At 43.7% G+C, this 127,166-nt stretch overlaps 17 protein-coding genes and 1 non-coding gene across 22 annotated transcripts; 4 read left to right on the top strand and 14 right to left on the bottom strand.

The window, feature by feature from the left end:
- Positions 1-1,794: 1,794 nt before the first annotated feature.
- Positions 1,795-20,370, bottom strand: LOC128724443 (transmembrane protease serine 9-like). Its single transcript, XM_053818171.1, has 14 exons — positions 20,067-20,370; positions 19,599-19,993; positions 19,188-19,533; positions 14,064-14,248; positions 13,817-13,994; positions 13,372-13,740; positions 9,284-9,469; positions 8,679-8,841; positions 8,242-8,611; positions 7,964-8,172; positions 4,540-4,814; positions 2,571-2,733; positions 2,292-2,497; positions 1,795-2,183 (listed from the first exon to the last, which is right to left on the bottom strand). The coding sequence occupies exons 1-14, from the start codon at positions 20,368-20,370 to the stop codon at positions 1,795-1,797; spliced, it is 3,738 nt and encodes a 1,245-aa protein (XP_053674146.1).
- Positions 20,371-21,825: 1,455 nt separating this feature from the next.
- Positions 21,826-23,092, bottom strand: LOC128731053 (trypsin-1-like). Its single transcript, XM_053824148.1, has 4 exons — positions 23,045-23,092; positions 22,749-22,959; positions 22,106-22,662; positions 21,826-22,041 (listed from the first exon to the last, which is right to left on the bottom strand). Exons 1-4 carry the CDS (start codon positions 23,090-23,092, stop codon positions 21,856-21,858), a joined length of 1,002 nt encoding a protein of 333 aa, XP_053680123.1. The 3' UTR covers positions 21,826-21,855.
- A 2,289-nt stretch (positions 23,093-25,381) lies between these two features.
- Positions 25,382-27,394, top strand: LOC128731054 (trypsin-1-like). Its single transcript, XM_053824149.1, has 4 exons — positions 25,382-25,480; positions 26,265-26,415; positions 26,484-26,878; positions 26,963-27,394. Exons 1-4 carry the CDS (start codon positions 25,382-25,384, stop codon positions 27,332-27,334), a joined length of 1,017 nt encoding a protein of 338 aa, XP_053680124.1. The 3' UTR covers positions 27,335-27,394.
- A 325-nt stretch (positions 27,395-27,719) lies between these two features.
- Positions 27,720-29,385, top strand: LOC128724431 (coagulation factor XI-like). The gene is made up of 4 exons (XM_053818160.1): positions 27,720-27,791; positions 27,876-28,461; positions 28,533-29,131; positions 29,197-29,385. Exons 1-4 carry the CDS (start codon positions 27,720-27,722, stop codon positions 29,383-29,385), a joined length of 1,446 nt encoding a protein of 481 aa, XP_053674135.1.
- Positions 29,386-38,138: 8,753 nt separating this feature from the next.
- On the bottom strand, positions 38,139-42,748 carry LOC128731743 (soluble guanylate cyclase 89Db-like). Its single transcript, XM_053824877.1, has 7 exons — positions 42,707-42,748; positions 40,301-40,378; positions 39,750-40,232; positions 39,419-39,676; positions 39,099-39,358; positions 38,270-39,041; positions 38,139-38,195 (listed from the first exon to the last, which is right to left on the bottom strand). The coding sequence occupies exons 1-7, from the start codon at positions 42,746-42,748 to the stop codon at positions 38,139-38,141; spliced, it is 1,950 nt and encodes a 649-aa protein (XP_053680852.1).
- A 7,293-nt stretch (positions 42,749-50,041) lies between these two features.
- LOC128724420 (angiotensin-converting enzyme-like) lies at positions 50,042-55,215 on the bottom strand. The gene is made up of 4 exons (XM_053818149.1): positions 55,210-55,215; positions 54,113-54,328; positions 52,121-54,037; positions 50,042-52,021 (listed from the first exon to the last, which is right to left on the bottom strand). Exons 1-4 carry the CDS (start codon positions 55,213-55,215, stop codon positions 50,477-50,479), a joined length of 3,684 nt encoding a protein of 1,227 aa, XP_053674124.1. The 3' UTR covers positions 50,042-50,476.
- Positions 55,216-56,167: 952 nt separating this feature from the next.
- Positions 56,168-58,799, bottom strand: LOC128731464 (solute carrier family 46 member 3-like). Its single transcript, XM_053824588.1, has 6 exons — positions 58,519-58,799; positions 58,032-58,433; positions 57,694-57,962; positions 57,233-57,472; positions 56,556-56,796; positions 56,168-56,483 (listed from the first exon to the last, which is right to left on the bottom strand). The coding sequence occupies exons 1-6, from the start codon at positions 58,797-58,799 to the stop codon at positions 56,228-56,230; spliced, it is 1,689 nt and encodes a 562-aa protein (XP_053680563.1). The 3' UTR covers positions 56,168-56,227.
- Positions 58,800-60,278: 1,479 nt separating this feature from the next.
- Positions 60,279-60,349, bottom strand: Trnag-gcc (transfer RNA glycine (anticodon GCC)). Its single transcript has one exon. It is a non-coding gene; the product is annotated as a tRNA-Gly (tRNA).
- A 4,364-nt stretch (positions 60,350-64,713) lies between these two features.
- On the bottom strand, positions 64,714-69,218 carry LOC128730753 (double-strand-break repair protein rad21 homolog). The gene is made up of 6 exons (XM_053823833.1): positions 68,961-69,218; positions 68,606-68,893; positions 67,021-67,174; positions 65,513-66,951; positions 65,266-65,430; positions 64,714-65,196 (listed from the first exon to the last, which is right to left on the bottom strand). The coding sequence occupies exons 1-6, from the start codon at positions 69,216-69,218 to the stop codon at positions 65,071-65,073; spliced, it is 2,430 nt and encodes an 809-aa protein (XP_053679808.1). The 3' UTR covers positions 64,714-65,070.
- A 1,761-nt stretch (positions 69,219-70,979) lies between these two features.
- On the bottom strand, positions 70,980-76,442 carry LOC128721104 (ras-related protein Rab-11A). Of its 5 annotated transcripts, XR_008410771.1 has the most exons (6): positions 76,313-76,405; positions 74,795-74,971; positions 73,178-73,299; positions 72,761-73,109; positions 71,865-72,685; positions 70,980-71,789 (listed from the first exon to the last, which is right to left on the bottom strand). XR_008410771.1 is itself a non-coding variant. In XM_053814823.1 (5 exons), the coding sequence occupies exons 2-5, from the start codon at positions 74,832-74,834 to the stop codon at positions 72,549-72,551; spliced, it is 648 nt and encodes a 215-aa protein (XP_053670798.1). In that variant the 5' UTR covers positions 74,835-74,971; positions 76,386-76,442; the 3' UTR covers positions 70,980-72,548. The 5 variants fall into 5 exon arrangements, 4 of the variants coding, with proteins under 4 accessions (XP_053670798.1, XP_053670796.1, XP_053670799.1 ...); XM_053814823.1 differs by having other exon boundaries at positions 70,980-72,685; positions 76,386-76,442; XM_053814821.1 differs by having other exon boundaries at positions 70,980-72,685.
- A 1,118-nt stretch (positions 76,443-77,560) lies between these two features.
- On the bottom strand, positions 77,561-79,309 carry LOC128730393 (nucleoporin Ndc1). Its single transcript, XM_053823439.1, has one exon. It carries the CDS (start codon positions 79,307-79,309, stop codon positions 77,561-77,563), a length of 1,749 nt encoding a protein of 582 aa, XP_053679414.1.
- A 793-nt stretch (positions 79,310-80,102) lies between these two features.
- Positions 80,103-82,967, top strand: LOC128730392 (WD repeat-containing protein 36). Its single transcript, XM_053823438.1, has 2 exons — positions 80,103-81,207; positions 81,310-82,967. Exons 1-2 carry the CDS (start codon positions 80,103-80,105, stop codon positions 82,965-82,967), a joined length of 2,763 nt encoding a protein of 920 aa, XP_053679413.1.
- Positions 82,968-83,032: 65 nt separating this feature from the next.
- LOC128730394 (protein Peter pan) lies at positions 83,033-84,590 on the bottom strand. Its single transcript, XM_053823440.1, has 2 exons — positions 83,884-84,590; positions 83,033-83,825 (listed from the first exon to the last, which is right to left on the bottom strand). Exons 1-2 carry the CDS (start codon positions 84,588-84,590, stop codon positions 83,033-83,035), a joined length of 1,500 nt encoding a protein of 499 aa, XP_053679415.1.
- Positions 84,591-87,545: 2,955 nt separating this feature from the next.
- LOC128724409 (uncharacterized) lies at positions 87,546-91,045 on the bottom strand. The gene is made up of 6 exons (XM_053818138.1): positions 90,729-91,045; positions 89,547-89,682; positions 89,233-89,441; positions 89,117-89,140; positions 87,868-89,033; positions 87,546-87,766 (listed from the first exon to the last, which is right to left on the bottom strand). The coding sequence occupies exons 1-6, from the start codon at positions 91,043-91,045 to the stop codon at positions 87,546-87,548; spliced, it is 2,073 nt and encodes a 690-aa protein (XP_053674113.1).
- Positions 91,046-92,758: 1,713 nt separating this feature from the next.
- On the bottom strand, positions 92,759-96,315 carry LOC128730464 (uncharacterized). Its single transcript, XM_053823510.1, has 7 exons — positions 95,306-96,315; positions 94,663-95,005; positions 94,416-94,542; positions 94,196-94,274; positions 93,660-93,799; positions 93,501-93,592; positions 92,759-93,398 (listed from the first exon to the last, which is right to left on the bottom strand). Exons 1-7 carry the CDS (start codon positions 96,313-96,315, stop codon positions 93,279-93,281), a joined length of 1,911 nt encoding a protein of 636 aa, XP_053679485.1. The 3' UTR covers positions 92,759-93,278.
- Positions 96,316-103,675: 7,360 nt separating this feature from the next.
- LOC128732268 (uncharacterized) lies at positions 103,676-106,537 on the bottom strand. Its single transcript, XM_053825449.1, has 3 exons — positions 106,465-106,537; positions 104,411-104,700; positions 103,676-104,347 (listed from the first exon to the last, which is right to left on the bottom strand). Exons 1-3 carry the CDS (start codon positions 106,535-106,537, stop codon positions 104,240-104,242), a joined length of 471 nt encoding a protein of 156 aa, XP_053681424.1. The 3' UTR covers positions 103,676-104,239.
- A 7,211-nt stretch (positions 106,538-113,748) lies between these two features.
- LOC128724398 (trypsin-like) lies at positions 113,749-114,973 on the top strand. Its single transcript, XM_053818127.1, has 3 exons — positions 113,749-114,046; positions 114,138-114,709; positions 114,794-114,973. Exons 1-3 carry the CDS (start codon positions 113,749-113,751, stop codon positions 114,971-114,973), a joined length of 1,050 nt encoding a protein of 349 aa, XP_053674102.1.
- A 2,634-nt stretch (positions 114,974-117,607) lies between these two features.
- On the bottom strand, positions 117,608-123,324 carry LOC128730928 (protein yellow-like). Its single transcript, XM_053824020.1, has 5 exons — positions 123,273-123,324; positions 119,066-119,297; positions 118,779-118,966; positions 118,534-118,701; positions 117,608-118,458 (listed from the first exon to the last, which is right to left on the bottom strand). Exons 2-5 carry the CDS (start codon positions 119,283-119,285, stop codon positions 117,709-117,711), a joined length of 1,326 nt encoding a protein of 441 aa, XP_053679995.1. The 5' UTR covers positions 119,286-119,297; positions 123,273-123,324; the 3' UTR covers positions 117,608-117,708.
- Between the last annotated feature and the right edge of the window lie 3,842 nt (positions 123,325-127,166).

Raw genomic sequence — 127,166 nt, 5'->3', positions numbered from 1 at the left:
AGTAGGGTAGCATGACCAGCAGTTGGAACACGCGTTAGCCGCTGGGTTCGCTGAAGTGTGTCGATGGCGTTGACCCAGTTGCTGTTTGTCATCATGGCCCATCATGGATTGGGAATTAGATTCTGCCCAGTCTTTTCGCTTCTCCGCCCACTGGCGAGATACGATGTCCGGAAGGTTTCCTTCGAGCCTGTTCCATTCACCGGAGCCGGTCGCATCTCTGATCCGTCCTCAAAACACGTTACGTTCTTTGCCGGGGGCTATAACCGGATCGTTCCTTCATTGCTAGTGCCTCTTCTTCTACGTTGCATAGGAAACGCCTCACTAAAGGAAGTGGAGCATACGCGAGAGTCAAATTAGAGCTGTCTCATGCACAGAAACTCGCGCTTTTCCCACTGCATGTAAAGCTTTTTCCCGCGCAACTGTGGAAGGAGTTCTTCGTGTTCTAGGGCCACTCGTTGGCGTCACAATCTGCACTGGCATCCGTCTTCTTGCCTCCCGGAACGGGTCAATTAGAGCTCCACAAGCTGTTCCTGTAGCACCCTCTGATGGCTACATGCCTCTAAGCCAAACGAGGCACCAGATTCCCGCATGTGACTCGTTTTATGGTGATGATTTTACGGTTCACCAAAGCGCCGGTTTACGGTTGGGAATAGGAGCTCTCAGCACGACTCTGCCGGGTGCGAATCATACCATGCAGCCTGGGACGGTTCGCACCATTTTACGGTGATCCATTTTACGACGCTTTCTGCCGCGCTCCCGGCACAAAACCAACACTGGAAGCGACGGCTGAGTGGTTTATAACCCCTTCGCGATGGATCTAACACCCGGCAGCATTGTGGAAACGTCCAGCGTTGGGTGAGAATAAGCACTCCCGGGAGTTGTTGGAACCCATCGCATCCAAACAAGATCGATCGATCAAGTGATTCTCTTTCTACACCTCAAGTTGACATCAAACAACCCCGCTGAAGCTAAACCACAGTCTTTGATACCTTACACGTTTATTGCTAAAATGTATTGCTTACACGGGAACCAACACCGTTGGAGCATCGACCCCACTGGAGCATGGTTGGTTTGCTTAAGTAGTACGCCTAATCTACCGTAAAACTACGTGTACACCCTCGTTATAAAGCCATGCCTTCACTTCATTATTTTGGGGGGGCCCGAGTTTGGTGGCGCCCATCCACCATTCAGTTCATTCTTTGTAAGTGCGAGCCACCAAACGGGACCCACCCTACCTACACCGATTGGTGACGCGCCAGAGCTATTTTCTTTTTCCCATTCATGAAAACCAAATCCCCACGCGGCCACGATGCCAAAGAACGAACGAAACGGGACGAACGAGTGGACCAAAAAATCGCATCAACGGCGAAAAGAAAGCAGAACGTTGAGCTGAGCTTTTTTTCCTCTTCTTCTTCTTATGTTGCTGCTTCTGCTTCTTCTTCTTCTTCTTCTTCTTCTCGAGCTGCGCTTCCAGGCGCGAGTCCCCGTTTTTCGCCCGCTTATCGTCGCTTTGTTTATTAATGTCTACCGTTTTAAAATTCCAGCCACGATCAGTTTAACGGTACCCGCGGTGACGTTCGAAGCGACGATCGCGTTCGACAAACTAAACCGGCCACCGAGTACGCGCGGTTTTCGAGCAGCCCTTCTTCACGGTGCCACAGGTGCCGAGGGCTCGCTGTCCTACATGCTAGATGCGATTAATTATCGTGTAATACTTCCTAGAGGCCTGACCGTGGCCGGAGGGTTTCGTCATCACAAAACAGAGGGCTGGTCCGGGACCGGTTCATTCGCTGATCATTCGCTGCAGAAACACCCGTCCTTGGAGTTCTCGCGGATCCAGTCGAGGTAGCGCGTCACGCGCGTATACACACCAGGGTAGTAGGGTCGAGCACACCCGTTGCCCCAGGACACCACGCCGATCAGTTCGTAGCGTTTATCCTCACGTTCTGCGATCAACGGACCACCGGAGTCACCCTGGCAGGAGTCCTTCTCACCCACACCGAGGTAGCCCGCGCACAGCATGTTATCCGTGATCATGGAGGCGGTGTAGTTCGTTTGCGTGCTACACACCTCGTTTGACAGGACTGGCACCTCGACCTCCTGCAGGACGCAGGAAGGCTTGCCATCTTCCTTGAGCGTGCCCCAACCAGTAGCTGTGCCGTTTGTGCCGACGTACGCGTTATCTGAGAACAGAGAAGCGATGAGTGCGTGTGCGAACACGCGAAAGGAGGTCACTCATTTGGGTGTGCCACATTCGCGCTGGGATCTTGGGTGTTTGGGTGTGTACTTACCGGGATCAGACGGCAAGCAGATCGGTCGAATAAAGTCCGTTATGGGTACACGATCGTTCAGTCGCAACAGCGCGATGTCGTTGTCGAAGTTCAGGAAGCTGAATTTCTGCGCAATCGCTCGCAGCACGAAGCGAGTTTCCGGCCGTACAGAGTCATCGCACCGGTTGTGTTCACCGAATGTCACCTTGATCATGAACCACATGAAGCTGCAATAAGAGCAAAAGCATCGCGATCGTTCTCCGATTGGTAAGACCTTTTGTCAGCGTGTCTTTTGCTCACCCTTTGACGCAATGGGCCGCCGTCAGGACGTATCGATCGTTGATGAGCATTCCACCGCAGTAGAACCGATTGAAGTAGCTCAGTCGAGCCATCCACGGGAACTCGTTCACACCCGTCGCCTGTCCACCGACGATCCGCGAAGCGTCGTTTCGTTCACCACATCCTGCAAGATTGAACACCTTCAATTGCGAACGCCCTAATTGCGATCCCAACTGCGGCGTGCGTGTCACACGACCATTCGCCATTAGCACCGCCGCATGATGCTCGGCCGCATCCGCCCTATCCAAGATCTTCTACGCCCTTTTCCGCGGAACCAGGAATTACCGTAACAGTTACCGTAAACACGGGCGAAGAGTGATTTTATCGACTAGCCACCCAGCAACACTTGTCGATCGAGGCCGCGATAGGACCGTCCGTGAGGTTGCTCGAGGATGGCGCACTTGATCTTGATCTGTGCGTTCGCGCGTCCGTTCGCTCGTTAGGGCTTTTTTGCCGATCATTGCAGCAGCTCTTGCGAGCGGGAATGCACGCGTCTAGCGGTTGACCCTTCTGGCTGGCTGGGTCAGCTTCAACTCATCGACCCGTTACACACGCGCCATGCTCCACGATCAATCGATCGCTTTCTTTCGAAATTTTCAACCACCAGAGTTCGTGCACGATCGCTGTCGTCACCTTCGTGGGTATGGGTATGGGTCTGGGAGGATGCAACACAAAAAAATGAAGCAAATTGGGAACACCCAGCCAGCCCATGGCCAAATTCGAAAATTGAACTTTACCTTTTCAGCCCAACGAGCAGGTTAGAGCACTGGCATTACTCCGGTAATAGTAATTTGCACAAGGCACAAGAAAAACGATCGTAATTAACAACGAGAAGGGTTTTTTTTCTTTCGAACGAGGCATTGTTTGCTGTCAGAAGCAACAAAGTAGGCTGGTGTTTTTTTTATGTACCAACCATCCTGCAAAACCGGCGAAATCGGCAACCGGGTTGCCAATCGCCAGAAGCAACCACTCTAAAGCAACTCCCGATCGACGAGGTGTTGACTGGTCGTAAAAATACCAACCGTTCATCGACCCTCACCCTGATCCCCGGGCTTAAGGTGGCCGTAAAGATAAGCTACGCCTCATCAACATTCGATCTGTGCAGCATCAGGATGCGGATTGCGTGTTGGACGATCGTTCCCATCGTCCCCATCAGTGTCGCCGGAACACTTTCGCCCTCGCGCCTGCTTCTTCCCAGAGTCGTGACCGGAAATTTGAATCCGCGTAGGATTAATCTTTCTTTTTCGGCGCAGTTTTGTTTGCCATTCGCCATCAGACCCCGTTTCCGAGTCACCATTCCACCTCAGCATTGACACCACGCAAAAAGGTGTAAATATCAACGGCCACATTTGGAGCTTTTCATTGTTTCTCTCTCTCTCTCTCTTTCTCTCTCACACTGTTTCTCTTCCCCTCATATATGTGCCTTCAGTCGGACGGACTGGTTCGGCAGAGAAATCAAAATATTGAGATCACCCTCGGGTGGCCCACCAGCGCATTCGTTTATGCAGTCGAACAGGTCTAGACGTTGTATGCACATTTCATTAACGCAGCGGAAATGCAGAAAAGCTTCGGCGGGTTTTCGAAGTATCGTTCAAGTGCCCTTTTGAATCCAAATTGATCTGAGATCACTCAAGTTCTTGGGGGAGCCAGTTTGTCTTCGCATCGCAACGATCGATCGTTCGTTTGATTCCACCTCGAAACGAGCACAAAACGGTTTGCACGGTCGAACGATGATCTGATTTAAATTTGGTAAATTGATTTTCGCCCAACCAGATCTTGTTCACAGCTAATCGGCAGCGCATAGTATGCTTGCCCAAGTCATGCTCAACCTTTTCCAAACCCCGTAAAACGATTCGCTTCAGCATATTGCTACGCATTCTTCCACCGAGCCACACACACGTTCACGTACAAGAAATCTCGCGCTACTTACGGCAGCTGCAGGCACTAGCGGGTGTATCATGGATAGGAGCACGGTTGCTTCCACCTCCAAACAGCATCTTCATGTTGTCGACTATGCTGCGCTCGTCGGTGTTTTTGTTGGGTGTCGCCAGCATCTCGTACTTGCCCTGAGCCAACAGCTTCCCGGTGGCCTCATCGGGCAGCAGTCCCACCAGCAACAGCGCGATAAACACCGACCCAAACATCGAGACGTTGATGCGCAGATTCATTATGCTTCGTGCTAAATTGCTCACTTCCATTCCGGTTCTGGGGTTCGTTCTCACGTTAATTCTTTATGCTTAATATTTTTTTTTTCTTTTGTTTGTTCACTTCCGATCGGCACTCACTTAAAATCGGGCTTTTTCTTTTGATGCTCCTTCCACACAAGCGGCACTACATTAGATCTGCACGCGAACCGAATTTACCACCGACACGCTAAAGTTGCACATTTTCGCCCACGCTAATGCACTCCGTGCCTCGCTGCGTTAATTGTTTTCCGCGGCGTAATTTCCCAATTATCCACCCAAATAAGCGTTTCGTGTGTGCTCAAACCGGTAGTGTGAGCTTTGCTCCGCTGATGTACCGCGAATGTGCGCCGACCCCGTCTTAACGGCTATCTCACTGGAGCATGTTCTCGCGATGGCTCCACTATTGACGAGGCTCGATCCCAAGTGTTGCCAATGGTTGCGATTTGCTGTACCGTGAACCCACCCCCAGATCGATGGTGCCCAAGATCGTGGCCGTGATCGTGCACAGCCCCAGGAAACGTCCGCTTCGCTGGCGGTCACTGACTGAAATGGTTGCGCCTTCGACTTCGAGCCGTGCTTTTGGAACATCGTTCCTCGCATCAGGTCGGCTTTCTCCCCAGCACTTGCGTGCTTCTTTTGTGCCATCTTCTTCGCCCTCGCGGAAGCGACTCGGAGCTTGATGGCTCTCGGCGCAGACTCCACACTCCATCCGGCCATCCAGCTCTAGAGTGTGGGGGTCGGAACAGCTCTCCGGCAACCCGTTCCGACCTCTACACTCGAACCCTCGATGAAGCTTCTCAGCGAAAAGGCACTGGTGCATGATACGACGGAAGAAAACCTGTCGTTACCGTTCTCTCGCGCCCTACGCCAACGAAAGGAAGGTAAACAAATGCGCCGCACGCGAGGAAATGGTCGTTCTTGAACGGAGCCATTCGGGGCCATTTCCGTGGCTCGCCGGAGGCTCCCTAGCAGCCACTTTGGTATCCATTTCCGAGACCACCTCTATACCTTAAGCCGAGTGAAAGCTCATCGTCTGCTTGTTCTCTCACCGTTGCGTTCTTAACCCTCATGCATCGAGCAAGTTGATGTGTGTGATGTAAAAAATTAAATGGTACAATGTTCAGTTGCTTAACTTATTTCAGTTATTTGTGCTGTAGTCAGCATGTATCTGGGTATGTGTTTGTATTTACTCCTACACTTTTTTTTCATAATGAATTACATATGGCTTAAAAACATTTTCCTTATTATTGTTTTAAAGACTGCATTTGTATGTCATGCTATGAACAAATTTTAAAATTTCTTTGAAAAATTAGATGGATTTTTTGGTCTTGGTTGTGGATTCAAATTTTCATAAAGTTGAAATTGACATTCAAGTCAAACTTTATTGAAAAAAATGGAATTAAACGTTTAATTATATATTAGTTAAAAAAGTCAAATGTTTTTAGTTTTTAGTAAGTAAGATGGAAGATGCGAATTTATTAATTTAGTAAGTCAGATTGAAGATGCGAATTTAGTGGTGGAACAAATTTAGTGTTTTCATCATTTTCAATGATGGGATTATCATAATCGAGTGCCATTTATAAGAATTTATTCATTCTTATTATCAAGTATGCATTCTTCAAGTATCAAAAAGTACATACAATTTCGCGTACAATATATACACGAATGAGTAAGTTCCACGACACCTCATTTCATTTTTACAAGCAATCATGCCTTTCTATTGTTGGTATATATACTGGTATATATACTCTCACATCTCGAAATCTCTCAAAATAATAATTGATCCAAATAAAACGTGGCAAAAATACATTTTTCACTATTACGAAATGTAGGACAATGTCAGCCCCTTTCTCATTAGAAAATGGCCAAAGAGGATCTCGAAACAACCGCCATCAACGATATCGAAAGTATACGATTAAAAATTGCATTGTTGCTCACAAAATTGACAGTTAATCTACTTTTTGAAGTGCCTTCTTTGTGAAAGTGCGTGAAGGTCGATAAAATTACATTCGTTAGTAACTTTCTTTAAAAAAAAAACAAAAACATTGCTTTACGAAATAATAGCCAAAAATCACTAGTGGTGTCTCAGTAGTATCAGGAAATGAATATTCATTTCTTAAAATAGCATTGCTAAACGAAATGGCTTCACTTTTGAATAATAGTGGCAATGATTTCAACTAGTCACAATAACGATCTCTTTTAAGTACAAGTGTACAAGTTAAAAGTGCATAGGGGTGAAAATAGCTAAAACTGGAAAGCTATGTGGTAAAACCTGAATATATAGTTTTATAGCGATACTTATTTTAAGGCGGCCTAATCGTACCATGTTAAACTGATCAACATACTTCCGCATGAATCTTGTAGTAATCTAAATGATATTGAGTAGGATTTAACTAAACAGAGCTACTGACATGAAAAAGATATTTAAAGCATACGTATCATACCTATGCTGCAAATTGTTAGCGAATTTATACCTTGACAAAGTTTCTCAACCAGTGAAAATAAACAACAGACATACACACTTATTAAACAGTTTAAATTAACCATAACAAAACAAAACAAAGCAGTTCAAATAATACCCTCCATTCATTATGGGCAGAAATTTCTCCACCAACAATCGCACTCGTCCAATCGGCCCCATTCATGCTGCGCGATGATGATTCAATTATGATAGTTTATGTGCGATAATGTGCCTCCACATGTTTTGTGTCTAGTGCCGGCGGAACCACCTCGCATGCCTTGGCGTGTGATACGTGAGAAAATTTCTTTCGATCCTCCCCAACGGCTGCCGGGGTTTCAGTTCTCATCGTTACATCGTTTATGCTCCCATTCCTGCTAATAGTTGCTTTGTTTTACCCTCATCCAATACCACGGTATCGATGCCATGTGTCTTTTTCTGCGTTTTTTTTTGCTTTTTTTCACCTCACACCATTCGTCGAGATGAAGGCTGGGCCACACGTTTGTCCCAATTATCGCAACATTCTGTGTCGCATCGATCGAATTAACGCCCTGCGTAAGAGCGGCATAAAATGGTGCAAACCTCCCATTTCACTAGAATTAACCCAAATTCACGTGAAGTTAAGTTGAAAGCCCCGTTCCGGTGGTATCGTCAGTGGTGGTTGTATTTGAGCTTTATTTACAACATCTTCCTTTCGTTCTTAATATCACTTTGAGCAGAGGCAGGTGTCGTCCAGGTTGGCCCGTAGCCAGGGAAGGTAGCGTGCCACTCGTGTGTACACCCCAGGATAACCTGCCCGTCCACATCCCACGCCCCACGATACGATACCGACGATCTCGTGTTTATCCCCGTTTCGCACCAAAAGTGGCCCGCCGGAATCTCCCTGGCACGAGTCCTGCTTTCCTTTACCGGCACAGAGCTGAATGAATGGAAGATCGCATTTAGAGATACGATGATAATATGGAGATCCTGCTCACAAGAGTCTTACCATGTTGGAGGTTATACGCGATGCGCGATACTTCATACTGCGGCATTGATCAAGCGTCAGGATTGGCACGTCCACGTGCTGCACCAACGCCGGCAGTGTGCCACCCTCGGAGGTCCTGCCCCAACCGACTACTGTACCCAGTTGACCAGCTGGTTCGCTGCGCTCCTTGGGTAGACACACCGGACGGATGGTTTTGGTGAATTCGACGGGCTTGCGAAGCTTCAGCAAAGCAATGTCGTGGTTGTACGAGTTCTGGTCGAAGCTGCGATGCCGTATGATCGCTGTGACCGCACGCATGATCGCCGGGGTCTCAGAAGCAATGAATTGATCGTAATCGCCCAGTATCACTCGAATCTTGTTGCGCTTTAAACTATAGAACAGAACGTTATAATCTGCTTGATCGAGCTTAGACTATTGCGCTTGGCTTTATTACTTACCGTCGAACGCAATGCGCCGCTGTCAGGACGTAATCTCTTGTTAGTAGCGATGCTCCACAGTGAAACTGGCCATCGTAAACCAAGCGTGCCAGCCAGGGATATTGATTTACTCCTGTTGGTCGTCCACCTACTATCCGTATTTCTTGATTAGCGGCACCACATTCTGGAAGAACATTGAAACATGCAAATGAAGTTAGCGAATGGGGTTCATCCATTTCCAACCGTGCGGACGCGTGCATGGAAACCGTTTCCGCCTAGAAGGTATGCAACGTGCATGACATGTCATTCGCTGCACAGCGCTTTCGATTATTCGGTTACTATCGGTATTCGAATAACCCATGTAACTATACCAGACGATCACCAATATTTAATGGAATACTTTTTTTTTAACGGTGCGAATAGAGTGATGCTGTAAAATTGTATGTTCATCACAAAACATATATGTTTGTTGTCATATTTATGTCTTTGACTCTAAGCCTAATAATATATGCATGCCTCGGCGATCACACCGAGTAATTTTATTCGTGCTATTTTCACTGTAGATCGCGCCCTTCAACAGCTGAGCTGCTCACGTTTACTACACGCGCACTGAGTATGACACTTACCACAGTCACAGCTCTTCACCTGATTGTTGGTCAGGTCATCGTCGTCGTCGAGGGAAAAAGCAGCCGTGTTAAGCCCAAACAGCGTGTCGAAAAGAAACCGCCCATGACGACCGATCAGTTCGGTATCGTTCCAAGGCTGCTGCCCATCCACTTTGGCCACACTTCCGAGAAGCAGAACAAGCGCTACTAACATCGAGCCGAGGGTAAGACTGTCACTCACAGATGCGGCCATTTTGGGATGTATCACTCAAAACCAAACACGCACTGTTCTACTAAGCCTTGGCGGGCTTAAAAAAGTGTTTTTTGCGTATTTTTTTCTCCAACGAATCACGCGTGTCTGTATGAGAGCGTGGTTGTTGTTGTTGTTGTTATTGTGGTTTCCTTTCCCAACAACACCTCCGACCTGCGCGGTGGTGGTCGTTTTCTGCACCTTCGCGAACTGCGGTTTACGCTGCGCTTTTCTTCTTTTATCTTTCACTCCACGTTTCACTTGCGTTGCGTTGATCCCGTGGCGATGTTTACACGACTCATAATCTCATTTCACTTTCTTCTGCTCTCGGCAAAGCACGACCACGGCTCGGGGAACATTATTTAACATCAGGTTGGTTCGCGTCCGTCTTCACCACACGCCTCACACAAGTCGGCCCGGAGCCAACCCTAGCCAGTGGATGATCGACGGATAAAGGCAACGTTTTCTTCTTTTTCACTTTCATTCGACCATTCACTGTTTTGTACCCGGTTGCCTGCGCCGCTAGCCGCACATTCGCACTTCTCACGCACGGACGCTTGCTGGAATGTTTTCCCCACTGATCGTACCCGGGCCACCTAACAGTGGCAACATGCAGGCGTCTCTACTGGGCTGGAGGTTGAAAGACAGAAAAAAAAGAAGTTTGAACTAGCCTCCGTTAATCCCTGCGCGTGATATAATGAAAAGGAATCCCCTTTGCTGCCATCTCTGGTGGAACAGCGGAGTGGCACCAAATGACACACCGGATCTAACACTCCCATTGGTCCGGGAAGGCTAGCAGATTGCTAGAGGCAAGGTTTGTGCCGGTTCGTGACTCGGGCGGAGATAACCGTCGTGCGATAACTAGCCACGTTCAAGATTTCGCTGCATCTCTTCGATGGTCAACCGGCTCCTGGCTACAACCATTGCGAGTGGAGATTAGCGAACGCTACTTACAGCCCCGGCATGTCTCGGGAGGTCATGCAGGCATTTATGGAGGTTTGTTTTCTTCAGAAATTGGCCATATCCGCTTGAAAAATGCACTGCAGTGAAAGGCTTGACCGTTTTGTCTCGCGTAAGCAGCTGTGCTGAGCGAGGAGAAAAGTTCATCGCTCTCATTAGGTGAAATTGGGCAGCAAGCTTCATAAAGTGCAACGGGCTTAACTACACCTTTTGGGTGAAAATTCACCGATTTATTACATAAAAATCCAACAACCGTCTACTGTCGAGTGAAACTCCATCTTCAAAAATAAATCTTCACGTTTCACCATAATCTGCTCTGTTTTATGATTCCCATACCAATATCACTGGGGTTGGATGGGATTCCCAGCTGATTGACACACAGTTTTGGGCATATTTTTCCAATGCTGCTTCGGTGCTTTATCCAGCACAAACCAGCTCTTTCTTAAGCCCCTCTTTTAACCGAACCCATTCCTACACGCTAGGAAATGCCATCGAAAATGTTACACACTCACACGAAGCGATTCGCCTATTCGCACCACTTGCAAATTTAGATAATTTCCAATCGTGACACACTTTTCGGCTCGTCTTATGTGTCACGATTCGGCCCAACACATGGGCGATCTTTTCTTTTCGATCGGATCCCGTCCAACTCCACCGCATAAGGTGATGTTTATGAAAATTATAAAGAAAGTTTATGTGACCGCCTTTCGAGCGGCAGTGCTTTTGCGCGACGAATTCAGACCCACACTATCACCGTGATGTCGCACCAAAGTTGGCAGGCGAAAACGCACCGCTTCGATTCGATTCCACCCATCGGCACAAATCGCATCGTACCACTTTGTGCTTGCTGTTTTTTTTTTGTTTTGTCATCTGCTGGGTTTATTGGCTACACTTTACCCTGCTAGAGCACACGATCGCCACAAACGACCAGGCAAAGCTTGAGCCTCCGATGTAAACGCGCACTATCACGTGGACGGTTGAAAGTGAAATGAATCGAACCCGGACATGCGCCGCTGGAGAAAGAAGAAAAAAAACCCTCCCCGACGCTCGTGGGAGGCTTTTGCGACGGACGAGAATCACGCTGCAACTGTTGCCGTCTGAGAATTAGTGAGCAATTTTTTCTCTCCACCAATCCGATCGCAAACGAGCCAATCGATGGAATTGCAATTTCGCAAACGGCCCCCATCGGACCCGATCGGGTTGAGCTGGGAAATCGAGCTTCGAAATTCGTCACCACCCATTCGACCACCCCAAAAGCGTTATGTAAATATTTCCGCACTGCAAGCTGATTGGCCAAGAGGCAACAAACCATTGATATTGCGGGCAATTCACCACACTCACCGCATCGAAGCTATGCGGAACGTGTCGAATGTTTAATTCGGCTGCACTCTCAGGCGCTCCCAGGTAGCTGCACCGTCTGTGCTGCTGGTTATTCAAATCGGTTTTCCACCGTTATCCAACCAGCGTGACAAATGCAAGCCACATTTTCCAGCCGAGTTAGCCGTTGAGCCCCGTTGAGCAATGTATTGCCCGTGCCGAGCAACTAACCGTTTTTGGGCAACGCACTTCACAAACTCTGCTCCTTACACCGTTCGGTCCTGCCAGCTTCTGCTCTTGCGTGTGGCCTTGACAGTGTGGCTATCGTCGCTGCACTGGCGCAGGATCGCGGCCATAAGAAACCACTTTCATTTTTCACCTCCGGCCATCGGCCATCGCGAGCGAGCTCACGCAACTCGGGAGCGTTGTCGGAGAGTGAAACATCGCTGTGCAGGGTTGGTGAGCCGTGTTGGTTGAAGCTTTTTCGAGCTTTCTTTCGGTGTGTTGTTTTGGGCAACCTCAACCTATCTCAACGACATCGATTTGACAAAGCGTTATCTCAACAGCAACAGTAGACAGACGATTTTCGACAGAGATGCATTACAGTTACATTACATTGTTTTAACACATTATTGATCACTGACGGCTTGAATTAGTTCATTTATGCTTGTAAGCACTCTGTACCAACACAGCATGACGTTTCAGTTTGGGAAACCACCTTTTTATACGATCGTCTTTTAGTCGTTGTTGTCAGTTAGTTTTTTCTACCATGGATCTTACTAATCTTACCTTCTGATCATACTGTTGAAGCAGCAGCACATTCTTGATTGCGACAAGCGTTAGTTAGACCTTAAAATCGACGACCAAAAAAGTATTATTTCCAACCGCTTTGGTACTTGGTGACGAGCCCTGTAACACAGGTTAAAAACCCTGTATCACTGAGGGCGAGTCGTAAAGAGAGACCTGCCCGGTAAGATGAAGATAACAGTTTTATCTGAAGCGCGTGCATGTGCGAAAGAAAGAGAAAAAGCAACATGCGTTGGTGAAGAAGCGTATGCCGCAGCAGCAGGCTTTTAATAAGCCTGTAGTCCAAGAGAACTGGACTAGCCGACAGGAGATTCACTTTCATTTCCTCTCCTAATGAACACCCAGCTGGTCAGGTGAGAAATGCTCAATCACACACTCACTTTCTACTTCGATGCATACGCTTGATCACCCCGGCTCGGAAGTGGCAAACTATCGGTAGCTGCGGAAATGGGTTTACTCCAGGGAGAGCAAAAACAAATGTTACCATTGTTTGTTGTCACAAATTGATTATCACTCAATTGACGCCGGAGTTGGGTAGTTTTGCAATACTTGTGTCTTTATTTTACTACAATTTGAGCCTTCATGAGAGGTAACAAAGCAGCACAAATGCAGCTGTAGATCGAGCTTACGGGCTAGTAGTCGTGGCTGCATCAGCAGCTCCTACATGCTATGGTTTCTTGTGACTAGAAAACGAATAAATTATCAACAGCGAGCGTGTGTTTCTGACGCCTCGAGGTTCACATCCTTCGCGCAAGGTCCTTCGGGGAACAGAGACACTCCTGGGCAAGCTTCTCGTGGATCCATGGCAAGTAGTTGACGAGTCGCGTGTAAATTCCGGGCAGATTCGGACGAGCGCATCCTCGGCCCCAGGATACGACACCGATCACCTCCATGCTACCGAACAGTCCCATCTTGTGCATCGGACCACCGCTATCACCCTGGCAGGCGTCCTTCTGGCCATCGTGGTACCCGGCACACATCATGTTGGGGGAGATTTTCTTGCTTCCGTAGCCTGCTTCGAGACACTGCTCATGCGACCAGATGGGAACTTCCACCGATCGAAGCGTCTTGGAAGGAGGCCGCTTTTCCTCGATGCGTCCCCATCCGGCCACGACACCTAGCGTGCCGGTGAAATCCATAACACCTGCAAAACAAACAAAAAAGGCGTCGATCAGTCTCGAATCACTGATCACTCGCAGACACGGCAGGCTGTCATTTACTTCCATCCGGGAGACAAGCCGGTTGAATGGTGGGCCCGTAACGCAGCGGTTTGTCGAGTTCGAGCAGCGCGATGTCGTTGTTAAACGTGAAGATGTCAAAGTCCTCGTGATCGATGATGCGTTTCACGCGCCGCAGCTCCGTGTAGTCCTTGGCGATGTTGTGACCACCGAGGTAAACCTGTCGCGAGAAGACCGAATCAGCCGACAGTCCCCGATGGCGCCAGTCTCACGCGTACAAAACACTCACCCTGATTTCGCTAGGTTCGAACGAGTTCACGCAATGAGCCGCCGTGACGAGGAAGTTGCGCGAAACCACGGACGCACCACAGTACAGCTTGCCCTGCCGAAAAAGCCCCGCCAGCCACGGGAACTGATGAGCCGTAGTTTCAGTTCCACCAACGATGCGATTAGTACGTCCACCGACACCGCATACTGCAACGGGAAGCAGACGAAAAACATAAGCGGCTAAAGTTGTGACGGAAGCGGATCTGAAGCGCGCATAAAACGGCCCTTATTGCGTGAATTTGTTTGCACCAATCATTCACGACTAAAAGCTCACAAGGACGACTGTGAGTTGTCCCAGTGTGTTGGGAAGCATATGCCGCAACATACGGCTCACCCGATTCATGCGGTTCGCGAGAGCAGGAAAGCACACCACCACGTGCAGCTGTCTCCATTTTTTGCGCTGACATTGGCGCGCTACGAAAGCAGGACAGGGCGTGAAGCCAATTCCGTTGGACAGTTGGCACAGTGGCTTCCCCTCCCACGCGCAAACATACATATGCACACAGATGCAACCGGACGGCGGATACGAGTGCATTTTTAAAATGCGATCAATATCGCATCACACCGATGCGCGTATGCGTACGATTAACCCAATTGTGGTGGCGCCCTCATTTCTGGGGGTGCCGCTTTGACCAACGAAATCGTGCAAGGGATTTTTCTTCTCTTCCAGTCAGCGCGCCACGGGATTGCGGAACCGGTGGAAAAGCGCCAGTTTTCGCTTGATCAAACACATCCCGTGGTTGAAACGAAAGTGATCGGTGACCGCGGGATCGGTGGGTTTGCCTTTGTTGTTGCCCGCTGTTGACAATTGGACGCACTTCTTCTCGGTTGCGGCACAACCGCACACACTGATTGCATTGATTTGTTATGCAACTTGTCTGTGGAGTGCATCGATGCCCTGATGCATTCCCGCTCGGTTTGCCTTCGATGCACTTTGCTCGGCTGAACCTTTCACTTTGTTTTCTGCACCGTTACGGATCAACGTTAAAAACGCGCACACACACACACACACACCCCGGCGGTCCACAATCGCAACTCACCACAATCGCAAGGTTCACTTGCATTGCCGGCAGGAGCGGCCCACGAAGGTGCAGCCAGCATCAACGCCATCAGCAGCCAGACCACGGACACGAGTTGATTCATCGTTGCGACACCAGATCAGACAGGATCAACACACCAAGGAACAGCAGGCGAAGTAACGCGAGCGAAAAATACACGGGAGACTTGCGCGAGACAGCAAGCGACGAACGCGGATAGAACGCACGACGCAACGACGAGCCAGCACCGGAACTCGCAATGTTCTGTGACTGCCGGTGACAGACGGCAAAGCTTTTATATACACGTTTCGTGCCGAATCGGATTCAGAAGCCTCGGAACGCGCTTCGATGACAATGAACGATGGCGCGGGATGTCGTCGTCGTCGACTACCTTGGCGCGCTCCGGCTCGAGTGATCGAACTCGAGAAGGCGGCTGCGCGTGTGGGCCCCTTTGTTTTGCCCGCGATGCGCTCCTGCTGTTCCCTTCCGTGTGTGTATCCCTGGCCACAGCTGAAACAGCACGCGATACGGGTGCGGATGCGCCTCTGCGCTGCTGCGGGCACTCGAACCGTGCGCCATCGACGTGCATCGATCGTGTACGATCACACACACACGCACGCATGGGTGGGTACCATTTTTCGCCCGTGCACCTGTTTTGTTGTATGGTGCCGCGACATAACCACCACATGTCTCCAAGACGCCAGCGGGATGTTATTACGGTGGACAATTACCTCATAGCGAGCGAGCGGAAAGTGAGAGTGCCTTGGACGATGGCGTCGGCCCAGGGGTTGCCCTTGGTTCTACTAACACACATCGTGTGCCGGTGGCTTCCTTACCGTAGTGCTGCTGCTGGTGGTGGTGGTGGTGGTGGTGGTTGCGTGCGCTTGCATCGCCGATAAGACCGCATCACTTGAGGCCCCGTAAGGCCAGGTGGGGTCTGCTAGTGGAAGGGCATTGGCAGTCGGCGGGAGGAAGCGTAAGCGAGAGGTCTGCTTTGGCCATCTTCCGCTGCCAGTGTGGTGGTAACGACAATAGTTCGGCAACTCGACTGCAAACCATCATCAACGCCACCATCATTGCCCCGTCGGCATGTTTGTTTATTTTTGATCTCTCTTTCTCTCTCTCTCTCTCTTTCTCTCTAGCTCTCGCTCTGGTTTTGGGATCGAGGTGGAGCCAGATCGTGATCGTGAGGGATTTCACTTATTGTTATTTTTGTGAGGTGAGAAAGAGACACACGCTAGGAAAGGACCGCCATCATTTGGGGCGGGGTGGTTTGGGAATGCAAATCACGCGACACATGCGCACCCGGTGCATTGGTGCATCGGTGCATTCTTTCTCGCGGGGTCATTTCTTTCATTTCGCTCCCGCTCTATTTGCGGTCTACCGCCATCGTCGAGCACGTTGCGCGTTTATCATATCGAGTGATCTTCTAAGGACACGCAACATCCTTGACGATGCTGCGAGGGACACGCCAGGTTGTTGGCTTGTGTTCGTTTGGCGCCACTCTCTCACACCAGCATGAGCGAAGTAGAGCCAAAAGCATACGTTGCTCTTGATTTCCTGTAAATCATGCTAGAGACCTTAATGAGTGGGGGATCGGGAAATTCCCGATCAGATCGCTGGCATCTCAGCATCCTTCAACAGGGGCACAGCTGGTTTGGCTCAGTGCCATCGGTACCGGTATTGTGGGAATTTCGTAACCATTCTCTGCCCTAGCCGGTTGCGCAACTTCCCGCCCGGTACGGTTTCGTGCTGGCTCAATGGAAAACCTTGTCTACTTGCGCGACCCTGACCTATCTCTGAGCAGTGCGTTTGCTTGCGTTACCGGCGGCCAGTGGAGCCTTTGGTGATAGCGGCCACAAAACTTGACATTGTCGAAACTCGATCAATCGTTCTGCTCGTACACACACCGGTCGTTTATCGCCTGCAGGGAGAAATGCTTACACAAGCTCAGCGATCGAAGATCGTTTGCTCTTGCCGGGTGCGTTTGCTGCCACCGTGGAACATATGCAACCCGGCAACGTAACGCATGGCTACGTAACATTGACACTGGTGTCGCAATGTGTCGCCAGCCCTGGAATCTGTCCAACATAATGTTATCCAATTGTTATGCGCAAGTATGCCATTTTTATCACACGCTATATAAATTCATCAATACATCAATACACTTTACAACTAATGGTTACTAATGGTAATTTAATTAACAAACCTACGAATCGTATGGATCCTAAGCGTTTCTTATTCACCGAACTTAGAAATGTTGTCCTGCTCGGACTTAATAATTTAAACGTGTATCTTTTAAAATTTGCATACTAATCTGTGCTCATCTAAGTAAGCTGTGACCTGAACCAGATTCGAGTAGTTATCTAATCATAAGGTTAATACAACCAAGACGGCCTTGCAATAAAAAAGCATCATCTCAATCTTATTTTCTTGTTAAACCTCTCATTCCTCATTCATCACTGGCATGAAACACTTGTATCAACTGTATTCAGTGCCCTTGCAATGCCTGAAAATCCGTCCGCCCACATGCAGGCACGCAGAGCCACATTCGCCACATTCGGCTGCCATTTCCGCGCACCGGGCTCAAACAACGATTGCGTTCACCTTTCCAGTGATCGTGCGCATTTCACGCAGTAGGAAATGCAGATGACGCTGACATTCAACTGGTTTAGGGGGATGTAAACCTTGAAATCGCATCCATTCCACGTATCTGACTGCCACCGTGAACCATCAGCGGATCGTGCACCAGCCTCCGAGGACGCCATCGTGGGTGCGTTTGAACGCGAAGTTCAAGGATGCTGCTACTGCCAGGGACTTTTGGGGTGTGTGAGTGAATGTTAATGGTCGCCTGCGAGGTGACTCATGTTTTCTCCCCCACATAGGCACACACAGGCACCCTGATGACGAATGGTCCTTGGTGCAGAGCGGAAGAGTAACGGTGCCAACCGGTGGGGTGGTACCCGATCCTCCCAACACTAATGATGAAGCCCACAGATTCGTGACCAATCGCACTTCTGTGGCGTGGGTGTCGTTAGATGGGCACTAGGCCAATAGAACTGGATCAGTGGGGCAAGATGAGTGAAACAAGTAATTAGCACGATTTGGAGACCATTTCGAAGGAGAAAACCCTAATAATTACCTCTTTTGTTCAAGTACAGCAATTAGTGTGTAATATGGCACGCAAAAACGTTTACATGATCAAGGATTTTTTTTAGATATCGCAAAAGATTGGTAAACCGACGAGTTAGCACATGGTGATCATTCGAGTGTCTTTCTGGAAGGATGTGTCTCAAACGGTTTTGGTGAGTTTGGTTTTTTTCATGGTGGCTCTTGATCTTTAACCTTGCCAATCATTTTTCAAACTGATGTGTCGTTTCGTCAATGGTTCAAGATCGCCTGATCGTTGAACTCTCCCGTATCTTACCAAGACGCTATATTGGTTTGCCTCACCCCCTTCACAAGATGAGTCACATGAGTTTGGATTCTCACATTTCTTTCGTTCCTCCCAAAAAAAACACGGAAAGAAAGATAAAGCCGATTCACATCCGCACACACGAATCACCATTCATTCACAGTGACTCCACGGTAAATGCGGGTGCGCTGAACGTATTGGTATGCGGCTTTTTAACACCTCGTTCAATGTTCAGCGAGTTCCACACCTTGCCACAGCGGACGGGGCCGAACATGCCACGAGTAAAGTACATCGACAGATAACTCAGTTTTTTCTGCGATCGATATACGCCACCCTGGCCAAGAAGGTTCATGAGAGGGCGAACAAAATATGACACCAAAAGTCCTCGAGAGGGAGCTTTCACCCTTCTGGCGAGGATCAACCATCGGAAGCGTCCACGATCAAGTGCGAGCGAGAGGCTATGTTTGCGCAAACTCTCCACCGTGCTATTCCCAAGCCGGAACCTACATCAAGTCAAGAGACAGGAAGACTTCCCCAGCACCGCAAACCGGTGAGGGACCGGAATTTGTTTCGTTCATCAGGTACGATGTTTATTTGGACAGCGAAAGCAGAACGCGGCATTATTTGCACGTACAGGCATCGCGAGTGTTGAAGTTGATCCACGAAATGAACCGGTTCACGCGGGCGTAGATCCCCGGAAACCTTGGCTGAGCGCATCCGAAGCCCCACGATACGACACCCGCGATCACGAACCGGTTCGCATCAGCATCGAACACGTGCATCGGTCCTCCACTGTCGCCTTGGCAGGAGTCTTTGCCTCCTTCGGGAATCCCGGCACACATCATGCGATCGTTGATCTGGAAGCGGTAGTACTGCGTCTGATTGTGACACTGCTCGTTGTCTAGGATCGGTACACGCACTTCCTGCAGTCGCATTGGGAAAGATCCATCACCTCGCTTACCCCACCCAGTCACGACACCCTGCAACGAAACGAGTCAACGTCAGTCAACATCCGCGAGGAAGTAAGTGTTTCCGAACATCAGACCTCCTTGCCGGCGTATGTGTTTCCCTCCGGGGGCAAACACACCGGTATGATCGTTTCACCCAGCGGAACCGGTTCACTTAGCTTCAAAAGCGCGACATCGTTCGTGATGAAGAAGAGCACGTTCAGGAACCAGTTGGTCATAATGTAGGACACCTTGCGCTCGAACGAGTCCTCTTTCGGTACCGTCCGATCGTGCATCAGGAACTTCACTCGGAACCGTGATCGATCGCTGCCAAACACGCAGTGTGCCGCTGTCAGGACGTATCGATCATTGATAAGCGATCCTCCGCAAATGAACCGGTTGTTGTAGTACAACGCTACCATCCACGGATAACGCCCAATTTCGGCTTCGTGACCTCCGACGATCTTCGAGTTGTTGCTATTAGTACCGCACGCTGTGAATTGCAGAACATTCCGTCATGATCATTACCCGTTCTAGAGGCTCAAAACCTTTGCCGTTCTACTTACAACAAGGCACACAGTTGCGAGGAGCAGCTCGGTACGCGAAAACGCTGAATACCGGCATGCCGAAGATGGTTGTGATCCACGTCCATACGCCACTGTTCAGCAACGGTGCTTTTCCGGTGAATCCGTTCGGATCGATCATCAGGCTGTCGTTCCAGGCGAACCTTCCGGGCACAGTCAGATTCTCGCTGGTTAGCTCGATCGGTGCAGAGGTTGTGCAGTTGTTCTCACCAGCCCATACCACCGGGACCAAGCCTCCGACCACTAAGCACACAATTGCTAGAGACAGCTTCGTACGAGACGCCATATGCGCGGTGAATTTGAACTTCAACTAAAAGTCCTCACGCACTGGCGCGACTGGACCGGACGTGCTTCGGTACCGTTGGTCGGACTGGTGCTCGTCTTCAGCACTTTCTCTCTCATGTTTCAACGCAGACTGTCGCACCTGTCCGTTGACGTCTTTCGTCGGCTGTTTACTAAGCCCGCGGTGCATTTCTACGACTGACGACTTCGATGATCACAAACACTCGAAACTGGACGGAGGATTTGGTGGATTCTCTCACCAATCCTCTCTCGCCGGTGATCATGCTATGATAGTGCAAACGCTCGATCACCACACTTTCTAGTGCAATTGCCATCTGATAGTTGTTCCCGAGTACGAGTACGAGTCCCGGCGAGAAGCTATCGGTGCCACTTATCGGTGCCATTAGCATAGAGCGAACCTTGTGAGGAACTAACGGTGTCACTTGTCGATGTCGCTACAGTGAAACCGTTCAGGAAACCGCTGATCAACTGATCAGTCTGTAGTAATGGCGTATGCGAGCGAAATCTTACCTTATCGGTGGGTTTCTTTTCCAGCTCAAAGAAAGCCAGGTCGCGGGTATTACACAAAGGACCTGCAACAGGACGCCTCTATTTATGCACTGCTATTTATTTCTTCTTACTTGTGACCACGCAAGCAAACATACTTTTTCTCAGTTTGCGACAATATAGTGATATTCAAAGTTTTGCTTACCTTGCAATCCGACATCTTTTCCATGAAAATGTTTCAACCATGAAATTAAACAGAAATGTATCCATAAAGAGCTCTAAAATATATCAACAGGCTTTTTTATTGTTTTGAGAAATGGATTGATTTTACAGAAAAAAATGTTGTTGTTTTCAGGTATTCCGATAAGGCGTTTTGTGGCTAACTTTCGTGTTAGAATACAAATTACAACACTGCGCTACGCTTGAAACTGCAATCATACCGTGAAGAAAGCTAATCACCAAATACACAGCTTCGTAGAAGTGCATCGTAGTCATTAGAACAGTGCACATAATGGATGAAGCTTTTTCACGTAAAAACTTGCCTGACGCATACCTGCCTGAGCACATACTGAAAGTGAAACTTTGTTGCACATTCCACGTGATTCGAAAGTAGCAACAGCCCCCAACTCAACTAAAATACTGCACCGCGACTCTGCGAACACTGCTGCCTTAACGAACCTCCATTAAAATGCAAAAGTGCATCTCATTTGCTACTCGCGCGCTGTCGTCCCATTGTGCTTGGGAGTTTTATTCCCCTCGAGTTACACTCTATTTGATTTATTGGCTGCTCTAAAATGTGGAAAATGTCATCATTTGCGTTCTTTTCAGTCGACATAATTTTCCGAGCATGTTTCCCGGTTTGTGGCCACTACCTCTCCGTCGATTGTGTCCTCTTTGTTGTCGTTTGTTGTCGGTGTTCGTCGTGATGATGCACTGAGAAAAGCGTCGGCATGGAGTTGGTCGCATATGGGTTCGACAGCAATCACGCTACGGCTCGATCACAGTCACACGCATCTCGGGTGTTCGTTCGGATCCAGCTCAAATAGCGTGACACTCGTGTATAGACACCAGGGTAGTTGGGCCGGGCACAACCCTCGCCCCACGACACAATGCCAACCAGCTCGCGAAAATTGCTGTCCCCCACGTGGAGCGGTCCTCCGCTGTCACCCTGAAATGATGAAAATAAAAACCACATTGAAAACTGACATTGTATGCCAGCCAAATTCACCAACCTGACAAGCGTCTCGACCACCTTCGGCGTATCCTGCGCACAACATGTTGTCTGTAATCCGTGAAGCTCGGTAGTTCGATCTTCGGCACTGCATATTTGACATGATCGGTACCACCGCCTTCTGCAGACCCTGAGATAAACTGCCATTCCCTAGTTTCCCCCAGCCAACCACGGTACCGGCATGACCAGCGAAAGTTCTTCCCGCGGATGGCAAGCAGATCGGGATAAAGCTCGCTCCGGCATCCACCGGTTGGTGCAACTTCACCAGCGCAATGTCATTGTTGAACGTGTCCAAACTAAACCGCTCGTGACCAGTGAGCTTGGCAATGGACCGAGTCACCATCTCTGACCGTTCCACATCGTACAGCTTCGCCTGGAGCTGGGCTGGCGTGAAGCTTAGCACGCAATGAGCCGCCGTCAGGATGTAGCGATCGTTGATCAGTGACCCACCGCAGTAGAACGATCCACGATACAGCAGCATGGCGATCCAAGGATACTCTTTCACGTCGGCCGCATCTCCACCGACAATCCGTGAACTTGTCTTGCCTCGGCCACAAACTGAAGAGAAAAAGGTCGCAAAGGAAAGTTGAGTCGAACGAGATGACTCGCGTGATCGCGCCGGTGTAGTGGCGCCATATACGTACAACACTGCTGGCAGTCACGTGGTGGAGGCTGCTGCGTCGTAGTGACCGGCATGTCCGCTGGATGGAGACTAGGAGGCTTGTAGTTCAGCACGGTCGAAAGCCAGGCTAGCAGGGGATTTTTGGCACGGAACCGGTTGTCAGTGGACGTGTTGGCCATGATCGGTGTCACGTAGATGTCATAACTGATGCGATTGTGGTCCTCTTCCTCGTGCTGGCGAGAGGATCGGAAACGGGAAAACAAACGAAATCGGAATCAACCTTCTGAGCCGCTTCGAAGCAAGGCACATTAAACTCACGGCAAACACCAGACACAGCACGCATAGCACAACCGTTGCCAACTTCATCTCGTGCACCAGAGCTTGAACTGAGAACGGAAAAACCCGACACCACCGAAACTAGCCCACGGCGATGAAACTGTGCGATCGTCCGAAAATGAGCTCACCGGCAGGTCGCCACTTCCGCATCCTCGCGCAACGCGACACTATCGCTCACTGGCGGTGGGTTTGACTGCGATCGCGCACATACATCGCAGTGTATGTGCCGCACAAAAAGAGTCATCGTGTTCGCGGGGGAGACAACGTCTGCGATCGCGCACAGTGGGCGGTAGGCTGCGATGAAACCCCAAAGTCCTCGGACGGCCGGGTCGCGGGCACAAATGACCCACCACCAATAAATAAACGGGAACGAGCGCGGTAAAAGCCAGCTGACAAAAATAATTAAAGAAAGAGCACCAACATCTACAGGCCGGGATCGACCCAGCGGTCACGCTCACGTCCTTCAGGTGACAGCTCGCGTACCGTTAAACCCCAACCCAGGTGACGCGCCTTTGCACAAACGGCGCGAACAATAGCGCTGGCGAGCTACGCCGAGTGAAAGCGTATCAAGAACCGTGGAGTGGCCCCAACGACGAGCGAGATGGATCGCGGGAGAGAGCGAGCCAACAAGTTCACCCGAAAATCGTCAACCGAACATGCGTGCGTGTCCGTTGCGTTCATCGTTCATCGGGCTTGTCGATCGAGGCACGTGAACACGAATCGAGCAAATCGTGCAGCAACGAATCCACATTTGGGTAAAGATTCTACTTTCAATTTTCGACGTACCGTTGCGATCGTGATGATCGGCCATTCACTATACCAGCATATCTGCTAGCTTGTTAGCAATATGGAAAGAAGCATTAAATGGCGTTAAGTCGTTGCGGTGAAGATGTATTCACTCTTCACTATGGCTGTGGCATCGCCTACACTCTCGAGTTAGCAACAGTTGCCAACATCGGAACTCCAGAAGGCACCACAATTGGAAAGCATTAGCGTCAGGTCATGTAGACTTACTCTAGTTCGTGATTGCAGCCGTATTTGCAACCGCATTGTTCCGCTAATGCGAATGGCAGCTACCATTAGCTGGAAGAAATGGGGTTGACTATTGTCACTACATCTCGTTACATCTCGTTTGGTCCTCTCTCTCTCTCTCTCTCTCTCTCTCTCTCTCTCTCTCTCTCTTTCTCTACGGAGTGTTTAGTGATTAGTACAATTCTCCCACAAAAACACCCGAACAATGATTGCGAAACATTGGACAAGGTTTAAAGCTTAATCCGCGAAATGTCGTGAACGGAAGAGACGATAATTTATGCACCGGTTAGCGGTACAATTTCCCACCTACAGAACCGGTCGCCGTCCAGTGGGTCGGTTCGCCGATCCCAAACCCCCTAGAGTGGTACTTCAACCCTGACCGTGACGAACGCCAGCTACTCGTCTGCGAGCCAACGCGATCATGTAACTGATCTTACCCTCGGCAATGGTAACAGAGTCGCACGTTCATCGAAGAAAGTAAAGGACTCGATAAATGAGGCGCGAAAGAGGACGGAACGATCATTGAGAAAAAATAAATAAATAAATAAACATACCTCCTAGAAAATCTGAGGATCGCTTCGCATTGCCGTGGAACGCTACTGTGGGTGTGACAAGTTCAAGACCACGTCGCCAGCGTGCTTGACGGTCTTTCTGTGTCATCACATCACAAGGGGTCCCAAAGAAAAGGCGCTCCACTTGGCATCTAGCAGAAACCAGGTGCTACCCTCTCATCGACATCACCTCCTCAGACCACCGGTAGTACTTTCGAAACGGTCACCCAACCCAAACTGCTCTGACCGATCGGGGGCCTATCGACGCGTGCTATCGACCGTTTGGAGCAAGCGGTGCTGTTGAAGCCTCGAACGTGTGTCGTGTGAGCCAGAAGGGCTCTCCAAGCACCCCACGGTGACGCTGAGATGTGGACAGGTCGCGTGTGGAGCGAACCACTCGACGGTAGTTAGTTGTGCACGATCTTGCGTCGCGACTAGAGCGATCCCCAACGGTAGCCGGTTGGACTGAACCGGGCGCGTTGAAACGATAACCTGCGAGTGACGAGTCTGCACCTTGCGCGAAGTGCAGAATCTAGTGAGTTTCACATCCGCCAGCTCTCAAGCCAGTGAGAGGACCCATTTTGTGTGCGAAATTCACCCTGACGAAGCGTTTCTTCATTCTGAAGTGAGTGAGAGTCGACCACAGCGAGTCAACAGGATTGTTGGCGAACGACGAAAAGAAAGTTTCACCTTCGAAAGGCGTCCGTTTTGCGCACGATTTGGCGTCCTGGGCCCGATGCAACGCTTCCATGCGTTTCGTTGCAGTGGCATGCGGCTGTCAATCCTGCTGGTGATCGGGCTATGCTCTCTCGGTGACGCTGCGACCAGTGGACATGTAAGTTTCTCGAAGTCCCAAGAGTTCCCGAAGCCGGGACCTACCGTTAACTCGTTTCTACAGTCATCATTTGCATCCGTCCGACGACGGAAGAGAGTGTATGTGACGCGGTTTGTGTGTGTGCGAGAAAGACCAGCGGTTTGCTAAAGAATGTATATAGTTCAACAAACTCTCGACAGCACAAACCGACCGGAATGGAAGGATTAAAATCCCCCCTCCCCTGTGGAACTGTGAATGTGCTGCCAAACCAGGCAACTGGTTTTCGAGAAGAATGTGAAGCGTAATCCGAAACATAACAAATTCTGCACATATGTATACATTTTGCGCTGCATCAAGCTATGTTTTTTTTTTGCATGATTCTTGTTTTGTATACAGTGCCTAAATTTAAGTTAAGGAAATCACATCTTATCAAGTCTATCACTGTTGAAATTGAATGACAACATTTCAAATGCTAAATATGTCACATTGAAATCAACCAATTTTTATTTTTAGTATTTTTTTTTCTACGAATTTAAATACAGCTATCTGAAAATATCTTGCTTGACATATTCGAAAATGTTGTGTGAGCCCTAGAAATCTTTTTCCACACGAAATACTAGCTCAAATTCAATTTTCTATGTTGGAATACAATCAAGACACTTTCTTCAATACTATGTCGGATGTATACTAAACATGCTCGCTTGTACACGTTTTCTTCGTGCTGAATGTGTGAACAAGCCATCACCAATAAAAACATACTCTTCCTATAATAACCTATTAATCCATCTATATTCTGCTGCTCTAGATCGCAAGAGAAAGCCAAACCCCAGAGCTGTCGGCGCAGGTTCAGGCAGAAAAGAACAACCCTTTCATCGAATGGCTAGCCGGACTGATTGGTACTACGACAACTCCACCTCCCGAAAACCTCACACCACCGGAAAATTGTCCAACATGCCGTAAGTGCTGCATGCACACTCACGTTCCTGTAAAAAAAATCATGATCATATCCTTCTTCGATTTTTAGAATGCGGTAGGACTAACCGACTCACCAGAATCGTCGGAGGGCAGGAAACGCAGGTCAACCAGTACCCGTGGATGGCAATGCTGCAGTATTCGGGCACATTCTACTGCGGAGGATCACTCATCAGCGATCGACACGTGCTGACGGCGGCTCACTGCGTGCACGGTTTCAACCGGAACAAAATAAGCGTCGTTTTGATGGAACACGATCGCGTATCGACAACCGAATCGATGACGATGGTCTCCAAGGTGCAGCGTGTCATCGAACACAACGGGTACAATTCGAACAACTACAACAGTGACATTGCGATCCTGCGGCTTGCCACCCCATTCAACATCGACGATAAACTCCGCCCGGTGTGTCTGCCCACGCCGAAGAAACCTTTCACCGGATACGACGTAAGTGGCCCTCGATCTTTCATTGCCTGTCGTTCGTACAGTGTGTGTGAGTGTGTTTTTTTTTTTGGTTTATCATCCTCCTAGGGCATCGTGACGGGCTGGGGTGCAACGTCGGAGAATGGAGCCATCTCGACGAATCTGCAGGAGGTCACGGTGCCGATCATGTCGAATGCGGATTGCCGAAAAACGGGCTACGGTTCTTCGCGCATCACCGACAACATGCTGTGCGCAGGGTACAGTGAGGGCAAGAAGGACTCCTGTCAGGGCGACAGTGGAGGACCGCTGCACGTGATTAAGCAAAACACCACCGACAATGTGCATCAGATCGCGGGCATCGTGTCGTGGGGTGAGGGCTGCGCGAAGCCAAACTACCCCGGCGTGTACACACGCGTAAACCGGTTCGGAACGTGGATTCGCTCAAACACCGCCGACGGTTGCTACTGCAGCGAGGACTAAGCAATCGCCCTCGGTTGTGCGATTTTGTTATCATCTTTGCAGATACGCGAAATAAACATAGGTAGCGCATAAACCCTCGCGTCTTGCAGTTTCTTATTCTAGCCCCTGCCGATGACCAGCAGTTCCTCGCGTTCGAACCAATGCACTGGAGAAAAGAACCAGTTTTTCTGATGGATCTCTCTTCTCAACATTTCACCGTAAATTGACGGATCGAGGCCATCATTGATGCACTGCCCTCGTGAAAGCCATTTTCTTTTCTTCTCCTTGCACAAAGTTTCAAGCCCTTTCGGGGGTGAGTACGTGCCATTATATGGGATAAAAAGCGCCGAAACGCGCACTCGAATTGCCATTTGCGAGTCATTTCTTGACTACTGCGGTTGCCGATATGTCTGCGGTGGTGGTGAGTTTCCTGGCATTGCTGCTTATCGGTGCATCTATCAAGGTCAACGGAAGCGAGGTAAACGCGTTAGATAATTAGTTTCGGCAGCTAAAAATTTTACACACGACAAGCGACAAATCTTCAATGCTTATCGCATTTTAGCACTCTGGCGCGCGTGTCGACGATGCCGCAAACATTAAAACTGATCTCGCGGAAGCAATTGCCCAGAACAATAGCCGTGCTACATTTCAAGATCCCACAGTGAACTCCACAGGCTTTTCCGCCTTCATTCAGCAGCTGTACAACACGAACCGGCCATCCAACGGATCTTCCGTGTCATCCTGGAAGCCATTTGGCTTACCTCCACTCATCAACACGTCCTTGATCGTGGTGAAACCCGATGAAACAGCGGCCCACGATGAATCACAATCGTCGTCGCCAGGGCCCATTACCCAGGGTCTCAGCAATTTTCTTCTAGTGCTCTCCAACCTATCCAACCGTCCGCTCAGCGATCAGTCGGTGGCAAGCAATGCAGGGGGAGCCATTAGTGGTGGCATTGCTGCTGTACAGGAGACGGTATCTCAGCTTGGAAGTTCGATCCAGAATGGCTTAAACTCGGCATTCAGTAATAATCAGGCTAATGGAGTTTCTGCCTCGACCAGCTGGAATCCAGTGCGTCCGATTTCTAGTGCTGTTGGGTCGGTATCAGTTAATAAGCCATCCTATTGTCCATCGTCTTGCACCATGCGTGAGTCTTTACATCGTATCGATATTTCGCACAATTTACTTTACTCGAATAACATCCTTATCTTTCCGCAGTATGTGGCATACCGCAACGGTCTGCCTCACTTCGAATCGTGGGAGGAACGGAGGTAACGCCTGCAAACAAGTACCCTTGGATTGCCTTGCTGCAGTATTACGACCAGAATGTTGGAACTGGCACGCTGATCAACGATCGAGTCGTGCTGACCTCCGGTACCGTCGTTTCAAACATGGTGATTTTCAAGCAAATCAAAGTCATTTTCGGAGTCTTCGATCCCAAATCCACCAGCGAAGGATCAAGCAGAAAGGTGTACACGGTCACCAAAGCTAAGCTGCACCCGCAGTACAGCGATGCGAATGTGCTCGACTACAACATTGGCCTGCTGCAGCTAGCAACTCCAGTAGTGATCACCGAAAGCTTCATGCCCATCTGTTTACCCAACGCCGTGGAAACCTTTGCGGATACGGAAGGACTATTGGCCGGTTGGGGCGCACGTGAGCTCGACGGGGAACCTTGGAAATCGCTTCAGGAAGTTACGATCCCTCTTTACTCGATGGATGAGTGTCGCGTTGCCTATCCAAACTCGACTGAGGACAACATCTGCGGAGGCGTGTTTGACCCGGCTCCGAAGGATCAGCACAAAGTTGCCTGTGATGTAAGTGAAACAAATTATCCCAATGACTTCAGGAAGAGGCTAATTTTCAATCATCCTCCTTGCAGGGCGACGGAGGGACTGGTCTAATGTATCGCTGGATGAACGACTCGCCGCTGCTTACTCTCGCTGGAATTACCATAAACATTCCTGGCGTCGGTTGTGGGAGAGCGAAACAGCCAGTGATATTCACCAAGCTGTATAGATACATTCCATGGGTGCAAAGTCAAGCGACAGGGTGCTATTGCAAATCATAGGCTGAGCAAAGGCAGAAGCAAGGATATGTATGCAAATGTACGTATGTGCTGCGATCAAATGAAATAATGAAATTGAGCTGGGCGATCTACAAAAAACAGAATCATATTTATATCACAACCAATTGAGTAATAATAAAAGGCCAATTGTAGTTAAACGAGAAAAAGTAAAATTATATTGCGAATATTGAGCACGATAGAATAAAAATCTGAGCTACCAATTTATACAAAAAACGTTTTCTGACATGAAAGCCGTTGGTTGTTATGCAGCCGATGGTAAACGAAATGTGAATTCGAAAGATCAATGACCGATTCCTGCGTTCTCAAAAATGCGCAAACCTTTCACACAACCATCTTTTGCAACGCATAACTGTATCGAAGCATCCTGAGTGCAGCGATGGTTTTTAATGAGTTTTTGTTTTCTTCGCTTGATACCCCAGAATAAAGTGTAAATCCAAAGCCAATTAAAAAAAACAAATCTTTTCCGTTGTCGGAACACTTTCTTTCTCCGCTATTCCGAAAACTGGATTTGCGATCAGCATCGAATCAGAACCAGAACAAAACGATCAATTTGGACAAGGAACAACTCAGTTCAACAGAATCTTCTGAACGAAGCAGAGCACTTCTGCTGCCATCGCAATAATGATGAAACCGTTGTATGTGCAGCTTTTAATTATATGTGGCGTAGTGTTATCGAACGTCGAAAAATGGCAAGTAAGTTAATATCGATCCCTGAAAATGTCTGATTCTTACTTCAAACAGGTCCTATATAATCTACTCCACTTTGATTACATAATCATGTCAAGGGCCAGGTTGAAGCAACTAAACCAGAAAACACAATGGAATCCGGCACTGATTCACTGATCGGCGTGGTTGGTCTATTGCTTGCAAACGATCGCTTACAATCAAAATTAAACATTGCGTCATTAGCCTCTACGTACCAAAATACATCAACGGATAGATATTCACCAGAATCCAATTGGGCTGTTCCGGCAAACGTGCAGGAATTTAGCTCCTTTCTGAACAAAACATCCAGTAACATTTCCAAACCCAGCAGTGGAGGCTTTCTGACGGCATCTTCAGGCAGGGATCCCACAGTCCATCAAGGTCCATTGGTGCTGAAGCCTGAACAGCTGAGCGTAATAAATCATTTGTTTGGAAATGTACAAGGTTTCAATAGCAGCATTGGAACATTTAATGTTTCACTATCCCCGACTACTGAAGCTACGACCGGCACTATGAACGATCCTCTACCAATTCCGGTACAAGGTTTGATCGATTCTTCCCAATCCACCCTGTCCAACGCGAGCTCGATGGCTCAGGGAATCGCCAGTCAGCTGGGATCGAATGTTCAAAACGGATTGGGCACCTTTTTCGGAGTACCAAACAATCGTCCTTCAAACGATCCCGAGCTAGCTGATCCAATTCAAAGTGTCATCGATACCTCACAAGCGTCCTGGAACAACGCGACTGGAATTGCGCAAGGAATAGCCGGACAGGTTGGCTCGAATGTTCAGAATGGAGTTTCCAACATTTTTGGCATTAATCTGAACCGACCCATTAACGATGAATCCACGAATCAGTCTACCGAGACGACAACTGCAACGGCCGTAACACTCTCCACTAAAGGTTCCATTCAACCGTTTCTGGGATTCATCCAGAACACAAAACCTCCGATGGCCCTGAAGCCTGGAAAGCCTACCTTAATACAACAACTGTTTGGAAACGCTCCCGGAGCCGGTAGTAATGGTGGGTCGTTGTTCGCCTTTCCAACCAAACCTTCCGAGAGTCCGTCAACTCAATCGGGCAGCTCCACCACAAACAACACAATGAACGATCCTCTACCAATACCGGTACAAGGTTTGATCGATTCTTCCCAATCCACCCTGTCCAACGCGAGCTCGATGGCTCAGGGAATCGCCAGTCAGCTGGGATCGAATGTTCAAAACGGATTGGGCACCTTTTTCGGAGTACCAAACAATCGTCCTTCAAACGATCCCGAGCTAGCGGACCCAATTCAAAGTGCCATCGATACCTCACAAGCGTCCTGGAACAACGCGACTGGAATTGCGCAAGGAATAGCCGGACAGGTTGGCTCGAATGTTCAGAATGGAGTTTCCAACATTTTTGGCATTAATCTGAACCGACCCATTAACGATGAATCCACGAATCAGTCTACCGAGACGACAACTGCAACGGCCGTAACACTCTCCACTAAAGGTTCCATTCAACCGTTTCTGGGTTTCATCCAGAACACAAAACCTCCGATGGCCTTGAAGCCTGGAAAGCCTACCTTAATACAACAACTGTTTGGAAACGCTCCCGGAGCCGGTAGTAATGGTGGGTCGTTGTTCGCCTTTCCAACCAAACCTTCCGAGAGTCCGTCAACTCAATCGGGCAGCTCCACCACAAACAACACAATGAACGATCCTCTACCAATACCGGTACAAGGTTTGATCGATTCTTCCCAATCCACCCTGTCCAACGCGAGCTCGATGGCTCAGGGAATCGCCAGTCAGCTGGGATCGAATGTTCAAAACGGATTGGGCACCTTTTTCGGAGTACCAAACAATCGTCCTTCAAACGATCCCGAGCTAGCGGACCCAATTCAAAGTGCCATCGATACCTCACAAGCGTCCTGGAACAACGCGACTGGAATTGCGCAAGGAATAGCCGGACAGGTTGGCTCGAATGTTCAGAATGGAGTTTCCAACATTTTTGGCATTAATCTGAACCGACCCATTAACGATGAATCCACGAATCAGTCTACCGAGACGACAACTGCAACGGCCGTAACACTCTCCACTAAAGGTTCCATTCAACCGTTTCTGGGTTTCATCCAGAACACAAAACCTCCGATGGCCTTGAAGCCTGGAAAGCCTACCTTAATACAACAACTGTTTGGGAACGCTCCCGGAGCCGGTAGTAGTGGTGGATCATTGTTCGCCTTTCCAACCAAACCTTCCGAGAGTCCGTCAACTCAATCGGGCAGCTCCACCACAAACAACACAATGAACGATCCTCTACCAATACCGGTGCAAGGTTTGATCGATTCTTCCCAATCCACCCTGTCCAACGCGAGCTCAATGGCTCAAGGAATCGCCAGTCAGCTGGGATCGAATGTTCAAAACGGATTGGGCACCTTTTTCGGAGTACCAAACAATCGTCCTTCAAACGATCCCGAGCTAGCGGACCCAATTCAAAGTGCCATCGATACCTCACAAGCGTCCTGGAACAACGCGACTGGAATTGCGCAAGGAATAGCCGGACAGGTTGGCTCGAATGTTCAGAATGGAGTTTCCAACATTTTTGGCATTAATCTGAACCGACCCATTAACGATGAATCCACGAATCAGTCTACCGAGACGACAACTGCAACGGCCGTAACACTCTCCACTAAAGGTTCCATTCAACCGTTTCTGGGTTTCATCCAGAACACAAAACCTCCGATGGCCTTGAAGCCTGGAAAGCCTACCTTAATACAACAACTGTTTGGAAACGCTCCCGGAGCCGGTAGTAATGGTGGGTCGTTGTTCGCCTTTCCAACCAAACCTTCCGAGAGTCCGTCAACTCAATCGGGCAGCTCCACCACAAACAACACAATGAACGATCCTCTACCAATACCGGTACAAGGTTTGATCGATTCTTCCCAATCCACCCTGTCCAACGCGAGCTCGATGGCTCAGGGAATCGCCAGTCAGCTGGGATCGAATGTTCAAAACGGATTGGGCACCTTTTTCGGAGTACCAAACAATCGTCCTTCAAACGATCCCGAGCTAGCGGACCCAATTCAAAGTGCCATCGATACCTCACAAGCGTCCTGGAACAACGCGACTGGAATTGCGCAAGGAATAGCCGGACAGGTTGGCTCGAATGTTCAGAATGGAGTTTCCAACATTTTTGGCATTAATCTGAACCGACCCATTAACGATGAATCCACGAATCAGTCTACCGAAACGACAACAGCAACGGCAGTAACACTCTCCACTAAAGGTTCCATTCAACCGTTTCTGGGATTCATCCAGAACACAAAACCTCCGATGGCCCTGAAGCCTGGAAAGCCTACCTTAATACAACAACTGTTTGGAAACGCTCCCGGAACCAGTAGTAATGGTGGGTCGTTGTTCGCCTTTCCAACCAAACCTTCCGAGAGTCCGTCAACTCAATCGGGCAGCTCCACAACAAACAGCACAATGAACGATCCTCTATCGACTCCGGTTCAAGGAGCTCGTTCGTCACAAACTACCTCAGACGCATTAAACGTGGCAGATGCTCCATTAGAGGAAGTTTTTCCACCGACCCCACCGGCTTGCTTAGCATGCAACAGTGAGTGTTTAATATTCAACCGTAGTGTGTTTTTCTTTTACGCCTTATTTATAGTAACTTTCGCAATACTTCGTCTTTCCGCTAAGGTAAGTGTTCTTACAGACCATTGGAAGGAGAACGCATTGTGGAAATGGACGTACCAAGCGTGGACCCCTATCCCTGGATCGCCTTGATAACCTATCTCGAGAGTCCATCCGGCCAAGGAGCGCTGATCAATGACCGTACGATTGTAACGACTGCTACCGTAATCTTCAATATGCCCATCATCACGCACGTGAAAGCCTTTGTAGGGGCTCACAATTTGTCGAATCTTCTAGAAACAGCTGCTCCAAATGAAATTATCACAACGTATATTCATCCGGGCTATGATCATTCCAACCAATTCGTTGACAACATCGGGCTGTTGATTTTGAAGACTCCGTTAAGCTCCTTCGAACCAATCTGTCTCCCTGATAGAATGCAAGAGTCTGGTCGCCTTGCAACAGCGACCGTCATCGGATGGGGTGCTGACTACACCGGTGATCACTGGACCGGAAACTTGCAACAAACAGAGCTCCAATTGTACACCCATACAGCGTGCCAGGAAGCTTCATCCAATGCAACACCACAAAACTTATGCGGCGAGCAAATTGGTTCTTCAAGTAACGGTGAAATTTCATGCACGGTATGTATCCACAATTTCTCGACTGTGCATTCGATCAAATTTTGTGTTATTTTTTTTTCTCAGGGAGATGGTGGAGATTCGTTGGTGGTAAAGATGCACAATTCATACGAGCTGGTCGGAATCGCGCTTGATATTCCAAACTACGGATGTAGCGAAGATCATCAGCCCGCAATGTTCACCAGTGTTGCGCCGTATGTGGATTGGATCGCAAAGTACGGTCCTGGCTGTGAATGCTTCAATTCCAGCTAAAGGAACAAATTTGAATTCATGAATGGATAATTTTTTATTAAAAACTCATGACGGTAATATGATGTTATTGTAACGATCATTAAATTTAAGGAACTATTAAGCTTTGTCAAAAACGTAAAAAAACTCCTCTGTGGATTTTTAAATAAAATTATTATAAGGCAAATCCCATGCATAACTTTTCATTTGTATTACATTTGCTTCCCCTGATCACGGTTATTTATTTTATAATTTGTTATTGATAATAATTAACGTATGGTTTAAATGCTATTATACCATTTAAAATTGAGGTAGCAAGTTTCAAATTCAATATGTACTTATGTTGCAGTTTTCTAAAAATGCACAAAAAATATTTTGCAGTGCTCACACCATTTTATAGTGTACAAAATACACAAAAATAGCACTTTTAAAAAGCTATAGAAATAATCGAGAGTATAACAATCCGTTCAAAGCTTTATGAGAAAAAATAATTAGTTTTATGGTTATTAATTTTAAAATAAATAACTATAAAACATTTTTAAAATTAATTAGTTTAAATACTAGTATCTATAAGTATTTAGTTTAAGATTATTGCGAACGCATACGGCATTATTGAGAACTCATATGATAAGACCATGTTTAAAATCACACTATTTATCATAAACATTTGAAATATTTAGTTTTTGAATGTTTCAAAATCAAAAGGTAATTCTGGTAACACTCATATTATGTTTTAACTCAACTTATATTATACCGAACTAAAAAAATAAATTGTTCTGAGCAACATTTATTCACATTAAGAGGTACATTTTGTCTGCAGTGGATCTACAACATCAATAACCCTTACAAACACAATATCGTAAACCTGTTTTTCAAGAATTTTTTAAATGTGTAACTGTACTGAAAATTCCAGTATGCAATGCTGCGGATTGTGGATTGCGATGTATTGTATGCTTGCTTAAAAATTAAAATTTATGTCCCACATTTTAAACGGTATCTTGAAGACTCGAAAAACTGGATTTGAGCTCAGGCTCGGATCTGAGTCAGAACAAAATGATCAAAATTTGGCAAAGCCCAATTCAGTTCAGCAATACCGCTCGAGCGTAACGGAAGCAGGAAATTTTTGCAGCAATAATGCATCTGTTCACGGTGAAACTTTTCATTGTATGTGGTGTAGTGTTATCTAACGTGGAAGATGGAGAGGTAAGATAAGAATTTAGTGATGTTCAAAAATGTTTCCATTAAACTGCCCTCTCTCCGTCAAACTGGTTAAACATTCGATTCCCACAGAACATGAAAATTACATCATCTCGCAAGCATCACGAGAAACCGATAAATACGTCCAACACATCTCACAACTCATCAGACGACTCCGTGGTGCAGCATTTTGCACATAATTCCTCCAATTCTCAAGAAACTACTGAAATGGATTTAAATCCTGCTCCAGCTTCGGAGTCGTCTTTACCTGAGCAGAAAAACATTAATGAGCAGTCACTAGATAACACAAACCCGTTGAAAGACGGCGTTCAAGCTTATTTAATTGTACCCATAACAAATTCTACCAGCAGTTCTCCTTCCACCTTCAATCACAACCTAAAACTTTTCTTTGAAAATTCAGCCATCAATTCCAACAGTACTCAGAACAAGACAAGCATTAGATATGGCTCGTCTCCGCTGCTTGGAATATCGATTATTCCCGGAGTAAACATTAACCCATCGGAAGTGAAACAACAGATCATCGATAACGTTTTCAATAATTTGAACAGCGCCAACAACATTGCGCAAGGATTTGTAACTCAAACGGCATCAAACCTTCATAGTGGATTATCCAAAGTTCTGAGCGTTATTATAAATCGTCCCAGCTATGACCAGGCACCACAGCAGGACAATGTGGAAGATGTAAAGGTGTCGAATAGCGAAGCAATGTCGGTTCCACTATTTTACAGTGCACTCGGTCCGTATGTGAGTTTGCTTAACGCAACGCAAGAGGTAGTCAACAGTCCCCTGTTGGCCATTCCTTCACCATTGGCTTCAAATTTATCGAACGGGTTGGCACTTTATATCATTCGTCGTTACCAGAACATTCAAGATCTGTTGGTGCCTAGGTACTGAAACGGAACAACTTTGACATCGATAAATTAAGCAGACGATCAATGGGGTAAAACTAACAAAATTATGCTTTCAACTCGTTTTAGGTCAGGCAAACAGAATTAACACAAAGTTTTCTATTAACCGAAAAAAAACTCAAAAATGTATTCATCAAACAAGCTACATGCATAGTGCTACAATCATTGCTCGCTAAACATCGGTAATAAATTTCTTAAACACACAAACTGCGTGGTAGTTTTTATTCTAAGTGTTGATAAATTTTCATTAAATTTGCACATTGTACATTCGAATTTTTTTATACCTTCGAAACTTTTAATAGACATATTTCTTACTATCTCGGCTATCCTGACCGCATTCTCGTAACGTAAATGACACTTCAATTTTTAGTGTGCATACCTACAACTCACTGAGTGGCATCTGTTACGGAAAGTAAGTTGGTATTTAAAAAAATCGCAGTTTTTGCTATTTTATTTTGATTTATTCAAATGAAAAAAATTAATACCGAAACGATTTCCGGCAACAAACGAAAAAAAAATCTATGTTTGTGACTCACTAACTTGAAATAATTTACTTTAACGAAAGAGGTATGTCAAAAGACACAAAATTAAACTATGTTTTTGATCGACTAAATTAAACATGAGTTTCATGAATATACTACAAAATCCTTTGTAAAGAGCAATTTGTCTTATAGCAAAAAGATGTATGACGTACATAAACAGTCTAAACTTCTGATTTATTCTAATTATATGTTCTCTATCCTCCTTCACACAAATGTGTACATTGATTCATGCTAATTTTGTTTTCAATTATAAGCCCAAAAAACAGAACCTTCATGAAAATCAGGATAATTCATTTAGTATGAATTATCCTGATTTTCCATCTAAAACTATGTGAGAAAATAATATACCCCGTTTGATCCCGCACGAACTGTAACCATCCTTCTATATATAATTTACTTGGAAATTGTTTTCAAAAAAAAAAACTTCCATCATAGCTACACATAAAATCGTATGTGTATGGAATTTAAGGTATTGTTTTTATTAGTTTTCTCTCTCAATTTACTAGCGATTGATTTATCTTGTTGCATTTTAGTTTCAAAATAATTGTTTCGATTCAGTATCACCAGGCGTGAGTAAACATTTTATAGAACGCCTTATTCTTGCTCTAAGAATATATCCTCTTCTGTAATCCTCGAAGAGTAATCTATCTACAGATATACATAATATTAGAGATTTGCAGATTAATGAAATTCAGAATATAGAATCGATGAGATTCATCACTGCGTTTTAAAAACCTTTTGGTTCATGTGAAGCTACGGACATAGATACACGTTACCGCGCCGTTTTAGCGCAACTCACAACGATGCCACAACATTCCTGATGTTCCCGATGATCACTGCAAAAGGCACAATTTGGTACGCCGATGGCCTTCTCTATTTCTTTTTTGGTGCTGGACTCTCCAACCAAAATGTTTCCATGTCGCCTTTACCCTGTCGAGCATAGTGCGAAAATTATAGCCACATCAGTTAACCACGTCAAACCGATCACTCATAAAAGCGCTTACCTTTACGGCCACTTTCCCTCGGTAGGACAGTCCGTAGCCCAACTTCTTAAGCTTTTGGGCTGTGTAGCCGGAAACCTGAATGCAATCCGTTTCTCCGCTGCTCTCCATCCGCGAGGCTGTGTTTACTGTGTCGCCAAAAAGACAGTACCGGGGCACCTTCAGCCCAACAATACCGGCCACTATCGGGCCCGAATGAAAACCAATCTTCACTCCGACTCCAGGAAGATTCAGCTTGCGAATGCTGTGCAGCATATCTAACGCCAGATCGGCCATGTGCTGCGCATGGCAAGGGTTTATATCTGGAGCACCACTGACGGCCATGTACACTTTTCCGACGGTTTCTACCTTGTAGGCCATTGGTGAGTGGATCAGTTCGTCGAATGCGCTGAATGCGGCATTCAGCGTGTTTACTGTCGTCATGGCGTACTTGATCGAGTCATCGCCAGTGATCGTTTCCTGCACCTCGGCAAACAGAACTGTCACCTCCTCGAAGCTCTGGCACGTTTCGTGTGGATTTTGGCCCTCGCGCAGCCGTTCAGCGATCGTACGAGGAATCATGGAGTACAGTAGCTCGTCTCCTTGCCGCTTCCAGGAATCTGCAAGGGCCAACGATGTCTCAAGTTCCTCCGCCCGCTGCTCTTCCCGTTCACACATCAAGTCGAGCCGGGAGTAATGCGAAAAGCCGGAGAAAACCATCTCCCGGCTAAGCCCGTGCGGGTTCAGATCGTTCAGGTAGAGACCCATTTCGCGCAACTCCTCCAGGTTGTTAATGCTGTCAAGAGTGAATAACGTCAATCACCAACATGTACGATCATCTGCAGCAACTTACAGTGGACTGCACAGGAAAACAAGAGAGTTGATATCTTTGATGTAGCGCATTTCTCCCTTCAGCAAAATGCTTCGCAATCCCTGAGATCCACGCCGGGGAATGGAGGTCATGATTTTCGTCGCGTCTTCAGTCGATGAGCTGGTGTCTACCTGAGAAGATGTCGCATTCTGATCGATTGCCTTCGCGGGTTCCTTCGATCCTTTCGCTGACGAGCCTTTCAGCAGCTGGATCTCGAACAAAACCGTCTGTAGGCGTTTGATCTGAAACATCGGATTGCTGTGAGCGATTACGTACGTTGCGAGATGCCACTCACGTCATACGTTTTCCCAGGTGAAGGTAATTCCGCTCGGTCGTCGCAGCTTAAAGTGCTCCGTCACTTTCGCGCCCAACAGCTCCGTCGGGGAGCGATTGACGTTGTTCAGCATCCACGATTCGATGAGTTTCTCACCTACGGCGGTGATTTTCATTTCCTCGTTAAGAATCAGCGCGAATGGGAAAAGGCTCAACAGCAGCTTGCTATTCACCGGAGTCAGCTGAAGCTGCGACGGGTGTGCTTTAATGTGAACGCGCCGTTGCATCTACAGAAAGACAAGCGCTATTAATAGCTATCGCATTTCGAAACTACGCCCAACGAACGATCCACAAACGTACGTATTCTCGATTGTCAAAATCCAGCCGATACTTGACGATGACCGTTTTCAGCCCACCCTGTATGGAGATCGGACCAGACGTGCCGCCTGGCGTGTCGTTTTGGCTCTCCAACACCTTGATGCTGACGTCCATGCCGTACAGTTGCTTAGCGATCTCCAGCAGCTGCCCGCGCAGATACTTCGAAAAGCCGGTCCGCGTGCTTCTGTACACCAGGACGGCCCCGTTTTCATCCACCTCCGTGAGCTGCATGGAAGGGCTCTTCATCTTGCGGTACGTGAAACGCATCTGCAGGTGAATGTTGTCGACCGAGTGGAGAAAATCGCAAAAGTACCGCCCCGTTGCCTTGATCAGCTCATCATAACCGAAATTGCTGAAGAATCTCACGAAGCACCGACCGAAAAATATCATAAATTCATCGAATGGCTTTCCCGTTATGGCCGAGAGGGCTGCGGCGAGATCTGGTATCAGACTATCAGGATACAGCTGAAAACAGGCACAATTTACTGTCACTAACAGCACAACTGTGCAACACACTGCACTCACTGCCGTACCTGATGTGTATTGAAAACAGTGTTTTTACATCCCGTAGTGAGCAACGCCTGGCGCCATACGAATTCTCCATATTCAAGCTGGGGTAGAGAAAATACAGAAAAAATTATTCACTAATTTTCCATCAGTGCTGTACATCTAATGAATTTTAGCAGCCTATTCCCATGTAATCATGATTTATGAATCTCGTACATTCTTCAATGAATATCAAACACATCTTCATTTGCATGCGTTAGCTTCGTACGGAGAATACCCATTTTATGAATGCCCTCATACTTAGATTGCGCCTAACGCATATTCATATTTCGCTTTATTACAATCCCGCCCGTCATTGTAATCGAAGGACGATGTAATTTGCATTCATAACCCAACCGTCAATGTTTGCGCTCGCCAATGTCGTAAAGAGTTATGCCACGGTATGAAATTTTCAAACCACTCCCTCTACATTCCGGAGGCTACCAACGGTACCAAGCAGCCAAGGATGAGCCATGGCTGGTGCTATCGATCGTTTCGAATGCTAACTATTGCACACATTTTTTTTTATAAATTGACAAAGAAACAATCACCTAAAGCGCTAAACGTCGAGAAGGCGATTCGAACATGCCATTAACCATCGAAAAAGCATCAACACTAATGTCGACACGATTCGAAACATTACAAAACGCAACATTACTTCTCGAAGTAATGCAATCGACACGAAATAAATGGGATCCTTAGCTGGAATTTTCCCGGAAGTAATTATTTCCCCCTCACCGAATTGCCGCAGGCCATCGATAAACAACAATCAACAATTACCAACTACACAGCTTCGGCACATCCGTTTCAGGAAAGATGTCGTTTGCTGCACGGCAAAAGTATCCCAAACATCCGAAGAAAGTCAATATTCGTTTGACACGAAACGGGGAGAAAAAAAAAAGTTTCTCTTCGCCCTCCCGAGAACGGAGGAACGATGATGACGAATGGCAACGGAGAGACACTTTTATACGCAAGGGTCGCATTTGATAATGGCATGATAATATCAGTTCCATTTGGCTCTGTTTATTCTTTGACTGGGTCGCTTCCATTCCTTCCCCGTTTTACAGCATCGTGACGTGCTCTACGGGCGTTTGGGTCAAATACACTCTAGGTGCCACTCGCCCGTGCTCTGGATAGTAATCGGGGTTATCACAACTATAGCGTAGGAGTTAACCACCGCCGGCTAGTTATAAACCCTACGCGAGGAAGCTTAACAGATCGGACAACAGGGATTCCAACAAAAAGTTTTCGTTGCGAGTTCAGTTTCGTAGAAAATTGCCCTCAACACACTTCACCCAAATTGCAGCGAGAAAGGCCGCACTAGCAGGGGGTTGAATGAAACGAATGCCATAAAATGCTCGAGCCATTCTCCCACGGGACGTGGACTTGAAGTTCGGCCGATGTAGAACGTGAACATGGAAGCGAAGAACTGTCTGGCTCCAAAACATCTTAACAAGGCAAAGGCAGCCCTTCCTCTGATATTAGAACCCAAATCAACTATCGATTGCAGACGAAAAGTCAAGAAGGATAACTAGTGTAAATATGCCAATAATTGTTGAATATATCTTTCGATCATCGTTGAATCGTCAAACAGATTCTTTGAATAGTTTTAAAACACACCAAGTTTGATGTACCATGTAAATATGATGGAATATTTTCAATAGAAATATCAATTGCATGATATCAAACTGAGTACATAAAATAGCAATTTTCAATTCATTGTTCCCATGTGCAGACAAACAATACCATTTGAAAGCAGTAATTGAACGGGACGTTACACTTCAGCCACAACCTTCTCATTTCTTCCTCGCCTAGTGTACCGGATGTGAAATGTTAAACGAATAAGGCTCTGCCATCTCTGCTGGGGATTGTTTCCGAGCATGTACGATTTTCATTCAACCTGCTTCATGCCGAAATAGATGGTTCCTTCAAAAAGGACAAGTTACTTCACTCGCACCTGAAGTTTACCGAGTGTAACGGAAGAAAGATTCGGAAGTACACTCTGGAAGCCACCGCAGCCGCTCGCAACGGACAGTCGCTGGAGGATTTTGGAAAGATTGTATGTCAAGAAGTTTGGGAAGCGAGCACCAATCAAGCGATCAACCACGACAGCCAGTGCTTCACCTTAGGTCGAAAAAACAGCATTTGCTTTACATCGGCTAAATCTTAAAGATTCTCGAGCAGTAAATATGTGAAGAAAAATTACCCGCACTTTTACGACTTGCAACCTAGAAAGGTTATTTACAACGTTTGGATCCTCCACACACCCACACAACCTACACAGCCAAAATCCAACCCCCCTAGTTTACTCGCATTATTAAATATGAAACAACGTGAGTCAAAAAAAAATGTAGAACGACGAAACAGAAAACATAAACCCTTACTTAGCATACCTGCACAAAATGTTGCACGCTCTCTAGTAGCATTCCGTACATGGTTTCGTTTTGTGAGATGATTCCACGGTCGGTCAGAGAAAATACTTGATGATTTGTGTGAGAGAGCTCACTGCCTCGAGGAAAAGCTGAAATTGAAGAGTTATCCATCCAGAAATCGTGCTTTAATCCTGAAGTTCATTCTTTAAGTTTGGTTTATTGATTTTGATTGCAAGATACACAAAAAAACATTTGCTTTGTTTTCAAAACGGACTATTTTCAACATACCGAGAACAGATTAAGTGTGTGAAAGAATTTCCCAAAGCCAAACTTAGATTACCTGCAATCGTTCATCTATGATTCATTAATTCGCTAAATACACATGTTTTCCTTACGCTCTGTTCATCTCCCTTACAGAACAGCTCCTCGTTCTAGGTCAATGTCGATAGCCATCCCATGCTTTTACAACCAGATCACACCACTTTAATGTGTCTATTTATATCTTTCTTCTTGCGCTCGTTCGTTCACGTCGGCGTCCAAGAAAACTTCTGAATATTTTAGCCCATGTTTGTATTTAACATCACTCGAACGAATTCACCCCAGCCAGCATCGGGAACAACAACGCCTTCAAAACACGCCCTGAGCATCTGTTAGGCTTCCAAATTAGCATAAATTTTATCCACAAATGGAACGCATCCTCAGGCAATCTAGCGCCTTGCGTTACCTGCTTCCCAGAGCATACTTACAGCATCCTGAGTGGTGAAATAACATTACAGGAGGGATAATGTTAGTGCGCCCGGTTATCGTAAAATTTTGTATCAGCTTACGAGTAAAAGGTTATCGTTCAGAATCATGATAAGACTGCCTTCGAAGCGCATCTAGAGCTGTTAGAACGTAGTGTTGTAAAAGTGTTTTTAAACAGTACCATTTTATGGGAGCATTTTTCTAACAACTCTTAGCTAACCATGTTCAATTGTTGCAACCAAATCATGCTTTTTATATGATTTTTCCATAACCCCGTGAAAATCTTTGATATAACGATGATTTATTGCTCATAGACGAAACTGTCTTTCTCAATAATTCACTATCGAGAAGAAAAACATAAAAAAATGATTCCTTCCAACGCAACCCCATGGGTCCGTATGATTCATATCGATTGCTGTGACTGAAACAAATTGAATTTTAGCAATCTGCCACATCCACAAGTTAGGTGTCAAGTATGATAAATCGTTCGTCCAACAAATATTCTGCAGCATGTTGACCCGTCTGACCGCTCGAGACGTGACTTTAAGCCCGACGACCTGATGACGACAAAATGGAGAAGCCTGGTCGCTGACAAAGTGTCTTCCGTGTAGAGCAACGTTCACTGGCTATGGTTTGTCTGGTGAACCGCATTATTCGCTTACAATCGCCAAACTTCTCTAAACAACTCTGTTAGATTCCGCAAGAATGTTAATTAAGAACTGAACTCGTTCGTGCTTAGTAAAACACCCTTGCTTTTTCCCACTTTGAGAAACCCTCAAGCGCACTCTCTCAAACGTACAGTTTTGATCGAATGTTAAAGGTTCAATACACACATCTTTCAACCATGCTTCCAACTTTCACTACACTTTTCATCCTCATCGAGTACTCCGCTTCAAAAGAAGGAAATTCAAATTAGATTAGCAAATTATTCCACCTTCTCTGCAGCAAACAAATCAAGCGAATGAAGAAAAATCAAGCTCCACGATGATATGTAAACTCAATTATGTAAACTCAATGTGAAGGCAAGTTTAGGCAAAAAGGGCGGTACAGGGAATAAGCTAAGCCATCTTATTTTAAATGCAAATATAAGGGCTATGCCGGAAAATAAAGATAATCGTCACCGGTTGCTGCCGCACCATAAAATCAAGGCCAACACTGTCCTTACCGGCGCAATCTCAGCCCCTAGACAAGTAGTTCCAATGTAGGTGGCATTGTCATAGGAAGGTGCCGTGTCAAATGTCTCATTCAAATCGGCAAATAGCTTCCGTGCGAATCCGTTTGGAATCGCCCAATGGTACATTAGCCTACGCATTGGATAACCAACGAGAAACAAATCGGCCGTACGTGACCTGGTTTCAACGAGCTAAGTCTTCAATGAGCAAAACGAGATTGGAAATCCTGCCGGATTTCCGTTACCGTGAAGGTAGATTTCTTTTGGTCGGACTACGGCTTTTCGCTCTCGTTAAATTCATGCACAATGTTGCGTTATTTTACCTTATGAAGGTGAACCTACGGCATATATACGGCTTTATTCAGATTCTGAAAACAAACGATTGTTACAGAAAGAAGATAATCTTATGACTGCTCGAGAGCTTTCAATATGCTTAAGAAATATTGTAGTATTGCAATTTTAGTGCATTCGAATTTTACATCATCGTCTGGAGGAGAAAATTTACAAACTGCTCGTTAAGTTCTGTCTCTTAAATTCTTTTTTTACTTTGCAAATTCTGCAGTATCACGCAAGTGTTTGAAATTTTGGTTTGCTGACTCTCATCTCTGTAATAACTCTTAGACTTCTGTCACCAGCAAGCAGCCAAAGCTCTCGATTATATTATCACGAATCAAACCATCAATTAAATAGTATTTCTAATTACCTAACTGATAATTTTTAATTTACCCTTTACGTTAAAGCCATACAATTTAATTTTCGATAATATGCACCCTTACAAATACAAATACAACAGTAGAATTCCTACACACTAGTGAATAGTATTAACCGAAAGCACGTAAGCAGATTCAACTGATGCAGATGTAAATACATAAATTGTTTGTCTTACTTTAGTTTTGTTTGGCAATTTTTGTTCCGTCTCTGGTTAAAGAAAGATAATTTAATTTTGTAAAAACATAAACATCATAAATATCAAAACTTGTTGAATTATTTCAATTTTTAGATCAGTGGAAATGAGTAAATTATTCCATAAATAACGTATATAATACATCAGCTGCAACGATCAATTTTTAATTTTCATGTTACATTTCCTAAGGATTCGTGCTCAGTATTCTCCATTTAAGAAACCCTACGCAGCTCACTTTTTCGTCTTCCAATCAGAAAGAAACCGGTACATAGAACAAAAAAAAATCTCTCTCAAAGGATTGCTTGGTTGTTTGTTTTTCTTTGCAACAGCGTGTGGTATTTAATTAGGCACTCGAATGCGAACCGTACAGAATTTCGACAATCTTCCTCAAGTGTCTTGTCATTGACTACATGTTTCGTCGTACATGATGATTTTATAAAAAGTACGAATTATCTCGGTCTGTCACAAAATATCACATCACTGTTCAATTGGCAGTCTCTTCGGGGAATTGGAATTTTCCGAACTGAGAAGCTTAAGTATGTCTCACTCAAAATAATCAACGTCGAAGAACAGAAAAATTCCCAGAGCAATTGTCCATAGATAACAGAATGTCGTTTCTCATGCCGTAGGTTAATGTATCGTTTGGATTTCTTGCCGTGGGTGTTTATTTTAGTCTTGTCCCACTACGGCAAACGTTATTTTTGATTCTTTTTTTTAGTATCACATACATAAAGCACGCAACCTCAAATCTTCTCGAAGGGCATGTTAAGAAGTATATCTTTTGAAATACTTGAAAGCACGACGAGAGAAGCAAGTTGTCTAACAATTATGATATACTTCAACACTGTCCAACACTGCACGGTACAAAAGCGATGTAGAAGCGCAAGACGTTGTAGAAGCGATGTAGACGCAAGTTGCTCGTTTGGCAAACCAAACAACACGTTAGTCACAATGTGGATTCCGCAGGGCATCGATCATTCATCACTTGTTCCTCCGAGCTAATCAACCGTACGGGAATGTGAATCACATTTTTCTTTTCGCACAAATCATAAACGAGAATCGATTCATATTTTTATGTCCCCAGTCTTAACGACGGACTGCAAACATACGCTCGCGGCGCGTCCGCGAGCAAACACCAACCGAAACGTTATCCATCTGGGGGTTGCCTTCGCAAACAACCACGCACAGTCGGTTTCGTCCGGCGTTTCATTATCGGTGTCAATCATGTTTAACCAGCACGCGCCATCTGTGGCCACAATGGAACCGCAATCATAATCGAAGCACTGCTAAGTTTTCCACGCCCTCAACACGATGCCAACTGCCCGTGAAATGTGTTATCAGACGAGCCAAACTGCCCCACGGCTTAGAGGATGAAAATTAACATACTATCATCTGTTGGCGCCATCGCTCGAGATGACGCTCAATGTCACGCTTACTTTCGGGTGCGATTTTCCTTCACCACACAGAAAGGTCGTGCGAAAGCGGAACGCGGTTACTACGAGACACAAGCTGCCGAGATATCCACAAGAGTCACAGAAAGACGCACCTCTTAAACCGCAGCAGTAGCAGCAGCAGCGGCAATAGTATACTTTTGAGTTCTGGCCACTCGTACGCTTCGATGACCGGGAGATTCACCGCCGTCTTCGCACGATCCCGACACGACACTAACACGCACAGGCGTTGAGAGTCGCCGTTTTATATAGACCTCGTCGGCCGGGAAGCGTTCGGGAGAACACCCAGGAGTATGTCGCTACCAGAGATACACTAGCATTTGCTCTCAGCGGTGGTCTCGACCGTTTGCGTGCGGCTGGGAAAATTCGTTAATTGTTCTGTTTTTTTTTTATCTACATTTCTTTCCTTTTGTCACGAACCTGATTAAGGTTGCCACCTACTAAGTGAAAGACAATGTATTTTCACTACCTGTCCAATCAGGCCAATAATTTTTAGTATTTCCTTTCAAACGACCGTGCGTAATTCGCAATATCCACTTGATTTAGAAATGTAAATTTATCGAATGTTCAACCTACATTTCAACTGTTGAAAACACATTCGTAGAGGCATCCCTTATGCTCAAAACTCCAATTTATTCGCATCCAGCAATACCCGGCACGACAGCTCTCCCCCCAACATCAGGAGCGATGTCAAATTTAATTGTCCAATTGATCGGAAATAGGCGTCGTTCGGTACACAAACCATTGCCATCAATCATGAACATGATTACTGTACTCGACAAAGTATCATTTTCCGTTGGCCCAACTAATCTTTCCGTTAGTTTCAACGTTAGTGAAATTGATTCAACAACACGCTCTCTGTGGTATGATTTTCCTGCACCGCTGCTGCACTCATGAGCGTTGAATTGCGGGGAAATATTTCCTCTCATTCACCGAACTCTTTCTCTGTGTTTTGAGGAAAACTAAGCCAATCAAACGCTTATTAACTGTCTCTTGACAACACGTGCTAGTAGACGCAGAGTTTAGCGCGCCATTGTTTGGTGTGTACGAATTTAAATTACTAGCCATTCGAATGGGATGTGGGAGAAAATATAAGTATAAATTTGTTAAGTAATGATGGTTATTAAGATACTACAATACTCCCGACTTCTCATTCTTTTGAACAAAAATATTAAAAGAGAATAAATGTTCACCAATTTTTTAATTCTCGCATTTAATTCTCGCATTACATTTATAAACATGTGTACTTCTTAACTGTGTAACAGTAATTTTGATAACTTTATTGCTAAAAGCATTTATTCTTCACATGTGATAATTATTTAAAGCAACATCCAAAATAAGCATGAAATTATGTCGCTAAATTTGAAACCCCCATATCTACTCACTCTGAAAACTTAGATTTATCAATCATCTAACTGAAAAATTTACAGTTACAATACAGTTTACAAAAGAAATTTAGATATAGTACTGACCCTTCGTTAAGTATTGCGAATGCAACGTTTCGCTATAAATATAATTTGAAAACGTTTTTTAGTGTCTTACCGATCAAACTAAGTAAACTTTAAAGAGGTCTTTCTTTATTGATCATAGCGAAAAAGAGGACTCGCAGGACGCCCGACGCCATGCCTTTTAAACATGATTATCCTTTCCGGTTCAAAAGCTCACGTCTCTGAGCTTTTGAACCGTTTCACTCAGTAGGCGCGCGAGAGCATTACAAATGTCATTTGTAACATTAAGCTTATTTAGCATCTATTTCAATTTGAGTACAATTATAACTCATACATGGTAATTTCGACGAAATAGCCGCCTTAATTGTATGAAACAGGGAAAGTAAAGACAAAGAAGCAGGATAGCAACTATACGAGAACGAATATAATGGAGACAGTGAAGTTTCCTCGATTTCTTCCTATCGATAAATGAGTAACGTGCTTTATCTCTGCTTTCGAACCGAATCTTATAATTAATAAGCAATATTACGTTACAATTACGATGCCATTGTTACAATAATGCCATTGTTATCAACGTTTGCGCTCTATAAATATTTTGAAGAATAAATCGAGTCACAAATATGTCGAAAATATTTTATTATTACTCTTTTTTGAGTCCATTTTCCAAGCATTTCCAAGGCAATTTTCCAGGTAAAACGAATGTATTAGAGTAAATGTACAAATACGTACATTAACAATTAACGTGATAAAACTACTTTCTAACACATTTCATTTGATGATGAATTTCAACTAAACTTCTCTTGGCGATTAACGAGAATCATTATGGATTGAAAACGTAGGTTTTTACTTTGCTGCTATATACATAACCGATAAATACGTATACCACACGTATATTTGTTGATCGATTTTTCGTGCACCTGTTTTGCTTGATACTGATCCTTCCATCTGCGGACACGATTCTATTCGTTCAACGCGAGCTTCAACGGTTATCGTTTTTATTAAATAACAACCGTTGTATTTTACATTGCGACTGAAGCAGAATACAAGTTTCGGCGAAAATACAGTTTGAGTTTGAAAAAGCAAATGGTGGGCGTGATAATCACTCGGATATAGAGTACAAAAAAGAATAAAACAGGAAGGTGCACGAAACAGTATAAAAAATAAACACATTATGTTGGTAATATAGAAGCTCATAAGGGGTCGAATAAACATAATAGTACGGTATAGGATATTTTAGAAGGTGATAAGATGCAAAAAAATGCAAAGACCAAAGGATTTTATCGGGAATTGCTGAAGTGGCTTAAAGGCGAGTCACAATTACGACGGTTATGATCTAAAAATGAGATTAGACAGAAAAGAAGGACGACAATGGATAATAATAGAAATGGCCCTCGGAAATGAACAAATCAAAAAAATTAAATAATTAACAAATGAATGCTTAACATTCAGCAATTTCTCTGTGCGTGTTTATCTTTTGGAGTTAATTTTTCTTGCAATCGTTTTTCTCAAATCGTCATATGATCGGACAATTACTGAACAGCACAATAAAAGATTGCTAGACACGTTGTTTAATGCAAAACATGTAGATAATAAATGCATGATATTCGTAAATATAAAATACGACACAAAACTAAGTGTTTCAAGCATTATTTATTTCAAAGATCACTCTAACGATACTTTCCCACCAACAGTCCATAACATGGTTTTGCCTAGCTTGGAAAACAAAACCAGCTCCGTTCCGCACGAGCTCAAACCAACGAAACCCTGCGCCGGTTCGACTGCTTCAAGTAATTTAACATAGTTAACTATCAATTGACGTTCACTGACCAGCACAATGGGGAGGAGGGCTCAGACCAAAGAGTGAACGTATTGCTTGACGCCTTTCTCGGACGTTGGCTCCGGAACCTATCGCACCCGCGATAAGAAAGTATTTTTCTTTTTTGCTTCTGAACATTGCACTATGCCTGTTTGTTTACATAATAGGGTAACGGAAATACAGGTAGCTGTTGCAAACACAGTACAAAACATGTCTCAAACACGGCTGGATCACAAAAATGGATTGAAATTGTTGCTCTAAAATAGTCTCAACAGAAACACTACGCAAGAGGCAACGATAAGAACTAACGACACATGGGCAGAACGAGACTTTCCTGCTTTAGCATTTTCCTCCTTCAAAAACTCGTACAACGGCTTGTAGTACTCGAGCAGTGCATCGGTTCGAAGTTCCGTTTCTCCCGTCATTGCTTTCAACGCCTCGGACCAGTGGACCGATCGGCCTAGCGAAAGTCCCGCACGCAGCAGATCCCCAGCCGCCCGTGATCCATCGATATCGCACTTGTGCAGGGGTTTCGTCGGGTCCTTCGGATCGTACTGCTTGGCTGCCGCACAAAGAGCCTTATGCAGTTGCAGATCAAGGATGTGCGCGATAAAGTACGAAACGTACTGACTGTCGTACGGGATGTGGTATTTCGCGCCCGGGTCGAAATCTTCGGCTTCGCGCGGAACCGGAGCAGATACCATTTGGTACTCCTGGCGCAATTCCCACCAGCGCTTGTTCCATTCGGCCGGGTCCAGCTTTCCAGCAAACACTTCCCACCGCCACATGTCGATCAGCAACCCGAACGGGAGGAACGCTACGCGATCGAGCGCCTTCTGGTAGAGTGCGTTGATGTTCTCCTCGTAGGTGTCCGCGTATCCCTGCAACAAACCGATCTTCTCGAAGTGCTTGGGAGTAGCCACAGACAGTGAGATCGTGTCACCGACAGCCTCGTGGAATCCTGGGTTCGCTCCACTGCGCAACGTCACCGGTTGGTCCTTGTACAGGATGTAGTAGTTGATGTGGCCCATTTCGTGATGGATCGTCACAAAGTCCTCCATATTCATGCGTGTACACATTTTGATTCGGAAATCCTGCCGATCACAAAAATCCCATGCCGATGCATGGCACGTCACCACGCGACCATCCGTGGGCTTGTCGATCATCGCCCCACGTTCGACATCGTAGCTCATGCTATTGTCGGGCAGTCCGAGACCGACATAGAACTCGTTCGCAATTTCAAACAGCTGCCGGGTGGTGTAGTTCTTAGCCTTCAGCGCTTCCGTTACGTCCAGATCCACCGTATTGGCAAAGGGTTTCGTGCGATCGTACAGATTCACCCACGATTGTGCCCACATGTTTCCGAGTACGTGAGCCGGGATGTTTGCGCCTGCTTCGCTCATCTGCTCTCCGTAGATCGCTTGCAGTTTGCGGTGCACATACTTGTGCAGCTCGCTGTAGAACGGTTTCAATTCGCTCCACAATCGCTTCATGCCGTCAACAAAGTCCTCCTGTTCGAAAGCGGAACGCCACAGCTCGCCCATGTCATCGTATCCGCCAAGCTTTCCCGCTTGGTTCATCAGCTCAACATAGTCCTGGTAGTCTCGCTTCATCAGGCGACCTGTGCTGCGTCGCCACTCATTCCACACGTACTTCAGTTCGTCGTAATCCTCCGATTTGGCCATTACGTCGTACAGTTCTGGATCGAGCGAAAGTTTGCCCTCCGAACACTGCTGGTTGCTGTACGGACAAATCGTCGCACTGCTGTAAATGTTTTGCATTCTTCCCAGCGCGATTTGCAACTAAGCGAAAAACAAAACAAAACAATCATACAATGAGTCAGCTTCTTGGCTAGTAGCGTAGTCCTTACCATTATCCTTTTATTAAAAATATCAACTTACCTTGGAAAGATCATCGTGTTGCAGCTTGTTGATGGAGATTTCAGTCAAAAATTGCAGCTGTCGGTTCACCGATGGATTCGAAAACTCCTTCGGATCGACACCCTCGAAGTACCGATTGTAATTCTCCAGCACGAACTCCGTATTCGCGGCCAGAATTTCCGTCAACTGCTGCTGCAGCAGCACATTGCCTACGTCCACTTGGGTGGCATACTGAGCCTGCACTTGCCTGTTGCATGCCATCGAGTACTGCTCGCTGTACCGATCGATGATCTTGTCCATGACGGCAGCATTAAATTTGCGATTCTCTTCCCGTAGAAACTGATGAAGTGGCTCGAAATATTCTAGCAACGCCTTGCCGCTGATCTCCCGTTCACCAGTCAGCTTTTCCAGCGCGACCTGCCAATCCTCACTGTAGCCCAACGAAAGACCCTCTCGCAGCTTATCTCCAGCGGCTTTGCTGCGGTAGAAATCGCACTTGTGCAACGGTTGGCTGGTGTCCTTGCTCGGATCGTACTGGCCTGCTTCGATGCAAAGCGCCCGATAGAACTGGAACTCTAGAATGTGCGCCAAAAAGTACGCAATGTACTGCGAACTAGCCGGGATGTGGTATTTTGCTCCCGGATCAAAATCGGCCTCAGATCGTGCGACCGGTGCGTACACTTTCTGGTATTTCTCGCGCAGTTTCCACCAGTGCGCATTCCACTCGCTCTCATTCACGGCACCACTAAACACGTCCCAACGCCACATGTCGATCAGATAGCCGAACGGTAGGAAAGCGACTCGCTCCAACGCCATCTCGAACAGTGCGTTTATGTTGTCAGCCTGGCTGTCCTCGTACTCGTCCAGCAGACCCACCTTGCGCAGATGATTCGGCGTTGCCACGGACAAAGCGATTGTGTCACCGACCGCTTCGTGGAAGGCAGGAGTAGCTCCGGTACGGAACAGATTCGGCTCGTCCTTGTACAGTATGTAGTACATAATGTGCCCCATTTCATGGTGCACCGTTATGAAGTCCTCCATATTGATGTTCGTACACATTTTAATGCGGAAATCCTCGCCATCACAAAAGTCCCACGCTGAGGCATGACAAACGATCTTCTGCGGTGGCTTCTCAATCACCGCCTTCGGTCCGTAACTCATTGCGCTGCTCGGTAATCCCATGCTCTGGTAAAACTCATCCGACATCTCGAACATTTTGGTCGCGTTATAGCCCAGCTCCTTCATTTTTGCTGTCACATCCACCAAACTCGCGTTGGGGAAGGGCTTCAACCGTTCGTACAGATTGGCCCACGACTGTGCCCACATGTTACCGAGCAGATGCGCCGGGATCATGGGGTTTTCCTTGTCCATCCGGTCTCCGTACACCTCAAATAGTCGGTAACGCACATACGTATGCAGCTCGTCGTACAAGGGTTCCACTTCACTCCAGAGCCTATCTAGCGTATGGCGCAAGTTCGAGTCGTCGTACTTCGAACGCCACAGCGCACCATAATCCTCGTATCCGTTCAATCTGGCAGCCTCGTTCACGAGCTGCACATAATCCTTGTAATCTGTGCGCATTTTTTTACCAGATTCTTCACGCCAACGACGCCACACGTACTCCAACTCATCGTAGTCGCTCGACTCGGCTAGGACCTTCTCAAGCTCGGGATCAAGGGTCCATTTTTGATCTGCGGCCCCACACTGCTGGTTCGTGTACGGACACACCTCAGCGAGCTGATATGCCGTGTCCATCTTCCGCATTATGCCGTTGAGTGAGGCCAATTTTTCGGCCGGTAACGCTGCCGTGCCTAGATCCTTCAGCAGACGAAGCTGCTTTCGAACCTTCTCGTTCTGGTAGCTCTCGACGTTAGCGTTTTTGAAGTACTGTTCATAGTAATCATTACGGAACTTGGCATATTCCAGCGATATGTTGTTCTGTCCAAAGAGTGAATACGAAGAAAATTATTAAATTATGCCATACCTCTGACCGGATGAATACTTTTCACCTACTTGTACTTCTTGCAGAAACACGTTCTCAGTATCGGTGGCCACATTCCAGTTTGCTATAGCATTCCGATTGCAATGATATCGAACATCCTGATCGTACTGTTCTAAGGCAGCAACCATCTGCTCTTCGGTCAGCTCATCACGTTGCACTACCACCTGTGGTAGGGACCAGGACGAGCCAACATAGCAGCCACATACCACCAGAAGGTAACCGAGTACCTGCAGCCAATGCAACAACATGCGGTTATAAATATGGTGCGAACAATCGAACATGAACTAGATGTAATTAACGTTTTAGTGATATGCAATTGTCACAAGAGGTGTTACGACTTGGTTAAGGAGAAACTGTAGAGTAATCAATCAAAAGTGTTCCACTAAACCTGACTCTCCACGTGACAAAACAACATTGAGGTTATGAAGTAATAATTTTTTTTGTCAATTTAATGGGCTATTTTTTACAAATTGGTGTTCATTTCTATTACACTATGCATCAGAATTATTCGAATTTATTCGATTGTCGTATTTGGATTACCTAAAATCATTTTACGCTAATTTCATCGCTGAAAATTACATGTCCTCAAACACTTGTTTGCCCTACCAGAGTAATATCATCACATATCATAAACACCACACCATCATAAACACACAATAGTAGATGATAATTCAGTGAATGACGATGAATATTTGCGACGCTTTTTATAGCCGCTTACAATCAGTTTTTCAACGGGTATCTTTTATCTGCGCTACGTCGTATTTTATAACCATAATAAATGGACGACATCTATGTATTTTATTCCGTCATGCAAGTCTACCTCAAGTACAAGTACGGCATCCACGCTTCTGTATGAAAATATTTCTCAACTTGCTCATCATTCGAGATCGCTGGTTCCGAAAGCCTCCTCACAATTTGCGTCATTCGTTAATTTTGCTCAAAATAATATTCACTCTTAGTGCTCATGAATTTGCACAAATCGATAAACCATATTTTGCCACCGGACATATTACACGGAGCGCTTCACCGGACGTGTTCAAATCACGAAATCCCTATCTTTTGTCTGTGTGTCGTTTCAAACATTTCTTCTGCCATAGTATAAACTTACCTTCATTTTTCGGTGCCGTAGACTTGACCGATGCTTGTCTGGCACGGCTCGGCGGAAACAATTGAACACAATGGACACGGCGTTGGCCAGCCCGTGCGATGCGATCGCACGTTTGCAACTACTTATACGTTATACTTCACCCAGCCTTCCCAAGCCTTCTGTTGAGTAATGCTTACCACAATGCCTACACACGCTAGCGAAAACTGTTCAGTATTAAAATCACATAATATTCCACCGACTTTGCAGCGCTCTCTACCTCTATCACATTACGCCGACCAGCGGCAACGGGAGCAAACGCTAAATTGCCGGCGTTCAACCGTCCGCTCGAACCTGACCACGAACTTCGCTCGCGCACACGGTTTTGCTTATGTTGCGTGTACTCCTCTCAGCTCAACCTCGCCCGATCAATTGTCGGAGAACTTTCCACGCGTTGCAGCTAATATATATATTACCCGTTCGTGCAATGCGGCTGATCACTTTTCGCCTTGCGCTTGCACGCAGGATCCGGCGGATCGCATCGATTGTGAAGTTTGCTACTCGAAACGATCGGCGAGGATTACCCGTACCCAATGCGCGCTACCCACACACTCAGCTCTCTGCTCAGCCAATGCACTCCAGCGCCATACTGAACTCGGGGGTCTACTATCACCGATTCCTGAACGGCAATGCGTGTACAGACACCTCTACACACTTATCGGAGCGTGTTATCTGCGACGCTAATACCAACGATCGGTGTGCTTAGTGCGAGGTCTACTTGAAGCGCGCCTCGCGATATACCTTCACTAATCCGAGCCAGTTAATCGTCGCCACTCACATGCTCTGGAGAATTTCAACAAGTGGCGAGATCCGCCGGGACGTTAAGCTAGCGCCTGTTGTTAACGTCTCATCAAAACAATCCCAAAAGCCCATCGAACACGGATTAAGATCGAATATGTTTCATGAAGTTCATCTTCGGCTGTATTTACACCTGTAATTGCTACATGCTACACTTGCCTCTAGCCGTATAAACCAGCGAATATCACAGTTTGGACTGGTCCACAATCGTTAGGACCGGTTGGTTCTTTTTTCCCGTCACCACGCAATCCTCCTCGAAGGCCGCATTCACGATTCCCGTGCCGTACCCCGTTGATGGCTTCATGCGTTCCGACTGATGCGTTGCGATCGTACGTGTGCCGTTGATCTCGCCACCGTCGCCCATTTGCCGATACTTATCTTCCGCACGTTTTTCATCCGCTAGCTCACGGGCCTCGCGTTTATGCACGCGATACATCCAGCTGGAACATCGACGCAATCATATCATAGTGACTCCCATGTCATCGCAGCTCCCACGCTCGTCTGATACTCACAGGAAAATTACAACGGCCGGCGAGGTGAGTGCGCCACCGAGCAGGAAAAATGCCCCCGGCAGCACGTTGATCGTGAGTGAGTAGACCGTAGTATACATTGGGGCGTAAACGAGTGGCATCAGCGCCTCGGCGACACCAAACAGCGAGTTTACTTTGCCGAGTTCGTCACTTGCAACGAGCTTAGAAGCGATCGAGCGCATGGAAATGAACGACGTGCCGTTGAGCATTTCAATGATTGGACCTTTAAGGAGGGGAATTAAAATAACCATAAATTTTAACCACCTTAAACTTTGTCATAAATTCGTGTTTTACATAAATCATTCACAAGTATAAAGATTGAGCAAACAATATTCGATTAACTTGTTTATACAGCAATAAGGATCGTGAAGTGACATTGTAGTACAAACAACACAGCAACTAGAAAGCTGTTGTAACGTTATTGGTAGTTTTTTTTTCAATTTTACTCTTTCGTTGTTCCTAAAATAGGGCTTATTACGTTTTAAAAACGTGTCTGTGTCGCGTCTACTCGCAAATACTGGCCAGGGACTTAGTAAGTACAAATTGCATAATGGCGTTGTCGCAACTTAGGGTGGGTTTTTTCAACTATTTAAAACATCTTTACTTTTAATGTCCGTTAGTCGTTAGTTGGTGTTGTAAGAAGTAGCAAAAAAACTCACCCAAGTACAGCTGCCAAGTGGTGACGGCAAATGCATATACGAAGCTGGACAGTATCTTCGACATGCAGGACATCACACCAATCAGCGCATCGTCTATTTTGAGCAAGTGTGAAAAAACACCCACAGAAAACACGGTCCCAATCAGCCCCGTCAGCATACCGTACGTGGAGAAGAAGCTAAACTCCACCTCACTCCAGTTGAACCGGTACCGTGTGAATAGGTAAATTACCGCCATCTCTCCTGCGAACGGAACCAGAGTTAGTCGTCGTCGCTGTCGAACGTTTAGCATGTAAAGGCCACCGCAGGCATTATCCACTCGGCAGGCCTTGAACTCGAGTCCAAGATGCTCGCATTCATCCTGCGTGGCGTGGTTGTTGACTAATCAAGGCTAATTTCTAGCTTCCGCGAACGTGTACACTATGTAACCGTTGCCATCAAGCCGAATATGCGGTTCTACTCACCGTGCAGTGGACCAATCACAACCATAACCACGATCATGAGCATGATCACGCGCAACCGGCGCTGTCGCTCGCCTACTTTGAACGCCACGCGAAATGTCTCCAGCACGTGCTCGCGATCGAAGAAGTCCGCCAGCAGTCCCTTGTCCTGCGCCTTCAGCCGCTCCTTCTCGCTGGTGATGTTCACCTCCTTCACCACGAACGCACCGTAGAAGAACGCCAGCAGGTACAGGCTGGCCGAGATCGAAAACACGCCATAAAACCCTATATGTCTGCGAACGGAACGAATCCAACGTGAGGGTGCTTCGCATACTCCGGCGTGCCTTACATGGTGCACTCACTTTAAAAGGATTCCACTGAAGGCCATCCCGATGGGTACGCCGAGGGAAAAGCATAGGTTTACGATGCCAATACGCAGTGTACGCTCCTCGGTTGTCGTCACATCGGCGATGTAGCTGAAGACACCCATGAACATCGTAAACCAGCCACCGGTCAGAGCGGGAAACAGAGCTTCCGTTATGCCGGCCACCTCCATGGGCACCGACTCGAAGTACGTGCACAGAATCAACCCGATGGCCGTCATAAACTCGCCAATGATCGGTATCAGCATGCACGGTTTCCGGCGACCGTGTCGATCGCTCCATGAACCCCAGAACAGAATCAACAGGCATGGAAGTGCGCTTTGTAGCACCGTTTTCCAACCAGCCATACGAGCCACCAGATGCTGGACCATTTCTTCCTCGCTACGGTCAAAAATAAAAAAACCATATCAACGTCCATATGAATCCTTGGACCATGCAAAACCACGCCAATCCGTCGAGTACTTACTGCGTGTAGTTGGCGGTATCGCGGCGTGTTAGGGCATCACACACCTCATCGCCATAGGCCAGGTTCACCCGGCAAGCCTTCTCCAGGTTAAGGTTCTGTGTGGCCAAACCGGCCAGTACACTCGGCATAATGTAACAGGCGAGCATCGGTTCGACGGTGATGTTGCGTTTGAAATACAGGTACTTCTCGCGCAATGAGGACGGATTCTTTCGACGCTCCTTCATGTTCAGCTCGCTCGACACACTCTTCTCGGTGGCTTTCTGGGGCTGTAGATCTCTCATATTGGCGCGCCAGAGCTGCGGAGACACGTGAGCATACGAAATTCGTTCGGTTACGTGAGTACGCTGGTAGTTTTTCCTTTTTCTGCGCTTCACAGTGCACCGCAAAATCGTGCACGGTTGGGTGACATTGGCCTAGAATCTAGAAAAAGCTCGCAACCGCACCCGCAGATGAAGATCAAGGATGCCCGATCGAGGACTGGATGGATGCCGTGTTTGCCGTTGAAGCGGGAGAGAAACTCGAAACACGCACACACACACACACAAATGACCTCTGTTGCGCTTCATTGCAGTGCCGTTGCAATTTCGTGTACAATTTTCACACCTTCCAAGCGCAACGACGATTAAGATGAGGTCTTCTTCTCCTGCTATTAGAGGTGCCCTCCATTGTCAAGGCTTCCTGTGCTGATTTCGATCGAAGAGCAGAAAAAACTGCACCGCACTGTCACGTTCCCGTTCGTGACCTGTGCAGGTGCGCCGAGTGATAAATCGCAAGCATTTCCAGCCATCAGAGTAGGCGTTATCGCTGCGGTGTTTTCTTTTTCAAAACGTACTACAACAGGCGGGTGACAATTTATTTTCCCACGCCTTTTTTCTCCCGATTTGTCATTAACATTTGTTACTGGATGAAAATGTACAACAGAGGAGTAGGAAACATTGTTCAACGCCCCCCCCCTCCCCTCCCCACATCTTATTGTTCATTTATCTGTTGATTTTAGAATTTTCCTTAATATATACTTTTTTATGCTGCGTTTCTGGATGTGGAAATGTATCTATGCATGAATTGTAGTTTTTTCATCTAGCGATGAGCTTGCTACGAGGACAATAAAGAGCACTGTTATTAATGATAATCTAATACTTCTATCAAAACTTTGCTACAAATACTGCATAATATATCTCCATAATGCAATCTTGCGGAGACCCTCGACCAAGACTATTAAAATACAAAAGGCAGTTTATTATCAATTTTCACTCCAGTTATTGAGGTCCAACATACTTATAAAATAATTGAAATGTATTAATCGAAATAAATGGTATCATTCAACGATTACTATTTACAGATTAATTTATGATTTGTTCATTCGTTAAAATTATTCACAAATTAAATTAATGTGTTTTCAACATTAGTAATCTTTTCATTCAATTGAAATTTATCGAAATAGGTTTCATTAAATTTGTGACAATGGAGAATTATTTTTTTCTTGAATGATGATCATTTATAATGAGATTTGAATATTTTTCAAAACATGGGCATTGACCCATCTTGTAATGAAACATAAATTGACTCGCTACTCACTCTCACTACACTTTCCAGCATCATCGATATTTGGCTCTAGTTTCTCCACCCTTAAACCCTCCCCCTTCCACAGCCTTTTCTTCTCTTTATTCATGTTCTTTTTATTCTGCATATCCATTGCTCTCCCGACACACAAAATAACTACCTAAATAACATCAAACTCCACAAAAACTAGGTGTATTTCATGCATCGGCCGGGAATCGAACCCGGGCCGCCCGCGTGGCAGGCGAGCATTCTACCACTGAACCACCGATGCTTCGTACTAATGATTTGTTAAAAATAAATCGGAGTATATCGATTGACATAAACAAAAATCTAATTTAAAAAAACTCAATATCGCTCAATGTATTCCTATAATGGTTACCATTCGATATAAGCACACTCAATTGGTGAAACGGGAATTTACACAGATCATTAGAACGATACACTAAACACCAACGAAATTCAGCTGATGGACGAAGAATTTAAGTATTTCGTTTATCCTGCTCGGAACTTTAGCAACTAGTAGCTCAACGTTTAACTAAACATCCCATGCTCAACAGTTTCGAGCAACATTTCCATCTCCTGTCGTAATTATGTGTTGTCCGCGGGCCATATAACACGTTAGAACTCATGTCGAATAGCTTTTGTGTGGGTTTGAAAATGCCTCATCTCGATAATAAACGCACTATTATTTTGCCACAAGCGTAATTATTATTTGGATGTACATTTGCGCCAAATCGCGTGTCATAAAAATAACTCGTCATTCAGCTTCAGTTTTGAGTAGAATGGTACCCCGTATAGTAGAAGGTATGGAAAATTAAATGCTTCTGCAAAACGATCACGTGTCTTTTTTTTGGGTTAAGCTTCCTGCCTTTGTTCATTGCTTGTCAATCAAGCTACCCATTATATTACAAAAAAGGCCAATAATTTTGTGATTTAGTCGAGCATACTATCTACCGTAGAAGCTCTAAACGTATAAACAAGACAAATTTTCCGTCACCTTCTGTTCCCGCTTGAAAACCTGTGTACACAAAGTGTTCTATGTAACTGATAAAAAAATTCCAATAAAACGGCATGGCATCGAATCGCCGGAAACGCCAAAAACGTAAACAGACCAAAAAAAGACGAAACTTTGCATGCCCATGCATGCATGCAAACAATTTATGATCATTGCCATTTGTCATCGTTTTTCTAATGCGCTTGTTGTGAGCCGCTATGAGAAATGGCGGCAGCGGAGATCATCTCTAGAAGCCAATTGTCGAAATATTCAAATAGAGCTAATTTGGGATTGTCTTCTTTTCCATTCAGTATGAAACCATTACGGCAATCACTACATCACGTGCCAGAACAGTTAACCGTACGACCGCGTTTAACTTCGTTCCTTCGTTCAGAAATGGATGGTCACTTCCGGTGGATGATCGCGAACGGGATGGATGTGGCAATCATTAGTGGTCTCATCCCCATTTCCTCACCAGCAATGCACGAGATCGGAATTCGCATGTGTTCGTATAACTGCGAATAGTCGATCGACGATATTGATCGACAAATTAGCTAGTAGCACATTTTTGCAATGCTATCTTTTTGTTCTTTTTTGCGCATATGTTTCCACTATTCTATCAGTATGTTATACGTACTCGCACACTCAAACAATCGTACAAACTATTTCGCTATTCGAAGCAAGCCCACTGGAGGTACAGTTGCAATTGAATCAATCTAATAAAACATCCCAATATCGAGCACTTTACTTACACTTTATTTAAACTGTCTCGAACGAACTGCAAATCGGAACGGTTTGATGGTGCAAAGGTTCTCCAAAATAGCGTTAGGAAATATTTATCACAGTACAGAATATCCACACAGAACATCAACTCCAGATTCTTGAACGGTACTACTATTCAAACTCAATTAGACACATGAGTCAATAAAACATATCAGCAGTGATTGGAACGATCACGACCACTTCCCGTTTATCGATTGTTTTACGTTCGTTTAACACTTCCATCAAATGTTTGAATCTAGCTTAGCCACTGAGACCATGCATCGAGGCTAAGGTGATTTAGTACCGCACGGTTCCACGGTCGTAGTGCAACTAAATTCATGCAAAACCCCACCGAGGTAGATTGTCGCATTAGCGAACTTTTTTCAATTGGAAAAGCTGACCAACGACGACAGATGATCAAAAGCATTATACTCGCATGCACCTCCACTCGGTAACGGGCCACCTCCGGGGGTAAGTCTACATTCTGGGGGCCCTGAACGTCATCATCACAGCCGTCGTGACCGTTATTGTCATCATTCGGCACCAAAACGCGGCCCCACATGTACTGGAGCATAAACACTAGCCCCTTCCCAACCTGACGATCGTTTGGCAAACTCGCACGCTAAACTTTGCGCCACCATGTGCTCGAACGGTAGCATTTAAGTAGACAGATCACTGGCTTCACGCGCCACAATTGTCAGCAACAAGCGGCAAGCGGCCGCTTTGAAACGCTTTTGATCGAGCGAAACGGCTGAGTGTGTATGCGTGGGGTTTGCATACGGAAACGCGTGCGCTGGCCAACATGAAGCGTTTGCTTAGCTCGTAGCCCGTTCAACCGACATCGGTTCGTTATCACATCGTTCTAAGCTTTAAGCTTACAGCTACACACCCTGCTATCACCGTGAACCGCTCATTCTATGCCGCCCATTTCTCTCCCGCAATGTGATGCACCAATGTACACTAATCTCAGACAATGGGATTTGCGGTTATTACATTACCGCGAGCAAGCTGCTGGAGCCAGAGCGCTGGGCTGGGCTACAGTCCCGGCGAATCCCACGGACCAAGTATGCCTGTATCGAATCGTTTGATGCGAACCCTCCCATGGAAATCTTCTCATTACGCGCGTCAAACAGTAAAAATAGCGTCTATCAAATTCGTTCCCATGCAATTGACACAGCCACGTGTGCGGTGCGATCCGGGAATGACGTTGCGTAGGTGATCTAAAGAACCGAAACGTACTCATGATACACATTAGTACTGGTCTGCGGCCAATCGTCCGTATCGATACAACCTTAGACTATCCTGGAAACAGCAGTTCTTTTGCTTTGTGTATCCTTTTTATTCAAACGAAAAGAAGTTGTCTTCTTCTTACGTGGCACAGTAATCGTTGAACAATCAAAGCCTACCTTGATAAGGCTGCATGTTGTCGAATTGTCAGTCCTGCGTACGGGCGTAGGCTCAGTCAAAATGTGAACACGAAATCGTTCTAATTAATAGTATTAAGTAATTGAGAACTAATTTGGTTTTCTTTCATCAGCACATGAATAGTACCCATAAGTTATACTTCAAATCAAGTTTTCTTTATTTGTCAACTTTTTTATAAATTTTTGTCATAGTTGTGTGTTTTTTTACTTTTGTTTGCTTTCTTCTTTCTGGCAGCTGTTTTGTTTTTGGTCTTTTCGACAATATCAACGCCAGCTCGAAAAGCACATCTACGCGTCTACGTTTTCCGGCCAAATAGCAGGTTTGTTCGTTCTAGGACCAATCCTTGGTACATTCAATTAATTTACATCATGAACTGGGATTTGTACGTTGTTCGTTAAGTCAACTGATATTGTGACTGAGGTGTACTACTGGTTTCGTTTACTGTAGACACCGCCACACGAGGAATCGATGAAATGATGTTGCTAACCTGTACAATCTGTAGATACTACAAGGTACAGCTTGGTTTTCGTGGGGATTATTCGTTGAAATAAGTCTAAAAGAAGTGACTTCAAACTGAGAAGACCTTCACCACCCGACGTGCACCCAAATTGCGGACACTATAATGTATCCCTCAATAACTCATACTGATTATGCGATTTGAATTATGCGATTTTACCAACGTACTGGACGTACCAACTTTGAGATGAGTTAATCAAGAATAACACCGACGTAAACCAAACTGCAACATATGAGCCTATGCATGGGAAAATAAATACAGAAAAAAATTGCTGTATTAAAACAAATTTCAGCACACCATGTATGTTGTAGTAATGCAACAATTCAATATGTGATGAAGTTTTTACTTTAACTGCATTTACAATGAGGGTCACAATAGTTTTTTTCTTCTTCTGGAAACCATTTCTCCAACAACCAATAATGACCGATTCAAAATTTGTCAATTACAGTTCCGTGATGCGAAACACACACACACAGTTTTGCAATCTTTTTACACGTATCTGATACCGTTTTTCTTTGAAAAGAAATACGCCATTCTCTTCGAATCATCATTAACGATCTTGACATCAGAAAGCATGTGGACCGATGTGGACAATCGCACGTGAAATCGATTGTCCATAACACTCCGGTAAGCCTCGATGCAGTTGTAAGCGGAATAAAATCCACAAATCAAACACAATGTTTAGATTCGTCTTCGACAATTGATTACGCTCGATTACTTAATTAAAAAATACTATAAAATAATATTTACTATGTTTTCCACGATAATGATACAAGGAATCTGGCTTATGCACACGACCTAATTGAAATTACTTTAGAACCTTACAACATCCCTAGTGTGACATTCGTAATCGGAACAAACCGTACCAGAACGAAATAAAAACATTAAAAAAATCATTTGCTAATCGGACAACGATCAGCTTAGCAAACTTCTGCGCAAAACATAAAACAACGTTAACAGTAATGCCTACTTCTTAAAATAATTGAATGCGTGTCCATGTTAGGGCCAGAAAATTGCCCATTAACCAGGTGCACCGTTGTTAACGCTGCCAGGTGTCCTAATGGACATTTGCTCCTGAAGCATCGAAATGTACGTTTCTTTTTTGAAACCTATCCAACTGTACACATCGATTCAATCTGAAGGAGTTTAAATGCGGTTCACGCTTCGTTTTCATTCACCGCCCTAACAAGCAACCCATTCAGTCCTACTATTTGCACACTAGGTAGAATATGCTGTACATCAATATGAAGTCACATCCGGTGCAACATATATTCAATCTTCCACAATCCTCTGCTTAGAGTTTCGGATTGTCGAACATTGGACCTCTCGTAACGGTGATGTCGTCGTAGGGTTGCTTTTGAGAGATTTCTAACGCCTTGAACTTTTTCAGTACTAGCAGCGAGTAGAATTTTTGGGCAGCCTGTAAGCGAGAACAAAATTGGAAGAGTAATGGCCGCTGCTCAAGATCGTTTCGCATCGCTACACCTACCTGTTTCTTATTGTTCCGATGCGTCATCTCAGTCAGCATCATGTAATCCCCCTTCAGTAACCGAGATTTCACGGAAAGGAACATCTGGGCTGCTCGTTTGTTAAGCACACGTTCCTCGAACTGCTCGATGGTTTCATCGACCTGCTGCTCTTCATTGGGATGTGTCTGTCAATTGAAAAAGGAAAAACAAACTCATAAGCCAGTGGTCACAGGCCGGATTAATTCCCACAGCTGGATTAGTACTTACCGCACCAACGGATGAAGGGAACTCATAATCTCCATTCCAATCATTCGCGATCTCTTCCGAGGTATTTCCATCGAATCCCATGTTCGAAAAGCCTTCCATGCCCGGTTCATTTAGGATAGATGAAACTTGGTCAGCTGGCAGGTTGGGGATTTGATCGATATTTTCCAAAGACGCGTGGTGGGGCGTCATGCCACCATGGTCCAGTCCATGAGGAGTCATGCCTCCGCCAAGATCTCCATGGTGTAATCCGGCCGGTGTTAAACCACCATGATGCAGGTCGCTTGGCGTCAGTCCGCCATGTGAAAGACCTACAGGTGTAAGGTCACCACCGTGTCCTAGTCCAGCCGGTGTCAACCCACCGTGATCGAGCTGCCCAGGAGTCATGGGAATGTTTGAAATGCCAGGAGTAGGAGGCATTAGATGGCTCTGATGACTCGGACTGGTCAGATGACTTAGTCCCGGTGTCGCAGGAGGTGGCATAAATGCAGACTGTTGTGATGCATCCGCTGTCAGACCGTCCTCGCGCATCTCTATCGACACAGGCGTCGGAGGAGGCATCTCACCGGCGGCATTTCGCATCTGATCACTCGACGATTGCTCCAGGTAACCCGGTATGGTTGGTGTAACAGCCGCCGATTCAGCTTGTTGTTTCCTCTTTCTTCCACGCTTCGACGTCACGGCTTGCGTCGGAGATTCCGGGCGTTCTACTGGCAGCTCTACTCCGAGCACATCAAGTGGGGCCAGCACGGAAAAGTCTTCAATACCAATCGACCTTGAAGTAAGGTGACGTTGATAGTTTTTGAATAAACACCGAGCGGGAATGTCTCGCGAGGGAAGCGCAAACAGTTTCTCCACTCCGCCAGTTTCTTTCCAATACATCAATCGTTTCGTTGGCGGTGCCAAATCCAGTGTCGTCACAATGTCAGACGTGTTGGCCAATTGGCTTTTCATCTCTTCGCCAGATATGTTCTTTACTTCATCCACGATTAGCTTTCGTTTTCGTTTGGATTTGGTTGTCCCTTTCAGAGCCGTTGCATCAACCGGAGCTAAAGCAAAGCTCTCCTCCTCGTTGTTCAACAGTGTCGTCTGATCGGGATGGCCGCCGTCACCTCCAAGGGCCCCTTCGACGTCGTCAGCATCATGTGTGATAGGGAGACCAGTCTCGGGATGCAGTTGAGGACCTTGGAGACCCACTGTATCCTTGCTCGTACCAGGTAGTGGTTCAACATCCAATAACGCACTTTTTGGTACGGGAGATGTTGGACGAGAATTGTCTGAGCTGGGAGCTGGCGATGGTGCACCTCCCATGTCAAAATGATCGTCGTCATCATCATCCGAATCTTCCGCGCGCCGTTGTGTGACGGCTGTAGGTAGCTCTGGTTCGGGTGCAAGTGGTGCGTCGGCGAATATATCTCCTTCGAACAATCCAGCAGCAGGTTCTGTACATAAAAAGACAAACATTGATTAATACATTTTGCTTCGCCCAACGAGTATTTAGCACAACTTACGACCACCAAAGTCCTCGTCTCCAAAATTATCATCGTCTCCGTGGGGATGATGTGGGTCGATAGAATCAAGCAATGATCGAGACGTTCCAGGCAATGGTTCTTTATCCTGCTCTAAATCTGGAGGGCGCGTAACAGTATCCGTGAACAAATCGTCCTATATTCAAATAGAATGATATAAACGAAGGTTAAGAGACGACTCGCAGCATGATATCATCATGTATGACGTAAAAATACAACCTTTGCATTCTAATTCAAAAATGACCTCACAGGTGAACGGAATAATTTTTGCCAAAAACAACAATCATGTTAACTACTTTATTTAATAACTCAACTTTCCGATGCTTACATCATTTGATACCAGTTATGCTCAAGATATTTTTAAATCATAGGTATTGAAAAAAAATAATGCCAAAAAGTAAGCTTCTTTACGAATATTGAAATACGATTGACAACAAAAAGAAAAGATTATAATCAAAACAAGGTATTGTTCTGCAAAAACCTATTGGGACGATCTATCAAAACAATGTGGAAAGCAATTATGTCTAACCGATACAGCCAACAAAAGGGCCGCAAGCAGAGTTACTGCAAGTCCTAACTTCTACATATCCTTAAACGATCAGGAACGTGTTAAGATCAATTCGAATGTAATCTGACACATCCTTTTTTACGTATGCAATGACAACACCAATAGCTTCCAGATACCTTGCCTTACTTACTAGATAATTGATCCAACGACCCTCGGTACCGTTTTGCGAAGCAGTGGTAGAACCCCCAAACCCATCAGCACTTGTGTGCGAAGCATGTGAAGGAGATTCGGAAGAACCTGCGCAAACAACAAAACGTGCTGATTGGACTTCCTGCTGCCCGGCATCAACCGACTCGGAAGATTTCGGTGCATTACATTGCCGATGTCGTCGTCGGTGTTGGTGCTTATCCTGATGCGCATCGTCCGGTTGGGCTGTCTGGTTGCATGCCACCGGATGACCAAAGAAAGCACATAAAAAATCCGTTTTTGTGCGATCGCGATGTGTTTGCACAAACCAGTGAAAATGGTGAACAATTTGATCGATCGTTCGTTCCAGAACTGTTTGGAAAATTAAATCTTCTAATTCAACGTAACCGTTCGAACTTGCCAAAATTCACTTGTGGTAAGGAGCATACGAAGCAAACCAAAAGCTAAACCAATCAGCCACACAACAATCTTCGCAGCTACTAAAGACGCATACCAAGCGAAGCCAAATAGCGTCAGAGGGGAAGAGTATCTTTTGGCATAGGCTGATCCATCCCACCGACATGAGTTCACCGGAGTGAATACATACAACAATTCTGATGTGTAACAGCGTGAAACCTGTCATGTGCCATAGTTTTGTAATTCTAGAGGCTGTTATTTCGACATTAGGACTAAGAAGAACCTCCGGATCGAACGTAAAATTACATACACGAAAAGGATAGTCTTCACCCTCTATATTAAATTATTGCAATAAAAACCAACGTCAATTTGGAGAACCAAAACATATACACCAAGATAAGACATAGAGAGGCCCAAAGCCATTACACGAGTATCAGAAATTAGAACGAAACCTACCTCCATCTGATCATCCATTCGATCGCGGACCATATCCGGCGTGTCGTCAAACCCCATGTCGCCGAATCCATCATCGTGTATGTTTAGCGGAAGTGTTCCGTAGTCTTCGCGCATCGTAATCTCGTCCGCCCGTGACTGGTTAATAGAGAAGTGTGCTTCGATATCTACGTCGTTCAGTTCCGGCAGCGGCGTGTCGAAATCGTGAAACACCTCGGGAAGAGTGATCGCATTGACAGCAGCCTCGCGATGCTCTTCCGGCAGATCAACCATTCCAGGGCGGAACGCCATCTGAAAGCACGTAGTATGATCAATTGTAATACGACCCTTTCATATCCAAGAGTTGTCTATCATTTACCTTTATCTTAACGAATGCTTCATTGCAATCTGCCAGCAGATATTTGGCTTTTCGCGCATAGATCCGAACGACACCTAGCAGCAGATGGCCAGATGTTCGCAGCGCTAGCTTTACCTTAGGCTGCATAATACCGTCCACGCTCTGCTCGATGTTCGTTTCAAACACGTGTGCTTTCGTGATCTTTTTATCCCAATGTGCTGCCAACCAGATCCGAGCCAAAGGGCCCTTCTTGGCCAGCACGATATGCGCGTAAAACATGTTGAAGCTTTTGAGGGCACGGTTTTTTTTTTAAACTAAACTAATCCTCCGTTTTAAAAGCGCCGGGCTACCGTTCGTAATCGTTCAATGCTGATCAATTGATTGTTTAAAAAACCAGAAGTTTGTAGATGCTTCATCGAAGACATCAATGCACTCGAAGGAAAGTCACCTCCAGAAAAGCATGTAAACAAACACCAGACCACCAATCACTAGAATCTGCTCCTGCTTGCCGGGAAGAAATTTCGTTCTACACTTGCGTTTGGATTCTTGAGTATTATGCAAATGGATCACCAAGTAACTGTTTACTTAATTATACTCTACAGTATTATTATAATCACAAATCGCACACCGCAGAAAAGGATTGAATTAGGAATTATAGAAAGAAAGTCTCAATTTTATGAGTGTGTGCGTACGAGCGCGTCGTCTCGTTCCCCTCTGCTTGTTGTCTCTTTCTTTCCTATTTTCATACAATGACTAAACAGACGCCTCCGAACCAACTATCTTTAGCGGCATTAAATGACGCCTCGCGCAAATCATTCGTTTTGGCGCACTTCCGTACATAGGCGACATCGATGAGTACAATTTACTTCGCACGTTTTTCTTTTCTGCTGGAAACATGCACATGGAGAGATTGTACACTGATTTTTCCGCATATACACCTTAATTAGGCCAATCAGCGCTTCCATGCAGGGCATCCAAGATCGCACGTATCACTTATGCGTTTTGCTGCTTTCTCTACGGACTTTACCGAACTTAACACTGATAATTCAAGCTTTGCACCACGTATTATCGCTTGCATTGCTTTTAAAAAAGCATTATTCTCACATTCAGCGTGTTTTCTTATATTTTTTCGAGCACAAGCAAACAAAATATCTCTTCGTCAGCAGCCATCAAAACTTTTCTTCATTGTAGGGGGCGCCACCATTGCGTTCGTTCCGTCATAGCGCACAGTGAGCGTGCAACGGGCGTGGAAGCTTGACAGTTTGTTGACACATTTTGTGACCTTCTTGACACAATCAAATATGAAATATCCGTTAAATAATTAAAACAGCTTATGAAAAAAAATAACTACCTTTAGCTATGTAGTCTAATTTGTTACTAAAATTATTTGTTACTAAAGTTACTGTCTGAATACATAAAAATTCACATCGATTACAATTATCTAGAATTTATAAAGACTGAGTTTTAAGTGTTCATTTTAATTTAAAACCAGAGAGCTATAATTCAAGTAATATATTACTTATATCAAGTAATATAATACGATCGAAAGATCATTTGAGAAAACATGTTAGATGATCTTTAAAATATTATTGTATGTAAAACATCTACTCAAATAATCACCTTTTTTTCTCTACGTTATACTTGTTGAATGAATCCCCTTAATGCCAGAGCTCAGTTTTAATTACTCCAGCAAAATTTGCAACTGATAATATTTATGTTTGTTATCATTTTGCAGCAACCAAACATTTTCAGACGACGTTTTGGTAGTGTTTTAATAAAAAAAATCTATACATGTACTGTAAAACACAGTTAGTAAAAACGATGGTAAGAATTTGAAATGGAAGGTTGTGGACACCAATCAAAACATAGAAATGAGTAACGATTAAAACGATCACCATAACAAACGTCCCGTGAGCTTATAGGTCATCGATAAATTACTCCACTTCCTGATAAAAGCAGTACTTATGATGATTTGGAGTCAACGTATAGAAAATATACTGCTCACTTTCATTAATTTCATCAAACGATTTTGTTCACTTTCATTCGTACTTCGTTCTTTTTTATTTCGAACTTTAAGTGAAAACAAAAATTTACTAGTGATATTTTCCTTACATTAAAACACTTCTATTACTTATTTTGTTTTGATTTGTTTAAGCCATCACACAACAAAGCATCCTGTTTTTTTTTCTGCCATGTCTCTCATCCTTGTAATTACCGCCAGTTTTGGACCTTCTCTATCGATTATGCTTTTCTATACACACAAAAAGCACAAAGTGCACGCTGATGCGACAAATCGTTTACGAAGCGAAGATGTTAGTCCAACGTTCATAGCTTCTGACCCGAATCAACTATCTGCAGGCCTGATGGAAATCGAATGCGCAACGCATCGAAACGATATTCGTCATGATGATTGCTATTCAACCGTGCACCAACGAAATGTAGTGCTTTAACATCATTTAATTGCGGAAATGTGCAACCCCACCCATTCGACGACTTTAGTTGAAGAGTATTGTAATGCAATTTATCTACCGCATGTACCCAACTGCGGATTTCCTTGTTAAATGAAGGATAACTGACACTCACCGTTTGAATTATATAATGTTATATATATTTCCTGGTATTGTAATGAAACATGTATTTGATTTTCTTATACATCATATACATGATTCGATACACTTCTTCAATATTTATGGAAAAAAACATTTTTCTATTGTTCACATTTGATTACTTCGGGATTCTCTCTTTTTGTTTATGAAAGAGAGATTAAAAATGATCACTAGCATTTCCGTTTTTTGTTCTTCCAACACCGTCCGTATGCCGCACACAGCTTGATTTTATCATTAATGCATTCTGCAAAATGCGAAATACACACAATCGTAACAGTAAATAAATTATCCAGGGCATTTTGGCATAGCATTACAGTACTTTACCCTACCGGTGTACATCTATGCGGTAAATGAGCATCCGTTTAACAAATTAAGCTTTAGAATTCAACAGTTCTCGATCTCCCATTTCCAATCGAAAAATCGAAGCGAAAAATAAAAAAATGAAATAAGAAACAAACGGAAATCATTAACTTTCTTTCGTAGCCTAGCAAAAATTTGTTTCTCTAAAATGCTCGCACCTACATTCCGCGCTAGGGGAATTGGCAAAATCAAAACAGTGCTCCGGAAAAATTGCCATTAGACACACAAGAACACGCCTCAAATTAGAAGCTTTTTAGTGTCACTGTAACTATCAACCGTCCGTGGTCTACGAGGTGCGGATAGACTTATCATGTTTCTCTATATACCCTTCCTCCTGTTGGTAGCTGGTAAGCTTGATCTCGTTGCGTGCACCTGCATTTGCCATAGTGCCATTGCGGACGATGACGGTCTTTGATGTTTTTCTTGTGGTAGTAGTAGCGGTAATAGATATAGTTTCATTTGGAGCAATATTGTAATTAATTTTAGCTTTTTCTGGTATATTAGATGCAGTAACCGTAGTGGCGGTAGCAGTAGTAGTAGTGCTTGCAGTACTATCTGTAGCTGTAGTAGTAGTAGTAGTGCTGGATGATGTTATTACTGAAAACGCAGCATCATGAACGGACATCTCTTCTGCTTGTGGCGGTCACTGGCAGCATTGTTTTCGCACGGAATCAGTCGTTGGATTGGTCGGCTTGACGTCGATGTTCTCCAAGTTCGGTCTAATCACGCTACCTTCCGGTGGATCCCGGATTTGCTTTTGCGATACAATTCGGTAAATTTCTGTCGAAACAAATGAAGCAAATATTACACACATTTTACTCAACGCGAGATCATTCTGCTTTGCCACATGCTCACCTGTGAGTATATTTTGGAATGCAGTTTCAACATTAGTCGAATCTAGGGCTGACGTTTCGATGAAGCTGAGTCCGTTACGTTCTGCAAAACCCTTCGCCTCGTCCGTAGGTACAGCACGGAGGTGCCGCAAGTCGCACTTGTTTCCGACGAGCATGATAACAATGTTCTGATCGGCATGATCGCGTAGCTCTCGCAACCATCGTTCGACATTCTCGTAAGTCAAATGCTTGGCAATGTCGTACACAAGCAGAGCACCTACCGCACCCCGATAGTACGCCGATGTGATTGCTCGGTAGCGTTCCTGCCCAGCGGTGTCCCAAATCTGGGCTTTAATTGTTTTTCCATCGACCTACGGAACAGAAAATCATTTATTTACTGCTCAAATGACTCAATTGTATAGCGAGCATTCCAGCTTACCTCTATACTTCTAGTAGCAAATTCCACTCCTATGGTTGACTTCGATTCCAAATTGAACTCATTTCTAGTAAATCTTGATAGTAAGTTACTTTTTCCGACACCCGAGTCTCCGATCAGCACGACTGAAAAAAAAAGAAATATTTACGTATAAAATTACGTTTACTAAAATGTGTCGGAAAATATCATTGAATTGGCTGTAACATTTTACGAAGCACGTGTCCTCTTCCCAAAGACAGCGACAATATTTTTTAACAAAAAACGTGACAATCAACTGCTTTTGTCGACAGCTTTTAAAATAGTCCTAGAAGTGAATTAGTAAATCTATTCAAATATACTTTGTACTTCGTGGAAAAAAGATAGCACTATATAAAGCTAGTGTTAAACTTTAACCGTTTTCAAATTTTATTTTTAAATTCCGAACCTAAACGAATTTGAATGTTTTATGACTACATTGCTAATAGCGCATGTAAATGAGGATACGACTAATTAACTCTGAAGTATTTTCATGATCGATGGAGGAATATAATTATATGTAAAAAAATGCTTTCTTTCATGTACTATTATCATTATTAAGAAGCAGTTCATCCAAATTTAAATACTAACAAAACAGCTGATCAATGTAATCTATTTCAACCAAATGAATAACGATTCATTTAATGTTTTAAAATGAGATAGAACTACCTGTGTTAATAACTATATATCATATGAGACAACATTATTTCTTACTAGAAAAAACAACAAACAAAAACTGCGCTGCACCCTACTTCATTGGAATCATTTGTTTTGTCATATTTTTGAGCGTGTGAACATCTTATTTTACATTCTACGTCATTCCAAGTAAACGCCCCTTGCTAGCAGTAACACTTGTATTGCTGGCGTTTGTTATCGAACCAGCCCTCGATGAATCATCATGATTCATCCATTCCAATTGTATGACAGTGAGAGAGAAATCATCAGGGCAACCATCATGCAACCAAATAGAATCCCCTCGTTCGGGAACCTTTTCTGGGCGATGCACAACTGCCTAAATTAAATTCTCCAGAACCTCTATTGACCTCGGAACGTACAGATTTAATTATCTAGCCAAATTTTTCTTTAGATTACTGCTGGTACAAAGCAACCATGTAACTAAGAACATGATAGAACACAGCAGGACAAGAGCGGAATAACATAAAATCAACTAGTTTCACTAGCTTATTTCTTGATTATCAGTTTACATTGCTTCGGAGCATCGATTTACTTTCTAAGGTCAGTGGAATACTTCTTACTTTCCGTCTAACCCGTGCTTGAGCGCCAATGTTGAATACTGACATACACTATGTGCTCCATACATGGAACTCTCGATTCTCGAAATTAACATGTAGAATCATTTACAATCAATTTCATTTCCGTTTTGAATTCTAGCTGAAACATGTAATGATGCACATAAACTTTAACTTATTTCAGTCTCTGTATTAATAAAAAAATACTTTGAAACATGTATCACAAATGGGAGTTTCGATGTTTCTTATCGCGAAAAAAGCAACGGAAGGAGGAGTTCCCTTCGTTGTCTACCGGCCGTGACTATAATCATCAATGTTCCAGAAAACGCATTGAACTAAACAAGCATTACGTTACCTTTGAATAAATAATCATATTCATCATCACGATTGCCCATCCTGGTGCTGTCGCTAAAGCTGTCCTCGCTGCGCTAGATTATTCCACTAAGGGCACTCTCTTTATTTACTTCACACCGAGCTCTGAAATGTTGGTGTTGTTCACTGCTTACTTCGATATTGCTTTAATTGCTGCTTCCTGGCGAAGAGTAACAGAGAATTAGGTGCCACATCCAGCAAGCCCAAAACAAATGGCAAATAAAAAGCCAATCAGCTGAAGAAACATTGTGAGTCTATGAGTACGCGCACTTCAAGAAACTTAATTAAAAAAAAAACAAAAAAAGAACCAACAAAACATACAAAGAACTGTTCGATGGACTAAACCAGAACATGCTATTTTCTGGCAAACGCGTAGTTTAGAAGGCAAATGCCTCCCCCTTCCTGCACAATGAAAATACACTTCTTATTCCAGCATGGCCTGCACCTTTTTCTGTGTTAGATGCGACAGGACAAGGAGGTTGTGGTTTACATTAATTCCCGCCTTTCACACGACAATCCAATGCACATCTTACACCTCCAATGCACACTGCCACTCTCTTGTGATACGCTAAAAAGCTGCTCGCAAGCTCAAAACGTGAGCAAATGGATGCTTTCAATGTCCAGAGTTTGCACACTTTAGGTACCTTGTGTTCTTTAAAATTCAACTGTGGAAAACAAATACATTTTATTTATTTTTTCCCTCAAAAATACACGAATGCGCAAATTGTTATACAGTCGTGATAAATTGCATTGTACGCAATTATGGGGAATATCACAAGTAGTATATCTTTTTTCACACTGCTCTCAATTCGTCACTAGTTCCACGCAGTCTAAATTTCTTCCGCTCCTCTTTTCTTTCATCACTACGATGCGCGGAGCAATGGTATAAGTACGCTACCATGTCGCAAAAAAAAAATCTGCTTTGGCCGTGGCAGTGGACGTGTTCGTATGTATTGTCCACATAGTCGCAGACTTTCGCCCAACTGACTGAACAATGCAGCTCTCCATCGCGCGCTAATAGGCGATACAATAGAATTGTTCGAGTGGTTTTAGCTGGAGCTGCAATGCTAAAAGAAATTCTTTTCTCCATCCATCCCTTGATAATAAGTACAAAGAATGTTCATTTGACGCCATAAATTCTCCTCTTCCAGCCAGCGGGGACAAAGATCGAATGAAACCGATATGACGATGAATGTGTGTCTACGCACATATACTACTATAACGAGAATGCTTCGTATTTCCTTTTAACCGATTATTGCCTCAAACCAGTAACTTATCCAGCTGCATCTGATCGAGCCCGTAACCTTCCACAGAATTATCCACAAAAACTTCAGAATACAGTCCACTGCACCAACAGCTACGGTGGTACCGTCATCAAAAAACAAAATGTCGGCCACCTTCTTGTGAAGTAAATTACGATACGAATGCACGACGAGCAACGAACGATAACATCCACAGCACTGTTAGTGAAACACGTATGAAGTTCGTGTGTAGTATGTACTTGTGATATTCACGCTGTCCATAGGGGTCAAAGGAAAGTTTTGTCGAAATTCCTTTCGGACCCGGATTTTTACCGATTTTCACGTACACGACGCCACACAGAGAGAAAAATATATGTGCAGAAATTAATTTGGAGTTATACTTTGACTGTCAGCCTTTGCATTTCAGTCCCGAATGTATATAACACACCAGGTTGTGCAGTTTCTTATTTGATTTAAATTTTCTGAAAGATAGGTAAGATGAAATGAAAACAGGTTTTCATTTCGAGAAATATAATTGTATATTTTCATGCTAAAAGTTAACATTCAGGGTTAAATTGGCCCTCTTTATTGAATGAGATTTTTATTAAACCAAACGGTAGTTTTGTTGTTTCAACATAACAGCACACTTCGACACACACAGAAGAAAAACATTATCTCGTTTTTGCTGCTATTTAGCATAGCAAGTCAAATCATGAAAATCTCATGTCTTTTGTCATGAAAATCTTACTTTTTTAACAGCTTAGCGGTTTTTTTTAAAGCGGAAAAACTTAAGTAGTTCAAAGATCTTCTTCATAGTAGTTAAGAAAACATCGATCAAAGAAAGTTGAAAGCGAATGATTGCAAACATAAGACGTATGTTAGATCTGTTGTGTTAAATAAAATCGGTTGTTTGCTAGCGGTGTTTTATTTTAATTTTTTTTCCGTAAAAAAAGAGTATCTATGAACATGTTTAGTAGTATTTCATCATCTATTTTAAAGCTCTATGAGACAATTTATTCAATATTCTAGTCTTTCAATCTACATATGTTCAAAGTTCAATCATTTTGGTGTACGTCATGAATAGGTTAACGTTTTGATTGTAAATTGTATAAAAAAGGCTGTTTGTACAGCAAACGCTCTGCACAATCATTTTAGATTTGATTATTTTACTTTCGAAAAAACATCCTACAATATTGTACGTTTCAACAGTTTTTATTTCATAACTCAAAGCTTCGCTTAACTTATACTCAATGTTAAATAAAATTGCCAATGGTTGAGTTTAATTAATTGAAATCTACATCTAGACGAAATAGTTTATGAGTATTTACCATGATAATGAATAGTATAAACATTTGCTACTACTACAAAGAAATGCTTCAAAAATAAGTGAAGACAAAGCATTTTTAAACTTGTTTAATTTACATTGTTGATAGCATTTGACAATATTATGTTCTTATAATCATGCCTAAGTAATGTATCATACATAAAAAAACAAACTACTAAACTAGTTACACTTCGCGAAAGCTGATAAAGCTTTGTAATGCCTTCATGTCTTCTGGATCGATTACAAGATGTTTTATGTACGGTCCAAATGCCGTGGTAATTCTGTAGAGGCTTCTCTTAATGGTTCCTTTTAATGCGATATAATTTCGGTCTACTTTTCTCACGTCCAGATCAATCGATCCTATTTTATCAATTACTTTTTTTAATTCTAGCAACGTGTGAATCAAGCACGGTAGATCATTCTGCATAACTCCATACGAATCCTCATCCAGGGAACGACTGGCAATTGCAACCAAGCTTTGAGATACCTTCATTATCAACTGTGCCTGTACAGAGAGCAAATAATAGCTTTTAGCTGATTTCGATTCTACAAAAAAGTAGTCGAACCCTGGTATGCGTTTCAAACTAGCTACAACTAGTGAGTATAATCTGCTGTCTGATTTTTCATCCGATGTGGGTTTAGAAGAATATTCTCCGCTTCCGTTCGATGCTACTACCGATGGGGTTGATAAACTTCTTATACCAAAGTTTTCATTGTACTGTTTCATAAGGAAACGCTCTCTATCCATTGAGGATGTTGGACGAAGCACCCCTCCCATCAACATCATCGGTGGCGCGGGCTTAGGTTCAATGCTGCTAATCGACTGGTCCAGCTCATGCGTAAAATCTTGAATTAACTGCTTGCATACGTCGTACACTTTTCGCCAGTTGTTAGGATGTCCTCCAGGAACAGTTAAAGCGAACAATTCTTTTCGCCGACCGGAACACAGCGTATCCGAAACGGTGAACAAATCTTCGGCCGCGAGTTGCTGTATGATAGGAATTTGTTTATAACCCAATGCGTCTGCTAGCATAGGTTCCACATTAGAATGGAATATGCTTGTTTCGATACTGAACATTTGTGGCTCGTTGAGAAAAATACGGAACAAAGCATTCATTAGATTCATGTTACTAAGAATCAACACTAGAAACAGCCACGTGTAAATCATCAGACGAACATCCATCAATATGCTACAGAAGCTGTAGACGACAGAAACATCCTGTAGCTGAACTCCACCAGCAAGTGACGCTATCTTCGAACGAAAAAGCATAGAAAATGTGTAGTAACAACTCGTATATATCAACAGTGCCACAATAGTCTTTCTCATCGACTCTGTGAATGTGCTTATTAGCTTGTTCCAATATTGAGTCCCCTTCGGTAGAAGCATGATTGGAAAATCAACCGCCCCGAGGTTCGAATGTCCTCTGACGAAAAAATAACATCCACCAAACACTCCGCTCATGATAAGGTAAATGAACCGCTCGTTTAGAACCGCAATATCAACATGTTCACTATTTGACAAAAATAGCAACCGATGCTCGTCCCGTAGAAATCGTGTATACATCCACACCATCAAGAAGCCAACTGTACAGTTGGTAACCAACAATATTGAGCGCTGAGTAATATTGCGGTACCATTGCAGGAAATATGTAGAATGGTATCGAGTTTCTAGTAAACACGTTTTGGCCAACACTATTCCATGAAACGATACAGCCAACGCTAATGGGATCGACACCATCCAAGGATAAAACGACATAAGCAGACGTATTGTTCCAACGATCCAGTTAATAGGATGAAGAATGCTGAAGTTCACTACCAGCAGAAAAAATGTCACAAGTAAATACTGTTGCAACAAGCTGTAGCCTATCGACGAAATGAAACGCTCTGTGCAGATTTTTCGAAACGCCAAATCCTTCGATCCGATTGCGTCCATTTCCGGTCTCCTGTGGAATCTGAAAAGAACGAGACGATTAAGTATTATTTGCGGACATAAGAGAAATTAAATAAAAGTACTTTACAATGAAATATGTAAGGTATGTAAATAAGATGGGAAAACGCCGGTTTAGTGTTCTTGATCTATATTGACGTTGTTGTCTTATTCTCAGCTGTTGTGCGAAGAACTTGACGCGCTGGATGAGTACCACGGGTCGCTACACTTTCTATCGGAGATTACTATAATCCACAAACGGTTTTAAGTAGAAAGTCTTTCTCACTGTTTGTATTTTAGATGAATGGTAGGTATTTCGATAAAAAATTACTCCACTTGTATGCTGTCTACAAGCGCGCCTTTTGGAATAAGAGTGCTTGTTGACAGTAAATTGAAAACAGTTTTACTGTGCGTTTATATTGTTAGGTTGACGAAAATTATGATCGATCGCACTACAAGGGTTTGCAGTAGCCCTTCATAATAAAACAAGAAAATAGTTTGATTCTTTTTTGAATAAGTATAAAACTACATATCACATATAAAAAAAAGTAATTTAATAACGTTTTGTAAAAAGTCATCAGATTTGAAAATAATTTTCATTTGTAACTCATCTACGTAACACACATTTATTTATATCTTCACCACTAGGCACGTTAACTTAACAAATGTCAGTTATACAAATAATCATTCAATGTTTTTATCAACCCGCATGCACGTGCTTGGATGTTGTTCTGAAGTATGCACAATTGTTGCTGTTGTGTGTTTGATAAATTAATAAGAATCTGAACACGTTAAAACAATGAGTAGCAGTCATTTATTTCAACCCAATCGTGCGCTTGGCTACGTTAGCAATCACATCCCACCTAACGTGCGTTACATAGATCAGCGGCGTGAAAATATTGTTATAACATGCGTTGGTCGCTCGTTTCACGTGTATGGATGCAACAGCTTCCGACTTATCCGTACCGGTCGCATTCATCCGGCAAGTATTACTGCGTTAGCAGCTGACGGATTTCTCACCTATGTTGCTGCAGGCAATGTTATTTATGGATGGCGGTCTAGCGTAGAACTTCGGAAATCTTACATCGGGCATGAAAAACCCGTGCACTTGCTGCTGCCATTTGCAAACCATCTTATTTCGGTGGATGAAACTAGCTTGCTGAAAATATGGGAAGTCACCACGAAAGAGCTTTACCTGGAGATACCTTTTTCAAATGAAGACTTTCAAATAACTGCCATTGTGCATCCAGCGTCCTATAAAAATAAAATACTGCTTGGCAGCGCGCAAGGCGGAGTGCAGCTGTGGAATCTAAAGTCCTGTAAATTGGTTCATAAATTTAAAAGTCACGACAGCAAAATTACGCATCTTGAGCAAGCTCCTGCTATTGATGTGATCGCTATTGGGCAGCACAGTGGAAAGATTACGTTAATCAATCTCAAGTACGATGAAACCATACTGGAAGTTAACCAGGACTGGGGACCAGTCACAGGAATAAGCTTCCGCACCGATGGTCACTCGATCATGGCTAGTGCTAGCTCTAACGGACAGGTCGTGTTTTGGGATCTAGATGAGAAGGCTATCGTATCCACGCTTATGGCACATGACGACTCCGTTACTGGATTACATTTCCTGCCAAACGATCCGCTGTTGATTACCTCTTCCCCTGACAACTCGTTGAAAATGTGGATTTTTGATCTATCCGATGGCGGGGCACGTTTACTACGTTTCCGGGAAGGACACGCAGCACCCCCGATATGCATTCGTTATCACGGCGCTTCCGGGAGAAACATCGTTTCGTCAGGAGAAGACTCTACACTGAGAATATTCAACACTGTAAACGAAACGCTGAATTGTAGTATGGGCAAGGCTAGCTATAACCGAAAAGCGTCTAAAAAGCAAAAAAGTAAGTTGCGTGGATCTGTAGACTACATTTTATCTTGGCAACTGTATTGTGTTTTGCTGTTCTAACCTTCTAATAAACAACGTTCGTTTTTATTTTTGACAGAAAAATCTGAAGACCCGTTTCGTATGCCGCCCATTAATTACTTCACTACTGAAACAACGCGTGACAAGGAATGGGACAGTATCGCTGCACTCCATCCAGGATTAGTGCAAGTAACAACGTGGTCATACGATAAGCGACGCATGGGCACGCTTCATCTTGTGCCGGAGATTTTTCAAAACAAGCAACAGAACAAGGATTTCAGCGTCACGGCAACCTGCTTGAGTTTGAGTCATTGTGGTAACTTTGTCACCATCGGATATTCCAGCGGCAATGTGGAGCGCTTTAACATTCAAAGTGGTATACATCGGGCGAGCTATGGAGCTCCGTCCGCACATAAGCAGAGTGTACGCGGTCTGTCTAGCGATAACTTGAATCAACTGATCGTGTCTGGTGCAGCTGATGGATTGTTGAAATTTTGGCCATTCAAACAACCAAACGGCATCGTAATCAAAACCCCGTTGGATAAGGTTGATTTAGGCGAACCGATTACACTGCTTCGTACACATCGCGAAAGTGCGATTATCTGTGCAGCGCTGGACGATTTTACAGCGGTCCTGGTGGATTTGGATACGCGTGTCGTTGTGCGTCGGTTTGAAGGGCATAGTGGTACAATAATAGACGCCTGCTTTTCACCCGACAGCCGTTGGTTGGTAACGACGGCGCAGGACTGCACCGTGAAAATATGGGATATCCCATCTTCCTATCTGATCGATCATTTTCGTGTGTCGCACATGTGCACATCGCTTGCGATGTCGCCGACAGGCGATTTTTTAGCAACTACTCACGTTGACTATCGTGGCATAAACCTTTGGGCGAACAAGAGCCTTTTTTCGCACGTTACTCTACGTGCGCTTCCAACGGATTCCGAGGCACCGCTACTTGATCTGCCAACTGCGGTCTGTGATGCGAGTCAATATTCCTTCGACGAGGCCAGTGGTAAAATGCAGGTCGATGAACTAGAGGATGCTTTCGAAGCAATCAATCTGGAGTACACTTCACCACCGCAGCTCTCGAGTGAGCTGATAACGATGTCTACCGTAGCCGCTTCGAGGTGGCAAAATTTGCTCAATTTAGACATCATCAAAAAGCGCAACCGACCCCGGCAAGCTTTGAAGAAGCCGAAATCGGCTCCATTCTTCTTGCCGACCGTCGCTGGGCTCGATTTTGAATTCGATCTGCAGGCCAAATCGAACGGTGCAGGGGATTCGACTAATGCTGCTAATGCAGCGACATCGCGCATTATCGAAACGAAGAACGTAGATCATTTAACTCCATTTGGAAAGCTTCTGAACGCTGCGAACAACACCGGGGAATATGGAACGGCAGTTGACTATCTCATGAAGCTCGGCCCAACAATGATTGACTACGAAGTGCGGAACCTCACGCCGTTTAACAGCGGCACTGGGAGCCTTTCAGTGATGGGTGCATTCATGCACATGATCCTGCACATGTTTGAGGCGAAGACAGAGTTTGAACTGGCTCAAAGCTATCTTAGTTTATTTTTGAAACTGCATGGCCGTACAATAGTAGAAAATGAACAGCTTCGCGTACTATTGCCTAAGGTTTGTAAAGCTCAAATGTCCAGCTGGTCAGTACTGGAGAATAAATTGCTGTACGGATTGGGTGTCGTTAGTAACTTAAGAAACTACAGCACATAAAGAACAATAAACAAAGTGATTTAGAGTGCACTGTACTCCTGCAAAACATGATTCGTTTTTATTTTTTACCTACGCTTAGCGGTCTTTTTGCCACCTGACTTCTTTCCCGGTTTGCTGCCATTTCGCTTGCCCACTTTGTTACTACCATTGAATTTAGATTTTCCCCGAAAATCATCTTTCGTCCCTTTAGTTTTAAACTTTCCTTTGCCTTTTCTATCCGCTGCATCCTGATTACGTCGCTTGCTATCCTGCTTCGCTAACCGATCATCTTCCTCGTATTGCTTGCGTTTGTCCATGCGAGGTTTTTTCGGTTTCAAAGAATAGTTTGAACCTTTAGGAATAAATGGGCGCTTCCGATTGGCGCTACCGGCAGACTCAAACAGTTCTTCCTCCGGATTGTCACCGATCGCATCGCGATAATACTCGCGATCATCTTCATCCGAAAGATCTCCCACGGCTTCCTCCGCATCTTTCAAAAGTAATTTATCTTGCTCTGTGATTTGGCTGCTCTTTCCCTGCACCGATGTCTTTGTGCGGTGGTCCTGCTTTTCCTTTTCTTTCTTTTTCAAATTTTCTTCCTGCTTGTGTTTACGCTGCTCTTTGAGTCTTCGCAACTGGGCCCGCTTTTTGCGGATGGCTTCCACCTCGATGGGGTTCTTTTCAATGTAGTCGTGGTAGAGCACCTCCCCGGTCATGAGATCGTCCTCTATCTTCATCAACCGCATCGTAATCCTAGGACCAATCTCGTGAAGGCGTAACGATGATTGATTTTCGGCCAGATTGCCGAATTTCAAATTTTGCGCCAGCACAACGTGTGCATCTTCATCATCCACCTCGGATTCGGAGAGCAGATGGCCTCTGTAATATAGGAACAGCTTTAAAAATTTTACTTTTCTATCACCATAAAGAAACTTACTTTTCGACAAAATCTGCTATATCCTGGAAGCGTCCCAGGTTGGGAATATTTCTGGTCACAAGCTTTTTCACACCACGGTTTAAATTTACCGGTACTGCTGTGATCGAATAGTGGCGTAAGTCGATCAGTTTGCTAACCGGATTGTACGATATAAGCACACATCGCTTCAATGAAGAAAGCTTCACCGTCGATAGATTGATCGGTGGAAACATGTTCTGAAACGTACTGGCCATAAGCTTTAAATGTTTGCCTTCGCCGCTAAAACTGTTCAGGATAACCAAGGGCGCTGTCTTGAAACATTCGTCGTCCACAAACTGCTTGCGCGTATTACTAATCACATCCTTCGCCAGCGTGTACTGATGAACTTTAAAGGTAAGAGTCGGTCCCTTGGGCATTCGGATCACCTTTAGCGACAGACTTTGCGGAGCAACGGAAAACATACACATATGGGAAACGTGGAAGAATCCCGACAGATGGACGAAATCCTTAACCTTGTTGAATCGTCGCTCGCGAAGATGCGCTGCGGTGAAAGGTTCCATCATACGACGGAAATCGCGAGACAGCCTGGCAACCGACGAGCAGCGTTCTCCACGGCGAATAACAAATGTGTGAGGTGCATTTTTGATTGCCGTTGGTTCTTCTTCGACAGGCGCCTCCAACTTGGGACGGCTTCGATTATGTTGTGGTTTACGGATTTTGCGTTTCATTTTGATACTTTTTAGGATAAAAACACAATATAATTCTGTTTTAGCGATGAAACACGTGCGCCGCACAAGAACGTTTGTTCTTCCTCTTCTTCCCGTTGGTGTTTACGATTTATGACAGCGATGGAGAGTGCCTAGCAGTTGGTGCTGTGATGTTTAGTACTGGTTTTTTTATTGATAACTAGACCATGTTCTATATATGATATCAAAAATATAAAAAAAATCATCAATAAACACACCAATCAAAAACTCTATAATTAAAAGCACAACATTAAGTATACTCTTCTCCACATTCCGATTCAAAGATATACACATTCCGATACAAAGATAAATATAGCATAGAATTAGCTGCTAAAGGCCAGATTCCATAATATGTAAAATCGAATGTGGTCGTTTTTTTTATCAAAAAAGTTCTTGAAAAAATCATGGTAATTAATATTGAACTAATGTTGCTATCGATTTGATCCAACAGCTAGCAAAATAAATTATATTGCATGCAAACACGACACGTTCCCCCATTTCATATTGCGTAGATGAGGCGGTCTGTAGTGTTCTTGAATTAAAACCCATCCATTGTTGCTCTTTCCAGTTTCGCAAGAAAGTTGTATTGCTGCGTGGATGAAGTCCATAAAGTCGTGGGGGTGCATGGGATTTTTTCAGCTCTTTTTACTTCTGAAGGATATGCTTCAGATTAAAGATTCAGTGGATTGCCCAATCCACAATGTATCCTTACGACGACATTAATTGTATTCCGCGGTACTGCTGTCTTGTTCATAAGCTGCTATGTGTGGCTTCTAATGAACGATCACTGGAGGAGTTAATCCATTTTTGAACCGACCGTAGCCAGTCGTCGAACAGACTGCTAGTGTTTCAACAACACCGTACGCAGCAGCGTTCCACATTGAAGATCATGTGGTGGAACAAAACGTCTACATCTTCATACAGACATTGAGAGTATTAGCTTTTAGTCCTATGCTTATGGATGAAAGTACACAAACAGCTGCTAACTGCTGCTTGGGAGCCATCTGACGCCTATCTGCGTGAGCAGGATGAAGCTCAACGAGCAGCGCGGCGTGAGATGCTGCCTCACCCTGACAGACTGTTTGAGCATGCGTTCAAACAGAACAGGTTTCGTTGCTTCCAGGAGCTCATAGATTTGATCACTAAAACGTTTTCCGTGCAAAATAAATTTGCACGAGCAATGTCGGACAATGATGACCTCGCTTAATGGTCGACGATAGTCCCAATCCACCCGAAAGAGATCCCTAGCCACTGAGCCGTATTGTCATCGCGGTCAGTCGATGCAGGAAGTTGTCATATTTACAGGGGGAGCCTTGAATGAGAAAAATATCTACATTAGTGCATGTTGGGCTATATGCAAATGCTCAAAAAATAAGTGAAAATTTGCAGCGTTGCAATGGGACTGGTTGCTTTGGTGTTTAATCCTAGTGGGGGGAGCATTTTATAAAGGCGTGATATAATGCTCGATCCTCACAATATGTGTGGGTTTCGGATATTTGACTGATTCCGGATATGTTCCTTACCAACTTCTACCATCTAACTATGACCAATGCTGATTGTATTAGTGCTAGTGCTAGTTATTACTTGGTTCTGAAAGGCTGAACAAACCGATAATCATACATTTTTTAGCTTTTGATAGGATCATTTAGCTTTTTGTTCAACAGGAACATAAGTCTCGAGTGTACAATCTCCGCGTCAATTTCAATACTGTTCTTGGCATATTACATTATAACTGGAGCATATGTGGAACTGGCTACAAAAATGGAATAGAGGAGCAAGTTCAAAGACCCCATTTCAAACAAGTTCTACGTGACCCGTTGTATATGATTTGAATTGTGGCATTTGCAGTGCGGTTTGAAAGACGAAAATTTCCATCCATGCGTTTCATGCTAATCGGAGACCGGACAATATTCGCAGTCTTCGCAATTAATTCAAGACTATAATGTGGCATCAAGGTGCGCTAGCGCCACGGCTGGTAATGATCAAATCAAACGTCAATTGACTATATGTTGTCAGTGTTAAATTAACCTCTAATTAACGGATGAGGTGCTCACGAAATTATGTTATTCTTGAATGATGACCTGACCATAAGATGGACACGAAAATACATCTCTCTCAATACATAATTATATTTGTCTTAACGTACAAAAAGAGGCAGAAAAGATGGGCATGAGTTATATGCGTCAGTGTGTTTGTACTATTTAGAAATTAACCATAATTAAATAATATTCACCGTTTTAAATTGAACCCAAATATAATAATATACGTTTTTTTCTGTCTTGATAGTGGGTAAATTCACCTAATTCTAATGACACTGACAAAAGGTGAGTCATCATATGCATTCGAGTTCAATAAAAAATTCTTCCCAGTCTAGCTATGAAAAATTTAATATTCGCCCATCGTCCGAATCTGTGGTTGGCTGTGCTCCAAAATACTATGTTTGATTTCACTATGCGTTGTTATATCACTACGTTTTTTTTTATTACGAAAGCTCCTTTTAGTTTATCAGTTTTTCGAAATACTATTCGAACTGTATGTGACAACACGTTGGGGTGTTACTTTTTAAATACAAAATCTAATCATTTCTAGCACTAAAATACCCCACCTTCTAGTATGTTTTGTTTGTTTGATTTGCAGGTTCTAAAGTACGGCTTTGCTTGAGCTACCTGATTTTGGAACGTATTGATTTTGATAAAACTTTAGTGGCTACGTTGTTTATGAGAAATGTCCGATCGTGACGCCATGCACAGACGGACGGACCGTACTCCACCGGACGTAGAATTGATGCATCATATATACCTCGTACCTACTGTACATGACAATGATTCCCTGGTGTAAGGCAATATTGATGAATACTCGAACGACAGTTAAATTAATGCTACTGCACAGTTACCGAAGAAAAAAAAAATATCATCGCTCGTTTCCATTACATGTTCATTAAACGATTTGCAGGAAATCCGGCTCCGTAACGACGTTTTGTTTGTACATCGGTATCAGCATGTCTGGTGAGAGGTTTTCGTACAGCGTGTGCCCCATCAGCCAGAATGTTTCCATCGTTCCTTTGCCCTTCACATCCACAGTGCCGCGCAGCTTAATTTTGAAGCCTCCCAGTTTGTCCAGCACTTCCTTGGTACTCTCCGAGATATGTATCTTCATAGCTGCGTATCGAGCATAAATCGAATGATGAAACAAAAAAAAAAAACAAACCAAAATCAGTGGCATCCTCGCCGTACTAAACTTTTCGTCGTATGTGGCTTACGTTCTCCGGTCGATTCCATCCGTGAGGCCGTATTGATGGTGTCCCCAAACAGGCAGTACCTCGGCATCGTAGTACCAACGACACCAGCCACGCACGGTCCAGTATTGATGCCGACACGAATCTCTAGAGTTCGGTTTTTCATGTGCGGTATCGTGAACCCCGAAATTCCACACACCAAGTCCAGCGACATCATGGCAATCTCCCCGGCATGCCGGTTTCCGTTGCGCTGGGGTAAACCGGATACCACCATGTAAGCGTCACCAATCGTTTCCACCTTGTACACGTCGTACTTGAGGATGATCGAGTCGAACAAGCGATACAGCGTGTTGAGCATGGTGACCACCTCCATCGCACTGCTGTTGGCCGAGATGTCAGTGAAACCGACGATGTCGCTGAAGAAAATTGTCACCGCGTCGAACGTTTCCGCCGGTACCTGGCGCTGTTGCTTCAGCTGCTTCACCACGGCTGGCGGGAGCATCTGGTACAGCAGACGATCGGACTTGCCCTTTTCCATCCTTAGCTCCATCGTGCGTGCCATCAGCTTCGTCGAGTAGTTCTGTATCGTGTTGGTGGCTACTCGTATCATGAAGAACAGGATCGGACCGATGACGAAGATCAGCACGACCAGTCCGATCGAGATCGACTGGTGATGCCTGGCACTGCGGATCTCGCTGTGGATCGTTCGCTTCACGTCGGTTTGAATCTGATCCTGCACCATTTGCAAGTTCCGCAGGATGGTGGTGACCGAGTAGTAGTATTCCAGCATCGCATCCGCGCGGTACTCGGTGGACATGTTGATGAGCACCTGGCTGCGCCATTGCTGCATCACCTTGAACTCCGCCTTGGACATTATGTTGAGCGACGTCATAAAGTTCTGCGCCGAAGCTAGATAATCGAAAGCACCGGAATCTCGGCGTACGAACTGCGCGTAATCGGACAGCACGAGGTAGCCGTTGCTAATGAACTGCAGCACCAGGATCGCGGCAATGTTTATGCTTTCAATCGCCTCGATCAGGTTTTTATACACCACGAACTGGCGCCAAACGGTCGAGCTGATCGACTTACCGGTGCTGCGCACAATCTGATTGATAATGTACCGGTTGAGCGCGTTGTACGGCTCGAAGTAAGCCAGCCCGATGAATGTTTCGTTTTCGGGGCGGTGAATTCTGGAAAAAAAGGGAATTCAAGAGACAAAAACCATCACGCGAGCATGACATTATCAGGTGCGAATTTTGCGTCAAACAATTACCCAAGCATCACATCCCTTGCTTTGCTTGAAAATTTTTCGAAACACAATGTTTAGTGGATGGATTTCAAAAAATGTTCGCACGAGTGCAATGGCGGTTTTTGCGTGTTCTGTACTACCTCATTTCGGATAAAAGCGTCTCGTTGATCGCACCCGACGGAAGCAGATAGCTCACTTCCTCCCCAAGGTGCGTCAGGGCGTCGTTCGTGTTGGCGATAGCTAGCTGGACCTGCGTTTGATTTTTGCCCGTCATCATGTAGTACACAAGACTCATCCGCTCATTTTGAATCACATTCAACAGGCGCGTTATGTTAATCGTTAGCGCCATCTGAAATGGTTACGAAACACGACCAGATCGTGTTTTAATTAAACGAAAGCCAAGGCAGAGCGGAGAGGGAATAATGCGTGGCAATGTTGCAGCTTGATTCCGTACTTCTTCATCACCCATCACTGTAGTGCGGTAAGATTTCACGTGTTGCTGGAGTAGTATCATGTTTTGTATTACGACCGATGCAATTGGAATGAGCAGTACTATCAGCATGTGCGTCATGAATAAGCGCCGGGCATTTCTGTTAGTAAAATGTAATACCATACAAAACAAACGTGTAAGACTGGAATATTTACGACACAAAGTGCACGAAAAATTAGTCTGTGCCATTGCAATGATATGTTGTACCGGTGCTTGCCGTCTACCATGTAAAGTAAGTATTGACATCTGGTATGTAAAAGCTATGTACTGATGTTCGAGTTGCAGTGGTGCGGGATGCTGAAGGTATATAAAAAGTGCGTAAAATCATAACCATGTGGTCAGCTGCATTCAGTTCTATACCATTCGATTTTCAAAGCAGCAATTATTAATTGATTAATCAAGCCATTATTAGCTTATTGATTTATTTTTGACTTCATAGACATTTATATTAATTTAATAAACCTATAGATAGTTACACAATCGTATCATTGTTTGTATATTTTTAAAATTTATATTGTCAAATAAAGTTGCTTAGTAAAAATGTTACAAGCAGTAAAACTGATGCTAACTTAATCTTATAAATTTTATATCTGGTTATATCAAAAGAGCCATTTATTTCTTTACTTCAGTTGCTGCACGCATTTTGATTTTTCTTGCTAAGTAAATAAATCAAAAAAGTTCTAATAATTCCTGTATATGGAGCAGTAAAGCTAGCAAAAATTGCGTGTAATTCCTCATTGTTCGAGAATTGCAGATCTAACGAAAATACCATACTATCTATACGATTGATTTAACACAACTTGCTTGTCAATCGTAGGCATTCCCGAAATGGCCTTGTTATCAATCTTTTTTGATAATTAAAATATCAACGTAACACGAACCGATTGTGTCCGGGGTGCGGACAATTGAGGTTGGCGTGTGCGAAACAATAATATATTTGTTAGATAATTTATAACGGAACGGAACGTGAACGGAACGGAATTCAGAACGGAAGCAGGGAAGCACAAAATGGCGGGAAAATTGTATGCACCAATCGCTCTATGTGGGACAAACCATCGGTAATGAGGGCATGCCGATGTTGGCTGCCAAGCACGATGTCGATTTTTTCGCGAGTGGCACGTTTAAAAATTTAATATGCACGCTCACCTTGAACTGGGATTGAATTTGAAACACCCGTACATTGTTACCTCCTTGTCGAGGGCCACATCCGAGCAGGACGTCGATTGTCTCGACGTGGAGGTCGCAATCGAGGGGGATGACTTTAGCGATAGGTCCCTCACCCTGGACAGCTCGCCGGGAACGCCCCTGGTGCCCACGGCCAGCCGATCCAGCTCGTACGGACATTTCGGTGCATTCGGCGTCGGTATTTCGGTGCCCGTTGGGTAAACGCCAAGGATTGGCCTCTCCGGCGGAACAGGGTCGTCCGGTGGTGGATGCACGGTCACCTGCGTCCGCTCCAGCATTTAATGCCTCCGATAGTCGTGTGCGACGTCGACGCGCGCTACGGTCCAATCGATTCGTTTTCACGATGAAACGGCACTGCATTCACCGCACCGTTCAAGTTCAAGCCACGCGCCGGTGTTGTTTACCGATTTTTTGATCCTTGCATCGCTGTAACAATATTAGATGTTCAGCTTCTCGTGTTATTGTTATCGCTCGTTCGTCAAACACGAATAAAAAGACGGTGTTTGTTTGCCTTCTGCTTGCACGCTAGCATCGATAATCTATTGCGATTTTTGTGGCATCGAAACGCGAGCAAACGAACGCACCGAACCGGAAGCACAAAAGTGGATAAAGCGGAATCAATCAAACATCCACCGCACATGCACATGTATTAGCGATCGTTTACAGGCTCCACCTGCCGCACACACACCGTAATCCGTACAAAAACTGCCGGAGAATAATCAATGCCCTGCCACGGAATGCCACTGAGCAGCTGGTCGGAAGGATGCTGCCACCGAAACCGAGCGGCCTATGCTACGCCACGTACGAACGGAAACTACATCTCTGCAGGACACGACGTCATACTTTTATACGCGCGCTCGGGCGTCCGGAGTTTCTCTCATCTACCCGATACAGCCGAATGGGTGCGAGCGGCGTACACGTGTCGCTAGGAGCCCGAGAGCTACGGTTGAATGCCGGCGTGCCGCGGTTTGATACCCGATGTCACTAATTAGGCTGCCAAACGGCAACCGTAAGGCACGACAGGATGCACTAGCGATGCCGATCGCTGCCGGTAGCGGAACGGATAATGTTATCATTTGAGCTCGTGCAGAGCCGAGGGCCGATTTCGTCGCTCCTGGCCAACATGCCATGCCGCACGGAAAATCCACGCTGGTGCCATCGGAATGATGATCTTCTTGGCTTTTCCTGAGCGTGCCTCCACGCTGGGAACGGTACGACTGAATATCGAATTACCGGCCTGGATGGGACGCCAAGCGATGATTGTTCGCGCACGTGAATCATTGCCCTGGGAAGCGCTTCATGGCATTGTTTTGACCGACCGATTCCTTTGGGGTTGTCGGGGTGGGACCGAAATTGGCTAAATTAGCAAACACGTAACTGAATACAGTCGTAAAATTGGTCCTTTTCGCGCAATTAACGGCCATTCGAGGCCTGAAAGCGGGAAAGCTAATGCACAACCGCAATGGTTCGCGGCGTGAGCTGGAAAATCCTTGGCCGAGCCAATCATTACATCGCGCCAGCGTCACCGTGTTTACGTTGCTGCGTGCGAACCGGGGGATCAACAAATCAAAACATGAATCGAACGAAGCGGAAGCTAAAATACACCGCGAAACCGTAAACCATAATATTGGCGTTCGGTTAATGAAGTGTTCCCATGCTCCGGGCTCCATGGCCCCCATGGAAACTTTGGACGCGGTTGACGCCCATTCATCGCCAGAAGCGGCACGTTTCCGGGGGCACGTCTGATGCTCGGGACAAATATAATTGCTCACAGCTTACTCGCATGGCTCCGGCTCCGGCTCCGGTGTTGGGTATCACGGAGCATTCCCAGAACACGCGGGTTCCCTCGGAACACACGCGGTAAGAGTGGGTGGCATTACAGGCAGATTATTTCTGCATCGGTAGTGTTTATCAGATTGTCACTTTGTTTTGACGTGGAAAGGTAATTTGTTGGTGTTGCTAAAGCGGTCGGCGCTACCCACATCGAATGCCATCGCACGACGGGTTGTTTCGTTTCGGTGCGAGCTTTTCATCGTCATGCGATAATGATAAGCATCTATGATGGCTTTTTCTTGACTGTATTTGGCATTTGTTTGTTTGTATCGTTACGCAATCACACATTTAACATTACGTTTTACTAACTGGATGATTAATAATGTGCATAGGAATAGCAATGAATTGGTATTGTACATTTTGTTATAGTGGTAGACAGCGCGTTACAATAAGTTTTCTTTTTTTTTTTTTTGATTTTTTTTCCAACGAATCATGCTGAAGCAACACGAATGTAATTTTTAAGATATCATTTATGCCTCACGGTTACGAGTCAGATAAAATCATTAGCTTAATGCGCTGTAGTAATAGATTATTCCATAGCTATTCTTATATGGGAGGAAAAAATACAGAAAAACGCGGGCATCGCTTCGAGCATCCCTACGCTGGTCTTTCGAGACACAATCATCCTGAATTGGTCTACCTTTGCAGCACAACCGTTTTCCCGTGGGCTACGCTTTATTAAACTATTTTTAAATACACCGGCTTCATGTCGGCAAACCACGCCACCTCATCGTGACTATTGTTGGGGGTTGCGCCTTCCTTGCACGTCAACCAGTAGGTGTCCATCAATCCTTTACCCTACGGAGTACGTGCATAAGGGAAATAAGTATGAGCGTTTTGCGTACCAGGAAACAGACGCTTCGTGTCCTGTTCCACACTAGCACACCGATAGCAGCTCACCTTCACATCGATCAATCCTCGGTGTTCTGTTTTGAATCCTCCCACTTTGACCAGGGCTTCGTTCATTTCAGCGGAAATGTGAATCTTTAGTGCTGTATAATCGGATCAAAACAGTTAAATAGTGCTGGTGGGCAATGAACGCAAATCGGTTGATCTTACCCTCACCAGTTGATTCCATTCGGGAGGCAGTGTTCACCGTATCACCGAACAGACAGTATCTCGGCATTTTTGTACCAACGATGCCGGCGACGACTGGCCCAGTATGTATGCCACAACGTATTTGCACGGGTTCATTAGCTCTAAAATGGGAGAAAGATAATTAGTTATTTCAATCGACACTATGCCATAGAACTATGTTCTGCAATGCATCTTTCGTACGAAGTACTAGGCGCCTCCATGAGCTGAACGCTTTGCATTGACTCTCGGAATTAGTTGTTATTGTTTGTTCATTTTATAGAAGCTTCCAGATCCACTGAATAAGTTCAATAAACAGAATGAAATTAAATGAAAAATAAATTCCAAAACATGACTGATGCTTTAAAAACTAATCTGTAAAACTATACAAAAAACAGTAATATTTAAGGTGTTATATGAAAAATTTGCCTTGAGTTGAGGATTGGAACGGACGATGTGCTTATACACTTTACGCACATTACAACGGGAATAAACAATCTCAAAATGCTAAACATACTTACTTGTGTGGGATGCTAAAATAGCCGGAGGCATCCAACAGATCTAGGGCCATAGTTGCAATTTCCGCAACGTGTTTGTTGCCTGCGGATTCCCATCGCAAGTAGCAGCGGAATGTGCAGCGCGTAAGGGAGAAAAAAAAAGATAAAAAATATTAACATGGGCTTCTTACACGAACTGTGAACTATGTCTTCTCGAGAAAGGGTGACTTGAAATAGAGGCTACCACCGTTTTTAACTGGCAATCCGGACGCCACCATGTATGAGTCGCCGATCGTTTCAATTTTGTATACATCGTAGCACTCGATACGCTCATCGAACATCCGATAGATGGCATTCAGGAACGAGACCACCTGTGCCTCGGTCGTGATTGGTGACCAGCAGTAGCATGTCGAGGAGAAATACGTTAGCAAGTACAGTTGGATATAAGTCTCATGAATGGTGGCATATTCACGTGGGAGCAAGGTGCGTACCTCGAGTGGTGTGCATTCCGCAGCAATTTCGGTAAAGCCGACGATGTCGCTGAAAAATATCGTCACTGCCGAGTAGTACTCCGCAGGGACCGTTTGGGCTTGCTTTAGCTGAGTGGCCACCGTCGGTGGCAGCATCTGGAACAGCAGAGAGTCGGATTTGCGTTTCTCGCGTTTCAATTCCTTTGCCTTGTGAGCCAAATTAATGGCGTACAGTTGGATGGTGGCAGCCGCATTCCGAACCAGTATAATGATGATTGGGGACACGATCAGAACAACCACCAAGATGGCTATGCCGAACGTTTCCATGTTGTCCGCCGATTGAAGCACTTTTTGTACTTCATTCCTGTTGGTGAAGAGTAAAGGGAATACGATGACCTGACATCGTCTAGGTGTATGTGTAACGAAACGGCGTGGGTTGTAATCCCAAATACTCATGAGAGCAAACGAGTATAAAGCTTTAAAATTAACTTAAAACACATTTACGGGTCACATTAGCTCATGTGTAATATCAACTAGAATGCTCAGTTATACAGCTAATAAAGTGTATAAAAAAATTTAGGAAAAAAGGCCTAATTAATTTTTATAATTATACTAGCATGAATCTAAATCAACATATTTCCGTTTGATATCCACACATACTAACCGAATAATCGAACGGAGCGCTCTCTGAAGCTTTCTGAGCTCGTCGATGTAGTAGGCCATGGATTCGTAGTAGGAGCGCGCATCTCCTACATTTCCCTTACGACGCAGATTTTTCTGGATAGTTTTACTCCACTGCGTGATGTTGCCATAGCTACGCATTGTGAGTGTAATGTTTTTATAGATTACCTTCAGCGACGGCACGAAGTGCAATGAGCCATTCAACAGGTCCCGGCCAAGAATGTCATGCTGAACGTACTTGATGTATGAGTCGGGTGACAGATAGCCGCGTCCATAGTAATTAATGCCGTACACGGACGATATGTCAAGGCTTTCGATACTTCGTAGCAAGTTCTTGAAACTGAGCAGAAACCGCCATACACCACTCTTATTTGCATCTTTAATTTGGTTGGTGAGATGTTCGAGCAAGGCCGCGTTAGCTGTTGTGTACCAGCGCAATATCTGCGGTACGGTGCTATCCTCGGAACTGATGTTTGCTCGAAATTCTTGCAGCGTTTCGCGAAACTCGCTCATGTTGAGCCACGTTACTTCGCCATTGTTGGGCTGAACGGTGCGTATAGAAATGTCCGGCCAAGAGGACATGTTGTCTAAAGCAAGATCGGTCTCCAGAAACGTGTCGTTCAAATTTCTCCTAAGAGTGATGCCATTCGTGTAAATGTAGAAAGCTACATCGGAGCGCTCCTGTTGCAGACGCGTGACCACTTTTCCCAGGTCCGTTGCCATTGTGACTTGGTTTTCGATCTCCGTCACTTCCATGCGGTAGCTTACAATCTCGATCATCTCGTACGAAGTCTGAACAATCAACGCCAATATGGGAATGAAGGGAAGTATGATCATCTGCATCTGCTGCAGCTGGCGGCCACGTTTGAAGGCGGGATTTTTCGCCTCTGCGCTGCAGCACATGTTGCCGTGGTAGTGCTGCTGAGTGCTGACATCCTCAGAGCTGATCGATTTGATCGACGTACTGTCGGTATGGTTGACGCGAGATTTCATTTCACTGTAATACACAATACGTGCAAAAGTTTACAGATGCCGTACAAAAAAAAAGTCGCAAGCGAAGTCACTATAAAGTATCAATTTAAAAAATTGTTACAAAATAATTTCAATCTTTTGCAGCTCATAATCTTCTGTTTAATATTGTAAGCTCAAAAGTGTATTATTTTAGAATAAATTGTCTACAAAAAATATTTTTGATCCATAACTCGTGAATTAATAAAGTAACAAAAATGCAACACAAATAAATTACAAGTATTTCATTGTGCTTAAAAATAAAAAGAAGACTCTAAATTGAAATCCAGATTTATATACAAAGCATGATACATTTTGAAGAAGGAATTCAGGCATACATCGTCTCATACTGTTGGGATTAAGAGATCACAACGCAACTCAAAACCACCGAAATGAGGTAAAATTAGACGATGCGCTGTACAAATCTGATAATCCTTGGTTCCGGCTAAACTCTTCCTGCCATGGTGGAAATTTTATCGTCAGCCATTAAATCCGTATTTTGAGCAATGATGAGATTCGGTTTCAAATTATTCGCAACTCAGAGCTCATGAAAATAGGTTCTGCGAATTGTTGCCCGGTGCATGTGACAAGTGTCAGTAAAACCTTACGGAACATTTCAAGTGATCCGAATCAAGAAGGATCAATTTCAGGTTTTTATTGAGGAATATCTTACTCATCATAGGAAAGAATAAGGAATAACTTATCATATCACTTATAGGAATACCGTAAGTAATCTTATATTTCACGAATCTTTTATTTTGTATCTGTTATTGTTGTTGTTATTGTTATTTATTTAAAGACGACCTGGCCGTATTTAGATTTAGAATAATTATTTGTGAGCTGAGGGGCATTTCCTCCCAACAGCCGCTGAGTGTCTTATCCTGGGCTGACTCGGTTATTTTGTATTTGTTGTAAGTGTAAGTTGTTTGTATGGACAGAAGTGAACACTAGTTTCAAATTTTAAAAGAAAATGTTAGTATGCTTATTAAACAATCAGCCACAATTAAATGTTTTTTAAATACGTTGATTCAAATAGACACCGGTATTTTCATTGATAAGTTTGATTGTTGACTTTCTTCAGCGATGTTAGCTTACACATAAAGTAAAGAAAAGTTATAACAAAATATCAGGAAATAATTAATGCATATGTAATGGAAAAAATACACATATATCTCTTATCGGAACACCTGCAATGAAAGCCAGAAAGACGAGAACCTTGCTTTTCCGGAACAAGCGCCACAAAGTCTAGTCTCCTATAATGACCATCTTATCATACGATACATCGATTACCTAGCTGGATTTAGCACATAGTGTCGATGTTAGCAATACTCGAAACGTACAGCAACAGTGTTTTCGAAATCCATACCAACATCCAAAAATCGTCGCTCGAAAAGCGAGAGGTCAGCAAAAGGTAAACGATGTTTGTGTCGGCTTTGCAGATCAAATCACAGCAAGGCGAAAAGCTTTGGAAAACATATCCATGATGCCAGCTGTTGGGTAAGTTACAACAGTAGCAAAATTTAATTATAATAAATATATCAACAGTAATGTATGAGAGTTTTGGAAATGAATTTTGAGTTTATTTATGTGGCTATATTTAGAGGCTCGTAATTATATCTAGCAACTTAAATTAATAGTTGTACGGAGCTGTGAACAAAAAAACGCAACATGGTATTATATTGTTGTGTCTTGAAACGTGATTTTCATCGTTATGCGTCTCATCAATAGTTTACATAAACGCGTTGCGACCGTATCTAAAGGTCAAAGTTCTAATTGAATCGTCCAGCTAGGCCCGAGGAAGAAAGTATCTGTATATCACGCTGTTTTATCCTTTGCTACATCTAAGACCTCCATCAATCTCACTTGAAAATCGTAATCCCCTACAACTCTCAGGACAAACTGGTAGAACAAACCTAAAAGTACCTCTCTGGCTCTGGGCTCAGGCTCAGGGTCGGATGGGAAAAAAATCATCGCAATTAAATAATTCCGTGGTAACAAAACAGCTAAACTTCAGGAAAAAGAGCCGGACCTGAACTAGAAAGCTAATCGTAAAGTGTCACCAGCAAGGAAGCAACGGAGGAAAAGATAAATTTAATTAATTTCTTGTCTTACCGACGTTTCTGATCCTTTTGCTCCACCTCACGGAATTCACAGCAAGATTCTAGGGCTAGAGTTTTATCTCCTAAAGCTAACACGCCCACCGATCTAAGCTCAGGTTTACCGACAATTTTTTTTTCTTCAGCAAAAGCGCTTCCAAAGGAACGGAATATGTGGGGAACGATATTGGTACAGGCCCCATCAATTTTATACTCCGCAGGTAATAAACATTGATGGAAGGAATGGTTCAGTACACCAGTAGACCTGTCACCCAACAGGGAGTGGTGGTTTAAAGGAGAACTTAATCGCTCACTCTGTCTCAATCGACAGCGATGATGAAGGATATGCTGCCACAGACGATGCCGAGTGATACAAATAAAGTGACGCTGTGGCCAAGACGTGCCTGCTGACTGAATGTACATTTGCAACAATAAAGGCACTGTAATGAAGCAGCAGTAGCATACCATATTCGAGACAGCGTAAATAATAATCAACAGCAGTCGGGCACGGAAGCGTTAGAAAAAGCGCTAGAAAAGGATGGGGGTAATCGAGAGGTCAGTTCGAAAACGAGTGGCGACGGCCGTCGAGGGTGGCGTTCTGTGGATCAGTGTGTAATGCACGACAAACACATGATAAATTATCCTATCATAATATCGTATCCTGACGCTCATCAGATATCGACGTGATGGAGAGGTTGGAAGCATCGAGTGTTGGGTTGTAGGATAGTGGAAAAAAAATAGAAACTATGTTTTTCAAAATGCGTAGTTTCGAGATCAGTACCTCTTTTAAAAATTTGCACTTGATAACAAACAAAATTTAGCACAAAACTAAACAACGTTGGACTGTATTGAGTAGTCATTTTTTGCACATCGTTATGTAAATTTTTCACAATGTATGATTGTAGGTTGATCGTTAGTAATAATTTGAAGTAGTAAACCAGTTAAAAAATGTGTTTAATTTTAATTATAAATTTTGATAGCTCTTTCAATCCCCTCTTTTGTTTCCACTAGATAACAACCATTTGATTTAGTTCAACAAAAATACATCATTAGGGTATTATTTTTACAGTAGATTAACCATAATTCAGGATTAGAACAGAAATAGTCTTAGCACTCAAGATCAAGAATAGATTTTTAGGATACACGTCCTGAGTGACTTAAAAATGTCAGAAAAACCAAAATTTGAATTGGTCAAAACTATTGCACTTATAAGATTCTGTCAAGCTGTTTTCATATTTTTACATAAAAATGTCAACTAATCGCACTTTTGCTGGTAGCACAAACTTTTATCAAGGACCATAAAGATCGAGTAAAAAATTCCCAATCAGCAATGAAGGGATCCATCGGGGTTCTCTATCGGTTGCAAAGTAGATTTACCGGCTTTACGGCAGCGACGTCTTTCAACTGATACCGGTTTTGGTTTTTTTTCCTGGCCGTGCCTGGCGTGCCCAATGTGGTTGGCGAACACAGATGAGAGGTAATCCAACAGTCGTACGTCGTAGTCTTGGCTAGGATAGCTTTGTCGGCGAGTATTACATATTTCACACCACGGAACCGTACGGTTGCACTACACGGCTGACACTTTGGCACCTTCACTCTCGTGCACACACTTGGCCAGAGACATAGAATTTGAATAAGTATGAAATTAGATGAGATGAAACGACACTGCTGTCTTCGGCAGTGGTATGGGGCAGACGGCAGACTGAGATCCAATGCCAATCCACCATGGTGATGGGGGAACCGAACCAAAACGACCCGATCCTACTGGACGCGTACGGACGACTGACTGAGCTGGCACCGACTCGCGGCATGTAAAAGACATCTTCATCCCAGCCCGCGGTGGCGAGGATAGTAACTACAGCAACGGCATAGTGTGCGGGCTAGTCACCAGTTGATCGGCCCACAGCGTGGACCAGTAGGCGGTTCAGGACTACGCATACACGCATACTGCGACCGCTCCGGCAAATCGACCGTTAGACCGTGTGACAGCGTGCGACGCACGGGTTTCCCGACCTAGGACGACAGGACGGGGATCGGCGCTGGCGCGTTTTTTTTTCCTTCGTTGTTTCCGCTTACCTTATGGCGAGACTCGTGCACTGGGATGGGGGATGTGGTAGCCACCGACAGCGATGGTACGGAAAAACAAATTCATCACCCCGCCAAAGGACAACGACTGCAGTGAGCCCCATGAGCGGTATTGTGCGGTTTTTGTTGTGTGGAGTAGCGGTGGTTTTTTGTGTGATCCTCCCTCGCACTTCTGCCTTGAGTTCCTCGTTCCAGCAACATCCCACACAAGTCTCGAAATGTGGATGGGAGACCATGTAGCCATTCAGCGATTACCTATCACGGTGAAGTTATTTTTATCACCACTCTTCGCACTAGTGGAACTCTGTAGCAGCTTGGTAGTTTAAGATCCTTTGGCAGAAAATGTCACCCACTTGCGTCGGCGAAACCTCCAAACGCCACTTGCGAGGGAAACTATAGGCATTTTACGCTCCAAGCAGACCTTTAAGAGGGCTTTCTTGGCAAAAACGATAAAGCCCGTTGAATAACAACAGGTGTACTGTTGAATGGAAGTTGATATCGGATGGCTCATTAAAGGAGAAAACCACTGCCATAGTGCCTGTTGTGCGTGTCAAGCTCCCAAACAAGGAAACCAGAGACCAATGACAAGCGATGAACTCCACATACCTACAGCAGGCATGGGGCACAGCTATGTCGTCCTTTTTCCCACCTCAGCATCAACCAGCTAAGCCTGCTGTGCTTCCGGTTCAATCTCTCACCCCTACCGGGCAGCGTACGTTAATGAATTGATCCACGGAACAACATGTATGATGTTTTAGTCCTGCGGTGACAGAGGACCGTCCATCGTTAATTGACGAACCGTTGCGTGCTCGAGGGCTTATCGCATCATTGTTCGCTTTAGCAAACACTGAAACGATGAAAATAATTGACCCATCGCGCTTGACTGCCTCACATGGTGAGGGTGTGTTTGTGCCGCTCGAGAGTGTCGTTCTACATGTGTTTTGCAGTCCTTGAATTACGTCACTTATTTTGGCGCCATCGGCGACAGCATGCAAGGCACACAGAAGAAACAAAAAAAAAAACACCCATACCCACACCTACACTCACTGTAGCAGATCACTACTGATATCATTCGAGAAGAAAACCATAAATCATCACACCACGTGTATCCCGTGCCCTTCGGTAATCCTTTTTGGCTTCGGGTGATGATTTATCGCTTAACGATTCCATCGCTTCCCATTTTGCTTCTGCTCGCGGGTCGCTTCGCAACGTTCGATTGCGTCGTGGTTTGGAACGCGCGAGCATCACCGAGAATCCTTGCGAATGCAAATCAGTAAACGGATTTCTTCGCCACAAATGCCATGTTGTGCGTGCCGACTAAATGAAACGTCCACGATGGGTTGTTGTTTGTTCACCTACATCCCCTCCGGTTCGTGACCACATTCCGTCGTTCTGGTGGCGCCATTTTCCGATGGAGTCTCGACTCATCCTCACGCACATCCATATGCGCTTATTTTTTGCCAAGTTATCATACATGCCCACTCGAACAACCGTTTGGCCGGAAGCGCAAAGGCCCCCCCTTTCGGGCGCGATATTCAACAGGTACTGCAAGTCAGGCTAAATCGTTTACACTTGCGTAACCCGAAGCCTAGTACACAGCGTGGCTCTAGCCAGATTTGCGTTGTTATCCACAGAGTTTTCCACGGGAAAGCAAAGCGCTGTTATGCGAGATTTTTTTCTGCCGCACCGAGCTAAAAGAACACAAGCCGAGAAGCAGCAACAGTGTAAAATATCATTTAGCTAATGAACTGTGGCAATAAGCAACTGTTTGCATCCTGACAGTGATAGTTAATTGTGTTATTCAAAAAACGACACTCCTTTCCGTTAACAAATCGATCGAATAATGTGCCAAAATTATCGGTTCAGTTAGGTGCTCGTGGGATGGGTCCCACGTTGATGGCAATGGGAGAGTAGCCATCAGGTTGGTCGTCCATCAGGACGAATATTTCACAGTTCGCAAAACTTGTTATCTTGTTTGGTATATCCCTGGCCCGCTCGACTGTCATTCATTAACGGTGGTCACGACGAATGGCGGATGAAGTGCGGAACGGGATACGCATAAACAGTTTTGATTGATGACACTTTTCGTAAGCCCACGTGCTTCCGTTCGCCAATGTGATAGCAAAACGGTGAGGCAGTATCGAAGCGAATTCGCTCGCGAAGGCACACGATCAACAAGTGGACGCACCCGTTAATGAAAACGAGATGGAAAATACGAGAGTTTCATCGCTATAGCGGAGGGAAATGCCAAAGAAAACCCTTCCTGTTGAACGTTCTGCACCGTTGGCCCGACGTTTTTTTTCTGTTATATACTGACCAAGCTGTTGTGCACTATTGGTTCGAATTAGATCCAGTGGTATCAATTTGTTATCCGAGGAAGACTATCCTATACCAGCGAAAATAGCTATCCATCATATGATTCTACCAAAGGAAAAGCTAACTTTACAACAGCTTGAGTGGAATATTGCATGCAAACATCTGTATAAACCTTGTTGCACCGGAGCTTGAATGACAGGAAGCTTTTCATATTACACTAGTGCCTCCTGCATGGAAATTTTAAGTCATAGCTAACATGTTTGGTTTTCGTTGATTCGATTTCTAACACTTAACTCTTTGGCTTGGGTAAACAACTCAATCGAAACAAAATTTTACGTTACAATATTTTAATTCCTCCAAGGGAAACAAAAGTAATTATTATACTCGTAAAAAAATTGTAGCAAAATTTATCTCTTTCTTTTTCTAGTTAGTATAAATACATTATTGTTCGACAAGGGAAGCCTGAACTATCAGCAATTGTTGACTCGTTTAAAAACAAAAAGAAGGAGAATTCACCTTTAACATACATGAACAAAAACTTAAACTGAATAATTTAATTTTTCTTTTTTAATAAACATAAAATAAAACATAACATTGACAGTGGCAAGCATTCCAATATACATGACCACGTTAATCAAAAATTTTTAAATAAATTTGTTTTTGGTATATTTTTTTACATAAGTGCTAAGATATTTGCTGAAACAAAAAAAAATAACTCACAAAAGACGTACGCCAGTGTGCGTTTGAAAAACATAAATGTTTTGCATGTACATGAAACGTTAATCTGAAGTCAAATGTTTCTTTCGATTAAATCTTGCGTAATAGGTTTTTTGGAAATAATTAAACGAAACTGTCCCAGCCATGACATGTTTCGTCTAACTATTTGTTTTATTAGATATCCATTTGCAATTTTCCATTTTTTGCTTCGTTATTTAACTATTCAACACACTTTTTCATTGACGCTTATCTTTGTTAAGACTTTTCTGCTATCTTGAATCTTTTTTGCATACTGACTCTATGTGCAGTATATATGCAAACTGTAACGACTGTTTCTTATGCTCTAATTGCAGTACAATTTATTTACATTTTGTGTGGCTCTAATTCCCCACTAGTACTTGTGACTAGACGATACAGTTCTTTTAATAATGTTACTCCATCGCTAAAAAAAATGGTTGAGCTAGGTTATATTGCTAAGAATTTGCTACAGAAAAAAATAAGTCCGAGTGCGAATAAACAATAGCACAAACATTTGTAACCTGCGTCATCAGCATTACATTCTACAGGAACTTATTGGTTGTTTCAAACGGTACGTGCATATAGGTGTCAGACTTTTGTTGTAGTAAGAAGAGGAACTCATCCAGTGCATCAACCGATCATGATAGCGCGACATGTTATGATACTATCAAAATATTTTACTTTCGCTCAATGTCTCCCGTGCCAGAAAGGACCCTAGGGGGGAACAGCGACTGATGCTGTTGTTGGTTTGATTGCTCCAGTCGGTTTGCGGCTGATTCTTCCATCTGAAACATTTTAAGACAGCTTTAATTATTTCAATCCGTGCTAATGTTTGATAGTTTAGCTACCAGTTGTCTTAGCATTGCATAGATGGCGTATTTAAGGTCCGCTGGGCGACTATCCGTACGATGAATTTGAGCAGGTGCTTCCACGCCATAAGGATCGTTCAAACGCACTCCTTCTTGCGCAAAGTCCATTGGTTTCGATTTGTCCATAGCTTGTTTTGAGTACGGGATCGGAAGTGCTTCTAAAGAAACCATTGAAGGATCAATGCCTTCCGAATATAGCGGAGGTCCAGATGCACCTGATCTTTTACCATGGCCACCATAGCATGCATGCCCGAACGAAGCACATCCTCCTAGTATTGAAAAGTTAGTGTTATTATTAGTTTTTGAAACAACATTATTTGTTTTAATTTTGAGGTATCATATCATGGAAGAAAATAGAGATTCCATTAACAACCATGCATCTTCACCAAACATTATTCGCATGAATCAGACATTATTTGCGCCTAAATATACACCCAATGTGTATTTGGTGGAGACGCATGGTTGTTTGTGGAATCACTATCGTCTTCTATGATATGAAACTATAATTCTTAATGAATGGATAGCGAAGAAATTCATAATTTTAAGACACACATTATAATACTATAAAGATTTAGAAATATATGTAAGTGTGGGAGTTTTGTTTAGCTTTTATAAAAAGCATTAAATAAAAAATAATACCAACTATTTTTATTATAATTCCAATCCAACTAATATAACGCTAATCACATATCCGAAGAATATTCACAAAGTGTATTAACACAATCATTGCGATGCTGTAGTAGACCAAAAGTTTGGGTGCTTCATAAATACTCCGTCTTATAAAATGTATTTCGTTAAAATAAACTAATTTATATTTTTCGTGTAGAAAAATTATTTATTCGATTTTTTTTAAACCCTTCATTTATCTATAAAGTCTCTTTTACACAGTTAGCGAATTACCAAGGTGTATCGCTCACTGAAATACTGGGAGTGTAATGAGACTGTACCCTAAGGTTTCCCCAAGACAAAGTGTGCACCGTTTATTTATGTTGGGCTGCCAAACGAACGAAGTTGATAGCATTATTAAGTGGCAAAATGTGCGCGGTTCCTGTCGTTTTCCTGAAGGTGGTGAAGGTGCAGATACTTCACAAGATGAACAGACGACGGCTTGGAGACAACAACAATGCATGCAATGGTGCACACTCTTCGTTGCAACACAATTTAGCACACTGCCAGATACAAAGCCACTGCAGAAAAAGGGCAACAGGCGAATGTTGCATAATATGTCGGTAGCCGAGCAACAATAGCACATCCAACAGAATATGATAATAATATTATAGATAGTAATGAGAGTCAATGAGTGTCAGCAGTCATTCGTTTCCGTTCCCGGAATCTTCACAATCCATGTGGACTATTGGAACTGAAGGAGGTAGATCCTTCGGTCCCTTAAGGACTCCCACTGCTTACGGTGGGCATCTATTGTAAAATGATCAATTGACACGAAACAACCGCACACCGAGCAGTATATTTCTGTAGCAATATTTTCTAAATCTCATTTGCTGGGCATATTTTCGCCCTCGACTGGGACGTTTCAATTTCCTTTCTATCTACTTGTAAGGGAGATGACCTACATCTAGCATTCTAACCCAAATGTTTGCGTAGATTCTTAGTATATGGGTTGCGGTCTAGTATCATTGGCTTCAAAATTTATATATATATATATATATATATATATATATATATATATATATATATATATATATATATATATATATATATATATATATATATATATATATATATATATATATATATATATATATATATATATATGGGTTGTGGTCTAGTATCATTGGGTTCAAAATTTATATATTTTATATATATATATATATATATATATATATATATATATATATATATATATATATATATATATATATAGATATATATATATATATATATATATATATATATATATATATAATTTATATATATATATATATATATATATATATATATATATATATATATATATATTCTAGCAGCATGTCCTAAATACGATTTGCGTAATATGATAACCCCAAAAAACTTACGTTTCCCGTTTGTACTCTGCACCAGCACCGATACGATGACCAGGGTGAAACAAATTGTCGATAATTGATGCATCTTTGTGTGTCTATTTAACCTCTGTAATGAAGAATAATAAAGAAGAGGACTGTTACTGTTTTTTTCTTTATGCATTTGTCCTCACTTCAAATACGTGACCGATTTGCCACAAATTCAAGAGCAATTAAATGCAACCACTTGACTTTTGGCTCGGTTTATCGCTAGAATAATTAATAACGACCCACAGGCGGATAAATAAACACCTCAGCAATCCAAACCGATACCCCACCGCTGGGAATAGTCCGTTATCACTAGCAGAAACTAATCTAACCGATTGGTTGCGCACAGCTAACGTCTAACGGAAATTTAAATTAGATTCAGTGGTTGCAGCGTAAAATAAGGAAATGATCATCTTCCTGAAGGATGCAAAACATAAGTCACGCTGTAACGAACCAGCAGTGCTGTGAAGATGTTTTGCAGAACATTGCCCCCCAGAGTAGCATTAAGCCGAATCAAAAGTGCCGGTGCATTCGAAATGAATATTAAAGCAAACTACCACAGCTACTATGCTATACTGAACCTATATTATAAATGCAGCTCGGCATTATACAGCGTGATGCGCTATTCTTTCGGAATGGTGGGATTTTCTTTTTTTTAATGTTTCTATTTTTTTAAATTAATATGACATATTTTAAAGAAAAACTAACTATAGTCTGTCAAAGAATTGCTCGTAATCAATTGCTGAATACATTTTGTTTACAATATCAAAATATTATGAATGGAAAATCTACGCGCAAATCGCAAAGTAGTCTGCTGTAGTCATTCATCAACAGCAATATTATCGTTAGTTGTATGTTCTTTTTAAGCGGATGAAGTAAATATTGGAAAAAATAAGAAACATAGCATTTATTTTGATAATTATGATTAATGGGAAAATTGTCGCCAAAAAAAATTTAATAAAATTTATTGCTGTCATAAATTGAAACATTTTTAATACACAATATTTATAATTTATGCACAAAATACTTAACGTATAAATAAGATCTATATGATACAACTGTAGTAAAATTTATAATAAAAATAATTGCTATTGAATTTTTTACTCAATTCATAGATAGAACATAAGAAAATTGCATTGTTAATATTAAATTTGTATGAAAAAAATGTTTTTTTGTAAAGTGCGTAAAGTTACGCTTATAAATCAAAGTATTTAAAAAGCTAAGATGTTTTAAATCTTAATACTTAAAAATCTTTTTTAAAACGATAAAAAAATTGATTTTAGTCTTTGATAAATTTAATATGTGACGTGTTTTTTAATTTATAGTATTTTAATAACTGAGCTACGACCTAGGATCGAATCGGAGATCTGGCTCTGGAAATAAGCATGTTGTATGCTGGTGAAAAACACATTCATCATCATTGAAGTCTGCAGTTTTTGGAAACTCTATTTTTTCAATATCTGTAAGATGAATGATGCAAGTGGATCAGTACTTCTGGAATGCATGTTTGTTGCCACATAATTTCATTAAAACGAATTTTGATGCTCCAATCTGGACGGATTTCGTAACAACAACTCCTTCAAGCTGTCAGGCAACGAATATCATAGCACTTCATTAGCCGATCTAGAACTGATTCGGATGCATGGTTGGTTAACGTCCAGCGAAAGGGGTCGAGGGTTGGCCCGAATAAAAACCAACCACCAGGACGAAACTCTTTGCCATACCACCATGAACCATCACACACCGTGTTACAAATGTGCTAAAAGCCTGCTTAATTATTAACCGGTACCTCATTTGATACACACTTTCAGCGCTGGTGGGATAGAATTTTCGTCAAACGGGCTCTCCCAGTACATTAGAAAGAAAATGTGAACCATCTTCGAATAGGGAAGTGGCGAAAGTTAATCATCAGATTTCTACCACCTCAAGAGGCTCTAGCAGGCGAAACCAGAAGACCAGATGGCCGACGGTGGTTACGTGTGACGATAGCAGGGTACATTACACGAGTGGAATTTGGTCGAGAGGAAACCCCAAAGCCCCAAAACTTTCCACACACATTTTTGCTACACCGCCGGTCTTTCTTCTCTCACCAAAAGGTAAACTGTAACCGGTGGCGTCTAACACAGCATCGGCTAATCTCTGCGGCACTTGGAGCCGTGGCAATGCAAATGTTTGACTTGCAGCTAAGGCTAAAATAACGAAACTATCAAATATGCAAGCTGTCCTCTGGCCACCCAAGCAGCCAACTCACACCTAGCACACGTAACGAGGGCGAGGCTGTAACATTTCGGCTGAAAGTGAGCTGGGGCCAATTATGAGCGTGAGATGAGCGAGGCTAACTTAATTTCGTCCACCACAAACCCAACGGTGCACGTCAAAAACGGGTCCTACGAAGCGTTCGTCAAGAACCTGGAAATGGTTTTTAGAACGTGCCACATCGCTTCCGTTCACCCGCGGTAAAGATACGCCATCCGTTGATGACCCATCGTAGGGTACTGCTTGGGGGAGGACAGCCAAATTCGAGGACAGTTTAAATATTTGACGAATCCGGCATGAAAGATGCAACAAGGACGACGCCGGGGAGCAACTAAAGCCACTGCACGACACCGAAAGCAGCTCATGGACGAAGCCAATCGAAACGAATGGCCAAGAGCTTAATACACCCGATCATAATCGAACTTACATACATAATTTGATTTCCACCGTAACATGCGAAATTTTCCCTCTCGGCGAGACCGTGTTCTAGACCTAGCACTCCCGCAAAACACGACGCTCGGTCAAGCAGTTTCGCGCTAATTCACACAAATTCCAACAACCACCGGCACCGGCGATGTGATGGTCGACCACGGATGCTGGGAAAACTTATTTCGGTACACTGTGTTGGCTCTTTTCGCACCTTTTGCCCCGTAACGCGAACGGTTTCGGACGGGATCGAAGATCGGCACTTCTTGCACACTGCACGGGAGCACGCTGGCGCAACAAATGGTTGCCACCGAAGACAACGGTTTACCTTTTATACCACCGAAATGCCGGCAAGTGTCCACCACCCTTCATGGTCGCCAGGTCCCACTCGGGTTGTGGCATCGTGCGTCACCCTGAACGCTCATCCTTCAGCCTTGGTGCGAGTGCGCCAGAACAAGACGGCATCGGTCGACTCGGGAGTTGCAGTTACCGATTCCAGTGCGCCTGCTGGTGCTGCCTGTCTTATCAGGGCGAGCTGCTGCAGAGTAACCCAAACGGGACGCAACCGTTGGACCGGCAGCATCGTGCATCACGCATTGTAGGAACGAGCGATTTGTCTGGTTGGGAGATTACAATTAAAAAATGCACGCTTGGAGCTTCGTTTGTGTGTATCTGAACGCAGCCATAGTCCCCAGGTGCACTAAATATCTGTCAAAAATAGCAAAATTTTTGCAAAACAAAAACTAAATAAATCAAAACTAATCTGAATCTTAACCGTTGTATTTAAACTCTTTGTTAAGGTTTTGACGGTATGAGTCATCTGCTAAATCCTACGATTAAATTATCGATCATTGATGGGGAAAATTTGAAAGCCAATAGATGGGCTTGCAAAAGTACGGTCGCAAAATGAATTTTAAAGATCATTTTCGCAAATGTTGAAATTTAATCATTATGTTCAAACAAATAACAAAGCCGACTCCTTCTAAAAGGACGTTCAATCCTATTTTCCTTGATCGTTGCATCGACAATTGATAGCCCAGCTACACAAAAAAAAGGGAAAAAAAACTCAACTTCCTATTTTGGATGCTTTCAAACAGTGGATCAATCGATTTTTGTTTGAATTTGTTTCTATGATTCGCTTTATTGTGCAATCATTTTTTCAATGACTCAGCTTTGCTGATTACCTTAGCTACATTTTGTACGGCGGACCGTGCAATGTTGCACTGTGGGAACATTTCTCTCATTGCATCTGCTGCATCATGTGCTTTCGTTTATAGCTGCTCCAGCACTCAGCACCTTTACTGCAGCCAGTGCCTTGAACGATTAAAATCAGGAAGTGCACACAGATCATGAACCGATATTGCAACCTATCTATAAAGCGTTCAGGGGGCAATTATGATAAATTTATAACCGTTCCTATCACCCTTTGGTCTCTTCCAGCGTCTGTCGCTTAATGATAGCCGTGATTAGTTCTAACTGCTCGCTTGTGCCAAAATAAACGATGGATTTTATTTTTTTCATCCTTTCCGCCCTGACTCTTGCAAGGCAAGGGTGTGGCAATAAAAAGTGATCAATAACTGATACCGTGCTAACAACAAACTTCCATGGCATTGTTCGTAGAAAATACTGGTTGAAAAATTGAATAAAAAATTAATGAATAGCTTGGAAAAAGTATAAATATTCAGCTTTAGCCACATTCTGATCGCAATCGATTTTCAATTAATTACTCTAGTCCATCCAGGGTCAACGATTCACCTCCAAAACAAACTAATTAATAAATCGGATTTCTTGAATTACTTCCGTGCGAGGATGGCTTTTAAATGATTTTCACCCTTCTTCAAGCACCTTTCGCTAAATTATAAACCCCTAGTACACCGACGCGCTGGAGAAACTTTGTTTGTGTGATAAGCAAAACTCATTCCATAGCCATGCAGGAGCAAGTGGGAAACATACAAATTGCCAAAAGCGTACATTGGACCACGCTAATATTGAAAGACAAACAATAAGCTGCAAGCATACGTCGTGTAATTTTAAAGTTTTGTTGCGTATGCGCGCCAACCAAAATGGTAGCGTTTTATGAGTCAACGTCATACGTACGACGTTAACGAAACACACAAAATACCATCGTTTGATGTAATGTTATAAATAGCCTATCTGTTGATTGTCTTCATTTCCTTAAACGTTAGCCAAATAAAACAATTCGAATGAAGATTTTGTACACTTATAAGCTTGCTTTTGCCACTAAACAGCAGCTAAAACGTTGTTTTTTTATAATTGTCATAATTATAATCCATCAGCTGCATGCATGCTGTTCAAGGCGAATCGTTCACGATAAAACAACAAACCACTTGAAAAACTCACCTTTCGCCACCATCAACCATCACGCAAATCCCCCCTCTAAGAGCCCTCGCAGTAGCTCTGGGTTTGCGGCCAATAGTGTTCGTCAGGCGACATTCGTGCGCTCATAGTATCACTTAATGAAGAAGTTTCTTCAACGGTACATTGCCGTCACATCCTGTTGCTGTTGTGTGGGGGGAAAGGCAAGTTCATCCGTATGCTTTAGCATAGCTACAATATTTTCGGAAAATCCAACAACCATTTGATTAACTTTTCCAGTGCCGTCGTCCATCGCTATCATTTTTTTTTTCACGAGAGGCATATAGATATACGGGGAAGAAGTAACGCGTACGATGCACGTGGTCAGGCATTATTAAACTCTGGAACGTGACGTTTGATAGCCAAAGTGGGCTACTAGGATGCTTGCCTTGGTTGCTAGGTAGGAAGTACTGATAGCGATGACGTTTGATCGATGGTTTTAGATTATTTTGACGCATGAGTCCCATCGTTCGCCAAAGCCACCAAATTTGGGTTACTCTAGAGCGAGTGCTGCGTTTACTTTCTCAGATATCATTTTTGAATCATATTTAGCTTACTTTTCATACCCAACTGACGCTAGCATTGGAACGATTCGTAGAAGCCGACTGGGAAGAATTCCCTTTTTTCATCCTTCGTATAGGTAACCAGTATTGTTTATTAGTCGTTAGTGGGTGATGCTATATTATTTGAAAATTGCCAATATGCACTGTACGCCACGTGTTTCAGGTGGGTACGCAAAGTCACACGAATGAAAGGAAAGCGCCTCCGGTTTCTGCTGATTGTGTGCAACGAAACGCACCGAAGGACATGAATTGCTTGAGATTGGACGCGGTTTGGATGCTCGAGTTGTACTGCGCCAACCATAAAGCATAACTCTTCCATCGCTTCTTTTGCTACGCACCCGACGTAATGTCTATTCTGCGGTTACGGTTTTCTATACCCCCACGCATTTCCACAAAGACGCACATCAATAGGGCACACCATCTCCTTAGAAATAAAGCACAAAGAAAATTAAGCTCATTCGTTACAAATTCTTTACGCGCATTTGATTTAGTCGCCTTTCAGAAACAATGTTAAGACAATCGCATACAATGGTGCAAGTTTTTGCGGTCATTCATTTTTGGAGCGACGTATCTGACATATTCTATTCACGGATTATTTTAAAAGCATGGTTTGATGCTGTTTTTTTACGACGGCATGTATTTGAGACATATTATTGTATATATTGATTAAAAATTAGAAATTATCTTTTGACTTTACTAAAATAATAAAATAGGTAAATAGCGGACTTGCTAAATTCCTAATGAACCTGTAAAAAGACTTTTTTATGCTTATAATACATCACCGTCTCTTTATTAATGGAATTTTCAAAGAAATTACTTGTTCGATAAGTTTTATGTGCTTAACTATTTTATTTTGAAGTTTATATTATAACACATGTGAAATAAAACACATGTACACTTACATATTCTCTCGTATTATAATCTAATTGAAGCTCCTTTTCAAAAAAGAACTGATTGCAATAAGTTTGTTGTCGTTTGTAAACTATCAAACTAAATAGAAACATATCTTTAAAAATTTATTATCTAACGTTCTTATGACGATCAATTAGGTTATGATTCAATAATTTTTTTTGGTTACGGTTCTTACCTCTTTCCAAGCTTCCCGATCTTGGTTGTAATCTCTTATGGCGCTTTCTCCTCTTTCGTCATCGATGTGCAAACCTGTATCACGCACAAACCCATCACGTATTGGCCGAATATCACCCAAGTCCCCCACCAACCCACCGATGGTAGCGAAAGTTACGGTCCACATAAGCCGAAGAGGATGGCATCGGAATGGAAGGGAGAAATAAGCCGTACGAGATGGAGAAAGAGATACCTCCGGGTGCACCATAGAACAACTCGTACAGAAGACCTTCTCCACCAAACTCGCCAACGTCTGATTTTTGATTATCTTCTTCTCAATCCCGTTAGCTCCCGCTAAAATGCCGCGAGAAACGGCCGCCTGGTATTAGTGTTCGCTTGTGGCCCTTGTTCGCGGGTCGGTTTCGTTAGTTTCGCTACTCCGAGTTGTGGTGTGTACGATTTGTGATCGCTTCGCGAATGATTTCGTTATTACTTTAAGGTTTTGCTTGCGAAACATTTAGCTCGATCGATCGTCATTCGAATCTATAGTCGGTTCGAAATCTTTCCGTAGTTCGTGCTCGAAGCCATGATAAAGTTCTTTATTAGCGCGATCGTAGCTGTTTTCGTAACGAAAGCCGTACTGGGGTTTAGAAACCATGGTTTTAAGCGCCACGAAGTCAGAACCGTTCCCACAACAATGGACGAGTATTTAACGGAAGAGTACGAGCTGGAAGGGGAACGGTTCATCAACTTCGTCACGGTGCGTCCCGAATATTTCGAGATAAACCGTGCCCGTCCAATAATCGATTGGATTACGGGTGTCGTTGGAGCTCCCGTTTTCGCCAGTGATTCCCCGGGACCATCGCAGAATTGCACACCGTGCAGTAAGTGTGGCTACTTTGGTGACGTGATTGGCAAAAAAAATGGCACACCTAATCATTCAGCTGCAATTCTTCTTACGCACGTTTACTACAGAGTGTGGATTGGAGGAACCGATAAACGAACGAATAGTAGGCGGTACTCCGGTCGAAGGCAATGGTTTCTCCTGGATGGCTGCGTTGTACTACGACAACAAGTTCGGTTGCGGTGGTTCCCTCATTTCGGATCGATACGTCATCACAGCCGCACACTGTACAACCAAACCGGACCGGGCACTGTTTCGAGTGCAGTTCGGTGTACACGATCGCAGCAAGCCAACGGGATCGTCCATCGAACGAAGTGTCAAACGCATCCTAACCAATTGGTACAACGCCTTCAACAATAACAATGATATAGCGCTGCTCGAACTGACCTATCCAGTGGCGATCAGTGATAACGTGATGCCCATCTGTCTGCCTCGGGCTTCGGAAACGTATGAAGGTAGCCGGGGTGTGGTCACCGGTTGGGGGCGAACGAAAACGGGCGGAGGGCTGTCGGGCACTCTGCAACAAACAGAAGTCCCAATCCTGACGAATCGGGAATGCCGCCGAGCCGGCTATTGGGCCTTCCAAATCACGGGCAAAATGATCTGTGCTGGGCTTCTCGAAGGAGGCAAGGATTCGTGTCAGGTACGCGTGTAAGGTGTTGTTGATGGTTGTTGAGAGTTGTGTCTGATCATTTCACTTATTACTATCCTCTTGTCTCCATCGCAGGGTGATAGTGGAGGACCGTTGCAGGTACTGAACAAGAAAACAAATCATTACGAACTAGTCGGAGTTGTTTCCTGGGGTCGAGCTTGCGCCCAGAAGAACTTTCCAGGTGTGTACACACGTGTTAGTCAATATCTCAACTGGATCAACCGTAACATTAAGGATTCCTGTGTGTGTATTTAAGTGAAACAAAAAATAAAAAAAATACCTACACATCAATCATTAGCATGAAAGTAAAACATCCTTATCGAAAGAAAGATAATGTGATAAATTAAAAAATTTGTGACAATAGTAATAATCAAAATAACAATATTTTTATCGAAAAATAAGTTGAAAAATTAAATAAAGATGTATGAACGTAACCAAGAATTAACAGAATATGCGTAGTTCAATTGTGATATCATCAACAAGAGAATTCATAAACTATTTTACTTTTAAGAACGACCGTTTTTTGCCTACTTAAAATGTTGATGTGTTCAATATTTGATATACGTGTTTGCTTTTTAAATAAGTATTTCTTTTTATCAAAAAAAATAATTTGATGAAATAAATAAAACAAATTTAAAGTTTAAAATCTCCAAAATGAAGACACCCATATTTTTTCTGACATATTATTGGAACGATTAATTAAACAACAATCAAAGTATTGTTTCACTTGAAATATTCATGCCGCTATTTTTACAATATTTGCGTGTTTATTATTCGCTTTGCTACATTGAATGGTACATTCGTACAGTATTACGAGCATATCTCAATTTTTATCAAACGGCAGTACCATTCGACATTATCGCATTCCTGGTGCGCTCATGCAAAAAGGTATCCGCTGAAGCGTATTGCGCTCACTCGCTTACAAAAATTGTCGTTCAGGCTACGTCTGTACACTGCTTTACCACTGTTGGTGATAGTCATTAGTTACTAAGAGAATGGGCGTCTTTTCGGTCCTAGTCATCAGTATGAGCCCGATAATAGCAATCTACTGTTAAAAGTGCATTTAACTTACAGCGGCGGTAGGGTGAATAATACTGATAAATATCCTAAAATGACTAACAACACAGGATTCAAAAAGCATGGCTAGTGCCCATTGAATTTCACATATTATTATTTGTACATCCCAAAACGTAAATCTTATTTATGTGCTGAATGGATCACATGCAAAATTGTCAAATGTATAGCTCAGATAAAAAAAAACACTATGTTCAAAGAAAGAAAGCTCTTGAGCAGCACTGTGAGCTCGGAGATATTTGCACGACCAAAACTAGATTCATTCTCGGAAGCCAAAAAAATCCCCGAAAACAGGTTATGATCGAAAAGAAATGGGATTGTTGACTGTTTTAAATTGAGTAGTTCTCGCTCTATACGCACAATTTTACGCTCTTCTTTTCGCGGGAAGATCGCAAGGCATGGTGATGAAGATCTTTTTCTCCTGCGTCGGGCTTCGCCAAAACACGCCATTCACGAGTATGGCAGCATGAGGCAAGCAACTTATCCTCCATATCACGGGGCTCGTACGGTGGTGCGAATTAATTACTTAGTGCCTATGTCTGCCTATAAAATAACGTTTATATTTGCCATATTGGCAAAGCGCTGTGAGGTGATAAGCACTTTATACATACGGTATTCATCATTCTATACATTAATTCAAATAAAAATATTGTTTAAAAATAAAATATACGCTTGACAAAACAGCCGTGAGGTACACTATTTTAGACCAGTTAAATAGCTGATTTGAATAGACAAACAGTCGTTTCCCAAATACGCTGATTATTTAATTTGATTATTAATTATTTTTCCTTTGATGAAAATTAATTTAAAAAAATGCTTCACCAGCTTGCAATGCAAAAACTTATATCTTCGAAAAATTCTGTTGCTGTAATAATATAAATGATTTCATTTTTTCAGCAATGCTGTTTTCTTGAGGAGCAAACAATCATTTTATTACAAAAGTAGTAGTTAACAACTACTATATAATTTTAAAGTGTTTATCTAAGTTCAATTTAGTGTGAAATGATATGTTCACTGAGCTACTATATTTTTGGTTATTTTATTTTACATTTTTTATAGTGAAGTAAGGCATTTATTACTTGTATTTGTAGCATAATTAAGATGGTTTTTTATTTGGCACTTGATGTTTCAATATAAATATTCAAAGATAAATAATTGTTATTCGAAGTATTGTCCTTTCTGAACCACTTCATTAAAAACCCGGCTTTATCTTCAAAAAGTGCTGGTCTTCTTTTAAAAAATGATCAATATGATAAAACTTTGAAAGTAATTTTATAAATGAAGCAGCAGTTTTATTTCACCAATATTTTTATACTTAAAATTTTATATTTTTACTTAAAAATTATACATCCAAACAAAACAAAATCCATTCAATAGCGAAAGCTCAAATCAACCTACACATTCTACAAGCGCATTTTAAACTACAGTAAAATTTGAATATCAGTTTCTGTTTACGGCATACGGCTCAATACTATACAAATATAATCGATTGACGTATACCAAATCGTATAACAGATTCATTAGCGATGTTTTTTGATGCTACGAGCAAATTTCGATGTTATTTCTCTGCATGCGCTAGGTCATTCAACACAACAATACGTTTCGTATTGATCATTTCCTTTTTCCTCTTAAGATTTTCTTGATAATGACTTTTAGCTCAAATACAACCTGTTTTTTGCACGAATGATCCTTACTTTACTTACGTACTTTTAAATTCTTTCGTTACAATAACACTCGAGTACAAGAAATCTACATGTGGATAACGAACGAAACGTCCATTATCTGTGTGTGTTATCTTCAGTTGTTTTTTTTACCATATTCTCAGAGATCGATCCGATTCAATATGACACAGTTTCATTTCCTATCGGTAACATTTATTTTCCATTTTCTTTCTCTTCATTTCCGTGCACGATGTTTTAAACCCTACACGATGTTTTAAATCCTAGCACCTCCGGTATCTGTATGGCCTGTATTCTGAAGTTGGTCTCATTGGTGTTCAACGAACCGGTCATTACTTTCTGGAAGCGGCACGTCAACACCCACAATTCTTCAGCGCCCTTTCGATTGCGAATGATCTTCACCCCACTCGGAAACTGCAACGTTTCGCTGTTTTGCGATACAATGCGCATATTGGCGGGGCTGTACGGGGTCGTCGAGTCCCAGCAAGCGATCGCATTCTGCCCAACGAGTCCAAAAAACAAATTGCCATTACTGTCCATAGCCTCTGCCACGGCCTGAGATGGACGGGAGCCTATAGGCCGGAAGGCCCGTGGCTGTGCTTCGACGTCCTCTTCCCAAACGGTGTCGTTGTGCAGCACCGAGGTTCGAACGGCGTTCTCCGTCACAGACGCCAACGCGTGGAAATACAGCAATCGGTCGTTGGATGGACGCCAGCTTGCTCCGTAGTTGGAAGAAAACACCACATTGCTCGATGGTATGCGCGGTGATAGAGCCATGGCCACGATGCCATCCATGAGATCAAAGCTTTCATTGGCGATGGTGAACGTCCCGTAGTCGGGATTCGGATGCATCTGCTTGTTGGTTATGCGCCAGGACTTGCCTCGGGACATATCGTACACAATCATCGCTGGTGCCGTGACATCCGCCATGTACACCTTCGTGTTCTGGCACGATCCCAGCGGTGAAGGATCCTGAACATCGACCAACTGCCGGAAGAAAAGAATAAAAAAGAAACCATTGCTCATCGTGGGAACTAGTAACCAACATCTCCATCCACCTACCAAGTTCACCAAGAGCGACAGTTCGCAGACAAGTTGATCGGCCGGAATTTGATAGCGATGGATGATTTTGTCCGACTTCATATCAAACACCAGCAGTTGCGGCAGACAGATGCGTTTCTCTCCTATCTTTCCCGTGTCGAGCACCCACATACGATTGCATTCGTCGATCTGAAAGTTTGAAATAAACAAAAAAAAAGAGAATGTACCTTAAATGCGGCTAATTGTGGGAAATTATTTACGCGTACCTTTATCCGGAACACGGAGACAATTCCGAGGCAATTGTTGCTCTCAGGTTTCGCTTGAATGGCAGCATTTGGGTAGGGCTCTATCAGCGGTCCCGACGGTCCCTGGACACGGCTCACGCGCCCCAAGGTGTACGGAATGCCTTCGACGAACCTCGGAAGTGTCACAAATAAGCGCGATCGGGCAGGATCTACGACGAAAATATTCAAAGCAGACACGCTACATACGTACGGCAACTGTTCGCAAAACAAACAAAATAAAACAACTTTCGCCGCTCACAAACACTCACTGGAATAATCTACATCCATGTCGAGCGGAATGCAGTTCTCCGGCACGTAACGTCCCGAGGCTATTGCCTCGTCGCGTTCCTGCGTTGAAGGGAACGCAAAATCGGCAGCCTTCCATTGGGTGACGCTTTTGAGCTGCTGGCCGAAATATTGCGCCCAAGCAAGGTGCACCGGCAGTAGGACGAGCAGCAACTGAAGACCCAACTGTGATCGAGAAGCCATCTTTGCGTTGCGCTGCGTGTGAAACAAAACCAACGTGTGTGATTAAAAATCGCTTACTCCTCGGGGGATGGTCAGATGAGAAATGGGTTCGCTCGTGGCTGTAACATGGTGATTTATAAACTGCTTCACAATGAACCACGGTAATGAATGCGTAGCTTAAGCGTTGACAAATAAAAATCGGAAGGGAATCGTAACACACGCGCAACACAATCGGAAGCAGGAGATTAACCTGAATTACGCAATTTTCAAAATGCGGAGCCTTTTCGGAGCCTTTCGCGGAGTAAGCATCACCGCCCCTCTGGAACAGGCAACAGTTACCTTATGGCTTGTCCTTGCCAATTTTAGCGATACTAGTTTTGCCTAATCCCTGGCACGCGCACGATCCAGTCAATCAACGGTGGCACGTGATGTCCATGGGAATTAAAGATAGCGCTTAGCCTCTCAAGGCGCTCGTCGTACGTCGATCAATCGATCAAAGAAGCACTCGACTGTTAACCTGAACCGCTTGTCACTACTAACCACTAAAGCTGCTCACATGGGCGAGGATAGAGTCATTTGAAATAAGAACTCGAATTCCGATTTACAAACCCCACCGTTTACGGTCGAACGATCGCGATAGCGTGAGGGCGCGATCGGAAGCCTCATTAGCACTCACCTAAGTGCCGAAACCGTTTACTGAGGTGTGTAACAGTGTCTTCAGCGCTTCTGCCCCGGAAACGCGATAACACACCAAAAGGTGCACTCCTTACTCAATTCACGCTTCGATGAGTTACTTGTTAAGAACGGGTAGTAAGCATTTTGTGGTCTCTGAAATTAAGACGCCCCACAGAGTGGCCCATTATCAAAAGAAACCTGTTTGCTTCAGTACAGGCTTTAGCGATGTACTGTGGTCGCAATTTGTGCAAAAACTTGGGAAATGTGAAATCGTTAAGAGACGTTTTTGGTGAACCGTACCGTGGCCGAAATGGCGGAACCATTCCTTATCATTACGTTGCGAATATAGTGGATAGTTTTCGATGTTAGAACATATTTCATGCAAACATATTATGTGAAAATGTGCCGTTCAATAGCTTCTATACACAGGTAGTCACTTCATTACAGTTTTTTATAATAAATTACTAAGTTTACCAAATCATATTTTTTACTCCTGTTGCTTGAAAACTACCACATAAAGCACAATAAATCAGGATGAACTCTTTCAATCTAAACAGTATTATAACATTTAACAATGATAATGTAAGTCGGTCGAACAAAAACTAAAACGTAAGTTTGGTTTTTTCCTCTGAATTCGATAAGGATAATAAAGTGAAACGGTTAACAAATGTTGATGCCCGGAGACAGTTTAAAGTACTATCAAAAATCCCTCGAAAAAACCAGCAGACTGAGCCGTTTACATTAAAATTTGTTGCTCCGGGGATGAGGGGTATTCAAAGATATGCAAACATGAAAAAAATCCACATACACGGTCAAAATCTGTGTGCCACACAGTGCCAAATAAGCTGTAGTAATAGTTGTTGTTCGTAAAAGCCATTAACCGCTCAGCAAAACTTTCCCCGGAAGAGGGGACTTTGTGCATAAAATACAAAGAAATATGGTGATAATATACATCGAGTCGCGTTGCTTACCGTTGCCGTACAAAATTGAAACCAATTATATAACGGTTTCACGAATATACGAAAAGTTTCAAAGAGCAGTTGGTGGCACCATTTGTATGTAGAGAATGTACATAAAACATGTCTTAAAATTTTAATTACATTTTGAAAAGCCGTCCCCTTTCATCTTCAACCTTAGCAGTGTGTTAGCAAGGTATACGATCCATGAATCCAACAACCGCAACATTATAGAACGGATTTACAAAAATGCATATACTCTCAAAAGTCCACCTAATTGTAACATGAGCTTTCACACATGCCGAAGCGTTGGTATTTTTACTAGCGCATTTCTTCTACGCTACACATATTTCGCGCACCAGAGGTCCTACGGCACGCTTTGCGTTTCAATGCCACCGGCGAATGTTTTGAAAATGGATGCAATTGCACTCTGCGTCATCAAAAATGATCGTGAAAAAAAAACACGCAGCACATGCATACAATAACTGCGTCGGCGAGACGCCGCTTCACCAATGCACAATAACAGGAACAAAAAGAAACATGCTTAGAATCCGCGCCACCGCAAAACCACCACCTTCTCAACCGTCGGACCGTAATGCATGTTTCGATTTTCATTCATGGGAACTGCACCATTCCTTCGTCTCGTTCTCAACACACGCATAAAACAAACTCAACACACGCGATATAATTGCATAGACAAGCACCATTCGCGCGCGGGCGCGCCAGAGCACATGAGCAGCATGCAAACAACATGTGTTTAATTGCAAGCCTGCTCCGGTCACTGTTGGAAACTTCCGAAATTATGGCCAGAGACGTGGTGCAGCTGGGGCTGTTTACCACCTTGTCGAGCCGCGAGTCTCGGCCAGTCCCCGGGTGGCTCGATTTTCACACAGATCGCTTGAATTTTACGCTAAAGTTGGCGAAGATTCTAGCCGGTCTTCTGCACCACCAGCGTGATTTAAACTTGTTTATCAACAAATAAAGCCATGATCGTCCTCTTCTAAAGCATGATCGCGCAAGACACCATCGCACAAATAAGACCAGCGATCGAAACAGTGACTTAACCACACAAAAAGGCCTCCAACGCAGTTTTACAAGTTTTGAATGCCATTGTGTTGCTTGTGTCAAGCGTACATTCTGCGGTATGATTTAAGACGAGCGCTCAATCTCGAGTACCTAGATCAGGGTTTCGCTTGTTAACACCCTTACAATATCGCACACCCTCGCTAGTTCTGATCTTATGGCTGGAGATCGCAAAGCTTTGCCGATGCTTGGGGGGCCTGCTGCACTTGACACGCGTCACGGTTCGAGCGCAGTGCGCCAAGCTCGATCTCTCTTTTACTTCTTGCTTTTGCTGTGATCGCCTTTGCGCGAATCGAACCAGTTTCCTCTCCGTCCTTTGTCGTACGATCCAACGGCACCGACCGATGGGTGCTCGTCCGTTCGACGAAAATGGACACGCGCGCCACATTATTCTTGCGGAAACTGGTGTGCGGTGTCGAAAACGCGTCTGTCCTCCCCCCAAACCGATCGCGAGTTGCGCACAATCTGTCCCCTGGTGGATGGATAGCGAGCGGTATCGCGCCCGAGTGATGTTACCGAACGAGCCTCCAGCGGCGGTCCACTGAACCGTGCCTTGTGTCCTTCCAAATACTTTCCCTTGGACCTGTGACCGTCAAAAGTTGGCGGGCACGCAGCCGCTGAATTCGGGTTTTGTGAAACGCAACGAAAACACACAGAAAAAAAAAACAATAATTGGGAATGCCGCTTTCGTGAATACACTTACATTTAAATGCACTCGCTGATCCGCGTGTTCGATGGGAAAAGCTTTAACGGATCGGTTTGGTGGCAAACACTATGGCTTATGGCGGCAATATTGCAATACCACACAAAACAACAGTCTACAGGGTTGCGCGAACGATATCCGGTACCCTGGTCGCACGGAACGGATCGACTTTTCAGCAGGGGGATATAACACAAAAAACGATCGAACACACTTTCCACCGACACCAACCACAACACGATTGTCGCCCGCGCGTTTTTACACTGACGATCGACGTGCTATTCTTTGCGCGGTTCGTTGTGTACTGCGATCGATCGCACCGCTGCCGGCAAGTGCCGCAGTTCCTTTGGACAGTCGTCTCGCACAAACAAACGAAATACGTGCACATTTACACGCGATATCCCCGGCCCGTGGCGAGCCTTGGTTGACGTTGTGGCCAACGCAGTTGAGCAGTAGTGATCGTCTTTTCGCTTGTGATCTTGCCCGATATTGTTGCCATGGATGACGGAAGTAGAGCTGCGTTAAAATGTATGCGGACAATATTTGCTTTCGTGAGTGGGTTCTAAGAACATATATTTAACGAATGATACATACGCAAAGGAGTCTGATTCATTACCGATCGCACGCCCCACTAAAAGAATGCTTTATACTGCCCGCTTGGAGTTCGTACTCTCTCTCTCTCTCTCTCTCTCTCTCTCTCTCTCTCTCTCTCTTTCTCTCTCTCTCTTGGGATTACTCTCTTCTGTTTGCTGTGCTAAAGCTGCTCTGCGAAGATGCAGCCGATTCCTCATTATGACGTCAGATTGATTAGACAATCCGGTGCCCGACTCGCTATCCCGATCGGATTGGGGATTTTTCACAGCCAGGAAAGCAGGTTTATCCCCGACTCAACAATACTAGATTGTAAGGCAACTATTATGCGCTTTGTGGCTACAATGAAACTATGCTAGCCTTGCATGTCGCGAGCAGATGAGTCGGCATTCTTGCATTAGAACAATGTGTTCGAGTCTAGATGAATATTTTGAAATTTTGTTGTGCCAGCCCGAAAAAACGTTTTTCAACTCAGCAGCGATGAATATCCATCACTGCAAATTATTCGATATAAACCGAATACATATTTCAAAGGCCTTGGTATTTATTCAATTCAATCGACAATTACTATACCGCTATGACGCGCGAGCCTCATACATAAGGTTATTTTGCTTAGCCTCAGTCATGCTCTCAACGACAAGCTGAATGATTTTGGATGAAATCGGTAATGCTTCCGCTGAGAATAATCACTCATTCGTAATTAGTCTGCTGGTCGAACCTACGGCTCAACCGGCAAGCGTCAACGTTTCTATCCTTTAGTTTACCGGACTAATGGGTGCGCGTGTAAAAGCTCTTCACGACCTGCGCAATCGAAACCGGAGATAATACGCGCTCAACGTTGCGATGCGTTGATTTCATCCGTATGATTTATTCGTCGTATCCGGCGTTATAAATTAGTTTCCAAACCCTGTACCTTGTGCTCTTGCAGCACGATGTGTTTGAACAGTCGTACCGAATAATTGGACAATACAGTTGTTTCAGCCTTGCTGCAAGTTGTTCACACAAGGAGATTTTTTAGGACGACTAGCGACTAGTATTCATCCAACAACAACAAAAACTCCCCTATCGAACATGTATTTGAGGACTTAACTCTTTTTACAGCAATTGATACATACACATTCCTGCAGATCAGAGACGGATTCATACGTGAAAATGCTGGAAGATCGTTATAAATCTCACACCAAAACTATATCTTGCCTTCTCAACTTTGCTAGCTGTTGCAAAATGTGCCTATTTCAAAACGACTAACTGGGCCGCTTACAATCACCAAAATGATAAACAGACTACGGGCGCTGAAAGTGAGCCAATTTCAGCGCTCGAAGGTCTTTGAGCAAATCCATTTTCTTAGGCATCGAGTGAGCAGCTACGAAAGATGACGCCACATGATCAATGTTTTGACAAGTCATGATCGAATGTGATAAGTAACACCGGGCCACCTTACAATCCAAAGCACTTGTAACGAATTATAAGCATTTCGATTGAATATTTCTTTCAATGAGAACAAAAAGGAATAATGACGAAATGAGCCATTTTCATAACCATATTTTGAGCGGTACAATAGACAATAATGAAATATTATCACCAGGATCGAGCAACTCGTGATACAATACCATGCCCAATGTTCTTCTTGAAAAGCAAAATCATTTTCAGTCAATGATTTCTTCATGCTATCACGAGCAAACGAAAATGTATTGTGTTGATATTAGGAAAGAAGTTTGGAAAAAAAACATGTATCGTTTTTATTGCAACACTGTCCATCAAGCATCTTTATTGAATGCTTCAGTTTTTTATCGCCATATATCAATTCTCCACTGACCGGATACAATCGACCGGACGTCCAATAAAATGTAAGCTTTTTTTCATAAAAGTTATACTTATATCATCAACATCGTCTTAAACTGATTAGTCATGGCACTTTTGGCATTGTTAACGTTGAATTTACTTACGAAATTGAATTTTGAAAATGGAATAATTCATTAGGTCTTTTTGTGGCAAAGTCAATGGTCCAAATATCCCTAGGTGGTTATTTATAAACACAACTTGTTTTTACGAAAGAAAATGTGTAATCACAAACAGGAATAATCGATTTCACCGATCGTATGCAACGTGTATCGCTCAAGAACCACTGACCGTAGAATTTTCTAACAAAGTTCTTGATTGGTGTAGCTCATGTATGATCGTGCGGTTACGAAGATGATCAATGAAGTCGATAATTCGATAATGATGTTCCCTACCCTTACGACGAAAAACATTATAAAATAATGTAGCGTACAACTTTTTCACATTTGTTGCTATAAACACATTTCAGTGAAAAGATTCTCTTAAAAGGAGATTCATACAAAATTAACACATTTTTAAAACAAAAATTTTAATAGATTTTTAATAAATTTCAAAAGACTAACTAGAACAAAAATTTTATTGAATGCTTTTTTAATAGTTATAAATATAGCTTCGAGCAACTTCAGCGTAAATCATTTTCTTTTAATGTTAAGCTAATAATATTTTTGTAGCTGTGATTTGCAATTCGATCACATAAATTCTTTTACAATACGTGCAAAATAATTTGATCTTGTTATATTGATCTTTCTTCTTTCTACTAATTACTTGATTTACTAAAAAATTTAAAATTTTTGTTTTAAAGTAAAAGAGGTTATTTTTGTAGTGATTTTACCATTGAAAGTTAATGTATATTCGAAAAGAATCCATATTTGAGAGGTGAAGATTTTATTTGTCACTATCGTGGGCGTGAAAATTTTCCATTAACGTTATACGTAAAGGGATTTTGAAAGTCAAATCGACTTTCATTAATCTTTTTTAAACTTTCTTTCCTAGTTCTTTATGCTCTTTCAGCTGGTTTCATCGAAATTAATTTTGCTTTAAGACTAAATTAGATAATGAAAGAAGTTTACTAAATATCAATCAATGTTCATATAAATCTTTAATGGCACGAAAAAAAAATATCAAGGTAAAAACTTATTTTCCAATATACCTTGTAAAGATGTAAAAATTCATACGAGCGAATAAAATATTTTAATCTTTATATTTGATATGTAATAAAATACCTATTAATTACCTATAATATTTATAATAGAAGCGATTTATTCTCATATTATAGCATACCCCTGTTTCGTATCTATAATTGAAATTGAAAACATTGACTTATCAACTCAAGCTTGAAGAATTTTGATAAATTGCCTTGCAATCACATTATGTATAGCAGTCTTAACCATACAGGAGCATGACACCGAACACTGCAATAATGGATGAATTCGAATGGATGAAATAGTTTAGAATTTCACAGTGTATTCATGAATAGTCAGTGCAAAAACATTGCACTTCAAATCAAAATTACTTCTATAAAACGATCAGACTACATGTATTACTACCAACAGCTGTTGTCAATCACACATGTATGTGAAGATAAAAATGTATGAAGATTAAATTCTGAATTTGAAAACAAACTTATTGTGATTCTTTAGCAATCATATGTTTCTGTCTATATTAAGGAACCAACTTAGTAATTTAACAGCCTGAATTATTCTGAATCATATTTGTATACCCATATTTACTTCATTATCTTTCCGTTCCTGCTTGCTTAGCAGAATAATTTGTAAATGAACTATCGTACATATAATTGCATCAATCGTGTTAACGTTTCTTGATTTGACAGTAGAACAGAAATTTTGAAATCGTCAGAGCTTGCACACCTGACGCTTGTCACACCGAAGTATGCGTCAGAGTGTGTGTCAAAGTGGAAGTGTGTGTACGCGATGGTTTTGGATGGTATTGTTCCTAGAATTTTGTATTTTTTTAAATTTAAAACTTATTTAAAACATTATTATTGTGACCAATTGCTATTTAAACGTAGCTCAGGGATATTAGGAAGCTACAATGCTT

The sequence above is a fragment of the Anopheles nili genome, chromosome 2, assembly GCF_943737925.1.
Source record: "Anopheles nili chromosome 2, idAnoNiliSN_F5_01, whole genome shotgun sequence".
In the NCBI taxonomy this organism is placed as follows: domain Eukaryota; kingdom Metazoa; phylum Arthropoda; class Insecta; order Diptera; family Culicidae; genus Anopheles; species Anopheles nili.
Note: the sequence above shows the minus strand (reverse complement) of the source record. Positions and strands in the feature narration are given on the sequence as shown.

What these genes read in the sequence shown, in the direction of transcription:
- LOC128724443 (XM_053818171.1), bottom strand. Translation starts at nt 20,370, where the DNA reads ATGGCGTCTCGTACGAAGCTGTCTCTAGCAATTGTGTGCTTAGTGGTC. An exon ending in TCGCAACTGTGTGCCTTGTT is followed by an intron (nt 19,994 to 20,066) that starts GTAAGTAGAACG and finishes TGCAATTCACAG; the next exon opens with CGTGCGGTACTAATAGCAAC. An exon ending in GACACCTGCCTCTGCTCAAA is followed by an intron (nt 4,815 to 7,963) that starts GTGATATTAAGA and finishes AACGAACCCCAG; the next exon opens with AACCGGAATGGAAGTGAGCA.
- LOC128731053 (XM_053824148.1), bottom strand. Translation starts at nt 23,092, where the DNA reads ATGAAGTTGGCAACGGTTGTGCTATGCGTGCTGTGTCTGGTGTTTGCC. An exon ending in TGCTGTGTCTGGTGTTTGCC is followed by an intron (nt 22,960 to 23,044) that starts GTGAGTTTAATG and finishes TCCTCTCGCCAG; the next exon opens with CACGAGGAAGAGGACCACAA. An exon ending in GTGGTCGAGACGCTTGTCAG is followed by an intron (nt 22,042 to 22,105) that starts GTTGGTGAATTT and finishes TCATCATTTCAG; the next exon opens with GGTGACAGCGGAGGACCGCT.
- LOC128731054 (XM_053824149.1), top strand. Translation starts at nt 25,382, where the DNA reads ATGCAACGCTTCCATGCGTTTCGTTGCAGTGGCATGCGGCTGTCAATC. An exon ending in ACGCTGCGACCAGTGGACAT is followed by an intron (nt 25,481 to 26,264) that starts GTAAGTTTCTCG and finishes CTGCTGCTCTAG; the next exon opens with ATCGCAAGAGAAAGCCAAAC. An exon ending in GGAAAATTGTCCAACATGCC is followed by an intron (nt 26,416 to 26,483) that starts GTAAGTGCTGCA and finishes TTCGATTTTTAG; the next exon opens with AATGCGGTAGGACTAACCGA.
- LOC128724431 (XM_053818160.1), top strand. Translation starts at nt 27,720, where the DNA reads ATGTCTGCGGTGGTGGTGAGTTTCCTGGCATTGCTGCTTATCGGTGCA. An exon ending in TCCATCGTCTTGCACCATGC is followed by an intron (nt 28,462 to 28,532) that starts GTGAGTCTTTAC and finishes ATCTTTCCGCAG; the next exon opens with TATGTGGCATACCGCAACGG. An exon ending in AGCACAAAGTTGCCTGTGAT is followed by an intron (nt 29,132 to 29,196) that starts GTAAGTGAAACA and finishes TCCTCCTTGCAG; the next exon opens with GGCGACGGAGGGACTGGTCT.
- LOC128731743 (XM_053824877.1), bottom strand. Translation starts at nt 42,748, where the DNA reads ATGTACGGAATGCTACTAGAGAGCGTGCAACATTTTGTGCAG. An exon ending in GCGTGCAACATTTTGTGCAG is followed by an intron (nt 40,379 to 42,706) that starts GTATGCTAAGTA and finishes TCTCTACCCCAG; the next exon opens with CTTGAATATGGAGAATTCGT. An exon ending in CTGTTTTCAATACACATCAG is followed by an intron (nt 40,233 to 40,300) that starts GTACGGCAGTGA and finishes GCCTGTTTTCAG; the next exon opens with CTGTATCCTGATAGTCTGAT.
- LOC128724420 (XM_053818149.1), bottom strand. An exon ending in TGTTTCTGCAAGAAGTACAA is followed by an intron (nt 54,038 to 54,112) that starts GTAGGTGAAAAG and finishes CTCTTTGGACAG; the next exon opens with AACAACATATCGCTGGAATA. An exon ending in AACACGATGATCTTTCCAAG is followed by an intron (nt 52,022 to 52,120) that starts GTAAGTTGATAT and finishes TTTTTCGCTTAG; the next exon opens with TTGCAAATCGCGCTGGGAAG.
- LOC128731464 (XM_053824588.1), bottom strand. Translation starts at nt 58,799, where the DNA reads ATGAGAGATCTACAGCCCCAGAAAGCCACCGAGAAGAGTGTGTCGAGC. An exon ending in TTCAGTGGAATCCTTTTAAA is followed by an intron (nt 57,963 to 58,031) that starts GTGAGTGCACCA and finishes TTCCGTTCGCAG; the next exon opens with ACATATAGGGTTTTATGGCG. An exon ending in TGTGATTGGTCCACTGCACG is followed by an intron (nt 57,473 to 57,693) that starts GTGAGTAGAACC and finishes TTCCGTTCGCAG; the next exon opens with GAGAGATGGCGGTAATTTAC.
- LOC128730753 (XM_053823833.1), bottom strand. Translation starts at nt 69,218, where the DNA reads ATGTTTTACGCGCATATCGTGCTGGCCAAGAAGGGCCCTTTGGCTCGG. An exon ending in TCCCTTCATCCGTTGGTGCG is followed by an intron (nt 65,431 to 65,512) that starts GTAAGTACTAAT and finishes TTCAATTGACAG; the next exon opens with ACACATCCCAATGAAGAGCA. An exon ending in ATCGGAACAATAAGAAACAG is followed by an intron (nt 65,197 to 65,265) that starts GTAGGTGTAGCG and finishes TCTCGCTTACAG; the next exon opens with GCTGCCCAAAAATTCTACTC.
- LOC128721104 (XM_053814823.1), bottom strand. Translation starts at nt 74,834, where the DNA reads ATGGGCAATCGTGATGATGAATATGATTATTTATTCAAAG. An exon ending in ATATGATTATTTATTCAAAG is followed by an intron (nt 73,300 to 74,794) that starts GTAACGTAATGC and finishes TTTTTTTTTCAG; the next exon opens with TCGTGCTGATCGGAGACTCG. An exon ending in TTGCTACTAGAAGTATAGAG is followed by an intron (nt 73,110 to 73,177) that starts GTAAGCTGGAAT and finishes TCTGTTCCGTAG; the next exon opens with GTCGATGGAAAAACAATTAA.
- LOC128730393 (XM_053823439.1), bottom strand. Translation starts at nt 79,309, where the DNA reads ATGGACGCAATCGGATCGAAGGATTTGGCGTTTCGAAAAATCTGCACA.
- LOC128730392 (XM_053823438.1), top strand. Translation starts at nt 80,103, where the DNA reads ATGAGTAGCAGTCATTTATTTCAACCCAATCGTGCGCTTGGCTACGTT. An exon ending in AGCGTCTAAAAAGCAAAAAA is followed by an intron (nt 81,208 to 81,309) that starts GTAAGTTGCGTG and finishes TATTTTTGACAG; the next exon opens with AAAAATCTGAAGACCCGTTT.
- LOC128730394 (XM_053823440.1), bottom strand. Translation starts at nt 84,590, where the DNA reads ATGAAACGCAAAATCCGTAAACCACAACATAATCGAAGCCGTCCCAAG. An exon ending in ATAGCAGATTTTGTCGAAAA is followed by an intron (nt 83,826 to 83,883) that starts GTAAGTTTCTTT and finishes CCTATATTACAG; the next exon opens with AGGCCATCTGCTCTCCGAAT.
- LOC128724409 (XM_053818138.1), bottom strand. Translation starts at nt 91,045, where the DNA reads ATGCTGGAGCGGACGCAGGTGACCGTGCATCCACCACCGGACGACCCT. An exon ending in CAGTGATGGGTGATGAAGAA is followed by an intron (nt 89,442 to 89,546) that starts GTACGGAATCAA and finishes TAACCATTTCAG; the next exon opens with ATGGCGCTAACGATTAACAT. An exon ending in GCAAGGGATGTGATGCTTGG is followed by an intron (nt 89,034 to 89,116) that starts GTAATTGTTTGA and finishes CTTTTTTTCCAG; the next exon opens with AATTCACCGCCCCGAAAACG.
- LOC128730464 (XM_053823510.1), bottom strand. Translation starts at nt 96,315, where the DNA reads ATGAAATCTCGCGTCAACCATACCGACAGTACGTCGATCAAATCGATC. An exon ending in ATTGCCAGTTAAAAACGGTG is followed by an intron (nt 94,275 to 94,415) that starts GTAGCCTCTATT and finishes GGGAATCCGCAG; the next exon opens with GCAACAAACACGTTGCGGAA. An exon ending in TATTTTAGCATCCCACACAA is followed by an intron (nt 93,800 to 94,195) that starts GTAAGTATGTTT and finishes CTCCCATTTTAG; the next exon opens with AGCTAATGAACCCGTGCAAA.
- LOC128732268 (XM_053825449.1), bottom strand. Translation starts at nt 106,537, where the DNA reads ATGCATCAATTATCGACAATTTGTTTCACCCTGGTCATCGTATCGGTG. An exon ending in GCAGAGTACAAACGGGAAAC is followed by an intron (nt 104,701 to 106,464) that starts GTAAGTTTTTTG and finishes TTTCAATACTAG; the next exon opens with GAGGATGTGCTTCGTTCGGG. An exon ending in ATGCAATGCTAAGACAACTG is followed by an intron (nt 104,348 to 104,410) that starts GTAGCTAAACTA and finishes AAAATGTTTCAG; the next exon opens with ATGGAAGAATCAGCCGCAAA.
- LOC128724398 (XM_053818127.1), top strand. Translation starts at nt 113,749, where the DNA reads ATGATAAAGTTCTTTATTAGCGCGATCGTAGCTGTTTTCGTAACGAAA. An exon ending in GCAGAATTGCACACCGTGCA is followed by an intron (nt 114,047 to 114,137) that starts GTAAGTGTGGCT and finishes CGTTTACTACAG; the next exon opens with AGTGTGGATTGGAGGAACCG. An exon ending in GAGGCAAGGATTCGTGTCAG is followed by an intron (nt 114,710 to 114,793) that starts GTACGCGTGTAA and finishes TCTCCATCGCAG; the next exon opens with GGTGATAGTGGAGGACCGTT.
- LOC128730928 (XM_053824020.1), bottom strand. Translation starts at nt 119,285, where the DNA reads ATGGCTTCTCGATCACAGTTGGGTCTTCAGTTGCTGCTCGTCCTACTG. An exon ending in TCTCCGTGTTCCGGATAAAG is followed by an intron (nt 118,702 to 118,778) that starts GTACGCGTAAAT and finishes TCAAACTTTCAG; the next exon opens with ATCGACGAATGCAATCGTAT. An exon ending in TGTCGCTCTTGGTGAACTTG is followed by an intron (nt 118,459 to 118,533) that starts GTAGGTGGATGG and finishes TTCTTCCGGCAG; the next exon opens with TTGGTCGATGTTCAGGATCC.